Source organism: Populus nigra, chromosome 12, assembly GCF_951802175.1.
Source record: "Populus nigra chromosome 12, ddPopNigr1.1, whole genome shotgun sequence".
In the NCBI taxonomy this organism is placed as follows: Eukaryota; Viridiplantae; Streptophyta; class Magnoliopsida; order Malpighiales; family Salicaceae; genus Populus; species Populus nigra.
In genome coordinates this window covers 1880573-2020510 of record NC_084863.1, presented here as the reverse complement: position 1 = coordinate 2020510, position 139938 = coordinate 1880573, and the positions used below count along the sequence as shown (strand labels likewise).

General features: G+C 33.9%; 17 protein-coding genes, 1 long non-coding RNA gene, 2 other non-coding genes and 2 pseudogenes across 25 annotated transcripts; 11 read left to right on the top strand and 11 right to left on the bottom strand.

Moving 5' to 3' along the window:
- The first annotated feature begins 6172 nt into the window (after positions 1-6172).
- On the top strand, positions 6173-8289 carry LOC133669869 (uncharacterized protein At1g24485-like; annotated as a pseudogene).
- A 1153-nt stretch (positions 8290-9442) lies between these two features.
- LOC133669867 (blue copper protein 1a-like) lies at positions 9443-10064 on the bottom strand. Its single transcript, XM_062090193.1, has 2 exons — positions 9880-10064; positions 9443-9786 (listed from the first exon to the last, which is right to left on the bottom strand). Exons 1-2 carry the CDS (start codon positions 10040-10042, stop codon positions 9443-9445), a joined length of 507 nt encoding a protein of 168 aa, XP_061946177.1. The 5' UTR covers positions 10043-10064.
- Positions 10065-13698: 3634 nt separating this feature from the next.
- LOC133669866 (probable LRR receptor-like serine/threonine-protein kinase At1g05700) lies at positions 13699-18713 on the top strand (annotated as a pseudogene).
- A 1759-nt stretch (positions 18714-20472) lies between these two features.
- LOC133669864 (blue copper protein 1a-like) lies at positions 20473-21107 on the bottom strand. Its single transcript, XM_062090191.1, has 2 exons — positions 20910-21107; positions 20473-20816 (listed from the first exon to the last, which is right to left on the bottom strand). Exons 1-2 carry the CDS (start codon positions 21070-21072, stop codon positions 20473-20475), a joined length of 507 nt encoding a protein of 168 aa, XP_061946175.1. The 5' UTR covers positions 21073-21107.
- A 2317-nt stretch (positions 21108-23424) lies between these two features.
- Positions 23425-28832, top strand: LOC133669456 (bifunctional 3-dehydroquinate dehydratase/shikimate dehydrogenase, chloroplastic-like). The gene is made up of 10 exons (XM_062089599.1): positions 23425-23967; positions 25495-25600; positions 25839-26057; positions 26431-26771; positions 27093-27156; positions 27332-27440; positions 27573-27719; positions 27846-27994; positions 28070-28232; positions 28672-28832. The coding sequence occupies exons 1-10, from the start codon at positions 23753-23755 to the stop codon at positions 28713-28715; spliced, it is 1557 nt and encodes a 518-aa protein (XP_061945583.1). The 5' UTR covers positions 23425-23752; the 3' UTR covers positions 28716-28832.
- Positions 28833-31562: 2730 nt separating this feature from the next.
- Positions 31563-36365, top strand: LOC133669455 (bifunctional 3-dehydroquinate dehydratase/shikimate dehydrogenase, chloroplastic-like). Its single transcript, XM_062089598.1, has 11 exons — positions 31563-31715; positions 32336-32568; positions 32942-33047; positions 33175-33393; positions 33610-33956; positions 34415-34478; positions 34621-34729; positions 34813-34953; positions 35657-35805; positions 35905-36067; positions 36166-36365. Exons 2-11 carry the CDS (start codon positions 32345-32347, stop codon positions 36207-36209), a joined length of 1566 nt encoding a protein of 521 aa, XP_061945582.1. The 5' UTR covers positions 31563-31715; positions 32336-32344; the 3' UTR covers positions 36210-36365.
- A 1114-nt stretch (positions 36366-37479) lies between these two features.
- On the top strand, positions 37480-40349 carry LOC133669453 (MDIS1-interacting receptor like kinase 2-like). The gene is made up of 2 exons (XM_062089595.1): positions 37480-39691; positions 39854-40349. Exons 1-2 carry the CDS (start codon positions 37576-37578, stop codon positions 40243-40245), a joined length of 2508 nt encoding a protein of 835 aa, XP_061945579.1. The 5' UTR covers positions 37480-37575; the 3' UTR covers positions 40246-40349.
- A 7233-nt stretch (positions 40350-47582) lies between these two features.
- LOC133670006 (uncharacterized) lies at positions 47583-52488 on the top strand. The gene is made up of 2 exons (XM_062090387.1): positions 47583-48033; positions 48754-52488. The coding sequence occupies exon 2, from the start codon at positions 48874-48876 to the stop codon at positions 52249-52251; it is 3378 nt and encodes a 1125-aa protein (XP_061946371.1). The 5' UTR covers positions 47583-48033; positions 48754-48873; the 3' UTR covers positions 52252-52488.
- A 1046-nt stretch (positions 52489-53534) lies between these two features.
- TRNAP-AGG (transfer RNA proline (anticodon AGG)) lies at positions 53535-53606 on the bottom strand. The gene has a single exon. It is a non-coding gene; the product is annotated as a tRNA-Pro (tRNA).
- Positions 53607-53670: 64 nt separating this feature from the next.
- Positions 53671-55920, top strand: LOC133669532 (uncharacterized). Its single transcript, XM_062089717.1, has 3 exons — positions 53671-53762; positions 54097-54261; positions 55328-55920. The coding sequence occupies exons 2-3, from the start codon at positions 54151-54153 to the stop codon at positions 55778-55780; spliced, it is 564 nt and encodes a 187-aa protein (XP_061945701.1). The 5' UTR covers positions 53671-53762; positions 54097-54150; the 3' UTR covers positions 55781-55920.
- Positions 55921-56813: 893 nt separating this feature from the next.
- Positions 56814-61781, top strand: LOC133668883 (DCD domain-containing protein NRP-A-like). Of its 3 annotated transcripts, none has more exons than XM_062088882.1 (5): positions 56835-56968; positions 57537-57607; positions 59424-60286; positions 60380-60496; positions 60586-61781. In XM_062088882.1, the coding sequence occupies exons 3-5, from the start codon at positions 59465-59467 to the stop codon at positions 61468-61470; spliced, it is 1824 nt and encodes a 607-aa protein (XP_061944866.1). In that variant the 5' UTR covers positions 56835-56968; positions 57537-57607; positions 59424-59464; the 3' UTR covers positions 61471-61781. The 3 variants fall into 3 exon arrangements, with proteins under 3 accessions (XP_061944865.1, XP_061944866.1, XP_061944864.1); XM_062088880.1 differs by having other exon boundaries at positions 57537-57672; XM_062088881.1 differs by lacking the exon at positions 57537-57607 and having other exon boundaries at positions 56814-56968.
- A 5978-nt stretch (positions 61782-67759) lies between these two features.
- LOC133668884 (protein BONZAI 3) lies at positions 67760-75737 on the top strand. Its single transcript, XM_062088883.1, has 16 exons — positions 67760-68175; positions 69769-69816; positions 70279-70427; positions 70555-70603; positions 71074-71130; positions 71924-72103; positions 72191-72331; positions 72446-72507; positions 72618-72711; positions 72785-72899; positions 73005-73081; positions 73616-73750; positions 74171-74335; positions 74416-74529; positions 74679-74775; positions 75421-75737. Exons 1-16 carry the CDS (start codon positions 68020-68022, stop codon positions 75525-75527), a joined length of 1746 nt encoding a protein of 581 aa, XP_061944867.1. The 5' UTR covers positions 67760-68019; the 3' UTR covers positions 75528-75737.
- A 1107-nt stretch (positions 75738-76844) lies between these two features.
- On the bottom strand, positions 76845-76917 carry TRNAA-UGC (transfer RNA alanine (anticodon UGC)). Its single transcript has one exon. It is a non-coding gene; the product is annotated as a tRNA-Ala (tRNA).
- A 926-nt stretch (positions 76918-77843) lies between these two features.
- LOC133670214 (uncharacterized) lies at positions 77844-80692 on the bottom strand. Its single transcript, XM_062090730.1, has 7 exons — positions 80450-80692; positions 80110-80328; positions 79552-79638; positions 79155-79301; positions 78599-78625; positions 78369-78464; positions 77844-78241 (listed from the first exon to the last, which is right to left on the bottom strand). The coding sequence occupies exons 1-7, from the start codon at positions 80663-80665 to the stop codon at positions 78041-78043; spliced, it is 993 nt and encodes a 330-aa protein (XP_061946714.1). The 5' UTR covers positions 80666-80692; the 3' UTR covers positions 77844-78040.
- A 70-nt stretch (positions 80693-80762) lies between these two features.
- Positions 80763-82259, top strand: LOC133670216 (uncharacterized). The gene is made up of 2 exons (XR_009834024.1): positions 80763-81077; positions 81929-82259. It is a non-coding gene; the product is annotated as an uncharacterized LOC133670216 (long non-coding RNA).
- A 190-nt stretch (positions 82260-82449) lies between these two features.
- LOC133670215 (histone H2AX-like) lies at positions 82450-83410 on the bottom strand. Its single transcript, XM_062090731.1, has 2 exons — positions 83072-83410; positions 82450-82840 (listed from the first exon to the last, which is right to left on the bottom strand). Exons 1-2 carry the CDS (start codon positions 83276-83278, stop codon positions 82619-82621), a joined length of 429 nt encoding a protein of 142 aa, XP_061946715.1. The 5' UTR covers positions 83279-83410; the 3' UTR covers positions 82450-82618.
- A 487-nt stretch (positions 83411-83897) lies between these two features.
- Positions 83898-84585, bottom strand: LOC133670147 (histone H2AX-like). The gene is made up of 2 exons (XM_062090639.1): positions 84308-84585; positions 83898-84226 (listed from the first exon to the last, which is right to left on the bottom strand). Exons 1-2 carry the CDS (start codon positions 84515-84517, stop codon positions 84002-84004), a joined length of 435 nt encoding a protein of 144 aa, XP_061946623.1. The 5' UTR covers positions 84518-84585; the 3' UTR covers positions 83898-84001.
- A 9797-nt stretch (positions 84586-94382) lies between these two features.
- On the top strand, positions 94383-96933 carry LOC133669771 (gibberellin receptor GID1C). 2 transcript variants are annotated; one of them, XM_062090043.1, is made up of 2 exons: positions 94383-94701; positions 95377-96933. In XM_062090043.1, exons 1-2 carry the CDS (start codon positions 94663-94665, stop codon positions 96370-96372), a joined length of 1035 nt encoding a protein of 344 aa, XP_061946027.1. In that variant the 5' UTR covers positions 94383-94662; the 3' UTR covers positions 96373-96933. The 2 variants fall into 2 exon arrangements, with proteins under 2 accessions (XP_061946027.1, XP_061946028.1); XM_062090044.1 differs by lacking the exon at positions 94383-94701 and adding an exon at positions 94722-94939.
- Positions 96934-99574: 2641 nt separating this feature from the next.
- On the bottom strand, positions 99575-102068 carry LOC133668890 (uncharacterized). The gene has a single exon (XM_062088894.1). The coding sequence runs from the start codon at positions 101772-101774 to the stop codon at positions 99894-99896; it is 1881 nt and encodes a 626-aa protein (XP_061944878.1). The 5' UTR covers positions 101775-102068; the 3' UTR covers positions 99575-99893.
- Positions 102069-108136: 6068 nt separating this feature from the next.
- Positions 108137-110171, bottom strand: LOC133669305 (histidine-containing phosphotransfer protein 1-like). The gene is made up of 6 exons (XM_062089393.1): positions 109813-110171; positions 109531-109661; positions 109348-109416; positions 108717-108788; positions 108504-108576; positions 108137-108416 (listed from the first exon to the last, which is right to left on the bottom strand). The coding sequence occupies exons 1-6, from the start codon at positions 109873-109875 to the stop codon at positions 108366-108368; spliced, it is 459 nt and encodes a 152-aa protein (XP_061945377.1). The 5' UTR covers positions 109876-110171; the 3' UTR covers positions 108137-108365.
- An 8135-nt stretch (positions 110172-118306) lies between these two features.
- Positions 118307-124532, bottom strand: LOC133669706 (autophagy-related protein 18h-like). Of its 2 annotated transcripts, XM_062089938.1 has the most exons (9): positions 124091-124532; positions 122892-123341; positions 122116-122559; positions 121598-121843; positions 120709-121512; positions 120456-120628; positions 119594-119718; positions 118982-119515; positions 118307-118679 (listed from the first exon to the last, which is right to left on the bottom strand). In XM_062089938.1, the coding sequence occupies exons 1-9, from the start codon at positions 124277-124279 to the stop codon at positions 118675-118677; spliced, it is 2970 nt and encodes a 989-aa protein (XP_061945922.1). In that variant the 5' UTR covers positions 124280-124532; the 3' UTR covers positions 118307-118674. The 2 variants fall into 2 exon arrangements, with proteins under 2 accessions (XP_061945922.1, XP_061945920.1); XM_062089936.1 differs by lacking the exon at positions 118307-118679 and having other exon boundaries at positions 118944-119515.
- Positions 124533-132172: 7640 nt separating this feature from the next.
- On the bottom strand, positions 132173-139085 carry LOC133669436 (receptor-like cytosolic serine/threonine-protein kinase RBK2). 2 transcript variants are annotated; one of them, XM_062089565.1, is made up of 9 exons: positions 138608-139085; positions 137657-137766; positions 137182-137535; positions 136781-137032; positions 136536-136690; positions 134021-134100; positions 133805-133940; positions 133534-133683; positions 132173-132723 (listed from the first exon to the last, which is right to left on the bottom strand). In XM_062089565.1, exons 1-9 carry the CDS (start codon positions 138694-138696, stop codon positions 132553-132555), a joined length of 1497 nt encoding a protein of 498 aa, XP_061945549.1. In that variant the 5' UTR covers positions 138697-139085; the 3' UTR covers positions 132173-132552. The 2 variants fall into 2 exon arrangements, with proteins under 2 accessions (XP_061945549.1, XP_061945550.1); XM_062089566.1 differs by having other exon boundaries at positions 138638-139085.
- Between the last annotated feature and the right edge of the window lie 853 nt (positions 139086-139938).

The window sequence follows — 139938 nt, the reverse complement described above, 5'->3', positions numbered from 1 at the left end:
GGATTTGAATTAGATGGAATAAAAGTAGTAGACTCTGTTTTCTCCTTCAGTTCAAAGTCTTCAATGGTTTGATCTTCAAAGAAGATAACATCTCTGCTTCTCACAATTTTCTTCTCCTTTGGATCCCATAACCTATAACCAAACTCATCATCTTCAGAGCCCAAGAAAATACACTGCTTTGTCTTGCTATCAAGCTTAGACCTTTCATCCCTTGGAACATGTACAAATGCTCTGCATCCAAACACTCTCAAGTGTGCATAGGAAACATCCTTTCCTTTCCAAACTCTATCTGGAACATCAAACTCAAGAGGAACTGATGGAGAAAGGTTGATCATGGCAACTGCAGTCTTCATTGCCTCGCCCCAAAAGGACTTAGGCAGCTTTGCATGAGAGAGCATACATCTAATTCTTTCAACAATTGTTCTGTTCATTCTCTCAGCCACTCCATTCTGCTGTGGAGTCTTAGGAACTGTCTTCTCTAACTTGATGCCATGTTCCCTGCAGTACTTCTCAAAAGGACCCCTGTATTCACCACCATTATCTGCTCGAACACATTTCAGCTTTCTACCAATTTCTCTTTCAACTCTGGCATGGAAATCCTTAAAGACATCAAACACCTGATCTTTGGATTTCAAACAAGTGGCCCAAATCTTCCTGGAGTGATCATCAATAAAACTAACAAAGTACAATGCACCTCCAAGAGACTTATCAATCATTGAGCAAACATCAGTATGAACTAAATCAAGAACATGTGACCTTCTATGTGAAGGTGATCTTTGAAATGCAACTCTATGTTGTTTACCAACTAAACAATGAGTACATGTGTTCAAGTTCATACCTTTTAAAGGAAGGTAATTCTTCTTGGCAAGGATTCCAAGGCCTTTCTCACTCAAATGTCCAAGCCGCTTATGCCATAAATCAGTAGAGCAATCTTCAATTGCATTTACCTCCCCTTTGATCACCTTGGCTTGTGACATGTAGAGACCCATCTTCTTCCCTTTAGCAACAATTAGGGAATTTTTGGAGAGCTTCCATTTACCATCTCCAAAGTAACTGTGATAGCCTTCTTCATCAAGAGTACCAGTAGAGATCAAATGTAGGCGCATATCAGGCACATGCCTAACATCTTTGAGTAGCAACTTGCACCCAGTATTGGTTTCCAACCAAATGTCTCCAATGCCCACAACACTGGCCATCCCTTGATTTCCCATCCTAACTTGACCAAAGTCACCAGCAGTGTAGGATGTGTAAAAATCACGTCGAGGTGTAACATGGTAAGAAGCTGCTGAATCTGCAACCCAGGTGGTATCTTGACATGCAAGATTAACACAGCCATCATCACACACAATGGCAACATCACCATCAGATACAACTGCAGCTGTACCATTCTCTTCATTCTTGTCTTCATCTCTACCCTTTTTATCTCTTTTATACTTTCTGCAATCTTTTTGCATATGTCCAGGCTTGTCACAGTAATAACACTTAAAACCCTTCCTTGACTGAGATCTTCCTCTTGGCTTCCATTTGCCTTTTCTATTGCTGGATTCTCCATCTTGCTTGCCGTGAGAGAACCTGCTTTGACTTCTCCCTCGACTTTCTGTAACAAGTGCATGAAACTCGGAAGTGCTTGTCCCTTTCCTCCTCTTCTCTTCATTGAGGATACAATCCTTCACTGTTTTCAAAGTGAGCTTTCCATTCGGAGTAGAATTGCTAAGTGACACTACCAAAGTCTCCCAACTATCCGGCAATGAACTCAATAGGATTAATGCTTGCATTTCATCGGCTAACTCAAGGTTCATCAATGACAGCTGATTTAAGAACCCTTGGAATACATTTATATGCACTGAAGCATCTTCACCATCTCTATACTTCAAATTCACAAGGTCTCTAATTACAAAAACCTTGTTTTGTGCACTCTCCTTGGCAAATGTTTCTTCCAACATCTTCCAAACTTTATAGCAATCATGTTCTTGAGAAATATGATTAATGGACTTAGAAGATACCCATTTTCTAACATTAGCGGTAGCCTTTCTATTTAGTCCATTCCATTTTGCATCATCCATGTCATCAGGCTTTATTCCTTTACATTCAATCGGCAAAGCCAAATCATTGCAGTATAAGTGATCCTCCATCATTGTTTTCCACAGAAAATAATTTGAGGAAGTGAGCTTTATCATGCCCGAATCTTCCTTTTCCATTTTAACTGCACAAGAACTCAATCTACACAACCAAATGCTCTGATACCACTTTGTTGGGAAAACTCGGGACAACTAACCGGATCAATTAAGCGGAATACATTCACAATTCACAAGTCCCAATCCTTTTTCCCTCTTTGTGCAGTAAAAAACAGATTCAAACAATGATCAAATATAATGCAAATAATCACACAAATTAACACCAAGATTTTTACGTGGAAAACCCGATGCGGGAAAAACCACGGGACCGGAGTCCACCTAAAAACTTCCACTATCACAAATAATGGGTTCACAACTGTTCTTCCTCAGATTTAACTAAGGGATACAACATATATATCATCAAGAACTACTTATTCTCGGATTGCAACAAGATTAAAGGAGAATTATTTGAGAAAAACTCACAAAACTGACAGCCCCGTTTTCTGTCAAAACGGCCAGCTTCCACACCACTAATCTTCGATCCAACCGTCCAGAATGAAGAGGAATGTGTCTAGAAGCTGCTGTCAAAATCTCAGCCCGATCCAACGGTGAACGAACTGGAAATCAAAGAAAGAACGCAGGCTGCTCTGCTGCCTCTTCTTCTATTTTTCTCTCGGTTTTCTTCTCCTTTCTTGTTAAATTTTTCTGCTGCTCTACAGTAACCGTTTCATTTAATTTAAAACCAAGGAGGCAGCCAGCTGCCTCCTTAATTAATGTGGTGGTCCCCCCATCACATGGTGCGGGACCACACAACAAATTATTGTTGGGTATACAACCAAAGTCCCACATTGGCTAGAAATGGGGAGGATCATGGGTATATAAGGATGGACAAATATCTCCATTGGTATGAGGCCTTTTGGGTATAGCCCAAGAGCAAATCCATGAGGGTTTAGGCCCAAAGTGGACAATATCATACCAATGTGGAGATAAGTGGTGTCCATAGTCCTTACAAGTGGTATCAGAGCCAGGCCCCGGAGTTAGCCATGATGGATGAATCCTCGGAATGCTGAACAGAAGGTGGTGGGCCCCCAATCACGATGTAATCCATGGATCAGCTCTATTGGATAGGCGGTGTGCTCCTTTCATGGACGTGTCCTGATCCCAACACGGTGAAGAGGAGCTGACCTAGAAAGAGCAAACTCTCAAGTCAGGTAGTGCTCTCCGGATGCTTCATGGACGTGTCCTGACCCCAACACGGTGAAGTAGAGAATGAAGAATCCTGGTTGGTTGAGAGTGGATGGATGAATGATCGGTTTGAGGGGAGGCTCGGTGGTCCTTTGTTTGAGGGGAGGATTGTTGGGTATACAACCAAAGTCCCACATTGGCTAGAAATGGGGAGGATCATGGGTATATAAGGATGGACAAATATCTCCATTGGTATGAGGCCTTTTGGGTATAGCCCAAGAGCAAATCCATGAGGGTTTAGGCCCAAAGTGGACAATATCATACCAATGTGGAGATAAGTGGTGTCCATAGTCCTTACACAAAATGGACTGAACTATTTCAAAAAAGGAAAAACAAAGATCACACATTTCTTTGTATAGATCCTAAGATCATTCCATGGCACTATAAGTAAAAGTCATCCAAAGATTTCGGCAAGATCCATTTATGCTCTAACCAAGCCACCACCCGTGACCATAACTACCATACCATTCCATAATAAAAAAACACATGCTTTGAAGTCTCAATCTATTTTTTTACTGAAAAGGCAACTCAAATCATTTCCTTGTAATATACTTCATCAGTGAAAAAAAGTTTTTGTAGGTAGTTTATTCATAATAGCAAGTCTAAGATTAAACTCAACTTTGGGTGGAGCAGGAGAGGACCAAATATCAAACTAAAATGATTTATCTTCCAGTAGAAGAATTTTCTTAAGAAAAGCTTAGCAACTTTTCATCAAAAAAAGACCTTTTGGACGTGATCTTCAAATCTTCATGTCTACAACATTTTGAATTAAAGAAATCCCATATAGCAGTCACAAAAGTTCCCTTTCTTCCCCCCCTCAATCTCGTAGTCTCCTCCTCCATGATAGGACCAATCCAGGTAAAGCTATTCTATTTTCCCATCTTTGAGATTAAGGCGTTTGTATTTGCACACTGATAATAAAGACTAGAAAATCTATATTGGAGGGTTATTTTTATTTTTCTAGTGAAGTTCAAGTTCTAATTAATGACTTAATTTACTCCAATACTGAGAAAGGGTTAATTTCACTATGTATTTCAAGATTTTCTGGACCTTTCAACTCGTTAAAAAAAATTAATACCATATTTAATGTCTACCTTGATATGTTAATACCATATTTAATGTCTACCAAAAATAGGTTTAGTTAACCACTGCCTCCTTCCAATGATGAATCACAAGAAGAAGCAACCTGAGCGTTTGCATTTGGTATTAATTTGAAAACAATTTCCAGGCTTAATTTGATCTTAAAGATTATTGGGTGCAAATGAGTTTATAAAAAAAATTATTGAAATTTTAATATAAGGTTTAAAACACATTTAATTAATTGCTAATTAGAGCTTTATAAAGAGAGAGGATATTATCTTTAACGAACAGTTCCCCAGTTGTGAAGCATATTCCCATTAATGCAGTATTTGCTATGGTTGCTTTGTTCTCAAAACATGTCTTGTACATAGTGATCTCGAGGGTTTCAATGCTTGGGATGAGAAACACCATGTGTGCTGCTTGTTGAAGAAGTTATTGCACTATGGCTTGACCATAAAATAACTTCTTCAACAAGCTTATAATAATTCGTTGACAGGAATCAAGTTCAAATAAAAAACATGAACACTCGTACGGTTGATAGCTATGAGTAACTTTTAATGTTTTAATTAGTTCCAGATATTGGAACTTCTTCTTTATAAATAAATAAATAAATAAATAAAACTTCCGTTAGATTTTTTTTGTTTTAATGTCATGGCTCCTTGACAAGAAGTAAGGATGAGAATTCCTATAATTATAAATGTATATATTGTCAACTCTTCGATTTCCTTGTTGTCCATGGCTAGCACATTCCTGTTATAATAGTATGTTTGGTGCATGAAAGAATTTGTTTTTTAAAGTAATTTTTTATTTATAAATATATTATAATTATATTTTTTAAAATTTATTTTTAATATCAATACATCAAAATAATTTAAAACTAAAACAATTTCAAGAGCGCCATTAGAATGAAATGTAAAACCATACCTTACAGTTGGAGGACCTTAGCATATATGCAAGTGGGCTGTGAAGTCAATGTCAATAATATTGCTAAACCAAACTGATTAAATAAAACCCACGTCTTTAAGCACGTATTCAATCCCAAGTTGGTATACATTATGCCCATTTTATCATGATAATCATATCCATTCAGAAATTAAAAGAAAAATAACCACATTAACACTTTGTTTATAAAGTCAAAATCTAGTTTTCATGTCATAATTATTAAACTTGATTCAAAAATTAACCCGATGAAATGGCCAGGTCTCTTAGATCACACGAATCGACCTAAGTTAACACTAAAATAATAAATAAAAAATATATATATTTGAGGTTTTAATATCTTACATAAAAAGTATTAGAAATAATATATATGAATGTACATTTTGCATAAAATATAGTATAGTTATTCCATATCAAAAAAGTTAAAGAAATAATCTATATAAATGTGGACTTTAAAAAAATATGGGATATAAAATGTAATATATATAGTTATCTCATAAAAAAAATATGAGGCATGAAGTATAATTTAGTTATTTTATATTGAAAAGCTAAAACATAATCCATGTATGTATGTATGTGTGAAAAAATATAAAAAATAATAATTCAGGTCTCATTCAATCGGGTCACTTGAGTTTTAAATTGACCTAACTATTTCTAGAATTAACTAAACTAATTATATTTTTATATATTTTTTTTAATTTAATTTTTTTTTAAAATATCAAGTTAACTTATTAAACCCGATCAATTTTATAACCGTGTTCCATATATATAGTAACAAAGGGCTAAGCCTCTTTCCTTGTGTACTATCCTATCCCTCTCGGTGTTAATCATGACTAGCTGCCATGTATTACTCTTCCTAGCTCTCTTCGTTTTTTCAGCAAATGCAGATGGTGAGATTTTTTGTTTCTTTATTTTTTCCTCTTTCAGTATTTACCCACTTCATCTAATGTCTAACTATTTCAAACTTCAAAAACTCTAGTTAGCATTGATTGTGGAGCATCTGAGTCTTACACAGACGAAAATTCGATAACTTGGAGGGGAGATGATGATATCTTCCAAAACAGCTTCTCTGAAGTGGTGCAATCTAGCAACACAGTATCACATGTAATGAGCACTCTTAGGGTGTTCACCTCTCGGAAAAAGAATTGTTACTTTATCAGAGTCGACAAGGGTCCACTTCTTGTTCGTGCCAGCTTCTACTACGGAAATTATGACAGAAAACTATCCCCTCCATCATTTGATCTGCTTATTGATGGCAACCACTGGACAAAAGTCATTACCTCACTCGATCAACTTGTATATTATGAGGTAGTCTACGTTGTCGAAAGTGACGCGACTAGCATCTGCCATGCCCAAACACAACCTAACCAGTTTCCATTTATATCCGCACTTGAGTTTAGGAGCTTGGATCCTAAAATGTATAACTATGTTGATCCGAAATATGCACTGTTTGTAAGGTCCAGGTTTGCTTATGGTGCAAGTGCAACTGTAAGGTACATAATAATCGATACTTTGGCCATCGTTGTTCTTGTGTTCTTTCCTTTCAGAGTCACATTTTATCACGTAGTTCTTACAACTTGTGGATATTTATCAGGTATCCGGATAATGTTTATGATCGCATTTGGGTTCCAGAAAGCGGTGGTGCTGGGGTAATTTCAGTGGCAAGCGAAGCAATATCCTATGAAGTTGATGTACCAGAAGAGCCTCCAGAAGCAGTCTTGCAGAATGCTATTACAACCTCAAGCTTGTCTTAAAGTTTAACTTATATCCCGGATTTTGCAGATAAAAAAGCTGCAATCTACATGAACTTGTATTTCTCAGAAGTCACCGATCTCGATACCACCCAGAAGAGATCGTTTAGGATTTACATCGATATTGTGGGTGATATATCAATCATTAAGTAAACTGCTTATGAGTGAACCAATTTCTGATATCTTCGTTTTCTAACACAATGCTAGCATTTTGTTTCCAATTGAATTTCAGCGATTTGCACAATAATAGTTTAAGCGGACCTATTCCAGATTTCCTTGGAGCCTTTCCTTACCTCGAAGAACTGTAAGATTCTACCAGATGATCCCTTGTTAGCTGTTAAAAAATTAATGCTCTTGTAAGGATTCCTGGCATGGTTTCTCATAAGAGTGATTTGTAGGCAAAAATGGTGTGGTGCAAATATGAAAGATTTGCATTTTCGAAAAATAACACAATAATCTTTCCTTTCCTTTTTCTTCAATCTAGGAATTTGGCTGATAATTCCTTCAGTGGACCAATACCTCCATCAATATCAAGTAATAAGATGTTGAAATTAGTGTGAGTACCTATGCAAGAACAGTTTAATTTTATCGAAATCTCTCATTAGTTCTCAAGGCGTAGTTTCTTAATTTGTTGATTAATTCAAATGTTCTGATGTATCCTGGAACACTTTCAGGGTATCAGGAAATCCAGGCTTGTGTGTCTCCGGCAAATCCTGTAAGCCAACAAGCACAGATGGCACCAAGAGTTCACCAACTCCCTCAAGCAGCAGCAAAAAGAGTAGGAAGCTTCCATTAATACTTGGAACCACAATTCCAAGTTTCATGATTTTCTGGGCTATAGTGGCATTTATATTGCACCACAGGAGAAAAAAAGCAGCCATAGCTGCAATCACCGCAGGTAAAACTATTTAAATTACAACATGATAAACGACATCTCAATTTCAATTCAAACTTCATGTTTCACTTTTAACATTTTCTTTTTCGGTTCGTCAAGGACAAGCTGCTGGCTCGAATATGCCTTCTCAGGGTCAGGGATCACCCGGCAATGTGATGATGGGTAAAATGGGTGAAGCTGCCGCGAATGAGGGTACTTAATCACTCAGATCCACAGGAACATGGAAGCAACAATGACTGATGAGAAAAACACCTAACTAATTTATTTCCTCAAATATCCTTTCGGCATATTATTTCTCCATGCATGCAGATGTTGTATCCAAGCTCCACGAAGTCAAAGATCATGTGTTAGGAAGCTGAGTGACATTATTTGAAAAATGTACCTGTTTGTACCTTAAAATATACCTTATTTTCTTTGCAAACGGATTTCAACTGGGTAGGAGGTCCAAATCTCCGATGCGATAAATTTGCAAGTTGCCCTCTAGTTTGAGTTATTTAGGGGAAACGTCAATTTAGTTCTTAACCTTCCAATTGAGTTTCAAAACAATAAATTAATCTTTTCAGTGATTGAATTGTCAAAAGAAATTGATGAAATGATCCGTAGAAAAAACCTTTTAGCCGTACGATTCGAGGACCTTAGCAAGTGGGCAGTGAAGTCAATGTCAACATCGCAAAATGAAGCATGGATTCTGCTAGATCCACTCCCTTCAAGATTATTGGATTTCATCCTAGTTGAGGTATAACTTAGGCTTATTTGATAAATGATAATCGGATCCATTAAGCGGTATTAAGACTCGTAATCGACCGCAATTAAAGTAAAAACAAATTAAGCTGAAACTTAGAGAGAATTATATATTCAAGGACTGTAACATGCATGGATATATACATGAAATAGATCCATTTTGGGGCTGTTAAGTCACAATTGTAATCATAAGAATTCATGAGTTTACCAAGTTATATTACATAAAAAAATATTATATTTTGATTTAATTACATATGCTATCTTAATTAAATGTATAATAAATATATATTAAATATAATATAAATTATATGAAGGTGTTTGAATAATCATAACAAAAAATTCATTATTCTATATATGTGAATTAGAAAAAAGTTCTATATATTTCTCCAATAATATTATGGATCGATAAATCCTTAACACTATCAAATGATATTTGTGAAGGGTTATATTATCCAACAGAAACAGGTCCTTAGCCAGCAATAGAGGAAGAATCGAAATGTATGGAAATTAAGAATTTTGTCTTCTATCTGAACAGCTGTTTCTAAAGCCATATTAAGGTTAATGTTGAGTAGTAGTGCTATATTATTGAAATATAATTAGCTTCCAAACCAACATCTAAAGAATGAATACAAATAATAAAGGGAATAAACAATCCTTGGACAACATCTTTATGAAAATTAAAACATGATCATCCCAAAGATGCCTACAATGGCCGCAATCAACCCATAGTATGTAGAAGCAATGTTGCCTGCTGCTCCGGATGGGGAGGTGTCAGTTGGGCCTGGAAAAGGTGCTGTTGCTGGAGATGACAGTCGAGGCAACACAGTTATGAAAAGCTTCTGGTTCCCAGACTCACAGTGTCCGGGCACACTGCAAATGTACCATTTCTTCCCAGGAGTTGAGAGTATAATCTCATCATTTCCTGTAGTCAAGGGCACAATATCATCAGCTGCCTTGCACTCTTCGAATCCAGTTCCATTAACGCTCAACACATTGTGTGCTCCTGGCGTATATTTGAAAACTGCACCAAGAAATCAAATTGTCAAGAAAAAGAAATGTTGAATGCAGTGGTAGTAAAATATGAATGCAGTTTGTTTAAAGAGAGTTGAGCTACCTAGTGTGTCTCCCACGTAAAATGCTTTTCCCTGAGCCCAGGTTTGATAATTAAAGCCTAGGGTCCAACCTGTCTTGTCACCAACCATATGTTCTGTCGCCAAGATTGAAGGAACGAAGACTGCAACAATGGCGATGATCATGAATATCCTACAAGACGCCATTACAACTTTTTTTCTAGTTAAGCAATCCTCTCCCTCCTTTCTTTTTTGATTGGCGTTGGTGGGATGTTTTTGCGATGCGATTTGATTGTTGCAAAGTGTTCAAATATTGCAGCCTTTTTATAGACTGGGAAAAAATAGTGGGGTCTAAGTTTTGTGGCGAGCCCATGGCCCGGCAAGGGCGGCAATTAAGGCAAGGACGGCAATGGCACGATGCAGTTCTTGAATTAGCTAGTAGGTTGGCAACAAGGACTCCCTTTTTTCTAAGTGATGAATCCATCTTTCACGGTAAGTTACTTTGCTAGAGGCCATTCAGATTTTGTTTGCTACGCGAGACTTGTTCAACAAAAGAGACCGACATCATGCACTTCTTCCCTGCCAAATATAATGTGGATACGAAGTTTATGATATTTTTGGCTTTCTCGTAAACAAAAGAGGCCTATATGTGCTTCATTTGACGTTGGGCTTTAATGATCATTGCCATTGTTTAAAGAGTTGTCGGTATCGGCTTCTTACAGGATGTTCAAGATAATTGCAATTGTTGTCTTCTTTGTCCCTTCGGTTTTCAACTACGAGATATATATAAATAGAGAATACTATTAATTTGAATGAAAATAGTGCACATCAAATTATTATTAAAACTTTTATCTAAATTTTATTATATATATGAAAATAATAATTATTATCTTTATATGAATAGATAAATAGATCAACATGAATAACAACGATATCCCTATATAATATATTTATTGCTAACAAAATAACTACATCCAACTTCTTGGACTAATATTATAATGTGAGAGTTGTTTTCAAACAAAAAGAAATTATATGTTTTTGAAAATCTGATTTCCCCTACCCTTACAATAGAATGTTGAAGACAAAGTTATCAGTAAATATCAGTTTCATATTGATAATAATATTGAGTAGATTATATATGTAATGTTAGTAACATATCACCTGAATTTTAAAAGCAGTATCAAAATATGAATGCCAATACTATAATTATATTAATAAATTGATTAATTAAGTTTTGTCATGGATTATAAGTTAAATGTGTTGATTTACTTGAAATGTGTTAATGATTGAAAACTATTTGTCTACTACACATAGTATCTCTTGGCTATTGGATATAAAATATGGTTTTCATATTTGTAATAATATGTAGTGCCTAAAGTAAAGTAGAAGATTGTCTAAAGACAAAATAGATCAATAATTGTTGCAATAGCTATAAAAGTTTATCATTTAACTTTGTAAAATAGGTTGATACTGAAATTTCATAATTTTTATTTTATTCTAGTACTTTCTAAAAACATCTTAATTGTTTTCTTATTTAGCTATGAATGGATTAAAACTAAATATTGGAGGAAAATGTTGTTCTTTTTTATAATAATGAATTTGGTATTTATACAAATAGTTTGTATATACTTAATTTAGAAATGTTTATGTTCAATAATCGATGAAATTGATAGTAGACTAAAATTTAGAAATGACACTAAAGGAGAGAATTCCCTAAGTTATAGTTACAAGATGTAGGGGAATTGATATTACACTAAAATTAAAGTAAATGATATATTATAAAGATGAAATTAATTTTATAGTTTTAATTTAATTTTGTATTCCTTTTAGCCTCTTATTCTATATAAAGATCGTTCCATATTTATAGTAAGTTATTTTAAAAAAACTAAATCATATAAGTCATTTTGTGTTTACAACTCATGTATAATAAATTAAAGAAAAAATTATATCTTATTATATTAGTTTTTCTCTACTAAAAAATTATCCTAGCTTTGTACCTAAATAATTGTCGTATTAAATGATGCCTTATTATAATATGCTATGTCTTCTTGGAAGCACTAAAGGCATGTGATTTGTGGTTGCCATGGTTACATATGAATCATTTAAAGAAATGACTAATTGCTTTGGTGCCTTTTCACATAAATTTGATAGTTTTTCTTTTACCTTTCATATTACTCTATTAGTTCTGCAGCAGGGAGGCGAAGCCAAGAAATTTTTCAAGGAAGCAAGAGTAGAAAAAAAAATTAGGGAGGTCAAAACTTAAATTTTACTAGTTTTAACTTTAAAATTTTAAATTATTCAGGGGAAGCTAAGGAAAATAAAAATAAAATAGGGGCTAGGGCCCTTGCTAGCCTCTCCTAGCTATATCCCTGTTCTACTAGACGGTTTCCACTGCCAGCTTGGTGCTTTTGTTAATAGGTAGCTTGAGGATCTTAATTTTAATTTATTTTTTTCTATCATTTCCTGTAATATCTCATTATTTTTTGGAAATCTTTGGAATTAGTAAAATTTATTTAAGTCCATTGTTATAGAAATGTGGATTGCTGCATTTTATTAAAATAAAACAATTCATGTAAAAACTACATGCATTTTCTTTCATTAACACACGTTTATGAATATTGAATCTCATTTAAAATTAAAAAATCAGAGTTGAAAAAAATATTAACACGTGCTCAGATGTAATTATTTATCTATATAAAGCTTAATTTACCCTCCAGTGTTGCCTTTGGTTATTTTACAGATAAAAAAGCTGCAATCTACATGAACTTGTATTTCTCAGAAGTCACCGATCTTGATACCACTCACAAAAGTTACTTATTTTTTAGAGAACTTTATTTATTTTTCAATTACATTGTTAATTATAAATAAAATCATTGATAAATTGAAAAGTACTCATCGATGTTATTTGGTGGTTTTCTAGAAAATTTAGATTAAATTAAAATTTTAAATTAAATATTACAGACGGAATCACCATCGGATTACAAAGTTATCGGTGATATTTGACGGTTTCTGAAAAAAATTATTAAATTAAAAATTTAAATTAAATATTACAGACGGAATCACCGAAAAAATAATTAAAAATATTAATATTTAATTATCCGTCGATAAAACCATCCATAAAACGCCACAATAAAAAGCCTAAAATCTCTAATTTCACAACAAACCCGTCTCATTTCTTCTTCTTCTTCTTTTTTTCCATATATAAAAAACATCAATATCCATTTCTTTTTCTTCTCTTCTCTCCTCAACTCCTTCTCTTCTCTTCCATGCTCAGGTATGTTTTCTTCTCCTTTCTTCTCAGTTTTTTTTTTAATTAGTATACTTTACAAAAAAAATTCTCCTCTTAACTTCACTTGCAACTACATTAAGGTAAGATTTTTTTTTCTTCTTTTTTCATGTTTTTTTCACTATATTTGTTTTTTATTTTATTTTTAATTGCTTTTGTTCTTAATAATTGTATGAATATTGTTGTAAGATTTTTTTTTCATATGAGATCAATTTTTAGTTGATTTATTTATGTGTTGCAAATTTGTTTGAGTTGATTTTCTTCTTCTTTTTTCCAAGCATTTTGAGTATTATAGAGTGTTTATTTATATTAATTAAATTATTTTATAGTTTTTTAAAATAGATTTTTTAAATAATTACCGGCGGAATTACATACGGTATTTTATCAAGAGAAATACCGACGGACTGAAGCAGGTAATTTTTTTTTACATGCCTTTCTGTCAGTAAATCCATCGGTAATAATATTTTTTTTATTACCGACGGACAAAAAATTACCGATGAAAGATTCACCGACAAAACATTTCCGTCTGTGATTTGATTGGTAAATTAATTACCAACGGAATGTAGTGCAAATACCGATGGAAAAATTCGTCGGTAAATATAAAGATTGTGGTACTGGTGAGTGTTTAACTTTTATACTTTGATAGCTAGAGAAATGAAAATAATGGGGAAATTTTCTTTGAACTTCTTATAGATATTCGAACTTCTTCTTTATAATAATAAAAAAAATAACCTTCCATTAGATTTTTATTTAAAAAAAAAATGTTGAAGTACTGGTCTAAAACCATATCAGCTCTCATAAAGCATTAACCTTGATATTACGCGTATGTTATGGCTACCTGACAAGTAAGGATGAGAATTCCTATAATTATAAATGTATATATTGTCAACTCTTCGATTTCCTTGTTTTTATACATGGCTAGCACATTCCTGTTATAATAATATGTTTGGAGTATGGTAAAAATTGTTTAATAATATTTTTTAAATTTATTTTTGATATTGATACATTAAAATAGTTTTAAAATATTAAAAAATAATAATTTAAAACTAAAACAATTTCAAGAGCACGGTCAGAATGAAATGTAAAACCATACCTTACAGTTGGAGGACCTTAGCATATATGCAAGTGGGCTGTGAAGTCAATGTCAATAATATTGCTAAACCAAACTGATCATTAAATAAAATCCACGTCTTTAAGCACGTATTCAATCCCAAGTTGGTATACATTATGCCCATTTTATAATGATAATCATATCCATTCAGAAATTAAAAGAAAATTAATCACCTTACCACTTTGTATATAAAGTCAGAATCTAGTGTCCGGTTATTAATCCTGCCATAGAAGTTGATCTGATCAAGTGGCCAGGTTTTGGATCACACAGATTGATTCGAGTTTACACTAAAAAATAAAAAAAAAATTATATTTAAGGTTTTAATATTTTATATGAAAAAATATTAAAAATAATACATATGAATGTATTTTTAGCATAAAATATAGTATAATTATCTCATATTAAAAAATTAAAAAAATAATTTAGGTAAATATATACTATACAAAAAAAAATATGGGATACAAAATATAATATAGTTATCCTATAAAAAAAATATGAGATATAAAATCTAGTATAACTATCCTATATCAAAAAGTTTATATATATATATCCCACATCAATATTTTCAGGTTTTATTAAAAAAGAATTCTTTAATCTGGATTATGTTGAATTACGCTGGGTCACTTGGATTTTAAATTCATCAGACAAGTCTCTAAATTTAACCGGATGATTACATATTTAGATTTTTTTTATTTAAAACTCAATCAATATACTGGTTCAAACCACCGAGTAGATCGGTTTCATAATTATGTTCCATATATAGTAACAAAGGGCTAAGCCTCTTACCTTGTGTCCTATCCTATCCCTCTTGGTGTTCATCATGACTAGCTGCCATGTATTACTCTTCCTAGCTCTCTTTGTTTTTTCAGCAAATGCAGATGGTGAGATTTTCATTTTCTTTTTCTTTTTCTTTTCCTCTTTCAGTATTTACTCAATTCATCTAATTTCTAACTATTTCAAACTTCAAAAACTCCAGTTAGCATTGATTGTGGAGCATCCGAGTCTTACACTGACGAAAATTCGATAACTTGGAGGGGAGATGATGACATCTTCCAAAGCAGCTTCTCTGAAGTGGTGCAATCTAGCAACACAGTATCACATGTAACGAGCACTCTCCCGTTTGTTTACAGGAAAATAGTTTTTTTTTGAAAAGTGAATTTCGGGAAAAGTGAATTCCGGAAAAGTATTTTCCGATGTTTGGTAGTGTAATGGAAAATAAGTTGGAAAACATTTTCCAGTGTTTGGTTATGTTATGGAAAATGAGTTGGAAAATAACTTATTAATGTTTTATTTTTTCAAGTTTATTAAAATAATGAGGAACAAATCTTACAAATTAAAAAGTTGAATGAGAATGAAATTGAAAAAAAAATATAATTTCATAAATTATCTCAAATAAAATAAATAATAATCAAAATAATAGAGATTAAATCTAAAAAATTAAAAAAAAATGAAAGGTGAAGAAATTAAAATAATAATAATAATTAACATTTCATAAATTATTTCAAATAAAATAAGTAAAAATCAAAAGAATGAGGATCAAATTTGATAGATAAAAAATTTCAATAAAAAAATGATAAGGAAAAAGCAAATAGCAATTATAAAAATAAGGACCAAAATTAATATAAAAATTAAATTTTAAGAGATGAAATTGAAAAATAAATATTCAAAACAAATTATATATTGCAATCAAAAGTTTGAGGATCAAATTTGATAAAATCAGCAAATAATGACATTTCTAAATTTTTCACAACTTCCGGAAAGTGTTTTCCGCCTAAATTTTTCAGGAAAACACTTTCCTGAAAACCAAGCCAAATTTTTCTTTGACTGGAAAGTGTTTTCTGTTGACCGAAAAGTGTTTCCGTTGACCAGAAAGTGTTTTTCGTTGACCGGAAAGTGTTTTCCGTTGACCAACTTTCCTAATGACAAACAAACACAGGAAAGTTTGGAAAGTGATTTTCTGAAAAATGAATTCTAGGAAACAAACATGGTACTAGGGTGTTCACCTCTCGGAAAAAGAATTGTTACTTTATCAGCGTCGACAAGGGTCCACTTCTTGTTCGTGCCAGCTTCTACTATGGAAATTACGACAGAAAACTATCCCCTCCATCTTTTGATCTGCTTATTGATGGCAACCACTGGACCAAAGTCATTACCTCACTTGATAAACTTCTATATTATGAGGTAGTCTATGTTGTCGAAAGTGACGCGACTAACATCTGCCTTGCCCAAACACAACCTTACCAGTTTCCATTTATATCCGCACTTGAGGTTAGGAGCTTGGATCCTAAAATGTATAGCTATGTTGATCCGAAATATGCACTGTTTGTAAGGTCCAGGTTTGCTTATGATGCAAGTGCAACTGTAAGGTACATAATGATCGATACTTTGGCCATCGTTGTTCTTGTGTTCTTTCCTTTCAGAGTCACATTTTATCACGTTGTTCTTACAAGTTGTGGATATTTATCAGGTATCCGGATGATGTTTATGATCGCATTTGGGTTCCAGAAAGCGGTGGTACTGGGGTAATTTCAGTGGCAAGCGAAGCAATATCCTATGAAGTTAATGTACCAGAAGAGCCTCCGGAAGCAGTCTTGCAGAATGCTATTACAACCTCAAGCTTGTCTCAAAGTTTAACTTATATACCGGATTTTGTAGATAAAAAAACTGCAATCTACATGAACTTGTATTTCTCAGAAGTCACCGATCTCGATACCACCCAGAAGAGAGATCGTTTAGGATTTACATTGATAACAATCCTAAATCAGAGCCGATTATCCCACCTTATGGAGAAGTGACAGAAATGTTAATTAACTATACAGCTTCTTCAAACACCTCGTTTTCGTTGGTTTCCACCCTCGATTCTACACTTCCTCCACTTATCAATGCCATGGAAGTCTTTTCTGTTAGCGATCCTCTAGTAGTTGGAACCAACAGCAAAGATGGTATGCATTAATCTTTTTGACCCATTAACATAGCTGGTTTATTTGGATACAATTAATATTGGATTTATTTCTGAATATGCTGACATATAACTTTTTATGTCTTCAGTGGGAGGTTTAGTGGAGCTCCAAACGCAATTTAGTGTATTACAAGGATGGTATGGTGATCCATGTCTCCCTTCTCCATATACATGGGACTGGATTAGCTGTAGCAATGACGTTATACCTCGCGTAACAGCATTGTAAATCATCTACTTCCCTTCCATCATCAGAAAGAATTTCAAAGTATTCATTTTTTTTGTTCTTTACTTGTTTATAATATTTTTCAGTCTTTCAGGGACCTTAGTAGCTTTGGTCTTTCAGGGCAACTTCCGGATTTTAGTTCCATGGATTCCCTTGTGACAATGTGGGTGATATATCAATCATTAAGTAAACTGCTTATGAGTGAACCAATTTCTGATATCTTCGTTTTCTAACACAATGCTAGCATTTTGTTTCCAATTGTATTTCAGCGATTTGCACAATAATAGTTTAAGCGGACCTATTCCAGATTTCCTTGGAGCCTTTCCTTACCTCGAAGAACTGTAAGATTCTACCAGATGATCCCTTGTTAGCTGTTAAAAAATTAATGTCTTGTAAGGATTCCTGGCATGGTTTCTCATAAGAGTGATTTGTAGGCAAAAATGGTGTGGTGCAAATATGAAACAAGATTTGCATTTTCGAAAAATAACACAATAATCTTTCCTTTCCTTTTTCTTCAATCTAGGAATTTGGCTGATAATTCCTTCAGTGGACCAATACCTCCATCAATATCAAGTAATAAGATGTTGAAATTAGTGTGAGTACCTATGCAAGAACAGTTTAATTTTATCGAAATCTCTCATTAGTTCTCAAGGCGTAGTTTCTTAATTTGTTGATTAATTCAAATGTTCTGATGTATCCTGGAACATTTTCAGGGTATCAGGAAATCCAGGCTTGTGTGTCTCCGGCAAGTCCTGTAAGCCAACAAGCACAGATGGCACCAAGAGTTCACCAACTCCCTCAAGCAGCAGCAAAAAGAGTAGGAAGCTTCCATTAATACTTGGAACCACAATTCCAAGTTTCATGATTTTCTGGGCTATAGTGGCATTTATATTGCACCACAGGAGAAAAAAAGCAGCCATAGCTGCAATCACCGCAGGTAAAACTATTTAAATTACAACATGATAAACGACATCTCAATTTCAATTTCAATTCAAACTTCATGTTTCACTTTTAACATTTTCTTTTTCGGTTCGTCAAGGACAAGCTGCTGGCTCGAATATGCCTTCTCAGGTTCAGGGATCACCCGGCAATGTGATGATGGGTAAAATGGGTGAAGCTGCCGCGAATGAGGGTAATTAATCACTCAGATCCACAGGAACATGGAAGCAACAATGACTGATGAGAAAAACACCTAACTAATTTATTTCCTCAAATATCCTTTCGGCTTATTATTTCTCCATGCATGCAGATGTTGTATCCAAGCTCCCCGAAGTCAAAGATCATGTGTTAGGAAGCTGAGTGACATTATTTGAAAAATGTACCTGTTTGTACCTTAAAATATACCTTATTTTCTTTGCAAACGGATTTCAACTGGGTAGGAGGTCCAAATCTCCGATGCGATAAATTTGCAAGTTGCCCTGTAGTTTGAGTTATTTAGGGGAAACATCAATTTAGTTCTTAACCTTTCAATTGAGTTTCAAAACAATAAATTAATCTTTTCAGTGATTGAATTGTCAAAAGAAATTGATGAAATGATCCGTAGAAAAAACCTTTTAGCCGTACGATTCGAGGACCTTAGCAAGTGGGCAGTGAAGTCAATGTCAACATCGCAAAATGAAGCATGGATTCTGCTAGATCCACTCCCTTCAAGATTATTGGATTTCATCCTAGTTGAGGTATAACTTAGGTTTATTTGATAAATGATAATCGGATCCATTAAGCGGTATTAAGACTCGTAATCGACCGCAATTAAAGTAAAAACAAATTAAGCTGAAACTTAGAGAGAATTATATATTCAAGGACTGTAACATGCATGGATATATACATGAAATAGATCCATTTTGGGGCTGTTAAGTCACAATTGTAATCATAAGAATTCATGAGTTTACCAAGTTATATTACATAAAAAAATATTATATTTTGATTTAATTACATATGCTATCTTAATTAAATGTATAATAAATATATATTAAATATAATATAAATTATATGAAGGTGTTTGAATAATCATAACAAAAAATTCATTATTCTATATATGTGAATTAGAAAAAAGTTCTATATATTTCTCCAATAATATTATGGATCGATAAATCCTTAACATTGTTGGGAAAATAGGGACAACTAACCGGATTAATTCAGCGGAATACAATTCACAATTCACAAGTCCCAATCCTTTTTCCCTCTTTGTGCAGTAAAAACAGATTCAAACAATGATCAATATATAATGCAAATAATCACACAAATCAACACCAAGATTTTTACGTGGAAAACCCGATGCGGGAAAAACCACGGGACCGGAGTCCACCTAAAAACTTCCACTATCAACAAATAATGGGTTCACAATTGTTCTTCCTCAGATTCAACTAAGGGCTACAACATATATATCATCAAGAACAACTTATTCTCGGATTACAACAAGATTAAAGAGAGTAATGTTAGAGAAAAGCTCACAACACTGACAGCCCTGTTTTCTGTCAAAAAGACCAGCTTCTACACCACCAATCTTCAATCCAACCGTTCAGAATGAAGAGAAACGTGTCTATAAGCTTCTGTCAAAATCTCAGACCGATCCAACGGTGAACGAACTGAAAATCAAAAAAAAAAAACAGACTGCTCAGCTGCCTCCTCTTCTTTCTTTCTCACGTTTTTCTCCTTTGTTTTTGCTCTCTTTTAATTATGTTCTCTCTACTGCGTCTACAATAGCCGACCCACATTAATTTAAATTTCAAAAAACAGCATGTCTCTTGACAATTAATGTGGTGGTCCCACCATCACATGGTGCGGGACCACACAACAAACACTATAAAATGATATTTGTGAAGGGTTATATTATCCGACAGAAACAGGTCCTTAGCCAGCAATAGAGCAAGAATCGAAATGTATGGAAATTAAGAATTTTGTCTTCTATCTGAACAGCTGTTTCTAAAGCCATATTAAGGTTAATGTTGAGTAGTAGTGCTATATTATTGAAATATAATTAGCTTCCAAACCAACATCTAAAGAATGAATACAAATAATAAAGGGAATAAACAATCCTTGGACAACATCTTTATGAAAATTAAAACATGATCATCCCAAAGATGCCTACAATGGCCGCAATCAACCCATAGTATGTAGAAGCAATGTTGCCTGCTGCTCCGGATGGGGAGGTGTCAGTTGGGCCTGGAAAAGGTGATGTTGCTGGAGATGACAGTCGAGGCAACACAGTTATGAAAAGTTTCTGGTTCCCAGACTCACAGTGTCCGGGCACACTACAAATGTACCATTTCTTCCCAGGAGTTGAGAGTGTAATCTCATCATTTCCTGTAGTCAAGGGCACAATATCATCAGCTGCCTTGCACTCTTCGAATCCAGTTCCATTAACGCTCAACACATTGTGTGCTCCTGGCGTATACTTGAAAACTGCACCAAGAAATCAAATTGTCAAGAAAAAAAAATGTTGAATGCAGTGGTAGTAAAATATGAATGCAGTTTGTTTAAAGAGAGTTGAGCTACCTAGTGTGTCTCCCACGTAAAATGCTTTTCCCTGAGCCCAGGTTTGATAATTAAAGCCTAGGGTCCAACCTGTCTTGTCACCAACCATATGTTCTGTTGCCAAGATTGAAGGAACGAAGACTGCAACAATGGCGATGATCATGAATATCCTACAAGACGCCATTACAACTTTTTTTCTAGTTAAGCAATCCTCTCCCTCCTTTCTTTTTTGATTGGCGTTGGTGGGATGTTTTTGCGATGCGATTTGATTGTTGCAAAGTGTTCAAATATTGCAGCCTTTTTATAGACTGGGAAAAAATAGTGGGGTCTAAGTTCTGTGGCGAGCCCATGGCCCGGCAAGGGCGGCAGGCAAGGATGGCAATGGCACGATGCAGTTCTTGAATTAGTAGGTTGGCAACAAGGACTCCCTTTTTTCTAAGTGATGAATCCATCTTTCACGGTAAGTTACTTTGCTAGAGGCCATTCAGATTTTGTTTTCTACGCGAGACTTGTTCAACAAAAGAGACCGACATCATGCACTTCTTCCCTGCCAAATATAATGTGGATACGAAGTTTATGATTTTTTTGGCATTCTCGTAAACAAAAGAGGCCTATATGTGCTTCATTTGACGTTGGGCTTTAATGATCATTGCCATTGTTTAAAGAGTTGTCGGTATTGGCTTCTTACAGGATGTTCAAGATAATTGCAATTGTTGTATTCTTTGTCCCTTCGGTTTTCAACTACGAGATATATATAAATAGAGAATACTATTAATTTGCATGAAAATAGTGCACATCAAATTATTATTAAAACTTTTATCTAAATTTTATTATAAGTGTCTGTATATATAATAATTGTTATTTTTATATGAATAGATTGATAGATCAACGATATCTCTATATAATATATTTATTGGTAACAAATTAACCAAACCAAACTTTTTGGACTAGTATTGTAATGTGAGAATTGTTTTCGAACAAAAAAAAAGGGTTATATATATGTTTTTGAAATCTGATTCCTCCTGCCCAAATTCAAGTTGACCCAAATTCATTTGAGTCAATCTAAAATAACATCATTTTAAAAAAATTGAAATAATTCTTTTGAAAAAATATAATATTTTTTTTATAAAAAATCCAGACCGAGTCAATCGAGTTATCGATACTCGATGTCGCAATGACCTTAAAATAGTAGATATTTGGCATCTTACTCTTTAAAAGAAAAGATATAATTTTATGAAAGAAAATCATCACTTAATATTATAGTTACTAAAAAATTCTAATTAGTTAGCCGAGATTCTATGATATAAAATAGATTATGCTAAAAAAAGATATCAAAACCCCTGATTAAAGCATTCTAATTAAGATAACTTGTATTATTAATATATAATATTCATGACTCTAACATTAATAAATATTGGACTAAAGATAATACTTGAAATATTGATATTGGTGAGTATTGCACAAAAACAAAATCTAATATTCATGGTTTTAATAGTGATGAATATTAAGCTTAAAATAATCCTCGCAATTCTAACGTTGGATAGTGTTACACTATTAATTCTTTTTATTTTGATATTAATAAGTATTGTACTAAAAATAATATTTTCAATCACATAAAATAAAATTCTCACGAAAACACATGAAACAAATACCTATTCACGCGTTGCTCTTTCTTTTAAATGCAGTGTTAATCACGATAATAGAAGAAGAAAAGAAAGCCAGTATATATCATCATATACAGTTGTTAAACATGTCTTGTATTAGGTTAACTTGAAAGATTTGAGATCCCAAACATGGGGCATGAGATATTCTAAAGGGGACTTGAGGGCGGGCTCATTGGAGGCATGAGATATTCTCAAATCTTGTGTGTTTCCGCCCACCGTCCTCTGATAGCTATCATTTATTATACATGAATAGTACTAGGCAATAATTATTATTACACATGAATAGTACTTGGGTGATGAGCAAATAAATAAATGCATAGTGTATATTTTTTATATTGATTAATAAATATAACTGTAAATTAAAAACAATATTTGCATGTAATAAGATAAAATAAGAATTATACGTGTTAATAGAAACATGTTAAATTTTAAATTATTTTTTAATATGGTAGAAAAATAGAATAATGTTGCTAATATAAAACATTATTTTCTTTTAGTCTTTATATAACAATTTTTCAAAAATACAAGTGTGAACAAAAAAATACAAAAACAAATTACCAAAATAAAAACAGAAGGTATTATGTAGATAGATAAAGTAATTGAGTGATGAATATTTCAAATGTAAGGAATAAAAAATAATAATTTTATTTTCAAAACAAATATAAAAAAAATATTACAACAAAAATAAAGATAAGAACAAAAAAAAATATTGATAAATAGATCGAGTATTAGATAAAAAAAATAATCTAAGCAAGTTTTTTTTAAAAAAAAAACCAAAAAACTATAGATTGGTATTGCAATTATATCATTTCTAAATATGAAAGAACATTTCTTTTCTTTACCTTTTGTTTTCAAGCTTCAAGTTGCCTTTTTTCAGAACTTTCTTCGAGTGGAGGCTGTTGCAAAAGCTACCGAATCTTATCTGTTCATTTCTTGGGCTTTATATTCTAATCGCATTTGAGAAAGACAGAGCATTGCTTGCTTCCTTGAGTGTGTTCTTTCTGGATTTCTGGCTCTTTTTAATGCTTTCTTCATTTTGATTTTCTTTCGTTCTTCTCTACCAGAACCAGCCAAGCTCCCTCCCCTATTTTCTTTATATAGACGTAGACAACTACTTTTGGATTCTTCATTTTCTTTTACTGGCTTAAAGCAACCCTTTTCTGCCTCAAATATTATCGGTTTCTTATTCTTTTTGGCCTAATGGGGCGTGCTGGGATCTTAACAAATTCCACAATGGTTTGTGCTCCATTGATGGCTCGATCTGTTGAGCAAATGGTGATTGACATGCAGAGTGCAGAGGCACAGGGTGCTGATGCTGTGGAGGTCAGGCTGGACTACATCAACAGCTTCCAGCCTAGCCAAGACCTGGAAACCATCATCAGAAACAAGCCATTGCCCGTCATCATTGTGTACAGGTTCTATTCTATTTGGTGCTTGAATACTATTTCTTTCTCTCTCTTTTTTGTAGTTTTTTAATTATCATTAATCTTCTTTTTTTTAAACTGGTAGCCTTTTCTAGTTAGGGAGTTAATTTATCGATGGTAATTGATTAGTTCTTCTTGTTTCAGGAATTTTGTATATAATCATTCTATTTTTAAATTCATCTTCAACTTATTTTTTCCCGTCCATTTCATGTTATTTCTCCATTTGTTTTATTTTTTATTAAAAAAATAGTAAAATGAAGTAGATAATATGGAATTATTGATTAGCAAAAGAGTGTTTTTTTTAAAACAAAATACTACAAATTTATGTATGGTTTAGAGGTTTTTTTATACTATAGGGAATAATTAATTTGTTTTAATAAACTATGGATATAATATAATTAAATCTTTGGTTATTAAATAATCTGGCTTGACTCAATGGTTTATCCAACTCCTCGACATGGGTTGGGTGTCAAAAAAATCAATCCAAAACCAATTTAATTTAATTTACTTAACTTAATAGATTCACTATCGAAATCAAATTTAATATTTTATTTTTAAAAAAATTATTATTTTAATTAATTCATGTCAATTTAAATTAACATGATTGATTCATAACCGGATTCTTTAATTATGTGCTTGTTTAATTACTATGAACAAAAGTTTTAAACTTTGCATAACTTTGAGAATTTGTGAATTTATAAGTGTGGTGGTTTATATTCTTAAGTGTTTTTTAAAATATATTGTTTTTAAAAAATTATTAAATTAATAGTTTTTAGTATTTTTCTATGATTGTAATATGATGGTATTATAAATAAAAAATAAAAAAATTATTTTTAAAAAGTTTTAAAAAATACATTAAAAAAATCAATGAGTTACCTTTACGAACACTCACGGAGTTCTCACATTTACGAAGCATATGGGTATGCTCCATAGTGGGACCAAAAGCAACGCCCAAAGGTGGGACCGCTATGCTTGAGTTTTGCCTGGTGGGTTTGTCACAACTTAGACTCTTTCACTGTCTTTCGCCTTTGTCTTGTCTTTATGGAAAAAAAAACGTAGTTAAAATGTCAGAACACAAAACAGAGAAAAGAAAATTGAGTTGTGTTGGCCCCAAGCTAAACTTTCGTATCAGTACATTAGATTCATCACTGATAAAAATTGTCGAGGTCCAAGTGAAGGTTTCGTGGACTAGATGTTCCTGTTAACAAAAAAATAAAATAAAAATACATCTGTTGCATATATAGAGGAAGGATCATAATTTTTGCAGTGGATGATGAGGTGTGTGGTTGTAATCATATTTGCAAACTAGAATTTGAAGAAACAAATAAAGATGTAGAATTCTTTAATAACATAATTATGTTTTAGAACTTTCAGCATGTCAAGCACTTCAAACACTAACAAGACAGTGAACTTAGAAGGCTTAGATGTGTGCATGAATGATATGTGTGCTATTAGTTGCGGGCATTAAGCACAAAATCTTCAATCACTTTCATGTTAATTATAGCATAATTGTGCCAGGCCGAGGTGGGAAGGTGGTCAGTATGAAGGGGATGAGCACACAAGGCTGGAAGCACTTCGTTTAGCACATGAACTGGGAGCTGATTATATTGATGTTGAGCTCAAGGTAGTTTATGAAGTTCTTTTGAGGGCTGAAGTAGGTAGAAAATCGGCAGAACGTGTGAAGTTTTATTAGAAAAGTTGAAATGTTTGAATTTAGTGATCATGTTGATTGTTTCATCCTGTAACTCGCACAGGGAGCAATGTGACAGATGTTGATGATCGATTATATCACCGTTCGATATAAACAATTAACATTTTGTAAAGTCCTAACTCAGTTAGACTTGTATGCTATTCTCTCTCAGGTTGCATCTGATCTGGTACGGGAAGTGAAAAACAAGCATCAGACTGGTGGCAAAGTCATTGTATCATCTTATTTGAGTGGTGCAACCCCTTCAAAAGAAGATCTCAGCCATCTTGTTGCGAGCATGCAAGCTACCAAAGCAGATATCATTAAAGTTGTTTCTAATGCAAATGATATTACAGAATTGGATAGGATTTTTCATTTGCTTTCACATAGTGAGGTATGATACATCATGGTAAAACTTTATGCCTTTAAGGTGTATAGAAATGGAAAAATGTTTAGACTGTTTGAAATTAAAGAATCTAGATGCGGCATGCATCACTCAATAGTTTTTGAATAAAAGGAAAACATGCTTCACTCATAAAATGAAGTTCTTTACTACAGAAGTAGATTGGAAATCAGAAATGAAAGTGAAAATCTTCGAAACTTATGATTTTTTAGTTATATTCCAATTTCAACTGCAATTTGAAGATGTTTTCGTTGTCAAACAAGAACTATCAGATACAGTGTTGGTCATGACTTTAGTTTCAAGATAAGATTCTTTGTATCAGACTTTCTGGCATGATACAATCAGGACTTTCTGTAAAGTGCAGGTGCCAGCGGTTGCATACTCATTAGGAGAAAGAGGCCTCATAAGCCAGTTATTGTGTCCCAAATTCGGTGGTGCTTTAGTCTATGGAGCCATGGAAGGAAATTCAATTCCTGGTTTGCCTACTTTAGACAGCCTTAGAGAAGCCTACAAGGTTGAGAACATCAATTCAGATACTAAAGTTTTCGGTCTTGTTTCAAAACCAGTTAGCCACAGCAAAGGTCCTATACTGCACAATCCTGCCTTCAGGCATGCGAACTTTAATGGGATTTATGTGCCAATGTTTGTTGATGATCTCAAGGAGTTCTTTGAAGTCTACGCAAGCCCTGAATTTGCTGGTTATAGGTATGCCATGTGCAGTTTTATAGTCAATTTTGAAGTTAAGAAAGCATCCATATTTTCTAATATAAAATTTCGCTTCATTTGTCATCACTTGCGAAAAAACTTATTTTTCTCTCAGTTTAATGTCCAATTTGCATAAAATTGGAAGGGGTATGACAAGCATCGTGAAATGTCGTCTGCTTGTATGCTACATTCTGTTGTTTCGTATATGAAAGCTCTTAACAGGCCAGAGTATTTTCAGTTCTGGATTTCACATAATAATTGTTCTTTTGCCATTCGTCTTTCCTAATGCAATTTCTTCTTTTGATCATTTTTGAACTGTAGTGTTGGGTTTCCATACAAAGAAGCTGTCGTGCAGTTCTGTGACGAAGTCCATCCACTGGCTAAGGTGATTTTATCTTCCATTTTACATCCTCGGAGAAACTTGATGTTCACTGACTGTCTTAGAAATATATCCTCTTGCTGATAGCAATGATCTATTGTAATTTTTCTTTGCTTCTCATTACAATCCTTGATTATAGACCTGATATATTGCAACGTATCCAACATTCTGTCCCTGTCAGTCTATAGGTGCTGTTAATACCATCATAAGGAAGCCTAGTGATGGGAAGTTGATAGGTTATAACACTGACTGTGAGGGTTCAATAGCTTCAATTGAGGATGCTTTGAAAGGTACTGACATCATCTCCTCAACTCTGTATCTTTAGAATTCTGTACGTGTTTTGAAAGTGACTGTAAATACTTATTTATAGATTATCAAGTAGAGTTAGTGATGTATAGACATTGTTCATGTGGATATTACAGATCAAAGATACATCAATGGCGCATCTTTAAATTCTCCATTGGCCGGGAAACAGTTTGTGGTTGTTGGTGCTGGAGGCGCAGGAAGAGCAATTGCAGTTGGTGCTAAAAGTAGAGGAGCCCGTGTGATTATTTTCGACATTGATCTTGGTAAAAACACTATTTTCTCTCCTTTGCCTTAAAGCAGCATTCTGATTAGTTACTTGTGAACTAGAAAGATAAGAATTATAGAGCATCTAAAACCATCTTATCTCTTTCTCGTGTTTTTCCAAAAAGAGAGGGCAAAGTCTCTTGCTCAGGTTGTTTCTGGTGAAGCTCAACATTTTGATAGTCTAGCACATTTCCAGCCTGAGAAGGGAGCAATCCTTGCCAATGCAACACCAATAGGAATGCATCCAAGTACAGACCGAATCCCGGTGGCCGAGGTTCGCTCTACTGCATAAAAAGAAACAGAATTTCATTTCGGTTCTCATTATTAAAACCTTCTTTGTTTGTTGAAGGCAACCTTGGGGAACTACCAACTGGTATTCGATGCTGTTTATACACCAAGAAAAACCAGACTATTAGAAGATGCTGATGCTGCTGGAGCCATTACAGTGAGCGGAGTTGAGATGTTCCTCAAACAGGCCATTGGACAGTTCAGCCTCTTCACCGGCAGAGAAGGTATCTCATTTATTCCTTCCTCCCATCTCTTTCATTTCTTCCTTGTATCTCCTTCATATTCCTTCCAGAGGCCCACCGTCTCCTCCATTGAGGCCGGATAATAGTTCCTGGAAAAGGAAATTTACACCTTATAAACCATCTACTCTGATGCAAACTTGGATTTAAACAGGATGTTCCTATATTCTAGTCAGACAAGTTTTAATCACGATCTTGGACTACTGAAATTGCATTAACTCTTCTATCAGCCAAATTCCTGCAATCCCAATTTGCTGAAGCTTTGATTGTCCACCAGAGATATAAAGCCCATCGCAAAGTCAGTCTTCCTCAAAGTTGCTTCAAAACAGACCTAATGAAATCTTGTTTAATGCATTAGGTGAACATGGTTTCTGTAGTTTCATCCATGATTGAAATAATCTCATTTTTTTGTCTCTGCTTGCAGCGCCGAAAGACTTCATGCGGGAGATTGTTTTAGCCAAATTCTGATTTATTGCATCTAGCAAAGTATGCTGTAATGTGCGATGAAAATAAACTGTTGTCGAATTTCAAATATTAATTCATAAATCAAAGTTGATGGATTGTTGAGACCAGTTTTATCATCAATATATCCAGTGTTAGTGATGACTACTGCTCTATAATAAAGCTATGATTTATGAATGTAGATTATTGAAGTAATTCTTCTCTTATTGTTGAACTACAAATATGGGATGTTGCGCAAACTAGATTTGAAAAACGTTTTTGTAAAACTTGGAATCAAATGATCTAGAAAATTAAATTTCATGAAACTTGCAACAGCTTATGAGCTCAGTTAGTGTGGGGTGCAAGGTGGTGTAGCTGCAGTGCAGCCAGAGAGGTTGGCTCTAGCCCATCTTGAACCTTGAAGATCTGCAGGGTCTTAAATCATGCCAGCCATCGTTAGTGGTTTCGACTGGAATGGTTGCATAAGCTTCTGCAATATGCCCTAGTAAGCCCATGAAATCAATCAAGAACATAACCCTAAAGAATTGGATTGGTATTAAGCACATGAAAACGATCACTGGCAGGGAAACCAGGGTGCCTGATTATCTTGTGCCCTGTAAAAAACGACAATAGCCCCTTGGACCTCGCACAAATCAGAGTTGGAATTACACCTCTTAAATTGATAAATAATTGAAAACGTTTGTTAAATACACTCCCCTATATCTGTAACCAATTCTATGCTATCATTGAATTCAATGATAGTATTAAATTTGAATTTAATTATAAATAAATAAATAAATTTATATTTTATTTTATTACTAGATTCAATTTATTTTATTTTTTATATTACTTTTATTACCTCTATTTTATTCTAATTCTTCTCCACTACCATCACCACAAATAACTAAAAACAATAAATAAATTTAAGTTTCCATTTGGGAGTGTGGTCCAAACGGAGATTTGCTAAAATTTAATTTTTTAAAATTAATTTTTTTATATATTTAAATCGACTTGATATGCTGATATTAAGAATTAAATTTTAAAAAATAAAAATATATATTTTGATGTATTATCTAGCAAAATAACAACTGTTATTATTCTTTCAAACATCCTCTAAATACATTTATATAGGATATTAAATTCTCAAGACTAGACAATGTAGGGAATTCCGACCGGTGGTGTACTGATAGTTGCTCATAGGAGACTAAGCACACTGACACAATATTTAACGTGGTTCGGCAAAACCACCTACATCTACGGAAAATGTCATTTTATTAGAGGTAGAGAAATAAAACAATACAAATACATGGAGGAGGAGGATCACTTCAATCTACTCTACTTCCAGTTCTCTTTGATGCTCTTACAGCTGCTGCAATAACAGTAAGGCTGCTGCCATTGCAGCTCTCTCACGTTCTCACTCTCTCAACCCTCTCTCAATGCTCTCAAATAATTATGCCTCTTTTACAGGCATTAAATGGTGAGACAAGATCCACAAAATAAGACACTAATTATGCTTCATTATCTACCAAGTGAGAGTGGGGTATTTGCCACAATAATGATAATTTTCTAACAGACAAGTCATAAAATTAAAGACAGGAAATATGAGCTGGGATGATAAAAAGAGAAGAGTGTTTTGGTGATATTGTTGTAGTTGAAGTTTTATGATTTTGCATATTTACTCTTGACAATAGCGAGATGATTGGAAAAAAAAAAAAAAACATGAATAGATAAGTATTTTAAGGATATTAGTTTTAATATTAATTTTTTTTAATGTAAATTAAAAGGATTAACCTTCAATTTATTTTCGTAGATTGAATTTTATTTAAAATTTAATTTTAAAATTTAAAATGATTCTAAAAATAAAATTTGAATTGAATGTGAATATTGTCATCGATCCTCTTTTCCTGGAAAAGAACAAGACTTGTCCTAAACATGTGAAACTGACCCCTGATCATTGTGGGTCCATATCTATTACAGGAGGTCCTGAATACGACCTAGTTATAACAGTTTAAAATAATGTTTGGTGAAAAACGTATGGATTCTATCTTGTTCCTAACTGCTAATATTTATTTTTGTATTTTAAAAATATTTTAAAAAACATTAAATATTTTTTTAAAATTAGTATTTTTATAGTATTTTTAAATTATTTTAATATCTTGATATTAAAAATAATTTTTTAAAAAAAATAATATTTTGATATATTTCAAAGCAAAAAATAGTTTGAGAAGTAATTGTATTTCTAACCTCAAAAAAAATAAGAATATGATTGTGATAGTGTAAAAAGTATTTTAAAAAGTAATTTTTAAATTTTTTTAATTAAATTTACATATTTCTCTTAGAAATGTAAATTATTATCAATTATATAAACAGTGTAATTTTTTAAACTATGTAATTTTTTTCCTTCTTAATACCTATTAATTTATTGTTTTCAGTTTTTGTACGAAGTAGCATACAATATTGTATGCATGTTGTCCGTAGAGGAACAGTACCCACTGGCCACAACATGAGAGCTGTCCGAATATTTAAAAGGGTTAGCCTGCATGTGTTTTCAGAAATCACGACTTTTTATTTTTATTCTAAATTTATAAATTTAATATTAAATTTATTAATTTGATATTATATAACTATTAAAAATAAATTAAATTTTTATTAATAATAAATATATATTTATATAAATATAGTAATACCATATATAATCAACTAAACTAACAGCTTTTTCTGTGTCTTTCTATTTTTACAATTTTTAAAAATCCGTTGCTCCAACAGGCTAACGGTCTTATTTTTTTAACCAGAGAGTAAGAAAAAAAGAACAGACAGGCGAGACAAAAATGCTACTAGTCACACACTACCTACCTCGCCCACCAAACACACTGTCGTTTTCTCTCTCGAAATATAATTAAAACAAAAAAAAAGTCAATCAAGTTCAATACTACTTGGCCACCTTCTTCTCTGCCTGCTTAAACCTTAGACGACAGCAGCAGCTTAGCATCAAGCGGAAGATAGAGATATTCACGTGGCCGCGTCTCGGTAACGTTTCCTTTTTATCTTCTCTTTGTTTTTCTGTTTACTTCCCAGGGAACTGTTGGAAAGGAAAGGAAAGGAAAAGAAACGCTCATTTCTTGAGGTTTTTTTTTCTGGGTAGACATAAATTTTAGTCTTTTCTTCGGCTGATTGGAATGGAAAGAAGAAAGAATAGAAAATTTTGGTTTAATTTTATGGTTCTTGTTGCATAGAAGAAATTGTCGAAATGTTGAATTTAAGTGAATTTGATAGTTGTTGTACAGGGCATTGGTTATCATAGATTTTAGTTTTCTGGGCTATTTTGATTACTCAGTTTCTGATCATATCTACTCTGTTTCCCGGACTTTTATAGCACCAAATGGAGCATTTTTTATTTTTATTAACATTTTTTTTCTGAGATCGAAAAGGAGCTATTGTGTCAATGTATACTTGATTATTTCTTGTTTGCTTTAATGTTTATTTGATTGGTTAATGAGAAACTTAATGGAAAGAGAGACCCGAAGAGTTGGATCAAAGGAAGAATTTTTTGTAGTTTTTTTATAAATTTTATTATTAGTTTTGGATATTGATCATTCATGTTTAACTATTTGTATGCTGAATTTTTTTTATTGATTGGTGGATTTTAGTTGACTTCTATGGATCTCCAAAGCGCTGACGGAGTGCGAAGAAATTCGACACTGATATGTGCACCGATAATGGCAGAATCAGTTGATCAAATGTTGGTTCAAATGAAAAGGGCGAAGGAGCTTGGGGCCGACCTTGCTGAAGTTCGGGTGGATTTCTTGAAGAATTTCAGTCCTAGAAATGATCTCGAAGCCTTGATTAAACAATGCCCTTTACCCACTCTTATCACTTACAGGTTAGTAGATCATAAACCAACAATTTGTGCTATAAAAATGAGATTGTCTTAGTGATTGCTTTAAATAATCCAAGTTTCACACTTGTGTTAATTGCAAATTGTAAGAACTTGTGTAGCCGCTTTTTTAACTTTTACTAAGAACAGGGTAGAAAGTGTGTACTGACTTAGTAATGCTTTAATTTATTCTTTCATTTGTTCAAATCTCAAGTTGAGTAGCCTGGTTATTCGGAAGGTTTGGTGAACTTTTTGTCAAACATTTTGAAAATTCAGCTTTGGCCTATTCTGTGTTCCAACTCCCCTTTGATACTGTACTGTAGTATTCCTTTGCTATTGGATTCATACGAATTTTCCCCATGGATCATATATGTTTTAGACCGAAATGGGAAGGCGGTCAGTATGATGGTGATGAAAACAAGCGACAAAAAGCACTGCAGCTAGCCATGGAATTGGGAGCTGATTTTATAGACATCGAACTTAAGGTTAGCCTTCCTACCTTCTGCATTCTATTATTTTTGTAGAGAAAGACATTTGATGAGTACTTGATTTATATTTACCACAGCGGTTAGACAGGTTTTTTACTGAAACTTTTATGTTTGATGCTTGAAGGTAGCTCACGAGTTTTATAATTTCATTCGAGGGAAGAAACCTGAAAAGGTCAAGATCATTGTTTCTTCACACAACTACGAATGCACTCCCTCCATAGAGGAAATAGGTGACCTTGTGGCCAGGATACAAGCTACTGGAGCTGATATAGTGAAGGTTGCAACAACTGCTTTAGACATTACAGATAATGCACGGATGTTTCACATAATTGTGAATTTACAAGTAAGTAGCTTGCAAGTCATGGAAGTGCATGCCTTTTGAATTGCAAGATTGTCTCATATGAAATATTCTCCTCTCTAAAAAGTCATGTCAAATGTGAGTACGTGCTAATGTTGAATGACAATGATGAGCATCCGCGTGATATGCCCGACTAGTTATAATATCTTTATTTTGTAAACCTTTGTATTGTTTGTAATTGACGCTTCAGCTGAATCATAGGTTCCAATGATAGGACTTGTTATGGGCGAGAGAGGTTTAATGTCAAGGGTGCTTGCTGCAAAATATGGAGCATTTCTCACTTTTGGTTCAATTGAGGCAGGAGTGGTGTCTGCTCCAGGGCAACCAACTGTCAAAGATTTATTGGAACTTTACAATCTTAGACAGATTGAAGCTGATACCAAAGTACATGGTGTTATTGGGAATCCTATTGGTCATAGCAAAAGTCCTCACCTCTATAATGCAGCATTTAAGTCAGTTGGCTTTAATGGAATCTATCTGCCTCTGTTGGTTGATAGTGTTGCAAATTATATATCCACGTATTCATCTCCAGACTTTGCAGGATACAGGTAAAACTTTTGTCTGAAATATTTACACATGTAACACAAATCATGCGTTGTATTTTATTTCCATATCCTCTTGTTCGGCTAAAAGGGCTAAAATAAGTTTTACATCGTGTCCATTTTCCTCTTACAGTGCTAGACTTCCATGTGAAGTTTTGGGGCTATATACTGCCTCGTATTGACGAGAAGATTACACTTGCTTTTTTGAAATTCGAAAGCTTTGGATATGAATTCTAAGTTTAGAGCTTTTAGAAGTTAAAGAAGGAATCTTAACAAGTGATCTTCAAATTGAAGTTTTAGACATTTTCTTTAATTACGAGCTTCAGAAGAATGAATTGTGCGCAAAGTAAATTCCTGCGAGTTTGTCAAATAATACAAGTGTCTGTTATGCTTGATATAAACGGTATCGTATAATATTCAAATCCTTGGATGGTTCCTGCACATTTATTCCTTGTAAAATACAGTTATACAATTCCTCACAAAGAAGATGGACTCAAGTGCTGCGATGAGGTCGATCCAATAGCGAAGGTATCTTGTCACTCTGAGGCATTCATAATTTAAAACTTGTTCACGCCATCACCTTGAAGAAGAACTTCAATTTCAGAAAAAGATGCTTGTTCCATCTCTGCATCATAGTGCATGTTTTATTATAATTTTTATTTTTTGGCAGGAAATTGGAGCTATTAGTTGCATGATTAGGAGACCGGATGACGGGAAACTAAAGGGCTACAATGTTGACTATCTTGGAGCCATAGCAGCTATTGAGGAGGCATTAGGAGGTTTGTATTTATGTTATAAAGTGTGTTCTGTTTACACTTTCTTGGTCGATGTATTTTCCTTTAACCCTGAATTCTCCTTGCAGCATCCAATGGTGCCCCTGCATCTGTTTCACCGTTGGCAGGTAAACTCTTTGTTGTCATGGGAGCTGGTGGAGCTGGAAAGGCCCTTGCTTATGGTGCATATGAGAAAGGAGCAAGAGTTGTTGTTGCCAACCGCACATATGGTGAGAAGCTATAACTCTTGTATCATCTTCTTTGTTCTTGATCAGTATGTATTTTGTGATTTTACATGTAGAAAATACTGATCGAGATGATTGATAGTATCTATCTTGCAATATTAAAGAGAAACTCTTTTATCATACTTGGATGCGCACTTGAATCTGCAAGCATGTTTTCCAGCATCTGTTTGTTTATCTGGGTGGCTAATCTTTTGTTATTAAAGCATGCGCTATAATTTTGAAAAGCCAATAGAAATCACCTGTTGTTTTTAAGAGTTAGATCTGCTCTGAGATAGGGAGGATTCAGATTTAAGATTTAAAAGAACAAAACATTATAGCGTTGGTTATTAATGGAAAGGTTTAAGATTTTTACGCATGGTTATGAAAGTGAACAAGAAGTCCATGGAAACCAGCTAAGGGAAACCCTGTACCTTGAGGATTTTGTTCTTATGAAATTGTTACTTAAGAATACTTGAAGGCAGAGCTAACAGCAAAAAAAGTGATCTTCCATATGGAATAGAGTTGCTTATGCCTTAAATTTACACATTGCTGAAGCCAGCTTCATAGATATGTGTATGAATCATTTCTACTGTTGATGGCATGATTTTTTCTCTCTTTAATCCATATTTGGGAATCATTGTTCAGAAGAACATTGAATTGCCTATTTGCTAATTCAAATATCACTTTTGTTTCTTGATTTCTTTGCCAGGCAAGGCCATGGAGCTTGCCAGTAAAGTAGGAGGACAAGCGATTGCTCTAGCCAAACTAAAAGATTTTCATCCAGAAGAAGGAATGATCCTTGCAAATACCACATCTGTTGGAATGAAACCAAGAATAGAAGATACACCACTTGCTAAGGTTTACACCTAAGCTATCATATTCTATTGTGTTATGCTTAAGAGTAGATTAGTGAGCACACCTGAACCTGGATTATCCTATTTAACTCTGTCGTTGCAGGAAGCTTTAAAACACTATGCGCTGGTCTTCGACGCAATTTACACTCCGAAACTGACCACCCTCTTAAGAGAAGCACAGGAGGCTGGAAGCACCATTGTTTATGGGACAGAGATGTTCATCAACCAAGCATTTGTACAGTTTGAAAGTTTCACTGGTTTGCCTGGTAAGATCAAGCTGGCAAATAACTCAAATCCCATCCATTCTTTAGTGCTTCTCTTCTTCGAATTGTGTTTTTCTTATGCTTCGTTTTTCCTATTGCAGCACCAAAGCAACTCATTAGAGATGTGTTAGCAAGGAATACATAAGAGGGAGTTTTTTTGTTTTGTTGTTGTTGATTTACGTCCAAGTTTTAACGACTGCTGAATCCATGTTTTGCAGCCAAGTCATGTCCAAATGTAGTGAAAGGTGCAAATCAGCTGTTTGATATTATTCTGTTGTGCCAATAAATTTCATTTTCAAAAGTGTTCTTCTTTTCTTCTTTTTTTTATTCCTAGCACATGAAATCTTTTTGTGGCTCAATATTTCAACAAGAAAAAGATTAAACAAATGTCATGATATGATATGATATTGCTGCTTTTTCTTAGAAAACCTGAAATAATCCATGCCTAATAGGTTTAAGATACCATGCGTTACCAGAAAAATATAATAGCGGTTGAATAATGATGATTATGGTGAAATATAATAGTAGTTCTGAGAATCTACGGTGATAATTGTAACAAAATACATAATCTAATATATATGTGGGCAAAACCAAAAATTAACAATTAAAGATATATTTTGCTATAATTCATTATGTTATTTTATATAAAAGTTTCACTTGTTCAACATATGTAATGATATTTTGCTGGAAGAAGTACTGTTACCTTTAGGAAAAATGCATTCTAAGTTGCAAGCTTACAAGTAATATCCTGTTCAACAAATTTCCGACATTTTTTTAACTCTTGATCATTGGCTGTGGTCCGCTCCGTCTTCTGGACTAAAGAAAAACCAAAGAGAACTTGACTTCCATGGCACAATCTGGGGCCAAGGGAGTTCACAATCTGTTGAATTTCCATGTTCATGAAGTCCAAACCAAAGAAGTACTGTTACTTTGACGACTGTCCTTCTCCCATCCCCCACTTCACGGCCAATAGAGAGGGGCAAGCCTTTTAATTTTCATTCCTTCATGGAAATCACCTCGCAAGTTGGACTCTATCCTATGATTTTTAAAACCAAATACGGTACTAAATTAACAAAAAAAACAAAACAAAAGAATACATGGTTAACCGGGTCACGTAAAATAAAATATTATTTTAAGATTTTTTTTTAAAAAAAAAAGTGATTTTAATTATGCTTTGAATTTGTTTGGATTATTCATGAAAGAGTTGATTTTAATTTATTTATTGAAGTTCTTAGTTTTAGTATATTTTATTTTAGCTATTTTATAGTTTATATAATATTAAATGTGTAAGTTCTAAAACTTAGCACAGATAGGGTATCTTAAGGTGCTATTGCTAGTCATGGGCCAAAAAATTCCAATAAATATTCCATTTATTTATTTTTTCTATAAATACCTATTATTGGAGCCTAGGATCTTCATCTGCCATAGGAAACCATATCCCTTAGACATGATGTCCTCGCTACAGAAACCATTCTCAATGTTTCTCCGAGTCCTTTTTTTTTCTCCTTCTAATGTGCATAATTCCTTCTTTCTTTGCCTTCCCTTCTAATTCCTCTGCAACTTCATTTGGTGCTGCCAAATATGAAGCTGCTGAAGGTAATGAAGAAGCGGAGGCTCTCCTGAAATGGAGAGCAAGTCTTGATGACAGCCACAGCCAGTCTGTCCTGTCTTCTTGGGTTGGCAGCAGCCCTTGCAAGTGGCTTGGAATCACTTGTGACAATTCTGGAAGTGTCGCGAATTTCAGCCTTCCACATTTTGGTCTGAGAGGTACGCTTCATAGTTTCAACTTCTCATCCTTCCCCAATCTTCTCACTCTCAATCTCAGGAACAATTCACTCTATGGAACTATTCCATCCCACATTAGTAACCTGACCAAAATCACCAATTTAAACTTGTGTCATAATCATTTCAATGGTTCTTTGCCCCCCGAGATGAATAATCTCACGCATTTGATGGTTTTGCACTTGTTTTCAAACAATTTCACTGGCCATTTACCACGAGACTTGTGCCTTGGTGGGTTACTTGTAAATTTTACAGCCTCCTACAATCATTTTTCTGGTCCAATCCCTAAAAGCTTGCGAAATTGTACTAGTCTATTTAGAGTTAGGCTTGACTGGAACCAATTGACAGGGAATATTTCTGAAGATTTTGGCCTCTACCCGAACTTGAACTATGTGGACCTAAGTCACAATAATTTGTATGGTGAGCTTACATGGAAATGGGGAGGTTTTAACAACTTGACGAGCCTAAAATTGTCAAACAATAATATCACCGGTGAGATACCATCGGAGATTGCAAAGGCTACTGGGCTACAAATGATTGATCTCTCGTCAAATCTCCTAAAGGGGACAATTCCAAAAGAATTGGGGAAGTTGAAGGCGTTGTACAACCTTACTCTTCATAACAACCATCTTTTTGGTGTCGTTCCCTTTGAAATCCAAATGCTATCTCAACTTCGTGCCCTTAATTTAGCTTCTAATAATCTTGGTGGATCAATCCCAAAACAATTGGGAGAGTGCTCAAATTTATTACAGTTGAACTTGAGTCATAATAAGTTCATAGGGAGCATCCCATCTGAGATAGGCTTCCTGCATTTTCTTGGAGATCTAGATCTCAGTGGGAATCTACTGGCAGGAGAGATACCATCAGAAATTGGGCAATTGAAACAGTTAGAAACGATGAACCTCTCTCACAACAAACTTTCCGGTTTGATTCCAACTGCTTTTGTAGATTTGGTGAGCTTGACAACTGTAGACATCTCCTACAATGAACTAGAGGGCCCTATCCCCAAAATCAAAGGCTTCATTGAAGCTCCATTGGAAGCTTTTATGAATAATAGTGGTCTCTGTGGAAATGCCAATGGTCTAAAGCCTTGTACACTTCTTACAAGCAGGAAAAAGAGCAACAAGATTGTCATTTTGATTCTTTTTCCTCTCCTAGGAAGTCTACTTCTACTACTTATCATGGTTGGGTGTTTATACTTTCACCACCAAACAAGTAGAGAAAGAATTTCTTGTTTAGGAGAGCGACAAAGTCCACTCAGTTTTGTAGTTTGGGGCCATGAGGAAGAGATCCTACATGAAACTATCATCCAGGCCACTAATAATTTCAACTTCAATAACTGCATTGGGAAAGGGGGATATGGAATTGTTTATCGAGCCATGTTGCCAACAGGTCAGGTGGTTGCCGTGAAGAAACTCCACCCATCAAGAGATGGCGAGCTTATGAATTTGAGAACTTTTAGAAATGAGATTCGCATGTTAATAGATATTCGACATCGGAATATTGTGAAGTTACATGGATTTTGTTCATTAATAGAGCACTCTTTTTTAGTTTACGAGTTCATAGAAAGGGGAAGTTTGAAGATGAATTTATCAAGCGAAGAACAGGTAATGGACTTGGATTGGAATAGAAGGCTTAATGTTGTTAAAGGAGTGGCCAGTGCATTATCCTATTTGCACCATGATTGCTCGCCTCCAATCATTCATCGAGACATTTCCAGCAGCAATGTTCTTTTAGATTCGGAATACGAGGCTCATGTTTCGGATTTTGGGACAGCTCGGCTCTTGATGCCTGACTCAACCAACTGGACCTCATTTGCTGGCACCTTGGGATACACAGCTCCAGGTACATACTTGATTTCATTCTTAACATATATATATGAATCAATTGCTAAAAGATGAAAACGGAGGGCTGCTTTTGGATGCTCTAAAGGTTATGTATAATAAATTGTCATATTAGCAGTACAATACAGCCAGTACCATGAAAAAATGACCAGAATTTTTGCAGAGCTAGCTTACACAATGAGAGTGAACGAGAAGTGCGATGTCTACAGCTTTGGAGTGGTCACAATGGAAGTAATAATGGGAATGCATCCGGGTGATCTCATCTCATTTCTTTATGCATCTGCATTTTCCTCCTCGTCGTGCTCACAAATCAACCAGCATGCATTGTTGAAGGATGTGATAGATCAACGTATCCCACTTCCTGAAAATCGAGTTGCAGAAGGTGTGGTCTCCATTATCAAAATAGCATTTGCGTGCTTGCTTGCCAATCCCCAATCTAGGCCAACCATGCGACAAGTAGCTTCGGAGCTCATAGCTCGATGGCCTCCGCTGCCAAAGTCATTCTCCGCAATAACATTGGAAGATCTGATGCCTCAAACAACTGTAACAGGCTGAGAATTTTCCAAAAGATTTTGTATAATTAGTATGTGATTGTTGCGACTTATGTTCCTTTCAACTTTCGTCTTTTTGTTTGTAATAAATTATTTCTCTGCTTTGTATTTTGTTTCTTCAACGATTAATATGTTTTAGTACAGTATTATTATCAGTCAAAGTGAAGAAAGGCTCTCTGCTATAATGAGGACACCTGGGTTTCAAGATTCTGTTTCATCCCTTGTAACAAAGGAAATCTTCAATTCAATATTGAGCTAAAATGAATAAACATGTATAATTTGTAAGCACAAGTGTACTCAATTAATTGCTTTATGAGCACTAGCATGAGAGGCTGCTAGAAGGAGATATACCAAGAATTGCTGCACATCCTATGCATCTGCATTTAAACTATGAATCCACACTGATCATGCTACAAAAACTTAAACTATTAACTACACAGAGTTCTCCACATTGAACTCCTGAAGAATCCTCCATGCAGCCTCGATGATATATAATTCCTTTTAAGCCAAATTTGAAATGTTATAGGATTGATTTGTATCTTTTTTGGATCCTAAGGCCTATTATTTCTATGCTCGATGCATGAATGAGTTTCTGTTTTCAATAATATCTTTGTGTTTATGTTGTTAAAGAGAAATATAAAACAATTCTTGAAATCTTAAAACGATTCTTTGTGAAGCCCGCAGATTAATTCAATTCGTTAAATTCTTTGTTTCTCTACTTTTACAATTAAAGATAGATATACTGAATTCTTTGTCTTTTTTCTCCATCCTTCTTCAATGTTGGGATTTTTATAATTTTTTTGAATTTGTCATTCGATTTATTTTGAGCCCGTTTTCGTAATATGTTTCAATTTGATTCGTAATATGGTCTCGTATGAACATCTTTAATTAACATTTGCTATTTTATATGACTTTCTGAGAATCCACACCGGAATCTGTGGCTAAGAAAAGAAAGGTTGTCTCGGACCATTCAACCACGATAAGAAAAAGCTGCAAACCTGTCAAATTCAGGAATGTGAATGCAAAGAAAACCTCAATAAAGCTGCACTGGAAAAAAGGAAAAAGAAAAACCAAAATTAACGTGATTGGCTGTGATACGTTCTGTCCCCTGGACTGAAGAAAAACCAAAGAGAACATGACTTCCATGGCACAATCTGGGGCCAAGGGAGTTCACCAACAGTTGGATCTCCATGTTCATGACGCATCTACTTCATGAGCGTGATTAACAGGTTATTGGGTGGTGAAGCTTTAATGGCATAATGCCGTGGATGTGCTTTGAAGTAAAAAGAAGCAATTAACACGACAAGTTGTGACATTTCTTGACTGATTCAACACTAGCTAGTGATCTCTTCGACTTTGCTAATTACGCACAAAAACAACTTACAACAGATCCACACATGATATCACAGGCCTCGGAAATTTTGTACTGCCAAGAGAGTAGCCAATAATATATCTTATTAATTATTTTTTAGATTTATTTTAAAGAAAAAATAGATATAAATAGAAGAGATAATTAATCCTAAGTGTAGATATACATGCATAGAACAATTTTCGATCCACTGTCTTAACATGTCATAAGACTATTATCCTTCTGACATTAACAGCTACATCCAATAATCACCAATAGATCCTTGTAAAAACCAAACCATCCCAACTATTAAGAACAACTAATTTTGAAACTTGAAAATAAAAAACTTGACGAGGAAGCAGTTGGTTTCCTCAAAATAATAGAAGCCAAAGATGAGAAGATTTTAACGAAATAACACCACGCGTAATCTTTTTTAATATCATTGAATTTATCTCGTTGAGATTTTTTTGATGATACTAAAATTATTATTATTATCAAGTTTTAATGTAATTTCAAGATCTCATTCATTCTTTTTTTTTTCTCTTTTTCTTTCATGCTCTCCTTAAATTGTCATCATTAGTTACAGTTTTCACCTGTAACATTTACTAAACTTGATATTTTATTAAAACTTTTTTTAAGTGCGTTATTTTGCCAACAATATTTTTAAACAATGCAAATTTGTTTTTCAAATAACATGGGTGGAATTTTTTATTTTTTTTTTTTGAAAGAAGCTGATATAATTAATTAGAACATAGGTGGAATTGTTTTTAGTTAAATAGTATTGTTTGATATTTATCACAGCTCAAGTCATGTTTAATAAAAGCAACATAGTTTGTTTGTCAGTGTGGTTGTGAGTGTTTTTTAAATAATTTTTTGTGCTAAAATACATATCAATGATATTTTTTTTATTTTTTAAAAATTATTTTTGACATCAGCACATCAAAACAATTTAAAACGTACAAATCATATTAAATTTTAGCAAAAAAAATTCAAATTTTTAGAAACACGGGTTGAACCGTGTTTCCAAACACTCTCGTAATGAGCCCTGAACTAAGTCTAAATTTAAACCCTCAACGATACCTAACAAGCCCCTAACTTGACTAGTAAATTGGCTAGAAAGAAGAGAGAAATTCAACTTGAAAATTGAAACTTCGACAGGATGAATAATTTGAAGGGTGGGTCCCTTGCTTTGTTACCTTAAAAGTCATTAAGGTTGTTGGATTCAGAGAGCATATTCCCGCCATTTTTGCAACAGACATGGAATGGAATCAGTTAGTCAGTCCATGTAGGTGTCGTTTCTCTGGTACTGGTACCCGCTAATGATCCATTTGAATAAAATTTTGAAGGGGCGAGCAGGCCTCTGAGTCCCCTTTTCTTTATACACTAAACTGCAGTTTAAGCGACAAATATAAAAAAAAACTATGCATTTCAAAAAAAAAATTAATTTTGAAACACAGACAAACATGTATTCAAATGGATAAGATTTGATATGGTAGTTGTTTTTTAAAATAATTATTTTTAGAAATGTATTAAAATAATATATATTTTTTTTATTTTTAAAAATTATTTTATTTGATGTAGTTGTTTTACAATTTTTTTTTCATTTTTTAGCGGCAGCTGAGGAGCCAACGAAATTAGGGATTCGATGGTGAACAAGTCTGGGGTTCTAAGAAATGTTTTGGGCCTTCATCAAATCCCAAATTCTCTTTCGGATGACCCATTTACAAGCTTTGGGGCCATTCTCTGGACTCGTATCCATCTCTCTTATGTTTTGAATTTTGAAACAATGGAGACGAAGAGGATGTTTAATGTAGTCTTTGAATTTTGAAACAATGGAGACGAGGTGTACATGATGGTCAGGGAGATTTTCTATTTTTTTTAATTTGATCCATTGGTGTTGGCTTTATTCAGTGGATAGTTTGTTTTAGATATCTTGGTATTGGGATCTTGTAATATTGAGAGAGATTTAAATACCTCGGTTAATGTTTAATTTTGAAAAATAATAAAATTCAATTGATATAGAATAATTAAGTGTTAAGAGACAAAATTAAAACTAAAACAAGCATGGAGACTAGGATAAACAAGTGGGGTAAACAGGCTAATATTTGTGGGAGATGCTTATCATGTTTGGGTGATGCATGAGGCGTCTTCGGGAGATCAAACACCTATTTTTGTTGTGTTGTTGGAAGCAACGCAATGCGGCCTTCTTATTGGGTCAACGTGTGATTAGGGGTGAACAAAAAAATTGAATAACCGATTAAACTGAGAAAACTAAAAAAAATCGAACCGAAAAAAACTGAATTAACCGATTAAAAATCACAAAAAAGTTCCGGTTCGGTTTGGTTTCGGCTTCTTAAGTCTGAAATGGATTAAACCGAATTGGTTCAACCAGGCCAGCACTTAAAAAAAAAACAAGTATAAATAATATGTTTTTTCTAATCCTAAACCTAAATGCATTCTCAGCCGCTCCCTCTCCCTGCTCTTTGTCGCTCATCTCTCAAATTTGTCTTCTTCTCTTCCATGTTCTTTGTCTCTCATCTCTCAAATCTATCTTCTTCTCCTCTATGCATTCTCAGCCCTGTATCAATTTGGGTTTCTCCCTCTTCTCTAAAGGATGAGTAATGGATTCTTCTGGGTTTCTTGAATTTTGATGATTCTTGTCCAATCTCTCTAAATATTCCACTTATGATCCGAGCTACTTGCATGAACTTTCTCATTTATTTTACAGGGAAAGATGCAACAAACAAGTTTGAAGATATGGGTCATAGCGATGATGCTAGAAAGATGATGGAAAAGTACGTCATTGGTGAGGTAGATTTAACAACAATCCCAACAAAACACCTCTACGTAGCACCAGGTTTGGGAGGAACAAACCATAAAGATGAGAAGCTTGGGTTTCTGATTAAGATCTTGCAGCTACTCGTGCCACTCTTGATCTTGGGCTTGGCTCTTGTCGTCCGAACATATACCAAGAAAAAGTAAAGGCTATGATTTATCAGGATCTACCCTTTTGAGGGGTTGGATGGAGATTCAATCAATTTAATTCTAAAAACACTCTTTTGTTTTGTTCCTCCCTTGCGTTATGTTTGTGTCGAAGATGCTTTAGTTCAGTTTGAAAAATAAAAGTGCTAAAAAATATGGTAAGTAAAAAGCCCAGAAAAAACTCAACCGGAATAATTTCGATTTGAACTGATTTGGAAGGGAAAAAACCAAACCGGATTGAAATTAATTAGTTTGAACTTGTTTTCGATTCAGTTCAAAAACTTTTATAAAAAATTCAATTTGATTGTTCATTTTAATCTAAAACAAGACCGAACTGAAAATGTTCAACCCCACGTGTGATGGTGGCAAAATGATGGTTTGGCATGGGCAACCTTTTTTCTTCTCATACCTTTTTTTCTCTCTCATTTCCTTAAAATTCAAGCTAGCACTGTCAAAATTAAAGGTGTCTTCTCATTTTGTTTTGTATCAAATTTGATCGTCGGTCTTTTGATTACTATTTATTTTGCTTTGAGTCCTTTTTTATTTGATTTTTCCTTCAATTTCTTCCTATAGTGTTTGGTTTTATTTGATTTTTATATCGAATTTGGTCTTTATTCTTTTGAATGTTATATGATGTGTTTGAATAATTTTTTATTTTCATCCCTCGACATTTGATTTTATTTATTTTCACGTCAAATTTGGTCATCATTTTTTTTATTGATATTTATTTTATTTTGGATCATTTTTATTGATTTTTTTCTTAATTTCCTCTCTCAACACTTTGTTTGTCATGAATTATACTTTGTGAGTTTTCAAGTTTACCTTCTATGTGATAATCTTAACCTTATGACATGGGGTCATAGGTTTGGAATGTTAGGTCCGAGCTTACTTTTGTTTTTTTAGATCCTTTATTATAATTGATGTTTTTAAATTTCATCATTTAGTATTAGGTTAGTTATAAATTAAGCTTTATGATTATTTTTTTCACTTTTCTTTCTAAGGGGTTATCTCGATCTCATGTCCTGGGTTGCGAGCTTGATGGTCTGATGGGTTAACTTGTATCGACCTGAGTCTTTTTGCATGGTTTTTTTAAAGTTTTATTCTTCAATATTATATTGGTTTGAGAATTGAAGTTTGTAGCTTTGTTCATTTTTCTATATGCAAGGTTATCTCATAACTAAGTTGTAAATTTAGCTAACTAACTCAAGTAGACTTAAGCTGTTTTAAAAAAAAAAGAATTTTTTTTTAATTTTATCCTTCAATATTTTATTTGCTAACAATTAAAATTTGATTTTTTTATGGGGTTATCTCATTCTCATTAATTTTTTGGTTTGTTATAAAATAAAATCATTAAGATTTTTTAAGAATATTAGATGGATATATTTCCATGTTACTGTTAAGTGTTCATTTATTTCAATCAATCATAGTCATTTTTTTAGCTTGTTAATTTACAATTGTTTCCTTTTTTTTAGTTATATTATTAAATTAATTAAGCTTAATGAACCTAAGTGAGTCAATAACCTAAATCTTAATTATTATTTTCCTGTCTTTTAAAAAATGTTAGCATCACCTGAGCATCTTTTTTTATGTTAGGAAATTTTTTGTCTGGGCCACCATATAGCACAAACTATCAATTTAGTTATCTCTTATATCAAAGGAATTGGGGCAAAACCCCCACTCTATCATTATTAATGTAAACAATGCAGGAGTTGTCTTTTTTTTTTTAATTCTATCTTTCAATTTTTTTTTATTTTGATTGGTTATTTTTTTTCTTTTTCAATTTTATCATTCAATATTTATTGATTTTGAATTATTTTTTATGAAGTTATCGCAATCTCTAACAAATATCATAATATTTGGTTGATTTTTAGTTTTGCGAGCACCTATTTTTTTATCATATCATTAAATAAAAATAGTAAAAAAAAACAAAGTTGTTAAACTCGGTGTAATCCATGATCCGGATCGCGGGTTTGAGTTAAGTCGCAAAGCTTAGATCGCTCCAATATATTGTCATCTCAGTATTAAAAAAGAAAAAGAAAATGTCATCCCGATTGGGTCATATTAAAGCAACTTTTATGCATGTTCATCTTAAACTGCTAGGTAAGGAGTTGAGTCGAGATGTTCAAGGTTGACCTATTTGGCTAGGCCTTTTTTTTTCTTTAAAAAATTCCATCTTTCAATTTTTTTTCTCTTTTGATTGAATCCTTTTTGTCTTTAATTTTATCCTTCAACATTTAATTATTTTGCATTTGTTTTTATAATTTATTTTAGTTTGCTTTTTATAAAGTTATTGCAGTCTCAAACAAATATCATAGTATTTGATTCGTGCTTATTTTTACTAGTGTCAATTTTTATTATCATATAATTGAGTAAAAAATAGTTAAGAAACAAAGTTTTTAAACTCAATGGAGCCCATGATCTAGGTCACGGATTTGACACATGAAATCGTGAAGCTTGGGTTAATGTAATACATCGTCATTTTGGTATTAAAAAAAATATAATCTTGAATTTTATTTAAAGTAAAATTATATTTTTATTGATCATCTAAGTTTTGTTTTAACCTACCAAACCAACTAGACCTTGTTAAGACAACTCTCAAATGATTAATTTTAAAATCAAGTTAGATAAAAAATCAAGTTGAAGATTTTAAAATTAATGTATTAAGTAGAGTTTAATAATAGTATCAAATATCTTCATGTGGCTTTAATATATTTTTTTTACATTTGAATTGTTTTTACTCAACCCCAGTAGTGCAGTCATTAAACAAGTCAACCATCTAAATTAAAATGATTTTTTTTTTAAAAAAAAAACAGGACTAAATCTATTTACAAAATGGATCTTGCCCTAATTTCTTTAAAATCCAGACCAAGCCCATTCAAAATTGGATGAAATCAAAACACAGACCCAACTCATGAATACCCTCTAACTAGGGTTTAGCCTCCTTGCCTTCCACAAAATCTCCATGAAAAAGCTTACTCCCCCTGAAAATCTAGACACTTCCATGCCCACCCAAAACACCCCTAATAAAAAGGGTGCAAAAGTAATAAAAAAAAAATTGCTAAGACTGGGAAATACAAGAGATAATTGGGGGCAACCAAAAATTTCACAAAAGCAGAGGGGCCTCTACCTCTAACTTCTCTCTCCCTCTCTTTCCTTCCTCTCTCCCTTCCCTCCCCTTCTCCCCCCAAAAATTTCACCCTCTTCCCGCTGTCTTTTCCCTCTCTATTTCTCAAAAAATTCAAAATGGCCTCACGTATTAAGTGAGTTATTTTCTTCTGTTTCTCCCCTGTATATTTTCCGCTTTCTTGCTCAACGTCTCTCTCCCTGTCCCTCCCCCCTTTCTCTTGCTCTTCCAAGAATCTATTTTCTGTTACCTTGCTAGGGTTTTGGCTCGGTTTTGAAAGCTGGTTTTCGGTTTTCTGGGCTTTTTTGCATGCATGCTACTGGGTTTTGGTTTGTAAGGTATGTACCCCTTGGATCATTTGTGTTTACAAGCTAAAGTTTGTTGTTTTGGTGTGATTTTGATGGTTTTCAGTGCTAAATATTTGTGGTTTTGTGTTAAGTCTGTTTATCTAATCGTGGTTGTTCATGAAATGAGCGTTTTTCAGGGTTTTGAATGTATATTTAGGGTTTTGTTTTGGTTCAATAAGCTTGTTGGGTGCTGTTGAATTTCTTTGGCTAACGTTTTAACACTTTATTCTATGTTTATTGGATTTTCATTTCTAGTTTGTGGGCAAGAGAGAGTTTATAGATTTAGAAATCTAGCTTGAAGAGAGTTTATGTTTGGTGAATCTGAAATATGATTATGACATGTTCTTTCTTTCTTTCTTTTTTCTGTGCGTTTTTAAGTTTTCTGTTTAGAAGGCCTTGAAATGGACTGTGCTGTAATTTTTTTTGGGAATGGGCGAATGCTTTTGATTAATTTTGTTATATCTTGATGTGGGTTTCAGGTTTTGAATTCTATTGTTTAATCTCCTGGGATCAGTTAGATTGCTGTTTTTATTTGTGGAGGGGTTCTGGTGCTTTCTGTTTAATTTTGATTGCTATTTTGAACAGCATTTTGATGGTTATTCAAATGTTAAGTGATTATTCTTTGTTGTCAGAGTACATGTAATTTGTTGTTACTAGACGTGGATCTGGTGGGAAATTTGGACTAAATATGTCTGGTCTGTATTAATGCAGCTCGAAGATTTTGGATGATGGCTGGAGGTTGGAAAGACAGGGCAAAAACAGTTGCCTAGTTTTTCTGCGTGTGACATTAGCAAGCGCGTCTGAGTTACTGGTCTTGGATTTCAACCAACCATGGAATGCAACAAAGATGAGGCCATCAGAGCAAAGGATATTGCAGATAGGAAAATGCAAAATGGTGATTTTGAAGGGGCAAGGAAGATTGCATTGAAGGCGCGGCAACTCTACCCCGAACTAGATAATATTTCCCAAATGTTGGCAGTCTGTGAGGTTCATTGCTCTGCACAAAACAAATTCAATGGGTCAGATATGGATTGGTATGGAATTCTCCAGATTGAGCGCTTTTCTGATGAGGCAGTCATCAAGAAGCAATACAGAAAGTTTGCGCTTACGCTTCATCCTGACAAGAACAAGTTTGCTGGTGCAGAGGCAGCTTTCAAGCTGATTGGTGAAGCTAATAGGGTGCTTACAGATCCAGCCAAGCGTTCTTTGTATGATATAAAGTGTAGAGGTTCATTGAGACCTACTGCACCAAAGCCAACATCCCATAAGACAAATTGGAATTCCATTAGCAAGAAGCAGCACGAGGCTAACAAGTTTTCTAGTGCTCCACAGCGGCCAACATTCTGGACCTGCTGTTCCTCTTGTAATATGAGGTACCAGTACTTCAAAGAGCTTCAGAATAAAACATTGCGCTGTCAAAATTGCCAGAACTCTTTCATTGCTGTCAATTTGTATATCCATGGTGTGCCATGTGGATCACCCTGGAGTCAGTTCCCCAATCAGAATGGAGTTCCAAATCAAGGGCCTTCTAAAGTTGCTCCACAAAGTAACAGTGGAAACCCTTCTGATGCTAGTTTTCCAGACAGGTTTAGACCAGTTGACATTGGTGGGAGTTCTAAACTGAATGAGGTGAAAGCAGGAAATAACATGAAAAATTGTGGTGGTTCTAAACCATCACAGAAAGTCAACGGGTATGTGAATGTGGGAGTACAAGCAGGGAAAGGTGTTCCTACCAAACCCAAAGATTTGGGAAGTTCAAAAGTTGCAAGCAGGAAGAGAGGAAAACAGTCTCAAGTAGAATCTAGTGAGAGTTTTGAAACAGCAAGCAGTGATGAAGGTGTGGTTGTTCAAGAAAATTACAGTACTATTTCTGGACAGAATTCAGGATCCTGTGGAGGTAATCAACCTAGGAGATCTTCAAGGCAAAAGCAGAATGTTTCTTACAAGGAAAAAATAATTGATGATGATGATTTTGTTGTCTCCTCACCAAAACGACCAAGGGTGAGTAGATCCTCTAGTGCCACTAAAGAGGAGATGATGCACAATAAAGAGCATCTTTCAGCTGCTGCTGCTGCTGCTGCTGCTGCAGTGGATAGAAATAAGAAAGAGGCCAAGCAAAAGGCAAGTTCAACTCTGGAAGAAAGCTTGTCAAATAAGGAAAGGAGAACTGAAGTTTATGAGATGAAGGGGGAGGAACCATCCATGGTGGAGAAAGCAGACGCACAATCAGATAATAAAGATGGAATGCCCAAAGTTGATGACAACTCTAACGTGTTTTCTAATGAACCACTATTATCAGAGACCCTAGAGATCCCTGATCCAGATTTCAGTAATTTTGAGAATGACAAGGAAGAAAGCTGTTTTGCTGTTAATCAAGTGTGGGCTATTTATGATACAACAGATGGCATGCCAAGATTTTATGCTCGGGTCAAGAAAGTTCTCTCACCTGGTTTCAAGCTGCAGATAACTTGGCTGGAAGCTAGCTCAGATGTTGCGCATGAGAAAGACTGGTCTGACAAGGATTTGCCCGTTGCATGTGGTAAGTTTGAAAGTGGGGGCTCTCAAAGAACTGCAGATCGTGCTATGTTCTCTCATCAGGTGTGCTGTATAAATGGCAGTAGCAGAGGCAGTTATTTGATATATCCTAAAAAGGGGGAAATCTGGGCGCTCTTCAAGGGTTGGGAAATGAAATGGAGTTCTGAACCAGAAAAACATAGACCACCTTACATGTTTGAATTTGTGGAGGTCCTATCAGATTTTGATGAAAACTTCGGCATTGGGGTTGCTTATTTGCATAAAGTGAAAGGATTTGTCAGCATTTTTCAGCGAGCTGCTCATGATGGGGTTATCCAATTTTGCATTCCACCAACTGAGCTGTACAAGTTTTCACACCGAATCCCTTCATTTAGAATGTCTGGCAAGGAAGGAGAGGGTGTCCCTGCTGGGTCTTTTGAACTCGATCCTGCTTCTCTGCCTAGCAATCTTGATGACCTTGGTGATCCCATTGATACTAAGATGGAAAAGGAAAATGTGGATAGTCAATCAACTAATTCTTGGTCTCAATCTCCCAAAGGTGAACTGAAATCCACAAACAAGAAGATTTGTACGCCAGAGAAAAATGAGACAGGGCCAGAAAGAGGGAGCTCAATCTTTGGAAAATCTTCTATAGACGGAAATGTAGCTGTTGCAGGTCTATTTTCAAACAACAAGGACAGCAGGAAAGTCATAAACCCTGGCAACCTTGCCCAGTCTGGAAGAATTGATATTTCATCTCCAGCTAAAGAGAGGATTGAAACCCCTAGGAAACAGGATAAGAGTGAACTTGCAGCTGATGCCTTGACACCTAGAAGATCTCCCAGGGATTTAAGCAAGAGAAATAGTCAAGTTAGTGCTAATCAGGATACTGAAGAGAATACTGCAGCTAACAATGATATAAGCAATGGGAAACCAAGTTTGTTGAGTAAACCTGATGATAAGATGTTTGTGAAGGATGGTGGTTCAATTGGTCTCATATTAAGCCCTATATCTCCAGGTCGTAAAGTTGTAGAACTAGAAGTACAGTGCTATAATTTTGAGAGGGAAAAGTCAGAGGATAAATTTCAGCTTGATCAAATATGGGCACTTTACAGCAATGAGGATGGGCTGCCCAGGAATTATGGTCAAATCAAGGTGATTGATTCTACCCCTAATTTCAGATTGCACGTGGCAATGCTTGAAGTGTGCTGGCCTCCAAAAGATGCAACGAGGCCTGTTTGTTGTGGGACATTTAAAGTCAAAAATGGTAAAAACAAGGTGCTCTCTGCTTCCAAATTTTCTCATCTGTTGAAAGCTCAATCCATTGGTAACAGCAGGTATGAAATTCACCCCAGAAAAGGTGAGATATGGGCACTGTATAAGACCTGGAATAGCTCTGATGGAGAATCTGACATTGTTGAAGTGCTGGAAGATAATGAGTGCAGTGTGAAAGTTGTAGTTTTGATTCGTGCTAAACTACATGAATCTGCTAACAGAAATAAACATTTTTACTGGGCTCCTAGAATCCAAAGATCAATTACCAGGGTTCTGGATATACCACGTGACGAGTTTAGTAGATTTTCACATCAGTGTTCTGCTTTCAAGCACACTGGAAAGAAAGATAGGTGCGAAAGAAGCTATTGGGAGATTGATCCTTCATCAATTATTACTAATCCTGTAGTTTTGGTAGATTGAATTGGCAAGTAGTGCATGTTAGAGCATCCTTTTTAATCCTTAGTGTATAGGATTGCTACCCAATTTCTTCCTGTGAGAAACATTAGGAAGTTAGTTGGAACTTGATGAACGATGCTCTCTTCAGTTTTATATCTGGAACCAATCATCGTAACTGTTGTTTTTTGTTGTTTCCAGATTTGTTGTAGGCTTGTAGCCTCTTTGATGAATGCTAATGAAATAGTGTTGCATATTAGGTTATATACGTTTTGTTTCCTTTAAATTCTTGTTGTATTTTGAAGCTTTGAAGAAAATGATTAGAAATGCATGACAAGTGTCTATTCTGTATAATTGCAAATCGAACTTGTTTGATGTTATAATCCTGAAGTCTATTTGATTCTGTTGCTTCCAACTGCAAAATGTTCCTGACTTGTTTTTTCCTTTCCATGTGGGTTGCCGGCATCACACTGATTTGTCAGCTGGCTTTCCTTCAGATGAATTTATTATTTTGGTTCCTAGTTCTTTTGTGGCTCTATAGTTTAGTCACAAACTTCATCCACTGGAGCCTAAATAAACTTTTAATTACCAATTAAAAATCTAATATCATCTATATATTATTTTTTATCATTAAATAAACTTTTAATTCGGTCTAAGTGTAATGCTGGCACCAAGGCCAGTCTTATCTAAACAAATTATGACTATTGACACGTGTGGGAGTTGGAATAATACAATGCTTGAGTTACAAAACATTACGACAATTTAAAATATATATATATATATATATATATATATATATATATATATATATATATATACATGACAAGAATGAATAACATGGACAAAAGCCTTCAAAGGAAAGCTGATTCTGTGAAAAAGAATTTTATTTTTATAAAAAGCATGAGAGAGAAAAAGAATTATAATTTGATATTATAATTCATATTATAAAAAGAATTATAATAATAATATGAATTATTATATAATTTGATCTAATTTAATAATTTATCTATTCATATTATAACATGGATTAAATTTTATTTCAAATCAATTTAGAGATAATTCTGATGTAATCTAGATTGACTCGGCCAGATTAACTTTATAGTTTATTTTTTTAATTTTTGTTTAAAAAATATTATTTTAATTAAAAAAAAACTACAATAATATCATAACATACAAACCAATATCCAAATCCGCAATTTGAGCTGAAATAACCTAATGTGATTAAGTTTGCATCAACAAGGTGATATCACTAATATTATTCCAAAAATTTGACCTGGGAACCTTATGGCTAAACACAAAACAAAAAGAAGGGGGCATTCCGAGAATTGAACTCGGGACCTCTCGCACCCTAAGCGAGAATCATACCACTAGACCAAATGCCCATTCCTGTCAGCTTTTACAAACAGTAATATACATAATAAACAAACTTGATATTTAATGGGCCGTCCATTCTCCTACTTAACCAATCGATACCCAGTGATGTAAGTTTTCTCTCGCTCTCTTTGTGGAGGAATTTTCTGGCCTTCCTGACTATCCAGGTTTCTCTCTCTCTCATTTTTCTTGATGGTTCAGACACGTTTATATTCAACATTTGCTTTCTATGATGCTCCTTTCTCTTGAAACAACCCCTTTCTATTGCTTTTGCTGTTGTTTTGCTCATTGTCTTTTTGCACTCCAACTGTTAGATAAAATGCCTACTAAATAAGAAAATCTACAGTTCCCTTTTATCTCTCTCTCTCATTTCATTTCCTAACACCCCTTTGATATATAAACATGTTCAACTAGTTGTTTCGTTGCTTATGTGCTTGATTCATTCTTTTCTGTTTAGTGTTGTTTTAGTTAATCAATGGTTCATTTTGTTTTGGTTAACAGGTGAATATAGAGCTAGTGAATAGTTGAGTAAGTTTTGTTGGGTTTGAGTGGAACATGTTGAAGCAAGTTTTTGGAAAGGTTTTGAACAAGGGGTTTTTTGCAAATGGAGGAGATAAGTTAAGGCCTGGGTTGTATGTGCCTAGTACTGGATTCCACAATGGACAGGTATGTTATTTGTTGTAAATCTTGTGTTTTTATAGATACCCATTCGGTTAATCTGATGGATTTGTGTAAATATTTGGTTATTTATCAATCACTATGGATTAATGTAATGATGAACTATCTGCATTTGAAGGGACTAGAAAAAGAAGCACTAGTCTTTCAATTTGTTTTATTTGTATTGCCTATTGTTCCTTCTGTAATTTTCAAAATCAGAAGTTATTGTAGTGATCATCCTGGTGTTGGTGGAGTGAGTGGATAACAGACTAAGGTTCTTAGCCAGTTGAAGGGTTGAATTTAAGTTTAAAACCTAATTCTAATCCCCTTCATGGCCATCCATTTGATTTATCATGGTAATTGCGGTGCATTTGGAGTGAGGTCAAGTGACCGACAAGGAATATGCGATGAGTTTATGTAAAGGATAAAGGTTTTTGTGAGAACTGTAATCACTGGAGAAACCAAGGGTGTTGGGTTTTAATTGCATCATTCTCATTCGCTTTGTTGTCGCTGCTTATTGCATGTTAGGATTGGAAAATGATGCAGCAGAGATGCCAAAGGTGTTATTCACTGAGTTCTGGTTTTCTCGTGAGAGAGTAGAGACGGTTGATTTGGTTCTCGAGTATAATTAGTAATACTCATAATATACTTCTACTACTGGTGGTGTGACCACGGGGCATGATCCAGAATAAGAAGTTTTTGCGACAAGTACAGTATTTGTATGTTCATATACCATTTAATTAAATTTGTGGATGAAAAGAAGTCAAAAGCTTTACACTACGAATCATCTATTGCCAAGGATTGAATAGATTGAGTTTTCATGTGGCGATTGAATAGGGGTAAGGTTTCATATGGATCTATTTCTTTTTCTCTCCCCCTTTCTATGTGCTAAAATTTTCAAGCAATGTGTTTGGAAGTTCTTTGCGAATTGAAGAGCAATAATACTTGCTTCCCACATTGGTAGACCGGAAGGGAGGCAATTGCTTAGATGTCTCATGTAGGAAAGAATTCACGATATTTGTACACTGTGTTCTTTCAGTTAGGAAAATTCCTTCCTAAGATTGCTTCCTTGCAGGCTCATTGTGCACCCAGAAGCTTTTTTGGGGTGGAAGATTTCCTTGATGATGATAACAGCAGACCATACACGTACCAGAAAGGGAAAAAGTCAAAGAACCCAAACAAGCATTTATCATTTAAACAGCGGACTGTAGCATACATGGAGCCATTTACACTTGATGTTTTTATTTCAAAGCGTTTCGTTTCAGCATCGCTCACTCATAGAGTGACCAGTAAGCAGGTAGCAGTTGCTGGTACCAACTCTAAAGACATTAAAGCTGTGCTCAAGTCCCGCTCAGACATTCCTGCATGTTTAGCCGTTGGGCAAATCTTAGCTGATAGAGCAAGAGAAGCTGATGTGTATACTGCCTCTTATACTCCGAGGGAAAGGGACAAGTTTGAAGGAAAGATCAGGGCAGTGGTTCAGTCTCTCATTGATAATGGGATTGATGTTAAAATATATCTTGACTGAACAAGTCACATCTGTTTTTGATATTTCTCGTATTGAATTGTTGGAAAATGGTGTTTGTAACTTTGTGAATATAAAGGATATGATCACCATAAGTTTTGGCACTGAGAATTGAAAGAAGTGAATGTGCTGCTCTTGACAAAGTGCTTATCTATGAAACTTAGAAGCAGGCAGTTGATCATACAACAAAAATGGCAATGATCCGCATCCAGCTTATCTGTGTAATTTTGTGATCTGCTGGTCTTATTTTTCTTCATTTTTTTTTTTTTTTGGCTTAGAGCTTCTAACCATCCGATGATTTAACTCTTTTATGTTCTTATTCATGCTTCTACATCATGCCAAAACAAAAATTTGTACTCGTGACCATATTATAAAATCTGTCCATGGCAGGTAGATCCGGAAACCAGTATATAAGGAGTTAATGTTGTTTTTAGTTTTTTTTTTTATAGTTTGGATTGATGCATTGACTATGGTTCGTGGAATCGATTCTTGGATTGGATCTTACTATGAGATTGCATTGCTAAGTTTAAAGCTATTGCTCCTAATTTTTTTAAAAAATAATAATAATAATTATAAATTATCAAATTATTGAGTAATATATTCATAATGCTAAATAGTCTACCTTGACTTGTTTGTACTCCCAAATTAAATTAGTAAACGAAAAAAATTACTTAAATAGTTGAATAACACTCCATCCAAAACGGTGGAGTTTAAGCTTTGGACGCCAAATCTGTTGTCCAGGGAAGGGAGGTGATTGTAAGAAATTAAGTTTTTTTTTTAATTATTTTTTTATGTTTTTAAATTATTTTAATATACTAATATTAAAAATTAAATTTAAAAAAATATATTATTTTAATATAATTTTAAGTAATTTTTTTAAAATAATCATTACTGTAAACCTTAAAAATATAAATTTAAAAAATATTATTATTTTATTTTTAATAAAAATAGAAAATACAAATAAATAATTTCAAATAAAAAAAATATATTTTTTAATTTTTTTTAAAACACAAAAATAATCTATTTCACTCTCATCTGTCATTAATATTAATAGCAACAACTTATTTTATAATTGAAATAAAAAAAGAAAACCACCCTGCAATTCTCTCTTAAATTATGGAACTACATTGATTTTACACATACCCACTTTCTGCTTGTTGATAAAACGCAGAGAAATTGGAAGAAATTAAGGTAAAGTTTCGAACTTTTAGTTATTGAATTATGTTTTTCTTATGACTGAACTCGGTTATTACGTTTAAGAGAGAAAAAAATAATGGGTTTTGTTGATTTTTGAGTTTTGTGTGTTTAATTCAGTTTGTTGTGCATATTTTTTATTGGTTTCAATTGATCCTTCTGTGTTTGGTGCGATTTGAATTGGAAGATCAAGGTAGTTTGTGTTTTCATTGTCTGAATTGTTTGCTTGACTAGAATATGTTTTATCTGGATTAGGTTTTTTGCTGCTTGATTAGGAAAGTTAGGATTTTTTGTCTCTTTTTATCCGGGTTGATTTTTTTATGGTAAGTGAGAATCCATGTGGTAGAAACTTGGCATTAGGTTTGTGAAGATGTATCGGGAATTAGTGGCTATCGGTTTTAGGATAGTTTAAATGCATTGCGGTTTTCATGTTTTCTCTGGAAAAGAAAGGGTTGTGAATATCTATAGTTAAGAATCAGTGGTTTGGAGTGTTTTGTTTGGTGTCAAATTGTTACTTTGATTTGAGAATTAACGTAGTTTAATGGTAGTATTGTTGAATTTACAGTTTTGTTGCAAGCGCAAAATATTTGGTCTTTGAGCGTTTGAAGGTATAGCTAAGCACGCAAGAGGAGGATGGTATATGGCTGAAGAACCTAGGACTTGATGCATTGCTTGGTTACATTCATCAATCGTTTATGCAGGTTTTTAAAACAGTTAATGAACTAAATCATGTGTATCATAATGGGTTCTCCTTAATTGGAAATAGTTAAATCATATACAGGGGTTGCTCTCTTTTTTTCTTCAGAAGGCTTGAATGGTGTGTCCTATATGATTACTGTAAACCTGTATGCATATGCATGGTAAAGAACTGAAGGAGTATAATGGACAGGGAGGATGAGAAACAAAATCATATGATTGTTTAGCTAGGTTTCCATGGGTTTCTAAGTTACATGGGGCATGGTGCTTTACAGTACACAGAATGAGAATGTGATGCAGCATTTACTATTAAACAACTTATGTAGATTCGTTTCGTTATACATGATCCTTCAACAGTTTAGATATGACATTGACAACTAATTGTTTGTTGTGCTTGATGCACTGTACAGATCTGAAATAACCTGTGTAGGAATTGGATCACTAGATATATTGTATGTGCACATTATACTCAACCATCTTGAATTTGATCTTTGATAAAATAGGGTCTTAATTGGGTATTCCTGGTTTAGGAAAACTGGAACCCTTGACCTCCTTATAACTATCTGGAATCTGCGGCCCACTTGTGGATAACTCGTGTTAGAAGCCCAAAATTGCAGATCCTTGACTTCTTTTGCGATTTTTTTTTTAAATTTCAGTTAATTGTATAGAAGTTTATGTTAAGAAAACACTTAAGAAAATAAACTATGTTCTAGCTTCGAAAATTTCTTTTTAATTCCTTTAATTTATGATACATTTTGATCTGAACTTGCTTCTGTCAATGAACTACTGATTTAATTTTAAGCTGTTTTAAAGCATCTTTTCCTCTATTTCCCCAGTTCTACACTGACATTCTCTTCTTTCAGTTTCTATTATATTGTTAGGGAGGGGATTTTTGCAATTGGACAGAGTTTGAATGTATTATGCAAATATAACGTGTTCTATCCTCTAATACGCATAATGCCATCCTCAATTACTCTCTAATGTTTATGACCATTTTTGTTCTTGGACATGTTTTTTTACCTCATGTATTATTGGGAATGATTAAAGCATGAACTATTGGGAATGGCATCTGCGATCCTCATTGTGGTGCTATGAGATGGAAGGAAAGCATTTCATGGTTAAAATTTCATCAAATTGCAACTTTCCTTCCACTTCTTATAATCATAGGTGTAAAGGCACCTTTGGATCTGTGTCCCACAATATTAGTTAGGGGCTTGTTTTAGAAGGGATTGGGCTTGATACCGTAGAGTAGCTGTGAATAGTAATCTGAGGTTACTATATCAAGAAAAAAAATAGAAGAAAATGAAGAAAAGTAAGATAGCTTTTACAGAAAGGAGAAAGAGTGGCTCAAGGCCACAACCCTCAACTAAACCAAAACCCTCATTATTCCATTATCATAAGTCTTTCAATTACATAAAATAGGCTCTCCTTTTATAGGCACCATTAAAGCCCTACTAGTTCTAAACTAAATAGGAAAAGAACCATAAATAATAGAAAACTCCTAATTAATAATCCAGTTCCTTGTAAACTGTAACTCCTAAATTGTGTGAAGATTCCTACATATGATGTATTCCTAAATAGCATCATGCTTCTCATTAATATCCTAGCTCCAAAAATTAACTATTACTCCTTATTAGTATTAAGACAATACGTGACATATTCCTAAAAAGCCTAGATTCACAATATGAAGAATTGAAAATTTAATTGAATTAATTTATTGATCTCGTTCTTCTTGGCTGCCTTACTTTGTCTGCAGGGTCGATATTGGGATTGGCAGGCGAGATTGCTTGGCAGGTGATGGAACAAGAGATTAACAATACAAAAGCTGAGAATCTGGCTGAAGTCTCCATGAAATCGCTGTCGATGGATAATAACAATCTGGAAACTGAGAATCCTACAGAAGCATTGTCTAAGTCACTGTCTGAAACGAACAACAATGAAGATGGAAATCATGCTGAAGCGTCAACTAAAGATCAATCATCCAGAAAAAGAACCCCCAAACCATTGAGGGCTAATTCTATAGCTATAAAAAAGTCTTCAACTAGCAATTCTTTGAAGTCCAAGAAAGCTAAAAGCAGTCCAAAAATTCAAGGAAAAAACAGAAAGAAGAATCTCTTACAAAGCAACGAAGAAAGTAGAAAAAATGAGCATGGTGAGGCTAAAAACCTAAATTCAAGTGAAAAGAACGTTTCTGACAAAGAGCGCATTGAGAAGGGCCAAGAGAATCAAAAGAACCAAGAAAGGTTAGTTGGGTCAAATAAGGGTCAAAAGAACCAAAAGAGGGAAGAAAAGCTTGGTGGCTCAGATAAAAGCTCAAGGAGTGAAAAGAACAAAGGGAAACTTGATGGGAAAGAAAAGAATGAACAGGATGAGAAGAAGAAAGAAAAGCTTGGTGGTATGATCTTTATGTGCAGTGCAAAGACAAAGCCAGATTGCTTCCGCTATCGTGTCATGGGTGTCACAATGAATAAAAAGGAACTCATATTGGGTGTGAAACCTGGACTTAAGCTTTTCCTGTATGATTTTGATCTGAAACTTATGTATGGTATATATGAAGCATCCTCTTCTGGTGGAGTAAAATTGGAGCCCAGGGCATTTGGTGGTTCCTTTCCAGTTCAGGTTTTGTTTTAATTATAAGGCCAACTCTTTAGTCACATTTTTGTTTTCTTGTCAACTTTGCAAGATCTGCTTGCTGATGCTTTATAATTCTAGGTGCGTTTTGATGTTCACAAGGACTGCTATCCAATCAATGAGAGTGTTTTCAAGAAGGCTATAAAGGACAACTATAATGAGAAGAACAAGTTTAAAACAGAACTTACTGTTCAGCAGGTAAAAATTGGTCGGTTAATCTGGTAGTTTGGTATGAATTATTTTTCTTCATGCATTGAAGTTGTTTGTTATATCTACTTTTCTCTCAGGTTCGGAAACTCAGTGCACTATTCCCACCAGTTAGAGCGCCTGTCCACTCTCCACTAACTGTAACTGTTCAGGATAGAGAACTTTATGCGGGAGCAAGAGAGTTGCGGATCCATTCAGATAGGGAAGCATTTGCTAGAGCCAATTATGATGCTAGAAGTTATCCTGTGCTCTCTGATGTAAGGGATCGACATGTTGGGTACAGGGAGGTGGGCTCTACACATAGAGATGAGATTCCACGTGATTTATTTATGAGTGAAAAGGATTATCGAACTTATGGCCTTTCAGGAGAGAGAACTTATGGCCTTTCAGGAGAGGGAATAAACTTGGCTCCCTCTCTTCATATGTCGTCTACTCTAGACCCATACTCGAGAGACCAGGAAAGAGAGCACCTTCTTAGACAGCCTTACCCTATATACAGAGACATGGTACCTTTGCAGAGAGAAGCTGTTGTGGCTGATCCTTTCTACTTGAATCAGGCATATAATCCTGGTGGTATACGTGAATTGCTGCCAGCTACTACTTCGATAACTGCAACTACATCTGGTTCTTCTCTCGCTGCTTTGGACCCATATACAAGGGATCCATATTATACTTACCATTATGGCGCTTCATCTGCAGATGCATATCTGCCTCCTCCAAGGAGAGATGAAGTTTCTTCAGGTTCCTATTATGCTGATGGTCCTAGAGAGACTTGCCTATTTGAGGCTGATCACTTGCGTAGGAGGGCAACTGATCAAGTGGATAGATTATACTCAACAAATGCTGCTGATGCCTCATCAAATTATAACCAGGTACTCCAGTACCATGGAGCCAAGACTGAAACCGCACCTCCATCAGTTTCATCTCGGTACTCCTTTGCTGGTCCATCCGTCTCTTATCGCTAACCTTGTGTGCAGATCCCTGCACCGCCAAGGGGAGATGAAGTTTCTTCAGGTTTCCTGTATGTTGATTCTGACCTGCCTCGTTGAGGCTGATTCCTTGCATATGAGAGAAATTCATCAAGTTGATAAATTATGCTCAACGTAAACTGTTGATGCATTGTAAGATTATAACCTGGCACTCTAGTACCATGGAGCCAAGCCCTAAACTGCACCTCCATCAGTTTCATTTCGGTACTCCTTTGCTGGCCCATCTGTCTCCTATTGCTAACGTAACGTGCAGATCTCATGCTTACTGCATGGTTCTGTTTTTTTTTCCGAGTACGTTAATTAGATTATATTGCTTTTAAGACTGTTACAAGTTTATGCACGTAACAGGCTCAGCATTTCTGCTCCGGTGTCCTTGTTGATACTGGAAATTAAAATTCCCGTTTCTTGACTGGTTAAATTTCGTCATAGGCACTTTAAAACTATCCTAATTCTTGCATCATACCAGTAATTGTTGGCCTGCTACATATCAAACTGGTGGTTGTAATTTGCTAAGATTGAATTGAGCCATGGCCTAGGAGAGCTGCTTGGCTAGTAATATACTATCGCTTTTCTTTATATCAATAATTTCCGGCCAGCCTGATGCTTGAAGGAATAAAAGCTGCAGCATCACATTCTTACTTGATAACAATACAATACAATACAATACCAAAATAATAATTCCCAGCATGTTTCTTCTTAACAATTGTGGATTTTGCAAGATGCAAAACTCCCTCGAAGCTGCAGATAATATTGATGTAAGAACAGCATGGGCTTGGCAAATGTGTAGGCCTATACGATGAATTGGTCCCATGTCCATAGTGTTGAATGCCTTGGGTCTGGAGGAGATTAAGGTTTTGATGGGTGCATATGGAGGCATAGTCATTAGACCCAGTTTGGTCTAGTGGGTTAATTCGGGATTTTGACCGGGTCTGTTTCATTCAAAACTCAGGACTACAATTAACCCGAAAAAAACCCGGTTGAACTACTAAGACTTTGTAGAGAATTTTTTTTCAAATGTGTTTTTTTTTTCAAGGCAAAGATCTCTTTTTTATATATTTTTTTAGTTGGCTAGTAACTCATTTCAAAGTTCACTGTATAAATACTAGAAAAATATTTTATTTTTTCAATGTAGGATTTAAAATCCTTTAGTATATATATACTATATGTTCACAAGAAAAAAATTATGATTTTTTAATATGAGATAAAAAAAACTTTTTTTTGTTTAAATATTTCAACTTAAAATATTTTTTTTAATGTGAGATAAAAAAAACTTTTGAAATAATTTTTTAAACTTTATTATTTATAATATATATAGTCTATATTTATATAAATTATTTTTTAATTTTTTTATATGAAATATTAAAATTTTAATATATACTTTTTAAAAGAATTTATATTAATCCTAGTTAATTCAAGCTCAATCGTGTAATCTACAACTCGTTCTCATGGCCTGGTCAATCCTGGGCCAAGCTTGATATCTATGTATGCAGGGTGCATGAACTCCTGCATGTCAAGAAGGATCGATTAGTTTGATCTGACGTCTGGGTGCTTGGAAGTTGGAACCACCAGACTTTTGAACTTTCAACAAGTAGTTGTGATGGATTGGCGGTTTGGGAAGAGCGCCTTGAAGAATTCCATTTGAAACTCTTCTCCGACTCGAGTAAAGTTCTGAGAAAATCTTTGGTTCAACTCTTTCTTGGTATCATAAAGAAGAAGAAGAAATAGTTTAGAGCTCTCTTGATTGGAAATTACCACCTTTGATTATGTGATTAAATGGCAGCTTTTTCAACAACAAAAATAATAAAAAAAAACCTTGAAAACTAACAAAATTAGATGGTTAAAAACCCCACTGCGAGTGTTTTTGCAGTGTGAAATTTCACAAGGAAGAATCTTGGACACTGCTGTAAGTGGTTTCATTCCCCCGAGTGATTTTTTCGAACAATTCCTTTTGTATCTCTGCAAATTAATCTCATGAAATTAGCAAAAGAAATCAAACTCAAAACTTTTCCCATTTAGCTAGCTGCTTGATCTTGAGTGAGTCCATAATCTTTAGCTGATTAATTTAATTTGAGGGTGAGAAAAATAATTAATTAATTTGATTCGGTAATAATTTGTTTGTTTTTGTGTTTTAAAAATATTTTAAAATAAATTAAATTTTATTTTTGCTTCAAAATAATATTTTTTTTATGTGTTTTCAGATCATGGTGATATAAAACATAATTTATAAAATATTAAAAATATATATTATTTTAATATATTTTTAAATAAAAAATACTTTAAAAAATAGCTAAAATCATTAACAATCGATTGTTCTGCAACAACTTAATTTGATAAGTTGCCATCATTAACTGTGGACTAAGCATTATTTTCCTTGCATCCCAAGGCTCAACATGAATGAACACGCCGCGTCATTTTACTAGTCAATTTCAACGTCTTATTTAGTCATTTAATTTGTACTCTACAAAGTTTGCCTTGTCAGAATTAATGCAGTCTATCTGGAGTGCCTGCCACTCCAAATTTTCTAATGATTTGCCTGCTGTAGACATAAATATGTGTTTTAAAAATATTTATTTTTTTAATATTTTTTAATAATTTTAATGAATTGATGTTAAAAATAAAATAAAATTTTAAAATATATTATTTTAATATATTTTAAGTTTAAAACATTTTAAAAAAATATGATCTGTAGTGTAAATAAAAATACTACACACGTGTATATATCATTAACGTGTAGATGAAGAATATGTTTGGAAACACGGTGTAAACCGAGTTCTCAAAAAATTTATTTTTTTTATTAAAATTTAATATGTTTTGTATGTTTTGAATCATTTTGATATACTGATATCAAAAATAATTTTTTAAAAATAAAAAACTATTATTAACATGTATTATAACACAAAAAATTATTTTAAAAACAACTGTAATTATATACACTCGAAGAAGTCCAAGATTCTACACTTGGGAAAATGATGGCCTAGCAAAGCAAAACTTTCAGAAGAAGCTAGTTGATATATAGGATTCATTTCTATATCAATTGTTTTTTACGAGTTCATGGAAAAAAAAAGATGAGATTTGAGTTTAATACATCATTTTCTTACCTACTCATCGATCGTCATCTACGAGTTCATCGAGGTCATATTATACAAACATGCAGGTAATCAAAAGCATTTATTTAATTTTGAGACTCAAGACAAACGATTAGCTAGCGTGTTTATTGACTCTTATATTTTGATTTTAAAATTGTATGTATGTACGTACTAGATAAGAATTTAGGTGTGGAGAATTCAAGATTGATTTGTTTAAACCAATCTAATAATAATATTAAATAATTTTTTATTTAAGAGAAATTAATTTGATTTTGATTTTTTTAAAATAATACACTAATGCCAAGTTCAATTACAATTTATTGAAATTTGTATGTTATTTAACTTTTAGTAGTTTATTTCTTGTAATTTATGCATTGTCAAAGAGTAATGTAAAATTATTTTGAGATTTTATTTAAATTAAAAAGTTTTTATCTCATATAGAGTATATATACTAATGGGTTTCAAATCTCAAGTTTAAAAAAACATAGTTTATTTTTGTGAACACAGAGTATATATACTAATGGGTTTTAAATCCCACATTAAAAAGATATCATGTTATCCTTTTAAGTTAATAAAAGGAAGTGGAAGTGGATATGCTAATAAACCGAAATGTTTTTTATCCCACATTAAAAACCATAACTTTTTTCTTGGGAATATAGAATATATATACTAATGGGTTTCAAATCTTATATTAAAAAAAACACCGTGTCTCTCCTGGGTCACAAGGTGACCGGCCGGGTCGACCAGGTTTGACCTGGTCATTGCACCGGCCGATCCTTTAATAAACCCGAACTGATCTACCTCCCGGATCAACCAGATTCATCGACCTGCCGGACCTGTTCGTGCCCAATAACTATGGCTAGTGATCATGACAACAAGGAGTCCGAGGCTAGTTAAGGCGGACTCCATGCTTATCGATCTTGGCAAATCCATGTATATATTAGCATATCCACTTCCATGCACGAGCTAGAGGGTCAAAACCGTGAAACTTCACTGCAAAAAAGGCGTTCAAAAGAAGAAAGTCTTCTTCGAATTCTACAAAGAAGTTTATTTTTATCTTATCTACTGGGTCCAAAGAGGTCTGCTCTCCCGCGTTTTGTAAGACTTATCGAGTCGAGTCGTCCAGAGCCACCCACATGGGTAAGATCGATACAGGAAAAGATTAATTTTCTTCAACAGAATTAACATAGATTAATTAATTGCAGGTATGCAGCTTCTGCACTGTTGGCTCAATCTTGTGGCGATATATGGTGCTGAGGGAATCTCTATGCAGACCAGCCAGCTAGCTGTTGTGATATGTGAAGGTGAAGATCTCCTCCATGAACCTCATATATTACAGTTATCCGAACCCTAGCTAGTTACCTTATTGGATGAAAGGAAACTGGTCACAGCTTTCAAGACTTGTTGATGAAATATACACATAGGATTCCTTGTTTATACATGTTTTTTCCTATGATCATGACAGCAAAATCAAAGAAATTACGAGAAAACTGACATAATTAAAATCATAATCCAACCTGTTTACAGATTTACTTCCCGTACTGAAAACATTTCTGATTGATCTAGTATATATCAAACTTGATAAGGACGGACATGCAAGTCCCACATGCATGCATGAGAGAGGTCAAAATTGTGAAACTTCTTTGTAAAAAGCAAAAAGACTTGAAAAATCTGTCTCCATAGAATTCCACGAACAATATTTAGTTTGATTTTATCCACTTTTATTAGCATATTTTTGGTACGTTTTATTTAACGACGAATAAATAGCTATTTCACAGAAAGGGTCCCTATTGTATATATTAAATTATAGATTTCATATGAATTCCTCGAGTTTTCCTATGTATGACATTTTGCTTTTTCCTATGCTTCTATGATGTTTTTGTAGATTTCATATGTATGTCATAACAAAGTGCAATTACCAGGTGATGATAAATAATAATAATAATAATAATAATAAAATACTTTACACGTTTTTTATTCAATATGTACACACCTCCATAAATATTGCTATAAATTAATATATTAAATATTTATTAAAAGATTTAACTTAAAAAAATCTATATATACAGACTTTTATCTCTCTAAATAAAAGATATGTCAGAGCTTAATTATTTTTCTATATTCTATCTCTATAGATAATATATATCTAAAAATACACAAGATTGATACAAAATTTAAATAAGATTTAAAAAATATTTAAAAAATATTTATTTTCCCATTATCTAAACAAATATTATACTAACTTAAATTTTAAAATGATTTTTTATTATATTACCTGACCCACAAAATCCTTCGGGTCTAATTTTATCATCAAAATCTTTCTACGTATAATTTTTCAGCCTCCTCGTAAAGTTTTTCTAGCTAGTATGAAAAGTCCATTCAAGGAGCACAGTTTTGATTTCCGTGTAATATTTTTCAAAACCCATTGGATTATTATTGGAATATTGACTCTCCTTGCCTTTTCTTCTTCCTTAATTTTTTTTTTAATTATATAATATTGAAACTAAATCACTCTCTAATTGAATCAGAACTGATATCTCACAAGAATTTCTTCTTATAACCTCTTCTGAATTCAAACTAAGATGATTAATACCTTTAATATTGATCCATAATTAATGAGAATAACATTAATAACGTAAGAAATTAACCGGATGTATGCATATGCTTAGAAGATTTTAGTTTGAATTATTAGTTATTTGTTTTGATTAAATTAAGTATATTTGATGTTGATATATATATATATATATATATATATATATATATATATATATATATATATATTGTGAGAAAGTATTCTAAATATCAATCATTTGAGACACCTCTCGTTAGCATTTAATTATTTTCGTTTGATTAAAAAAGAAAAGATAGAGAATACATATTAACCCTAAGTTTTATAGCAAAAAAAAATAAAATTATCATGTATAATTTTTTTAATTAATGTAATATCCTAATTATAATAATATTAATACCTCACTTAATCCAATTTACATGTATATATTTTTTTCCCATCGTGCAATTGACATGTATATTCATACTATTATCATTCTTATAATTATCATATTAAAAAATTTTATTGACTTCTACATTGACTCGATTACTTTATTACCTTCCTTGATTATATATCACTTCCCATTAAAAAGTGTCAGAAAATTTCCCCTGTGTATAGAAACAATGCTTAAAATGGCAAGCTTTTGAGGTGTAATTACTTGTAATAAAGACTTGATCTTTTGCTTTACTCTGTTTCTTGGAAAGACTCTCTGGTTTTCGAGTTTGTGTGCAACAAATATTCTGGTATTTGTCTATAAATACATACACTTGTTATAAGGGCCTCACAACAGAGGATTCAAGAGAGAGTTCTTAGCCCTTTCGAAGAGAGAGTTTTAAGGTTTTTTGTGCTGTAAGTATTTAGAGAGAGAGAGAGAGAGAGAGAGAGAGAGAGATGGGACTTTGTTTTTCTGATGTACGAGGAGGGAAACAAGCAATAGGAGGGACATCCCAACAAAATCCCAACAGTAATAACAATGCTGCCCACAATGATGCTGTTGATTTCTTCTTCAAGTCCAATGGCCAACAGGCTCTTTTTACCCAAGTTGAGGTATACGTTACGTTTTGTGTTAATAAAAAAAGGAGAAAAAACAATGTGAGGCTTGGCGTGTATGTATATGTATTATTAATTTATTATATTTCATAGAATTGTGCTGTGAATGTCACTCAGCATTGATGAATTTTTTAATCTTTACTTGACTTTTAGTTTAGTTTTTTTTTCCTTTTATCTTTAAAGAAAGAAAAGCTAAAAAGTTTGAGTCTTTGTCTTTGCTAGTTTAATAATTAGAAGGAATTCATTGTTAATTATTTTCTTAGGGTTTGGCTCTGTTTAGATTCTTGTTTTTAATTATTTTTAACTGGACCTTTTCTTTTTGCCAATTTGATTTTTTTCTAAAACATGTCATCTAGGTTGTAAATTTTGACATGGAATTTCTTTTTAGTAAAGGGTTTATGAAATTTTATGGTCTTGGTTTAAACATTAAAGAAACCCTAAGTCTCTGTATTAAAACAGAGGATGGTTGGAAAGTGAAGGAAGGGAGCTTTAAATTTAAATTAAATTGTGATTAAAAAACCAGAAATCAAATTGGGAGTGGAAAAAACTCTAAGGATATGCTTGGTGCACTGCTATTGCCTCTAATATTCAGTGGCATTAACTTGATACAGGCGCAGAACTCTTTTTGTCTGGTTTATTGATTCTCTGTGTAGTTTGGTTTGGAGAATTCTTGTGGAGAAACAGTGGTTTTGTTTTAAGCTGGATGTAACTTGGAGATTTTTTTTAAATGAAGCCATGTGGGCCTTCCGAGCAATGTTGAGTATGTAACATGGTGTCCTCGAACAATGTTGGTAAAAGAATTGTTAACAGGTTGAAGAAGCTAGATGGAACACGTGCAGAAATTTGTTTGTGATTTGCTTTCTTAATTGATATGATAATGCATGTTTTTTTTTATGTTGAATAGTCTTGTATCAGCTTTGCCCCACATGCTCTGACTTTACTCATCTCCTAGATGTTGCTTCCCCAAACAAAACACATGAAAATGAACACTTTGTAAATATGACAAAGCTTTTGGGAATGAGACAAAAATTAACTTTTAAATCTCTCTGTAAAACATGAATGTTGACAATTCATTGTTAATAGAACATGCTTAAAAACTTTCTTTATCCTTTTTGTTCATGCCATAACCTGCAGATGCTTTTGATTTTAATTGATGTTGACTTTTCTTTGGCGCCTTCCCATGGTCAGCCCCTAGGCCCTTTATTGTGTTAGCTTCTTTCTTACTTTCTTTTTTTTTCCCTCGATTTAGCTTGACACGAGTAATAGGTTGGTCTTGAATCTCCAAACACCCATTCATGCTGTACCTTTTGTTAAATGGACAAGCATTTATATGCATGCTGCAACATTGTTAACATTTAAATAGATTTAGTACAACAATAGACAATAGTCACTGGATTCTATCTTCTTTTTTAAGACATGAATGCTGTGCACCCAATTAGACAAGATGCAGGAATTCTTTGCTTATAGCTGTTGGTGCTCCATGTGCAAGGATATTTATCTTTCAATATCTGTGTATATCTTCTATATTAGTTTATGAACTTATTTTTGTTAGCTTAAGATGTATTCATACTATTCAAATGTGCTCTGCAGTTGTCTTTATCAGCATCAAACTTGCTTGATCGTGACATCACATCCAAGGTAATACGGTGAACTTAATATGCATATATATTTCCTGTCCTTTTGATGTTGTGGTAACCTGCCAAATTGTTATGTTTTCATGGATCCACCTTCTTATCCTTTTCTCAGATCGTCAGAGCCTCTTTATTGTTTGCCTTGTAACTTTTCTATGCATGTCAAAGTTGGAAGATTTTTATCCAGATATCATATATTGATATCCCATGTCTCAACTAGCTGCGTGGCTTTTTTTTTTATGTTCCCGCTTATTTGACCATGGTCCAAGGATTAGTGTCTGCTCTAGTTAGAAATTATTGGGCAGGGTGTTGAAGGCCTCTTGCTATGGTTGATGTCCGGGGTCGATTGAGAGAAAAAATAGAGGACTCCATTTTCAGTTTATTTGTTGAGAAATGTAAAATATGCATTTTTGTTAGATAGTTGGCAGTGCTTGTGTTCTGTGATCTTGACTAAAAAGATTTGTTGTAGAGTGACCCAATGGTAGTTTTGTTCGCAAAGAAAAGGGATGGGAAACTAGAGGAAGTCGGTAGAACAGAAGTCATTTTGAACAACTTAAATCCTACTTGGATTCAAAAGATTACAATTGCTTATCATTTTGAGATGGTTCAGCCACTTGTGTAAGTTCTGCTCAATCTCTCCAAATGCTGGTTTTCAAGTTGTATATCTCCTAACATTTTCAGTATTGTGTTAAATGTTATTTTGTTTGGAGTTTTCAACTCACATTCTGTCTGTGCCCTCTTTTAGCTTTCATGTCTATGATGTGGATACCAGCTATCACAATAAACCAGTGAAGGTATGGCAGTTTCTTCTTCCAATTTTTCTCTATTATTTTGATTCCATTTCTCATAATTAAATGCATTCAAAAGGTACACAGTTCTAGCATATCACCTGATTTAGCTCTGAGAATTCAGTCCGCAATCTGTTTCGCAAACTACTGTAAAATAAAGACTTGCTGAAAGCAGTTTGGAAACAGGCAATTCACGTGATTGATCATACTAGTTCCATAACCAGATAACTTCTGCCAGGTTCATAACAGTGAGAAGCCACCTTCAGTTGAAAAAAAGGAATATGAAAATATCATGTTCGAGATATCAAGCACAAACATTTTGGATCATAACACCAACAAATTTTAGTGAGAGAAAAATGAGATAAAAAGAATTAAAATGGAAGTAGCAGAACAAATTAGCCTCTCACAAAATAGTGAGATAAATTTTTCTGAAGGTGAAGTTTATATTTTAAAAACTGTTCTCTATTGGCTTTCAGTCACTGAAGTTGAAGGATCAGGAATTTTTGGGAGAAGCCAACTGTGTTTTGTCTGAGGTAAGTTCCTTTTAATGTGATATTGCTTGTGGAGTTTAAGCAAAGTAGAATGCATGCATTGTGTCTATTGAATCAGCAACTCTTAACAAATTTTTAGCAATTCATACATGTTTAATGAATTTAACCAAGCAAACACATTAATAATCGCATAACTATGAATGATGCAACAAAACTTGAGTTTCTAATGATATTTTTTGAAAAATTGAGAGGACGTTGAGATATTTACCTCAAACCTTAAGAGGAACCTTAGATCTTAATTTTTAAAGCAATTATTTCAACTCTCAAACTTGCTCTGCGAGAAAAAATTTGAGAATAATAAAATTGTAGTGAAAAGAATGGGTCAGGGAGCCAACATGGAGCTAAGAGAAGGGCAGATAGTTTAAAATAGTGAAAGAAACTAGGGACGATAAAATCAGCTAAATAGGATTTTATTTGATATTGTTATCCTTATAATATTTTCCTGTCACCATTGTAGAATGGCTCTATTAAGGATGTGATTCTGTATAGCCACGTTATAACACGGCAAAACCGTAACAGGCAGCCGGTTTTACATTAAGTAAGAGCTGATATTTAAAAGCATGAGGGATCTATTATGAAACTAATTTGTTGCGTCGACAATTTTGCTTGTGAAGCTTTGCACTACATGTTTTAGATGACCATTGATGCAGCTGGAACTAATCTGAATGTTGTTCTCACCATTGTGTAATCATTTTGGACGGGCTTACTGTCATTTTCGTAGACTATTTTTCATGAACTTGACACCACTGTTTACATTTATTTTTGCATTTGGCAGATAGTGACAAGACAGAATCGTACATTAACTATTCAACTCCAGAACAGAAATGGGCATGGAATCCTCCGAAAGATAGGGACTCTCACTGCCCATGCAGAGGAAACAATTGCTTCAAGAACTACTGTCGAGTTAACACTACGGTGTTGTCACTTGGCTAACAAAGATTTATTTTCCCTGAGTGTAAGTAATGAGAAATGAGCCATTTGAGAAATGAGTGCTAATGTTTGTCATCTATATTAGATCTCAGTTTTGTCTTTTTTGTAATAGGACCCCTTCTTAAGAATATCTAGAATGGTAGAGGGTGGAGGTTCTGTGCCTATATGCAAGACTGAGGTGGTGAACAACAATCTGAATCCAATGTGGAGGCCTCTATGCCTAAGTATGCAGCAGTTTGGGAGCAAGGCAAGCGTCATGTCTTGAACTATTTTAGATGATAGATTAAAGTTTTTATTGAATGCTTGATATCATTGTTTATTCAGGTTGGCAAAAGTTGTTAGCTTAACGCGTTTCACTTTGATACAGGAAACCCCCCTTGTTATTGAGTGCTTTGATTTCAACAGCAGTGGAAATCATGTGCTAATTGGGTAATTGCTTTCCCTTTGGCTTTTATCATATTTCTTTCTTTTTTATCGTGTTAACAGAATTTAGTGGTTAGCACCAATATTAATACATTTTTATTTATTTATGTCCTTAGTAAGCTTCAGAAATCAGTGGCAGACCTGGAAACTCTTCACAGAGAAAAAAATGGTGCTAATTTCGTTATACCGTCCAGCCATGTTCGTGAAAAGGTGTCAATACTTTCTATGCATACAATCTAATGTACAATTTTATTGTCTTTGCTAATTGCTCCTTGCGTAATAGGTGCTGAAGGGTCAGCTGTTTGTGGATCGATTTTTGGAGAAGGAACAGTATAGTTTTCTGGATTATATTTCGAGTGGCTTTGAGCTAAATTTTATGGTTGCTGTTGACTTTACGGGTAAATAACCTTTGATTGTCTTGATATTGATAACTTTTTATTCCCCTCGCCTCTTTCCTCTCTAGTTTGATATCCGTTTCATGCATTGGATAATCGTTTTTTCAGCTTCAAATGGAAATCCTCGAAATCCAGATTCCTTGCACTACATAGATCCTTCAGGCCGGTTGAATTCTTACCAGCAGGTAAGGCTGTGGTATTTTGTTGCTCTTACGACGCGTGGTAGTTATTCTCTAGAGATTTTATAATTGAGATATAGAGATATATTAGAATGATAACACTACATTGTAATGTACACTTAGTTGGCCTACTGACATGTTTTTGAATTGTTCGATCGTTCAAGATGTTCCCACTCATGGAATTCTTCTCGATAAGACCACTTCCCACTCTTCACCAATACATTCACCTGAAAGACTTCTATCTATAGGGGAATCAGGATTATTAAAACCAAACAGAACAACTGCAACTTATTTCCGACTTCACCACCAAAAAAATATTATATGGATTACAGAGTAGTTAAGAACATGGTCAAAAACTCTACTTTCATTATTTTGTTCTTGTATATTCAGTTTTTCAACGCAAAATGGAGCGGAAAACAAACTTTTAAGTGGGTGTAGAATGAGCTGTTATTCTTGTTTTTTGGACTTCCCTTTGCTATTTAGAAGAAAATATAATTCATCAATGAATTGGCTGCTAAGCTGATCGACAATTATCTGCAGGCTATAATGGAAGTAGGGCACGTCATACAATTTTATGATTCTGATAGGCGTTTTCCTGCTTGGGGCTTTGGAGGAAAGACACCTGCTGGAACAGTATCTCATTGTTTCAACTTAAATGGCAGTGCAAGCTTTGAGGTAGGAAGATAATTGCAATGCTTGATTATTCTTACAGTTATTGAGTTGGATTGCATATTTAAGTTCGTTTCTCCAAAGCTAGCACAAGATTTCCTTTTTCTTGTTTAATTTGTCAAAGTTTTAATGATATTCGGTAAATATTTGTTAACTCTTTGCTTTTCCATCCAATAGTTTTTTATTTTTGCATGCTAATGTTCTTTTCCTTATCATTCCTAAGCTTAATTCTTATTAAATTTTACCAGCTCTTTATCATTTAGACAGTCAGTGGTAGATAGAGCTGCTCATTGCCTGGAACCTTTTTATCAATGGTCCCCCCTCCTTTCGGGAAATAATTCCATATAGGCCCATGAATTGGTATATTTACTATAATCAGCAATTTCATGAGCCCTTTAAAGAACAGTTGAGTTCTTTATTTAACAGGTCGAGGGCGTTGACGGCATCATGGCTGCTTATGCAACTGCTCTACACAATGTTTCTCTTTCTGGACCCACTTTATTTGGCCCGGTGATCAACACAGCAGCACAAATTGCTGGTCAGTCTGTTTCAAACAACAATGGCAAGTATCTTGTCTTGCTCATTATAACGGTAAAGTGAACTACAACCTTGTTTCCCTTTTCTCCTGTTTGCCTTTATGTTTGTAATAAACAAGTTGTCACCTTTCCTAGGATGGAGTTATCACAGATATGCAAGAAACTAAAGATTCTTTGGTGAGGGCATCTGATCTTCCTCTATCAATTCTTATAGTTGGAGTAGGAGGTGCAGACTTTACACAAATGGAGGTGTGCTTTTCTTCAGTAATCTTTACACCAAGCTATAAATTTGCTTTATTTGTAGAACAATTTTGAACATTCGGCAGAGACCACTCATCTGCACCGATTAGAAATCTCAACATCGAAACGAAAATGCTCTAAATCTTGTTCCTTTGCAGATCCTTGATGCTGATAACGGAGAACGATTACAGAGTTCTACTGGTCGGGTGGCTACACGTGATATTGTACAATTTGTCCCAATGCGAGAAGTGAACAGTGAGTATAATTGATGCCGCCTTTTTTTATCCCTGAAAACTTATTTGAATGAACCAAAAGCTGGTCAAGCTTTGTCGTCTTTATGGGACAGACTGACAAATTAAAGTACGGTCTAAATTGTTGGAAATTAAAGCTGGGCGGCTGAATGCAATTCTTTTGCGGCCTTCGTTTATAAATACTATTGGATAGTGGTAGACAATATTTAGAAACCATAATTTGCAGTTGGTAGTGAGATGCTGTCTGTCTGGTGGATAAAGATCGTATAATTAACAGCACAAAATCTTTTGACTCGTTGCTGCCTTCATCATACACATCTGTGGCCATATTGTTGAACTGCGCATGGAGGCACACACTCAAACTGACTAGCCACTCTTACACATACCTTATTTATTGAGAGTCTGCTCGTAACATAGCTGACATCTTGTATATCCTGATGTCTGAGGGAATACTTTGCTTCTATCTCCTTATAAGCTGAGTGCTCCTGTTTGACCTAGTTGAGGCTTTCATTCATGCTTGAATGCAAGTGACCGTTAGCAATTTCATCTCTTAGACTATAGGGTTCAAAAGGTGGTGCTACTAATTTACTTCTGTGTATTCTCTTTATTCTTGAAATCTCAACTAATATGTTCGTTGTGCTTTGAGCAGGTGGACAGATTTCTGTCGTTCAAGCTCTTTTGGAAGAGCTGCCTGGACAGTTTTTGACCTATTTCAGGTCTAGAGATATCAAACCACATGCTCGTCATGTTTGCTAGACAGCCTTCTTCTCTAGAATCATCTCAAAAATCCCTCAAATATTGCACATATCGGGCGTAAACCGAAGGTTGTTCGTGTTAAGAAATGTGTATTAGGAAATTAGGAAAAAAATCTCTTTCTTCTTTTCAGATTTTAGCCCTTTTTAATTTTCTCCACATTATTTCTACACCATAATACAAGTTCCTAAATAAATGTTTTTATATTTGTTACTCTATTGTTTCCACTTTATTTTTATTTTTAAAAAAAGAAATGCTTGTGATTTTTGGCATTAAAATGGAGAACTATGTGTATATATATAAATGGCTGGTCATTCACTCGAGATCGCATGTATTTTTATATAGATGGCATATTAGTTTTCTTGTTTTTTTTCTTCCAAAATATATTTTTTTATAAATTAAAATGAGAAATGCAATAAATCATAAAATATGATGAATAGTTAATAAATTAGTAATTTCTTATAAAGTGTAGAACTAGTATTTAAAATTTTAAAAAAACTCTTTATAGAATTAAATAAAATTCTAACTTGATTAGAAAGGAATTCGAAAATAAATAAATAACTATATATATATATATATATATATATATATATATATATATATAAAAGTCTGGAAGAGCAACTTTCAGACTTAAATTGAGCATGATTCGGGCCTCGACCAGATAGATATGATTTTTTAAGAAAAAAATTGAACTTACTATTTATATTTTATTTTAATTTAGTAATTGGATTAAAAAACATATCTATTTTAGAAAAAAAAAAAACTCATTTGACTTATTCAGTTTTTTTAAAATAAAATCATATTATAAGTGTCCTATGTCACAAAATGCTGGTGAGCTGGAGGCAGATGATTTAGTTGTGGTCTGAAGTGGTGTTTGTTTTTGCAATTTAATAGTGTTTTTTATTATTCTAGAATTTTTTTTGTAGTTTTAAATTATTATTTTTATATGTTTTTTGGATTTTTTTTAATATAATAATATAAAAAATAAATTTTAAAATAAAAAAAATTATTTTAATATATTTTTAAATAAAAAACATTTTAAAAAATAACTTTTATATTTTGAAATTAGCTATCCCAAGTTCTTTTATTCGCAATGCCCCTTGCCATGGAGAATGAAAAGAGGTGTACGTACTTCAATCTTTGATAATTTTCCATCTTTATATCCTTTAGGTACCATTTAATTATTGTTTTTATCCTTTATATATATATATATATATATATATATATATATATAATACATTTTCAACTAAAAAATAATAATAAACACGTCATTAAACTGAATTATGGCTGGGTAAGGCGTTTAAACGGAAAAAAATCAGATGGAGATGCAGGGGATCGAACCCTGTACCTCTCGCATGCAAAGCGAGCGCTCTACCATTTGAGCTACATCCCCGTTTCGTATATTTTGAACAGTTAAATATAGTTTATAATTAATTAATGCAAAACAGTTGAAGATAATTTATATACCTCAACAGAGTTGTGAAAGAAGCCCTCGCCAAGCATTTTTTCCTTGGCAACGACCTGAGTATCTTCAAGGGGGATATCCGGAAAAGGGATTTTCATTTGCTTTCCGGACGCTTTGCTTCGCTGCTCATCCTACCGGGATATCATCGGCCCAGTAATCAAGAATTTTCTGGCTTTAGATGTTTCTAAGTCAACTGCTATCGTTATGGCAGACTCATGGTTGGATTCTGACATTAGGAGGCATGAAGAAGGGAAAGGACAACTTCCTCGGAAATTTCCAGAGGAAGTAGGGAATTTTCAAATCTTTAGTCGTTTTTGTGGTTTAACATAGTTGACTTTTCCTTCTTTTTCCCATCGGGTTATAAAAAGGGCCTAATCATGTATGAATAAGAAAAGCAAAATTATATGATAACGACCTCATTTGTTGTGGTGTTTGTGAGACAGAGGCTGGCATGGTAGCTAAAGAATCCAGGCAACAATAGAGAAACAATGGCAAGAAACACCATCAGAAGTAATTGAGTGCTGTACGAGCTCAGCAGCCACTGTGAACACCAGAAAACTAATAATGAAGGTGAAAAATTAAAACAGAAATTTGAAGTTTCAACATCATTCCATGAAATTTAAAACAAAACATTATCAAAAAATTGAAGCAACACAGTATTACAGCAATGCTGGCAACAGAACCTGAAGCATACCTATTTCTGTTACGAGTTCCAGCGAAGAAACAAGGAAACCAGTAACCAGTTGCAACAACTTCTAAGAGCAAGTTTGACTATGAAAACAATTAAATTATCAGTAGAAAAGGTTTGTTTTTTTTTTCTAATTTTCTTTTATTTAAGTTTGGAAACTGGCATGTGGGTAAGACAGGATTCAAAGCCCATTGACATAGAACTATGAATGGTCTAAATGATTTACAATAAGTATTACAGATAGGAGTCTCTAAATATGAAATCCAGCAAGATGCAGTTTACAAGAGAGGACAAAATTTGTTTAGAAAATGGTTGCGGGGTTGAATTTCCAGGAAGCAACAGTGGCTGTAAACCCAGCGGCAACTAGATATCTGCAGCATCTATATTATCTTCTATAATGCCGATGCAAGATCCTACAGATTTTCCCATTGTCATGGCCTCTGCAAGTTTTGCTCTGGCTCCTTCATGACGACGCAACATTAGGATAGTGTTCAGGACAGACCATCTGACTTGGGAATTTGCTTTCTTTTGAGTGAAGCCTAAGCCCTTGATTAACATATCCAACTGTGCAATAAGCAAATGATAAGGTTCCATAGTTAAAGTCAATATTTGCATATTCCTGAGATTTCTGCATGACGAAACCTGTCATTACAGAACTCCAAAAACGATTAATCTGAGGGTTTGCTCAGACCTTATTTATATCAGCAAGTCCACCCTCGGCGTATCCGAATAAAAGGTACTCGGTCGCTACACCCGCAAGTGCTATACAGGAGAATCTGTTCAGAGTCTAGAAGAACATCCGAAGTCCACATGTAAGAATAATTATCACGTCCAAGGAGCTTAATCAATTCTACAGCAATATTCAATTTTGTATTTCACTCACAAGCAGCAAAATCTGAACTTAAGAAGTCAACTACATACCGTAGCTGATACTTTTCCTGTATTAACCTGTATGCCATGGAAAGTGGAAGAATCAGCAGCAATACCAAGAATAAGTAATTTCAAAATAATGTTCCTTCTGAAACCTGATCAGCGAAAAAGCATGCAGTTTTGTAGCAAACAGCAATTCACAATGTGAGAATTCCAGTAGAAAAATTGTAAGTAAAGTTGATCTGTCAAAACTTTCATACTTCCATAAATTCATAGGTCCTAGATTGTTCAAGTAGCACTACTACTTTGTGTCCACACTTTCCAAAGGGTCCATAATTCTGCTACTTGATAGGCTGGAGCTGGAATAGAACAGTTAAGTATGATTCAGAACCCTTGATTCCTTGCGAAATGCTTATCTAATTGCTGGAGAGCTAAGGCAACTTAAGAAATGCCATGAGCTGACAATAAACAAGAAAATAATACAAGCGACCCATCCACCGCACTAATTAAGATGAATACAACACGATGGAAGCAGTATATGAGACTGTTGAAATGCAGGGTAGTGAAATATCACAGAACAAAATTCAAATCGCAAAAGCCAACCTACTTCTTCAAGAAAATCAAAATCCACAAAAGCAGTCCCTGCTTGAACATTGAAAGATCCATCCTTCTGTAAAGCTTCCAGGCTTGTAAGTGTATAACCTCTTGGAAGGATGCCCACCATGTAGGCAATCAGGAAATGGCCAGCTTCATGCTGTAGGCGGAAAAGGGGGGAAATTGGAAAGCAGTTATTTTGTGATATTAGAAACCACTTCCATTAACATGAATTCAGATGTCCATGGATACAGAAGACATGGAGCACTAATAAAAGAATACTTAATATCAGTACTAGTACCCTCTGAGTTGGATCTCTGTGAAAATGTTACACGACTCGAAATAAGCAAGCAGCACAGACTTCAACATCATATATCTGTGTGGACTAATATGAGAGAGAGAGGTCTTACTTGAATAACCCGGTTGTGGTACTTCTGACTGAAGGTGTGCCCAATTGTATCAAGAACCAAGCTGCCAAGACCTCCATTAAAAGACACCTACAAAATCCACTGGATTAGACACTAAAATAACATAGAGGGTGCCAACTTATATTTGTTCAAGACAAGTAAATTTATAGCAGCAATAGACAGTAGACTAGGGGTCTCGGGGATTCTGGTTCAAGTTCTCACTACTTGCTCAGGAAGAACTTTCAAAATTTTATACAAGAAAATAGCGAGGACGTGATCTTTGACAGTACATAAAGGTGCAGGCAGCCAGGCACACCTTCTGCAATAGAGAAACAGAACGAATTTGGAAACAACCTTATCTTTGAAAGCGAGTGGACAAGAAATTAAACCGGCAAATAAATCACAATTACGACCAAATGCATGCAAGTAGGACCAAAACCATGATTATATTTATGCATGCATTGTTAAGGTGAAAATTCAGTATCCAAAGGCTGCCTGCAGTAACATAATAAATAAGGAGATAGGTTTTGAGACAAATTTAGATAAGCATGAGGAACTTACGGAGTCCAAAGTCCACAAAAACAACAACCCCAAGGAGAAAAGGAGGATCTGTTGTGGACTAAACCCAAATGCATTCCATGTAGCAAGCCCTCCAGCAACACCAGCAAGCTGCAGAGTTCTTTCTATAGCACCAAGAGTTGCATCCAAAGGAGATAAAAGTGATCTTGTCTCTATTCCATTTAGCTTCAATTCATCCAATGTGTAAAGCCTTTGTGGTATCTGCACAGTTCATTTACTCATTCAAGGAAGCAAACGGTTCTTTCAACACAGACAGAAAGACAAAAGCACCACCACAACTAGAAGTAAAAACAGAAGGGTGAGAAACTTTTTGGTGCCCAACCTGCCTTCCAGCACCAAAACATCTAAGCCCACCGGGCTTCCCTTGCAAATCCTTGACAAGAGAGAGTGCTGCTCTTTCATCACCCTTACTTAGCTCCTTGTCCACTTGCTCCAAAACTTGCTGTCTTTGTACACCAACTGAAGAACCCACAATTTTTTTAGAGCAGAATCTCAATCTTGGAGAAACTAAACCTGTGTAATACACTACTGTGCCCATTCAAGACAGTTTTTTTATAAAAAAAAAAATGAATGACACAAAATGAAAACCTTTTTATACCTCAAAATGCAATGTTTTTAATTGTCAGCCACACAAACGGGATATAACTCCATCACCTAAAACGACATCGTTTGATACTTTTCGACTACTATACAACTCGACCGACCGGTGCCTTTATTTTCTTAGAAATCAAACAGACAAGCTAGCAAAACCCATTAAAGAAATGAAATTTCCGAGACAGGTCCGGATAGAGAAATCAGATTTTACGACGTCGTATGGCAGAGTTATCCTCTTCAATTTTAATAAAAAGATTGGATTTTAAGCTCTCAAGAGGCAATTTCAAGTCATCTCTCACCTCATGCAAATGCAAGGCAAACCTGGTGGCCTCAGTGAATTTGGAGCTGCCAAAAAAGTACCTGTCTCTCTCTATTTGTAAAACATTTTTTTATTTCAAATGTTCTAGTTAAGATTTTGTCGGGAAATTTAATTATTCAAGGATCCGTTAATCATTTGGTGATAGCTTTGCTGGTTGTTTCATGTAATTCATACTTTGAGATCGAATCATTAATTTTTAGCGATCCATCGTATTAATTGTATGTTTACCCAAGATGGTTTTTTGGCGTGATTATCTTTCACAGGATCAGCTAAGAAAACATGAAAGCTCAATGCATGTTGAATTCAGGGAGTCTACCTGTGGAGAAGATCATTTTTTCTATGTCTGCAATAGGACAAACTTGGTTTCCTTCTTTAGTACCTCTACCATTGTCGAACTTGTCCAGAAACTAAAACATGTTGAGAAAATACAGCCGCAATGCTGTAATATTTTCATCTGTTGCTAGTAATATCTTTGATACTCTGTGTTACCAGATACTCTGGAGCAAGTTTTTATCTTGTGATGTCAGGGGGGATTTCATGGAACTGCTTTGAAATTTTAGAGGGAAAAGCATCTCAAACTTGAAAAACTTTCAAGACGGATATAGACAATACGAATGTAGATAAAAACAATTGAATACGCTCATAGAGAAGCTAGATTGACTTGGCTTTCGTTGAATATTTGGTAAATAAAAACAATTAAGCTTAAACAGCTTGATTGGCTAGCAATCCAAATTCAAGTTCAAGTAATTCTATTTTAATTATGATTTTAGAAATGCTCAGTATTCCCAACAAACTAACTCTGCACACCCTCATTCATATCATACTTGTAGCATGGGTTTCTTTCTTTCCTCCTGCAGTCTCTGAACATGTTTTCTTGCATAATATTAGGAGGATTTGTGGCAGAGCACCTGGTTTTTGGAAGCTCAGAAGGCCTTCATTCTGAAGTTGCGAAGGTTAGGCTGGATTCTTTATTACTATTTTGCAATTATGCAACAGCTTGGTAGAGCAGTGAAATGGTTGGCCCTCTCAGAGAGGGAAGCAAACTTTCACCCTAAACACTGTCTTTATCTTGAATCGTCATCTCGAAGCTAGATCCCGATTTGTATAGGCTATGACACGGGAAGCTGGCTTCTGTAATGATGAGAATGCCATGGATGGAAAGGAAGTTCTAGGCAAGTTGCCTCGATCCCATTAATTTTGCATTTGCATTTCTGTAAAACATTCCTTCCGTCTTACAGTAATGGTTTTCACCGATCATGGATGAGCGGTCGGGTGAAACTAAAAACGAGTGGAGTGAACAAGCAGCATATAGCTTCAAAAGGATTGAAGAAACTATGTTGTAAAACTAAGAATTGCTTGCCCACAAGTCATAGGGCTTTCCAAACAACAATCGCAGCAGAAGAGGAGCATTTAAAACGAGAAAAGAGCAGTTCCATTAGATGTAGATTCCAAAAAGCCTCAGGTTTACCAAAACCATACAGCAGAGTAAAACCCCACGTAGCCAGGACATCAAAAAGAATATAATACAGACTGTGGAAACCCTAATAACACCCAGAAAACTACAGGCAATATCAAAGCCTAAAACTCCTGAGAAGCAGATCCAATGTCACCCTTTCCTTTGCCCATCTTCTTGGGAAGAAGTGTCTGGTGAATATTAGGCAAAACACCTCCATTAGCAATTGTAACTGACCCCAATAGCTTGCTTAATTCCTCGTCGTTCCTTACTGCAAGCTGAATGTGCCTTGGCACTATACGATTCTTCTTATTATCTCTCGCTGCATTCCCAGCTAACTCAAGCACCTAATCAAAATCGAACACCCGTTTCAAATAATTTATTAACAAATTAAAGTCTGATCTATTAATTAATTATGAATTAATAACACAAAACAATTGCAAGAGGAAAAAACCAATATTTTCAAATAAATTAGATAAGAGATTTTGTTTTGACCCAAAATCAATAAACAGAAGAAAATGACCCAACAACCCCATTGAAAAAACAGCTCAAAAGTCCAAAAGGTAAAGAAAACGGACCTCGGCAGCGAGATACTCGAGGACAGCGGCGAGATAGACAGGAGCACCAGCACCAACACGTTCAGCATATTTACCAGCCTTCAAAAACCTAGCAATCCTCCCTACTGGAAATTGCAACCCTGCTTTCTGTGATCTCGACACGGACTTAGATGCCTTTGGTTTTCCTCTTCCTCCCTTAGTAGACGCGCCTCCTTCCTTCGAACTCATCTTGAAATCAAATGATTTTACCAAAATACAACGCTGTAAAACCCTAACCCTAGTTTTGGTCCTAGAGAGTAGAGGAGAAATGAGAGGTGATTTTGATTGTTGGGGTGGTGGTGGTGGTGGTGGTGGTGGTGTTTGCTTATATAAGGAGAGGAGGTATGATCTGATTGGTGGGTTCAGGTATACTGGGATCGATGACGTGGCTTATGTTTTAACTCTCGCGGCGCGAAATTGAATTTTTTGTTTTTGATTTCCGCTTTTTTTTAATGGCATTTGTTGGGCTTTTGGGCTTTGCTTTGGTGGCCTAATATAAATTATGTGGAGATTTATTATTTTGATAAAACTTCTAATGTTTTTTATGCAATATCATAATTTAAAAAAAAATAGAATACTAATTCCAAATAATTAGTTGGGCTTTTGGGCTTTGCTTTGTTGGCCTAATATAAATTATGTGGAGCTTTATTATTTTGATAAAATTTCTAGTGTTTTTTATGTATTATCATAATTTTTTAAAAAAAATAGAATTGAATAATTATACTAATTCCACATAATTAATATAATTATATTGATTAATTAATAAAACAATTATATTAATTCAAAATCAAAGCAGAGAAGGGCAGGATGCCAAGCAACTAAATGTTTAATTTCATTAGACAACTCAAAAAATACACAGAAAAACCCTAAGGAATGTATATGACAACCTATAGCACATCCTAATCAAAAGCCCTAAAACTCCTGAGAAGCTGATCCAATGTCACCGCCCTTCCCTTTGCCAGCCTTCTTAGGAAGCAGATTCTGGTTAATGTTAGGCAAAACACCTCCATTTGCAATTGTAACCGACCCCAACAGCTTCCCCAACTCCTCATCATTCCTCACTGCAAGCTGGATGTGCCTCGGTATGATCCGGTTCTTCTTGTTATCTCTCGCAGCATTCCCAGCAAGCTCAAGAACCTGAAACCCCAGAACACAAATCAGAACCCGTGATTAAAAACAAGTTTAGAGAGCCGGTTAGAGAAGTTAAGGGAAACGAACCTCGGCAGCGAGGTATTCAAGGACAGCGGAGAGGTAGACAGGAGATCCAGCACCAAGACGTTCAGCATACTTTCCGGTTTTTAAAAACCTTGCAATCCTTCCCACTGGGAACTGTAGCCCTGCCTTCTGGGACCTTGACACCGCCTTGGAGGCCTTTGGCTTTCCTCTCCCTCCCCTTGTAGAAGCTGCTGCTGCTCCTTTTGAGCTCATTTTCACGCAAAAATCAGAGAAATGTTTTTTTTCTTCGCTGGGAGGAGAAGTATTCGTGTGGCATGGGGTTGGTGACGGGGCTTTGTTCATATAGGAAGAGAAGGTGTGGTTTGATTGGCGGGTATGGATTTGCGAGGATTGATGACGTGGATGAGGTGTTTTAAATTCGCGGCGGGAAATAGATTGCTTTTCCGCTTTTGTTTTATATGTTTGAAAAGCTTGAAATTTGTGTGTTAGTGGGCCCTGCAATCGAAGTCAGGGTAGCAGGGCAGCTTCCTTTTGATAATTAACGGTTTAGTATGAAATTAAGGTATTTTAAATAATATTTATAAGGGGAGTTATATGAAAACCCTCGACATAATCTTCATTAATAAATTTTAATTATAAGAGCACGTGCTCCAATAACAAACTTAAATATTGGTATTATAAAAATCAAATATTGCTCTTGTGCTCGTATTTAAAATATTACAGTTCATATACTGTTGGGCTTTCACGCTCTATATGTATGGGCTAAAATAAGCCTTTTAGCAGATACTGCTGAGAAACACCATCTGAGGCCTTTGCCCGTGAAAATCCCAAAGTGGTCACTCTTGAAATCCCATTATCCAATCTTGTAAAGGGCTGATGCCATCGGATCAATCCCACCACAAAATCATTTTAAGTAAGAATTCCAATGATTTCTCGAGTTCACCCGATTGAGTTTTATATGATTTGGTTAGGTTAATTGGTTTCAATGTGATTGATCAATATTTAAAATAATTTAAAAAAACTTAATTCCAACCAAATTTGATTGATATGTTAGTAATTAACCTAGTTGGCATAGCTAGTTTGATGAAATTCTATTTTTTTTATTTTTTTTATCAATATGGGTATCTGAATCAGCTTATTTGCACCTCAACTAATTTCACGGATCCTGAAGTTAAAAATCATGTAAGTATCCAGTGGTCTTGAGATTTATAAGACTTGAACTAATGATTTTTAAAGAGCAAACCTATAACTTAATCGATTAAACTACATTCTTTAAAATTAATAATTCTATTTATTTACAGGATGATGTAAGACGTGATGTATTTGAAAGGATTTAGCTGATTAATGTACGCTGTAATTTTTCATAAGTTTCACCGGAAAAAAAAAAAAAAAAAGTAGAGATCTATTACTTTCATATTATAATAATTAAGAAAAAATCAAGTCAATGCGAAACACAATAATTACGGTCTTCTCGCTGTCGAGATAGAGGGAGGAGGGAGAGAAAGCCAAGAATACAGAACAAGACAAAAGAGATTAAAGCAGGATGGAGAGGCTGAGGTGTTGAGCTTTGGTCCATACATAAAAGACATATAAAGAGAACACTGTCTTGTCAAGAGTGTGTTCGTTTTTACGACCCAAAAAAACATTTTTAATTTAATATTTTTGTATAATCTAAGAATAAATTTAAAAACACTAGCTAGGTTGCGGCTGGAGGGAGGAGAGGGAGGAGGAGGAGGAGAGCGGGCGATATTTCTGGAGTCCAAGTGCTGAGCCACAAGAAAACAAAGAGTGTTGCTGGTTGTTGACCCAACCCCTAATGCTTCCAAAACTCATTGTGGACTGTGGGCTTCATAATAATAGTGAAGTCCCCCATGATAGCGAGCTTCATCGATGGTGACTTCAGATTATTAACTTGCTATATCAAGGCAGAGCTTGGAGGCGTGGCAAAGGCGTAGCCACCTTCATTTGGGACGTCAAAATGACATAATATCAATTAGTGGAGTGCGCTTGTATTTCATTTCCTTTTATTTTCTAGATTAAAATTATTAAATTATTCAAATAGTATCGATTTGATTTTTTTTCATGCTGAACACACCTCGGCACATATAAAAATACAATCCATTTTAAATTTGATAAATGCGTTACTATATTAAACTTTGCAATGACAAAAGAGTTATCGAAGAGGAGTGTATTGCTATTTATTTTAAGGATTGTTTTTTTTTTAATTTTAAGAGTGTTTTTAAAAAATTAAATTTTACTTGATATTTATATTATTGTTAATTTTAAGGTCTCTGTAGATTAGTTGAAATACACGTAAACTAGAGTGGATATTCGTAATTAATATAAAAAAAGTGATTTTAAAATGTGTTAGTACTTTGAAAACTTATAATTAAATACAAGAAATACATCTTCGTTGCCAAACTATTCTAATTTCCATCCAATTAATTAACATAAAAATAAATAAAATTGCCATCCAAAATTGCCCACCACGGAAATAATATTATTATTTTTTTTTACATTAGAGCAAAACTTTGTGCAAGTTGTATAAAGTTGCAACTTTCTCAAAGTACTCAACGGTGTACTTTTTCATTGCAAAGGGAGGACACAAGCACCTTTTTATTTTATTTTTCTCTTCTGGAAATATTAATAATAATAAATAAATAAACAATTGATTGCCTTGTCAAGATTAAATGAACGGTGGACACCCAGATTCTCTCCCTTTTGTAGTCCACACCTTACAAATCATCTTTTCTTGATTGATCATGGAATCATGGAATCCCAAGATTAAACTTGCTATTATTAATATAACCCAATTGACTTTATTAATGTTTAATTTAATTTTTTTAATATAATATCGTTCTAGATTTTTTAAAAAAAATAATCTTAAATCAATATCTTTTTTAATTAGTCTAGGAAAATTCAGATTAGATCTTAATAATTATGATGACAATAGATCAGACGTGGTGAGAATAATTTAGAACATATCCATTGCGTGGGTCCCAAATCCCGTGTCAGCACTTGGTGTTAGAAGCCAAGAAGGGGCTATATTCATATGGATTGGTCACTTGGAGCATTGTAGATCTGGCCACTGGCGTGGGACCACGTGTAGATACCATTCCCTTTTATGACCTACACGTGTAAGATGAATGAGATAGAAGTTTGCCCCTGGTTTGTTTGTTTAAGAAATTCAACTCCTTTTCTTCTGTCTCTCTCAATAATCAATGAAGCCAGCTTTCACAAGTGTTAATTACTTTTCATTTATTATTTATGTTCGACTTTTTCTGAAAAGAAAGTAGTTCTTTCTATTTATTTAGAAATTATTAAATTAAATTATTTTTTATGGAAAATAAAATAGACACGGCGATCCTCTGACCAATACTGTGATATTTTTAAGATATTTTAAAAAAGATATTGTAGATGGAAATAAATAATAACGTGGGATAATCACTTGAAAATGCAACTGAATCAAGTAAATTTTTTTAATTTTTTGGAGATTTATTTTTCCTTTGAATCCCCTTTTCACTTGATTAATCAATAAAAAAAAATTATATTTTTGTCAATGAACCGGTTTTGCAATAACTCCAGTGCCTTCTATAGATATTAGATCATCGGTTAGCGTTACGGTGCGTATTTCATTTATTTTTTTTATCTAAAAAGATATTCAGGTTTTGTTAATATATTTTCAATTTAAAAAATAATTTGTATAAGGATTAAAATTCGATTAACTTAATAGATTTAAAAATAAAATATGGTTTGATTAAAGATAATATTTTAAAAAAACAAAAATACTAAGAAGACAACATATTGAACTGACCGAATCAACCATGGTTAAACTTCTAAAACCATAATATGAGTAATGAGATCGTGATAACCCTTTAAAAAACACATCGGGATAAATTATGAAGCTTAATTATGAACCAACTCAATATTGAATGATAAAATTAAAAAAAAATATAACAAAAAAAGGCTAAGTCAATCCGGATTGGCCTGTCAAACATGCAACCTGAGTTATGAGAATGACTTAACCCTATAGAAAGCAAATAAAAACAAATCATAAAACCCAATTTCTGATCAACTCAATTCCTGAATGATGAAATTAAAAATAAAAATGAGCAAAAAAAAGATTCAATTTAACATAGGTTGACTCTCAAAATCCATGACCCAGTCATGAAACTAGAATGATTTTATAAAAAAACAAATTAAAAAAAATTATAAAGATCAATTCTCAATTAAACAAATATTGATTAACATGTTAAATTCGTGACTTTAATCATATTAAGATCAGAATAACCTTATAGATAACAAAAATATGAAATATAGTGCCTAACAAATTCAATATTGAATGCTAAAAATAAAAATAAAAAACAAAAATAAATTATTATTATAATAAAGAGTTGTTTGTGATCATGACTTGAATCAATTCTCTTTCAATTATGTATAGTTATTAAATCTGAATCAATCTCCAAGGTTAATTTGAGAAATTTGTGATCCAAAACTTGATAAGACTAGGTTTTGACTTGATTAAAAAAAATATTAATCTGATTAAACCAGATTGATTTAATAAGTTAATTTATGACTCGGCCAACTGAAAATTCAGTTGGATTAATATTAATAAATTTTAAAAAAATAAAATAATATTTTTTAATTAAAAATAATATTAATATGGTGATCTGGATAAGGTATGTTATCTTAATATATTCATTTGTACCCAATATGAAATTTCTCTGTCATACTTGGCAGTGTACAAGACAAAAACCAAACTGGACGAGATTTGAATCTGTGCTTGTCATGCTTCATGAATGCATTCACAAAAAAACAGCATAATCATACCTGTACGAGTGAGGATTTCTTGTCAAATTACGTGGAGTTTCATGTATCAAACATTATCTCATAGCAATAGAATAATAAGAGAGATCTGGAAACGAGAAAAATTGACAAGAAGAAGAATCATCATGACTCTTGAGAGAAAATGGCAGCCACAACCACAGTGGGAGAAGGAAAGCAGAGGACGATTTTCTTGCTAAAATATCTCCAAACAGGATTTCAAATCGAGAGAGACCGACGAGGCAAGAAGAGATGGTGTTTTTTCCTTTATATACTTACAGACTATGTGTTTGTGTTTGAATAAAATCTTCACTCAAGATCACCACTTTTTTCCCCTTGAATTTATGAACTTGAAAGACTAGTTGATTCTGATCCTCTCGTAAATAGCAAGAAAAAAAAAAAGAAGATATATCCGACCCTTTTAAGCTTTAGCTGGAAGCCTGGAAGTTTCTCCATTTGGCTGGGAGATAAAACTGTTTGTGACTTGAAGTTGCTGTGTAGATATTATCCTCCACTCTAGTATTTTAATGCAGGATTGAAAGTTGCTCCTCGTCGGAGGAAGGATTCAATGCACCTTTTAAGAGTGATTTTTAACCTGTTTTCTATTAAATGTTTTTTTTAATTATTATTTTTTAATCATTTTGATATACTGATGTCAAAAATAAATTTTTAAAAATAAAAAAATATTATCATAATATTTTTCTAAATGAAAAAAAATTTAAAAAACAATTACTAATACACTTTCAAACACTCTCAAATAGGGATGAGTCAAAAAACTGAAAAACTGATCAAACCATAAATAAATAACCAAAAAAACTGAACCATGAAAAAAATCGATTAAAAATTTGAAAAAACCAACTAGTTTTTGTCTTAAAAAATTGAACCGAACCTTGTTGGTTTGAGTCGGCTTCGGTTTTTTTAAAAAAATTCGGTTTAGTTATTTTTTTTAATAAAAACCAAACCGAATCAAAAATGATTACCCCTACCCTCAAAATATTAACCTAATCAACAACTTGTAAAAGGTATAGTATAAATGATAAGATCCATAACAAAAAAAAAAAATTATAGGCTTTGCCTAACATGTGATTGGGCCTTAGCCCAATCACTAGACGGATCAGCCAAGCTATTTGGTCTTCATATTTTTATTGGAGAATGAAATTATTAATTTACCCTTAAAATAAACTAAGTCAAATGACTTTTTCACTTTTCATCTTTTTTTTCATATAATGGAATTACTAAACTATCTTTGTAGTTTTATTTTTTTTTACTTGCATGCAAGAGTGTTTTTGTCATTTAATTATGATTTTGTTTTTGTAACTATCAAATAGAGTCAGAGGTAAGCAGGTCTTTCAATGTATTTAAAATATATTTTAAAAAAAATAACTAAAATAAACAACGATAAGGGAAAAGAGCTTGCACCATTGAAGCGGTGCGTGTGAGCTTCTTTAATGGTTAAACATTACCTTCTATTGATGACAAAACGTGTGTCAACAGTGGATCGACGATGTGGTGCTAATAAATTTTTCTTCTTCTTCTCATTATTTTCTCTCTCTTCTCCTTAGCAAAATACAAAAGTTTTATTTTATTTATTTTTTATACAGTTTGATCATTGTTTTTTATTGCTATTTATCTATTATCTTTTGTATTTTTATTTTTTTAATTTTGTCTCTCATCATCTAGTTTCATTTATTTTTGTATATTATATCTGGTTCTCATTCTTTTATTTATATTTATTTATTACTATTTTCCTTGTTGAATTTTATTTTTAATTTCATCCCTCAATATTTAATTTTAACTTGTTTTGATGTCAAATTTAGTCATTTTTTATTGCTATTTGTTTTGTTTTGGGTCAATTTTGATTGCTTTTTTTTTATCAATTTCATCTCTTAGTATTCCGTGATTAAGTATTTCATTATTTTTAGGATTTTTTTTCTGTAAGATTAGTCATGGGCTCATGATTAGAGTCACGAGTCTAAAATATTAACACAAGTTGACTTTTGTTTTTCTTAGGTTCTTATTAAATTTCATGTTTTTCTCATCTCATCTTTCAATGTTTAATTTATTAGAAATTAGTATTCGTATTTGTTTTGTTTTTTTGCTTTTATTTTTCTATGATATTATCATAATCTTATGCCTATAGTAACATGGTTGACAACTTAACCTGGTTTGAATCATGTTTTTTTTTTATTTTTTTAATCTTGCCCTCGAGATTAAATTGTTTAATAATTAAGATTTATTTTATTCAATTTATTTTTGATAAAGTTAGCTCGATATATTAATCAGGTCTCATATTTGTCATGCTAACTTAAATAATCTTGAATTGTTTTTTTTTTATCTTTAATCTTTGTTGTTTCTTTGTTATTGATGTATATTTTTATTTATATTATTTATATTATATAAATTTAATCAAATTAATTATTGTTTTTAATATTATTTTTTACTGTAAAAAATATCCAGACTAGCCCATGACATAGCATGTACCTACTATCTAATAATCACTGCCGACCACCGCTTCATTTATCATGGTTGTCAAATATCACTCGTAGTTGTTTTTTAAAAAAATACCCGACCCTTTAAGCTGCTTGTGAGAAATAAAACTGCTTGTGGCTTGAAGTTGCTGTGTAGATATTATCCTCCACTCTAGTATTTTAATGCAGGATTGAAAGTTGCTCCTCGTCGGAGGAAGGATTCAATGCACCGTTTGACAGTGAATTTTAATATATTTTTCATTAAATTTTAATTTTTTTAGTATTTTTAAATCATTTTAATACACTGATATCAAAAATAAATTTTAAAAAATAAAAATATAATATATTGATTTTTTTAAAATAAAAAATACTTTAAAAATCAATTATTAATAAACTTTCAAACATCATTAAAATCTTAATCAGATCAATAACCAGTAAAAAATATAATATAAATGATGAGATTCATGAAAAAAAAAAATTTATGGACTTTGCCTAACATGTGATTGGGCCTCGCTAGACGAAGCAACCAAGCTATTTGGTCTTCGCATTTTTGTTGGATAATGAAACTATTAATTTATCTTTAAAATAAATATAAAAATTACTTTTTTTTTTACATAATGAAATTACTTAACCACCTTGTAACTTCATTTTTTTCAACTTGCATCCAAAAGTGTTTTTATCATTTAATTATGATTTTTTTTGGTGATTATCAAATGAAGTCAGAGGTAATTAGGTATTTTAATGTATTTGAAATATATTTTAAAAGAAAAAATGGTTAAAACATGTAACGGCAAGAGGAAGGGGTTTGCACCATTCATGCGGCACGTGCAAGCTTCTTTTACGGTCAAACATTGCCTTTTACCAATGATAGGGCGCATGTCAGTGGTGGATCGACGATGTGGCGTTAATAGATTTTTTTCTTCTCCTTCTTATTTTCTCTCTCTTCTCCTCAGCAAAATAAAAAAAATTCATTTTATTTGTTTTTTTATACAATTTGATCATTGTTTTTTTATTGCTAGTTATCTATTATCTTTTGTATATCATTTTTTTTCTTTAATTTTGTCTCTTATTATTTGGTTTCATTTATTTTTTATATTATATTTAGTTCTTGTTTTTTTAATTGCTATTTATTTATTACAGTTTTTTTTATTGAATTTTATTTTAAATTTCATCCTTCAAAATTTAATTTTAATTTATTTTGATGTCAAATTTATTCTCTCTTTTTTATTATTCTCTTTTTCTGTTTTAGGTCAATTCTGATTACTCGTACAAACATGGTTATTTTTTACTTAAAGATACTTTTAATAACATAACTCCGAACTTTATAAAATGATAGGATAAAATTTACAATAAAATAAATATAAATACCTTTCAATATGTGATCCCTTAAAAGTGTTTTTTTTTTACGATTTGAATAATACATTTCTCTTCTCCAAAATAACAATATTTTTTAATTAAAATTATACTTAATTATCCATAATTATTATAATTATTAAACAAATGATTAAATTAAAAAAATCAAAATCCCTTTCCATTTACAATATTCAAAAGAGGCAGAAAAATTATATTTGGTTACTCAACTAGTTCATTTTTATGATTTAATTCAAAATTTTATTTATTTTATAATTCAGTTCTTTAATATTAAAAAAAAGATAAAGAGTAATTAAAAACAAAAAGGAGAGATAAAACTATTGGATGAATAAGTTTTAAGCATCAATAACTACAATTTCAACATCCATGGATTTATTTTTAAGAAAGAAACTCAATTAAGGTGATTCATACCTTCAATGATATCTTAAAAAGATAAATCAAGACTTGTTTTTATTTTAATTTATTTGACTTTAACGTTTATCCCGATTAAAATATATTTTATGGTTACAAATGAAGTTTTGGAAGTCCATATATATATATATATATTCATGCTTTTAGGTTAAAGAAATTAAAATCTTGGTCTTTGAGATAATAAAACTTGGAGTCCTATTTTTCAATTGCCGAAGCTACCTCCTACATTGAAAATTGTTGCAATTAAACGACATGTTGTTTTCCTAGGCGAACAACATGTCACCCATTCCATCTCACAATAAATAATAATATGTTATCTACCTTTATTTATAAAAAATAAAATAAAATCATTCACCCCTACTGAAACCAAAAAAAACCCATGCCCAACCTTGAGCTATATAAATTTGTGTGTGGAAACTTATCTTTCTAGTCCTAAACATGTTTGATTTTTTTATAAATAGCGTATGTTATTTTTTTTATATAAATTTTTTTATATAATATTTAGGTAATTTATTTGATTATGCTATAGTTTTCAACTAATATTTTATAATTTATGGTAATACTAACAATTACCTTCTGAATAATACTAACATAGAATAATTAATTATTCTATGTTATAATATTGACCTACTGGTTATTTAAACCGGGAATACAATTATACAAGCTTCAGGCTTGGCTTGCCAAGTGTTCGAGACGGACCCTGTTTGTCCTCACGTGCCTTGGCGCCGGCCGCATGCACTTAAGCTTTCGTAGAGTTCCTTTCTCAAATTTAGTAATTTTTTATATATATATATATATAATTATTCGTTTTGTTTTAAGTTATATTTATTGCGTCATAATCACTAAAAACCCATTCCAGAAATCAAAATTAATTTTTACATCACTGGGTCCCACACAATAGTTATCTTTCGGCCGCTTACTTTTGTCGTCTCTCAAATCCCACTAAACACTCAGTGCGCACTCTACCACTCATGTTCACAAGCCTGCTAAAATGCGCCATAATTCTTATCCTCCACCCCTTACACATTTCTACTTCTCCCTGTGAGATTTACCATTTATTGCTACCATCATTTCTCTCTCTCCCTCCTCAAAATTTGTGAATTTTGCAAAGCTTAAAGGATACCCATTTCATATTTTATGGCCTCTTATAAGCTTTGATAATGAATGCAAGTTATGGTGATTAGAGCTATAAAGATGGAATCTTTCGTGTTTGGTTACACTATGTGAAGTGAGTTTTCAATTGGGCTGGTCTTAAAAAGGATCTAAATTGATATACTAGATTTTGTTTTTTGGATATTGTCTTCAAGAAGGAGTATTAGTTTCATGGCTGGAAGTAATGAAGTCAATCTCAATGAAAGCAAGGTACTCTCTCTGTTTTTTATCCCTCCCTTTGTCTTTTATGTTTTGTACTCTTTTGGTGATCAAAGCTGGTGTCTTTTGATGGGTTTTTTGTGGTGTTTGTGTTTTGGTGGTTTGAAGTTGAAAATCAGCTGGATTCGGAGCGAAATCTAGATGTTTTTGGTGGGGTTTTGAGATTTTGATTCGGTTGGTGAAGGAAAATGGGTTTGGGGTTTATGTTTAAGCATCTTAGATTCTTTAGGTAATATATTGTTTGATATTTTTGGGTTTTATGTTCTTGTTTTTGTGGAAAGAAGGAAGCTTGTTGATTAGTATTAGGGTTTTGGGATGTTTTGTTTTGAAGTTTTATTGGATTCTGAGATCATATAACGGTAGTTTGTTGATAGGTTTCTGTTACAAGTGGAATATCTGATTTCTGGTCTGGAAGTACTGTTTTGGTTATCTAAATTCTAAATGCTGAACTTGGCTTATTAATCTTGGATCAATTTAGTTCAGGGAACATGATTTGGTTTATGGATAAATCTGTTTCTTGTTAGTATGTTTTTCAGTCTCTACTTGCTTGTTTGTTGGTTTTTCTAGTACTTTGTGAAAAATTATCACCATTTATGGTTTATGGCTTGCTATTTTACTATTCGGAATGAAAAAAGTGAAGATTTTGATCCTTTGTTTTCTTAATAGATGGTGGTACCCCTGAATACATGGGTCCTCATATCAAATTTCAAGCTGGCTTACAATCTTCTTCGTCGTCCTGATGGGACTTTCAACCGCCACTTGGCAGAGTTCCTTGACCGGAAAGTTCCTGCCAACGCAAATGCAGTTGATGGGGTTTTCTCATTTGATGTTATCATTGACCGTGGGACTAGTCTTCTTAGCCGGATCTATCGACAGGCTGATGCGCAAGTATCACAACCAAATATTGTTGACCTTGAGAAGCCTGTCAACTTGGATGTTGTCCCTGTCATAATCTTCTTTCATGGTGGAAGCTTTGCTCACTCTTCTGCAAACAGTGCTATATATGATACACTCTGTCGCCGCCTGGTGGGCCTTTGCAAGGCTGTGGTAGTGTCTGTGAATTATAGGCGTGCACCTGAAAATCGATACCCATGTGCTTATGATGATGGATGGACTGCTCTGAAGTGGGTTAATTCAAGGGTATGGCTCCAGAGTAAGAAAGATTCTAAAGTTCATATATACTTGGCTGGGGATAGCTCTGGTGGTAACATTGTTCACCATGTTGCTTCAAGAGCAGTAGAATCAGGAATTGAAGTATTGGGCAACATACTGCTGAACCCAATGTTTGGTGGGAAAGAGAGAACAGAATCGGAGAAGCGATTAGATGGCAAATATTTTGTAACTCTCCAGGACCGAGATTGGTACTGGAGAGCATTTCTTCCTGAAGGAGAAGATAGGGACCATCCAGCATGTAATCCATTTGGTCCAAAAGGTAAAAGCCTTGAGGGAATGAAATTCCCCAAGAGTCTTGTTGTGGTGGCTGGTTTAGATCTTGTTCAGGACTGGCAATTGGCATATGCTGAAGGTCTCAAGAAGGCTGGTCAAGATGTGAAACTTTTATATCTGGAGCAAGCAACAATAGGGTTCTACTTGTTACCCAATAACAATCACTTCCATACAGTGATGAATGAGATAAGTGAATTTGTGAGTCCTAACTGTTAATAGGGTTAACTATACCAACTGGAAGCCATACTTGACCGAAGCTTGACGATTCCTCTTTGGCTAATTACGTGTTGTTTGCTGTTTATATGATTGTGTAGTGTTAGTACTTTCTGTTTTATTGATCATACGTTGTTGCATTCTGCTACTCTAAGGTCCGGTTCTTCAAGTTTCTGAAACATCTGGGTTCTGTTATCGGGTGCAGAAGGTGGTTCAGCATCTAGCTTGTTCGGAATATGTTCTGTTATATATCCATTTTCCTGAACTCGAGTGGTGTAGTTTTTGAAGCTTTAGTAGCAGTGGGGGGCTGTCTCACTCAGTTTCACAGACCTACCACATTTAAGGTTACCCTTTCTGACTTCCAGCCCCAAAGGAGAGGAAGACAGAACTACTGAGTTTATATTTGGTGGCTGATCCATTGCGGTCTATGGGTCGAAACCTCACTAATGTTATATGGCTAATTTTAGAACATGGATAGGAAGAAAGTCCATGGTACTGTGATCCTGTATGTTTATAGATATGATTTAGTATATATAAAGGTGTTTGCTTATCTTTTCTTTCTCACTCGATTTTGCCTTTTCCTTTTTGTCATGTATTGTTCTCTTTGATTTCTTCTTCTTCATCACCTTCTACTGGCAACTGTAAATATGACTGTTATTGCGAATTTAGAAATTATCAAGTATTCCTATTTAAGTAAACTTTAGATTCCTTATTTAAGAGTTTGTCATAGCATTGTTGATGAACCTTTATCTGAATCTGATAATGTCAAGCATGCAAGTATACACCTCCAAAATTGAGGCCTGGTAACTGTCAGAGGAGCGTATCTTTTCTTCCATATCGTATCTTGTTGCAGAGTGACTATATTTTGGACCGAAGACCAGGTCATATATTGTTATGCTGTGAGAATCACAAGGTTTTATGTTCAGGATTGAAAGCAGTTTCGGAATTGTGGGCCCCTAAATAACTTCAGCTCTGTTAATGTCTACTAATGTAAAGCTACCTTGATAATGTACGTATACAGATGACTCAAGCTTGCGGAAAGACCTGCAGCTCCTTCTGTTTTATTTCTTGAAGACACTTTGCAAGGCACAGTAACCCAAATGTGATTTTCTGGATGGACAGTATCTGGATAATGAGCATCAGCAATCTCGATTGTCTTGCTGTGGCATGTTGTTGAAACTGACCATGGTCGAGGCTGAAACCACTCTCAGATAACTGTGATGGCTAGTTGTGTAAATATAACGCAAAGATATGGGATCAAGTCTGTAAGTCATCCAAAACTCTGCAGGCTAGTCTGTTGTGTTTGTAGGTACGCTTCTGGAGTTCTAACCAAAAGCAAAGTGGGCAACATGTGAATAATGTGTAGTTTGAGCTGGAAAGTTTTTTTACAAGGGAGTGCTATTGCTACAGTTAATTGTACTTCCTACCTTGAATTATGAAGCTATACAAGATGCTAGAATGAACGAAGAGATAAAAACAAAGGTGCCTGAAGCACTGCACTAAAGGACAGTTTGTAACAATGATATTTACGAGTAGCTGTCTCTGCTCTAGACCCAAATTCAGGCTTTCACCAGGCAACAATAATGCAGCAGGATATGTCTTTGATACTAAATAAGATTTAACACTAACATAGCATATAAGTATAGATTGTTTTTGGATAATTGGGAAGCAAGTGGAAAGAGGCATCAAAGCGTGCTGCCTTTTAGTCCACTAATTCTGTTACCCTGGCCTCAAATCTATCCCTACAAAAGGATGCGGGGGTATTGCAACAAATGATTGGAAGCGAATTCCAAGTACTCCATTTTTGCTGTTGATAAAGATTGATTTGATCTTTTCTTGGCATTTCTTGACGGCGTGTTGTCGATGCATAATTTGAGGGCTTGAATGGCAGGGAAAATACAAAAATTGGCTTGTTTTGAAAGATATAAGCCCATTTAGTGGTGGTTGGAATTTGGACATGTCTAAAGGGACCACATTAAAACCACTTGCCACCAATAGAAGGAATATTAGTACTTGTTTGTGTAATGGTTAAATAACAGCTAGCTCTTGACAAAGACATGAAAGGTTTGTTTGATTTGACTTGGGAGACTCATAGTTAATCACATTGATAGCTTGTTCATATCAATGGACACAGAGGAAAAACAAATTAGTTTATTGTGTGCAAATCTTGCTTGTTTTATATAAATGGTTAATGCTTGTTTAAGGTGTTTAGCTATCATTAAGCCGATTGTTTCAGCCCCTTTTAAGGGATATTTTTCTAGCAGAAAATCGAAGCCACTGCTTATTCAAGTGGGGTTCTCTTTAATCATGAGCTATGAGTAGGAAGTCTAGTAGAACATCTATGATTTGTACTAGAAATCCGTTTAGATTATGGTTTATTCCTCTTGATTAACTATTGATACAGGTCACTCAGCATTATCGGCCTCAGAAGGGAGCAAAAGACCCAAAACACAACAACTGAGAAGGCCCAATTCTTTTCTTTCCTGAAAGGTACTGATTTGTTGTTGCCATAATATCTGAAAAAAAGGTTAGAAGTGTAGCTGGCAAAGCATAAAACACTGATTCAGACCCCCACCAGATCGAACAGATAATCACACCAGCATATCAACATTTTTTTTTAAGAAGAAGGGGAATTTCGCAAATCTGCATCTTCACTACCTGGTTCCCCAACATGCTTTGCTTAGCATAATGTTACAGATGAGCTGTATAACTAGCGTAGCATTGGCACCACAATAACTAATAACAGTCTGGAGTCTAGAGGGAAGTTTTGTTCAGGAACGAAGAACGTGACAATTCTAAGAATTGGAATAGAATTTCATGCCTCTATAATAGCAACATAAATTCCAAAGGACTGATGCTACGAAAAAGGGGCCAAAATATAACAGTAACAGTCTAACAGAGCAAATGACAGCTTAGCTGCATTCTCCTACCCATGGTTTTTGGAAAAGAACTGTGAACAACCAGGGATCTTGTTTCCATTGAATACAGTCACTGGATTTCTCATAATAGAATATTATGCCAGCATGAAATATGAACCAAAAAGAATGAGGTACATTGGAACTCCTGAGAAGCAGTCCAAGAATGATCTAAGGTTTTAATTCAGGCATATATACTTTCCGGTTGGGAAAAAATCCAATTATCCAAGAGCCATACGAAACCGTTATGGCAAGAGGAAATATACTCCAGTTATTCAAGACAACCCAACTAGAGCAATCAAAAGAGTTCACTAAACCACTATAGTTATAGTAGAGCACAATAACGTCCCGAAACATGCCCTGCTTATTGTGCTAGAGCGTGGTTGAACATTTCCCACAAATTATGCAAAGCATATAAACAAGATGCAGATAGTAGCTACTAGGCTGTTGAAAAAACCACCTGTTGTTGCAATGTCAGGTTTTCAGACATCATCTAAAACGAAAGCTAAGAGCACCAAGATGGCATAACTCTGCCCTAAGGTAGAGCTTGATTAAGCATGACTTAATTCTAGAACTAAAGCAACATGCCTAGAAAGGGAAAATTGATCATCAACGTACTCTAGCAACATATGCAAGAGAAACTGCTGCAGCGACAACTGTAGTTGCCGAAGACATTAAACTCAAAAGGCCGTTCTTCTTCTTTGCCCTTGCCACAGAATCCCTCAGGTATTCTACTTGCTGCTTCATGTCCTCCACCATTGTCTCCTTGTTTCTAAAAGCAGTCTTGATAACTTCCAGCTCACTTGCATACGGTTCAATTTCACTGTCAAGCATCTTTTCAGTAACAGTCATCTCTTCTATTCCATTGTTCGATTCACACAACAATGCAACAGTGCTCTTCAACATGGTTAGTGCTCTATCTGAAATAGTGCCAGCGGACTCCATTTTGTTCCTCAAGTCAATTATTTTCCCCTCTGCCTCTGTGAGATGCTTTTGTACCAAATCTTTTTCCTTCTCCAGCAAAGAAACTTGGGTTTCCATTTCCTTCTTCTGCTTGGCCAGATTCTCATGCTCGCTTTTCATCTTTGCACAATCCTTCACAGTTTCTTCAACTCTCTTCTCCATCTCCAAAACTTTAGACCTCAAATTCATGCCAATCCTTTTCTCCCCATCAAAACTCTTTTGAGCATTATCCCTCTCAAGCCTTACTTGCTCAAGAGCACCTTTGTAATGACTAATTTCAGAAGCTACTTGTTTGTACTTAACTTCCTGATCCTTGATGGATTCTTGCATCGAAAAAATATCATCCCTTAAATGACCCACCTCCTTATGCAGCTTCTCAATTTCACCCTCCTTAATAACTTTCACTTCCTCAATCTCATTCTTCTCTCTCAACAATTTCTGAACCAATCCTTTCTTATCCTCAATTTCAGCATTAGCCATGATCTTATATTTCTGGCCAGCATCATTTTCCTCCATTAACCGCATAATAGTTCTTTCCTTTTCCTTCTTCTCTTCCACCAAACCATCAATTTCCCTTGCCATTGCATTCTTTTTCTCCAGCGCCTTCCCCAAAGTCTCCTCCAATTTCATAACTTTTTTGCGCAAAATTCCCTCCTCCTTTCGCAAATTTGATACAATCTCATTAAGTTCCCCTGCTTCTCTCTCCAACTCAATAATCTTCAACTTCTGCTCACTTTTTTCAACACCAATCTCATTCCTTTCCCTCATAATCCCCTCATTCTCTCGCTTCAAATACTCAATTTCTTCCACTCTCTCCATCAAATTATTCTCAGCCGAACCTCTCAACCTTTTAAGCTCCTCGATTTCTTTCTCTCTATCCTTCTTTTCCTTAACCAACAAAGCATATTCTTTCTTCAGTTTCTCAATCTCTTCCTCGCTCTCGCTCTCCCTCTTCTCTAATTCAATCACTCTATCTTTCAAACCATCAGCCTCCTTCATCCAATTATCAACATCACTCTTCAACAGATCCCTCTCGAGACAAACCCGACTCAATCTATCTCTCTCAGCCTCAACACTCATCGTTAGCTCCTTAACCTCACTCTTCAAGACCCCAATCTCATTTTCCTTCTCTTTCTTTTCTCTCACCAAACCATCTACAAAACCACCCATTTCAGCCATCTGTGTCTCAATAAAAACACAAAACAACCCCTTTTCTATCTCCAAACTCACTTTCCCATCACTGATTTTACCCAACTCAGTCTCCAACTTACTCTTTTCGCTACTAGACAGAGCCAACTGAGTCTCCAAAGCCTCCTTAGCTTTCACCAGAGACTCAACTTGTTCTCGGCGTTTTTTCGCTTCTTTGACAAGCAAATCATTGAGAGTCTTCAAAGATTGAAACTTTTCATTAGGGTTTTCCATGGAGGGTGGTGGTTGTTGATTCTGGGTGTTTAAGTTTCGATTTTGATCTTGTGGGTTCTCTTGCTTAGGGTCTTGGGTTTGATGGGTCGCTTTCTTTTTTGCCATTTTTTTGGTGGTGGTGAAAGGATATGAAGATTTTAGGGTTAGGGTTTTGCTAGGTTTTTATGGTGGAGAAATGAGATAGAGTAGAAGTGATCAGGAGATAAGAGGCACATATAAAGAGATAGAAGAGAAGGGGTTTTCTTTAGAGAGAGAAATTGGGGGGGAGTTATAGGGTTGTTGAGAGTTCAAAAATTGGCTCCGAGTTTCAAGGATTTAGGGAATCTCATTTTCAATAGTTTTATTAAACTTTAGCAAATGTTCTATATTTTGAGATGTTCATAAATTTAATTACTTCTTTTTATCAATGTTTTTAAATTTAATTGTTGAGATTTTTATAAATAAAATATCCGAAACATTAGTATAATCCGATCTTAACTGAAATGAATTTAGGATTTGAAAAACTTATTTTTCAATACCTTGAAAGTAGATTACAACTTTTTATTTATATTAAAATATATTAAAACTCATGGAAAATAATTTTGTATGAATGCTCTGTTTAGACATGGCTGATTTATCTTTGAGCAAATCCAAAACTTTTATTAATCCGTGTTGGTTCTACAGCAGAATACCATTTAATTGCAATCCAAAAATAAACTATGAAAAGAAAAAAAATAAAAGAAAGAAGAGTCTTGCAATTGAACTTTGAATAGCTTTAAAATTCCACAATGGTAGGAATTGATTTTTTTTTATACTATAAACCCTTTTAATTGAATTTAATTTAGATGTTTCTATAAAATTTTATATTTATAATTCTCTTAAGTGTTAAAAATTGAATTTCAAATAAAATTCAATCTCTAAAAATACTAAAAAGTAAATTAGAGGACAATCCCTCTAATTTACAGCTCTAAAAATAAAGAATTTAATATCAAAACTATTTTTTTTTAAATATCCATCTAATTTTTAAATACATTTTACCTTTCTAGTAAAATGCTGAGCACATTTGTATCATGAGAAGTGATTTTCAATCAAATTGCTAAAAATGCTAACTCTTCCAAGTGATGGAGGGTTGGAGTGCAGTGCTGCCATTAGCAACTTGTATCCTAACAGTAAGCCTTATATGCAGAGTTCCAACATGTTTCCAGATCCTCATACAAGGTAACCTGCATGTTTTTACTTTCTTCTTAACATTACAAGATGAATTATGCCTATATTAGCTATGAATCATGGAATTTTTTAGGCTAGGAATCGGTCGGTAGTTTCTTATTTTGGCTTGGCAACATCGATAATGGTGTTAATCTGCTTAGATGCAACGATTGAACTTCTGACAAAATGTATGGGTACGTATCTGGTAAGAAAGCAGGAGCAGAAGAGTACTGCTGAAGTAGTAAAAATGCTGTTTCTCCTTAATCAAGGCTTGCATCCTGGGATTCTAGCAACGATTATTCCTCTATGAACTGTGATGCGCCAAAAACAATTATTCCTGTAAGCAAGAATTTCTACTCAAGATAGATATGGAGCATAAAACCTTACTGGATAGGAAATTTTATAAAAGCTTCTTGGATGCAAGTTTGATGTTATTTTCTGAATGCCAAGCAGATTGTTATCAACTGGAAATTTTTCTTCTTGTAGACTGCATTGCATTCATCAGACAATTGCTGTAGTCTTTGTTACTAGAAACTGAGTGCTGATCAGTCAGTTTGTCGAATGCAAGCCATTAACCAACCTGAGCAAACTTGGAAGTTCAATCTTGACTCTAGAGAAAATCTCTTTGTTTTATAAAATCGGAATAATATGAAGTCTAACGTTAAAAATAACACGTATGCTGTTTATATTAGGGTGTTTGAGTATGGTTGTTATTACTTTTCAAATAACTTTTTGTGTCGAAATATATTAAAATGATGTTTTCTTTTTAAAAAAATCATTTTTGAGCATGTCAAAACGATCCAAAATATATAATTTTTTTTCAACTTTTTACAAAAAAAAAAAATTAAATCTTTTGGGAACACGGTTTGCACCGCATTTCCAAATAAACTCGTTCAACTTGGTTAAAAAAATCCAAAAAGTAAAATAATTAGAAAATTAAAAAAACAACCAGAGGTCTTCTTGACCTCACTTAGTACAAGAGGGCTGGTTTGAGCTCGTAGAATGTCCTGAAAAAATTTAAATCCCACCCAATGATCAAATAAAAAGTTACAACTGTTTTTGTAAGAAATCCCGTGTGACATGTCTGGATTTCTTCTTGAGCTTTATCTTATTTATCTAGTCACAGTGAAATTTAGACACAACTTCTATACTACAAGGAAGTTGTTTCTAAACCTAATTCAATATGTAGCTTTTTATATGGATATGAAATTCAAAAATTATCTAGCCCTCCTCTATCCTCTAATGTTTCCTGTTGAACTGAACAAACTCAAGGTAATTTATGGCCAGCATGAGTTGAAATCTTTTGTGCACTCTTTCTGTGATAAACCAGGTGAAGCTAATCATATTCGCTGGCTGGGAAACTTCTGAAATAGTAGATGTTATTCATGATATAAAGCACATGATGGGCGATGTGTTATTCCGGTTAGTCTTGGAGGTTGCTTTTCGGCCAAGCAGAGCCAAATTCCCTTGCTGTTGCAGACTGCAAGTGTGCCATAGCCATTCCTCATGGCAATGATGGCTTCCTAGACTCCAATCCAATACACTATATGGACTTGCTTGTGAGTTGCCTTGTAGTCCTAGAAGGTGATTCTTAACCTTCAATCTTGTCCATTTTAGGGTCCTTTGGTACGAGATACATAATAGAAATTTACAGTTGTAAATGGCAATGCAGCTTGAAGAAATGTCAAGATTAGTTTTCTGAGGTCTATGTATGCATCCCAATTAATGATTTCGATTCTCGTTCTTATGTTGGGCATAAAGAACTAGTAATCAAAATCATCTTTCCATTGCATTGATATTATATACATATTTCATTGTATATCCTATGATGATCTGAATGTTCAAATCCTTGATTTTGTTCCAGATACACAGCTAAAAACTTTGTAAAATTTGGAGGTGCCCGAGATACAGATCATCCTGAGATTAGGCAACCATCGGCAATTGATATTTGGACCAATTTACTCTTTGCTTGAGTATAAGCCTCTTGGACGCTGAGGGTGGTTTTGAAGCACAGCCTCCTTAAAATGCCCATGCAGGCCAACATATCCAATCAATTTACAAACTGTTGCGCCAGTAAGTCTTAAAAGAAACCTTGAAATTGTAAATTTCAGGAATAAATTATAAATAAATTCAAGAAAGAAATCAAAAGCAATGCGCCGTGTTCCTTATAATGCTAGAATATATTCTTTTTGGATTTTGCAGAAGGGCTTTCCACTGGCAAGTAAAATCTGTTCACAGACAAAATTTCTTATGCAGGAAGACATTAGGCAATGCCAATGAGAGGGCAAGATTTTACCATTCCTTCAAATGATTATGCTGACTTAAAAATGTATCTTGTTCCTCTAGCTGTGAAGGCAGTTTAGAATCCGGAGTCCGAACTAGACAATCAAACATGCTCCAGAACATGCAAAAGAGAGCTAGTTCTTTCCTTTCAATGCTCAACAATTTGCAGTGGGAAATTGTCTAACTCAGTCTTTTGATGAGTTAAAGAAGGAAATTTCAACAAAAAAATGAAACAATTTGCAGTCCGCAACTGACAATGCTGAATCTGCATTTGCCCGAACTCTACTTTCAAGGCTTTGGAAATCTTGTCAGGAAAATCATAGCTATAATCACTTTGTAAAGCTCTATTCATATAGTAATCCATCCAAGGATACTTTTGTTCCACTATCTTAAACTTCCCTAAATTTTAATTCCATGGTGTTGGGAGATTTGCGCTGGGAGAGTCACTTGTACCCGAACACGTGAAGGCTTATACACAAGCAAGGACACCACTTTAACCCAAAAGCTTAGACTAATAAGTTTTAGCTCATCTTAAACATAAGCATCCCAAACTTCTTATTCATAACCGATGTGTGGTTCCCCACTCGCATGTGGAACTCAACACGTTGAGCATGCAGTGCTAATAACTTTAAACATTCAATGAACTTGTGACCAATGCTATTTCCAGTTATAGGATACCTTTCTAGGAGAAATCCTCGGTGATCTTAGCGGGAAATGTACATTGAAATCAGGCATTTAACTCAAAGCCTCGTAAGATCATAGCAGAATGAGATATGTCAAAAGCAAGACAGCTCTTTATCAATGAGCAACAAGAAAAACTAGTATAATTCATAGAAAATGTCAATTCTGCAGCTTAAGATTGTGAAGGTATCATGAGATTACAGGCAATCTGCTGCTACAGGAAGCTCTGAAGAACAGGAGTATATGTTGAAGGTAATGGAATAGTAATTCTGGATATATTTTTCGCTTTTTTTGTGTGGATCGTCATTGTGTTACCTACAAGTTTCTATGCCATTCTCAGTCATGAAATTGAAACCTGACGTTCACTAATCCCAGAGTAATTAATAGTACTGTACAAGAAAATTGTGAAATCAGTTCCTCGTGATGGAATATGCTAGATCCGGATCTGATCATTCATTGCATCCATGCTTCAATTATGGCCTTAGAATTGGTTATCTTTGAAAGTTTGGTACACCCCCTGATAAGATAGAACCTGACTACATACTCTAACCTCAGGAAGCTTTTTTCTGCAGGAAAGCCTAAAATTGATCGTGTCTGTGAAAGCACATGGTCCTGTCTCACTATAAAATTGCTTGTCTAACAGTTGTTCCGTTCCAAGTTGGCAAAGTGCCTATTCCTTAAAAAACTCTGGTATTTACCTTCCACTAAATATAAAATGTGGGAGTTATAGCTTCTAGTTCTACCTACATGCACTTGCTTGCTGTTGACAAAATTGGGATCATATAATATGACCAAGATTGAGAATATACTTGAAGAATACAATACAGGCATTCTGCATTCAATACAAAATAATATAGGGAATCACATGTTAGAATCTGCCCATCTGGAAACGCAATCTACCAAATCTGCTTAGGTTTTTTAAATCATATATAACCACCTACTCCCTCTCCCATTTTTTGGAAAAACTAGCCTTCCAATCTATCCATCAATGAGGTTCCTTATTAGTCACTAATGGGAGTTTAGTCCATTGACGCTCTTCCTTGTCGAGTGTGATAAGTGATAAGATTCAGATTCAAGTCCTACTCCTGCTATCTTCAAAACTTCAAGAAAGCCATATATATATACATGCCCTGTGAGAAACATATCAAACTGGAAGAGAAAAAAACTGAAGTGAAATGGTTTGTTAATAATGCTTTAAACAAGAGCCATGCAGATAAATATAGAACTCTGCCATTACAGCATGTATTTTGGCCTTTGCTTCAACATACCTGCAGACCTGGAGACATCCCACCTCATATGGAAAACAGTTGACCTTGATGAAAAAACACATCCATTCATTGAATGTAATGCATGGATTATGGAATGGTTGATTTAAATATACTGCAGGAGATAAACAAATCACCCCATCAAAGTGGAGTTTTCTTTGTTTTTGATATTTGACACCGAAGTACATTACCAACCACTTGTCCTCTTAAGAAATTCAGTATGATATCGCTAATGGCCGGTGGCTACAATTTTTATATGGCCAATGTGTGTGTTTGTCCTTGATGTAACATGGCATCCAAGCTTATTCATCCAGATGGAAGCATGGCCACTGAATCAGTCGTCGTCAACGTTGTAGCAGACCATTATTGCAGGACTAAACCCTTCAGTTTGAAGTGGTTTGAGGTGCACCACCACATTGGTTATTGGAGGTTTTTCAAGAATGGTTGAGTGAGGATTTCATTAGTTTATTGGATGACTGTAATGACAAAACTTCACACCTACCTTAATAAAGGGAAAGTTCTAACCCCACCAAGAAATAATAAAAAAAAACATTGAAATTTCCAACTTTAATCTAACCATTAAAAATCAAGTTCTGTGATGTTTAGTTACAAAGCCAATGATTAGTAGTTGGAAACAACTAGAAATTTGGCACAAAGGATAAGATTCTTAGTGCAATTGATCATCTTCATTATCCATAAGCAAAGGTTCCACAATAATGTATAAATTACAACTCAGTTTTGTAAAGACAGGTCTTACCTACCTTTGAACTACAAGTCGTCCATCGGCTTTCGAAGTCCAATGGAAGAAGGTGATAAATTGAGGAGCATAGAGGCTCTCTTCTACTGTTAAAGAAAATGAAGTTCTTCTCTAGATGCTATCTTGATGTCTTTTTCCACCACTGATCTGCATTTTCTTTTGTTTCCTTTTTTTTAAGGTTGTGAAGGTGGATCCGAACTTGATTCCTAATCCTTATGGTTTGCCAAGGAAGGTTACCACTAGATTAGATGATCATTGCTGATGATATACCATGTTTCAAGCTGGAAGAAGAAAAGTAATGAACAAAGTACTGGTTTATTCACACTCTTCATCATTGCTCAGTCATTGGATATAATACAAGCTTAAGCTAAAACGATAATCAGAAAAGTTTAGAGCTCAAGTACTCAACAGGAAATGCGGAAAGAAAAAGAAGAGCAATGAAGAAGAAAACAAAAGCTTCTCTACATATCCAAAATCCCATTTTGCTGTTTCTGGCTGTGATCTTCTGCAATGTTTTTCACCTCATTACATTGGCCAATGAATTGACCCTCCTGCTGCCAAGATCTTTTGCTCAAGCTGCAACCGTACAAATTGAAATCAGTTGCTTGTGAAACACTGTTTATTCTAAACAAGTCATGATTTCTTTCCCATTTTCCCTCTTACCTTGAACAGAGTTTCAAGCTTAGTTTTCACGAGGGAATACTCATGCCTCACTTGCTGCAGACATTTTTGGCACCTACACGGAACCAAATTTGACCCCAGAAACATGAAACTGTGCATAGCTATATATATATTTTTTAAAGATTGAACCTCACAATTTGTAGGGTATAAAGCTAAAGCAAAGCAATCTGAAACATGAGTTGGAAATAAACTTACCCTTCTATGTTTCGCTCCTCGCAGAAGTTGCGGAAGCCAATGCAGACTTTCTGAACTCTTTGAGCCCCAATGCTGTTATTTCAAGACCTTTTTTTAGTGGGAGGATAACAGATGGAAGAGGCATAAGAGAAGAATAGGTTCATGGGGAAATATGAACAAGATTTTGCCTGGATAAGAATATATGCAACATGCTCCTCTTGATTTGGTACAAAAATGTTATGCATAGATATAGTAATCAGCCATTTTTTCAGGATTGATTAACCAGGAAAAAAAAATTAAGAAGTAAAATTGGACAATGCATAGACAACTGCACTGATGCTAAATGGGACTGAGATTCTTTAGCGAGTCAATGGTGAAGCATGCGCTTCAAGCAAATGACAAGTTCTGTGTTACAAATTTGATTTTTAAGCAATGAAACCATAACCATAACAGTCAAGGTACGTCATGTGCTGCTTGTCATTGTTGGGGAAAAAAAATCATCCATGAAGGGAATAAAGCCTTCCATGTGACCACCTTGGTCTTGACTGTAGATTGAGCTTCTAGTTAAACAAGGTGAATAAAAATGGCTTTTTATACCCAGAATCCACTTGTGCTGAGAATGGAAATATAGAGGGAACTAGCAAATATATACCTGGAGCTGCTACCCTTCAACTGGTGAACATGGGCATCAATTTTCCTGTAATCTACACTTTGCTGCTCTCTATTCAAAACCACAAATATTTACATCAGGACAGTGGAATCTCCCAATATGTTTAACACCATAGAAAGAAGGGAAAGGAATGTTAGAGGAGATCTACAGAGCTAAGATTCTCACAAAGCTTTGGCCAGCTCATCGAGAAGCCTTTCAGAGTCTTCAAAGAAAAGAGTCACAACCTCAACTACAAAATCTGGGTTGCTCTCATCTTGAAGCTGTTGAAGTTGGTTAAACTGGTCATCCAAGAATCCCTTCAGACACACACAAAGAACTCATCATCAACCAGCCAGAGAAAGGCCAAACAAAGTAGAAGTAAAAACAAAACACAACACAACAAAAGCTTCTGCTTCTCTTCAAGGAATATCTATGTTAATGTTAATATATTGCAAGTTATGCACTGACCTCATTAAACAGTTGAGCGCTGTAGTCAACTAACTGCCTTTGCAACTGAACTACACTGTCCATTGTTAGGTTTTCTCAAGTTCTCTGCTAGCCAAGTTAGTTGGCAGATCTTATTATAGTGTATAGAAGTAGAAGAAGTTGATTAATTTCTTTGAAAAAGTTCAAAGGCAAGAAAAGGTTTTGATGACTTTTGTGGTCTTTGTAGCTAAAGATTCTTTCTTGCTCTTAGCGTAGACTCCTACTATGCTATAAACAGAATGTGAAGTCAAGTCACTCATCTTTATATTATTGGACTTCTACTTTCCCTCCCTCACCTCCCTTCTCTGGGTTTGTGTGTTTTTTGTTTTCTTTCCTCTCTCTCTCTCTCTCTCTCTCTCAACAAAGCATTATTAGTTTATTTATTACAAAGCTCAAATCAAGCCTTAAAATACTTGACAGCATCGCAAGATCCACAACCTGATGCCATTGTACCTTTCACCTTTACATACTTTTCTTTCAGTAAATATGGTATTCTCCCTTCTCCTTGTCTAATATGAACAAGAGACAGAGATGTTGGCGACCAATGTTCTGTTCAATAAACATGATCGGCCCAGAGATCATAGTCATTACTGTCCATCAATCGAATACCAGTAAGTTGTTAGTTACTAGTAATCTTGAAGGTAGAGTTTCACAAACCTTAAAATTATAACTAAATTATAGAGAGAGATTTAATTTAATAAACTCTAAATGTCTAATATTGAACGGCAATAGTGTACAAAACTGTTTTAAATAATAAGTTAAACCGACAAACTAACAATACTCGAATTAAATAAATATCACAAATTTAATTAAAAAAACAATCTGAAAATAACAAGGAGAATAAAGAAGATTTCAAAACATTAACACTAGGGCTTAATTTGAGCACGAAAACAACCCATATAGAATGAGGTATGTTAAAGTGTTTGCAAATGCATGTTTCTGTCGATAAACTCATCAATCTAACCTATGAACATACCTCCTAAATATTTCATGTCATATAGTCTATACTAGATCATTGCCTGAGCTGTGTTGAGGGTCAGATAATTTACTTTTTATTTAACATGAAAAAAATCGTCCAAGCATGTATTTTCTAATAAAAAATAATTATAAACTATGCATATTGGACAACATCTTTTTAAAAATATTGATAGTACGATATGTTAGATGGATGATATTATTTTTTAAATATTAAGATGATAATATATTTAATTGACCTGAATTAACCTGTTAAATTTATAATTCAAGGCATGAGACTGTAATAATCCTATAAAGAGCAAATCAAAATAAATTACAAAGACCAATTCCTAAACAACTAAATGTTGAAAGATAAAATTAAAATAAATAAATAAATAAATAAGGATAAAAAACTACCCGAGACAACCTAGGTTAACCCGCCAAACCCGCAACTCAGGTCATGAGATTAAAACAATCCCATAGAAAATAAATTGAAATAAATTATAAAATCTAATTTCCAATCAACCAAATATTGAATAATAAAATTGAAAAAAAATCAATTACAAAAATAAATCAAGTTAATTTAGGCTATTCTGTTAAACTCATGACTTAAATAGCGTGATAGAAATTAAAAGAAAAACACTATTTTAATATTCTAATAAATAAATAGTATTTTGTGGTGTGAGTACACTTACTTTAAATAAATAATTAATTAATTAATAAGACAAGTGCACATTGTCTAATTGTTTTAATACAATAGATGGGATCTTGAGCGATTTACTACTATGCATGGCTCAAAAAACATTTTGATTCCTCTATTTTTATTTTCTCAGCATCTACTTCCTCTTCGTTTTTGTCTCTCCATTATCTGTTTGCACCCAACGGCCGGGGCATGACAATTTCAAAGTTTGGTGTGTCGCACGTGTGGTTGACGCCCCCCATGCTTATCACTTGATAATCGGCTTAAATTATTATTATTTTTTTATATAAAAAGATATCTAAATATTGTTAAGTTTTTTTCTAATAAAAAAATAATTATAAACTCAAAATATGATATATATTCAACGACACCTTAAAAAAATATTGATACAATTTTTCAAATATTAAAACGATAATATATTGAATCAACAAATATTAATCTATTAAATCTAAGACCTGTTACATGAAATCATGATAATCACATATTGAAGGATAAGATTGATAAAAAAAAATTAAAAAAACAAAAAAAAACTATTCGATTCAACCTAGATTAATCTATCAATCTTGCGATCTGTGTTGTGAGATTAGAATAACACCATAGAAAGCAAATAAAAAAAATTATAAAACTCAATTTCCAACCAAATCAATGTTAAAGGATGAAATAAAAAAAAAATATCAATTAAAAAAATAACAAAAAAACTCAAGTAAATACGGGCTAACCTGCTAAACTTTTATGAAACCAGAATAACTTTATAAAAAAACAAACAAGAAAAATTACAAAACTTCATTTCCAACCTATCTAATGTTGAAGGTTGAGATTGAGAAAAAAAAAACTAAATTCATGAGATTGAGATAATTTTATGAAAAGTAAAATAAAAAAAATAAAATATTTAGAATTTTTAATATGAAAAAAATCTAAAAGTTTTAACATCTAAATTAACCATGGTTATGAGATCAAAATAAATCCATAGAAAAAAAATTGAAAAAATTATGAAATCCACTTAAAAAATTATTTAATTAAAAAAAATCTAAAAAAATAAATAAAACAAACTTGCCAAACTCATAACTCGGGTCATGAGATTATAATAACCTCATAAAAAGCAAATATAATAAATTATGAAACCTGATTTTCTTCCAATCCAATGTTAAAAAATAAAATAAAAAATTAATTAGAAAAATTACAAAGCCCTGCTTCTAACCTATCTAATATTAAATATTAAAAAAAACTAAATTTATAAAACCGGTACCACCTTATTTATTTTTTTGTCTTCACCTTCTTGTTTTTTATTTTTGTCATATTCTTGTGATTTTGAGGTATTGTTATTGAATACGAGAGTTTTAATGGTATCTTGAGTCAGTTGGGGAGGTATGACCCTTCAATATTCATTTCGGTTCTTGTAGTTTAAATAATATTTTGAATATGTTAAATATTTAAAAATTTTAAATTGGCCTATCAAATTTATTTAAATTGAAAAGAAACCAATACTACCTTTAGATTGGAGGACGTAAGACGTTCTCCCAAGAAAAAGAATAGCCTTGCGACCTCGAATATATATATATATATATATATATATATATATATATATATATATATATATTGCATGGGATATGACAGATGAAATATTGTTATTAACTAGATGTTGACAAGTCCTGCTAGTCTTGGCTCGATCAAAAGTTAATCTAGCGTTAAATTTTATTGGAATGATAAAATTTTTGAAATGCGAATTGAAAGCTTCATCCTTGTATTTAATAAAATTAATCAATCTGTTAATAAATACTAAAAAATTATTAATGAACTACCAAAATTAAACCAGAATACTAAGTGAGTGATGAACACATAAAAAACACATAATCTCGTGGCGTTTTATGCTGCTTGATATCTTTATTTAATTATGTGTTAATATTTAAAAAAAATAAAAAATGAATCAATACAAAATAATTTATTAGCATAATTCCTTTGCTTTTTATTCATTTGAACTCTCTCAATGTCATAGTCCCTTACCTGACCTAGGTCTCAAATCTAATTGTGCTGGAGTTAGCTCTTCGACAATGCGGTCCCTAATGCTATCTGTTCGCCTTACTCAAAACCTAATTTGGCTTCAATTGTTTTTCAATCGTTGTCGTTTTAACCTTTACCTAACCTGATTAAGCTCAAATGTGAAACAATAAACTATACAAGGATGAAATAAAAGAAAAAATTTAGAGAGTAAAATTAAAAGATTAATATATTAGATCGATCATGGTTAACCTAAGATAATCTATTAACTCATGACTTAGGTTATGAACACGACCACAATGAGCTAATTTGATTTGGCCATGAGTCCTTTTCTTTTCCCTTCCTTTCTTTTGTCCTTGGTCAAGCTTTTATTGGGCTCAAGTGAAATGAAATTTAAACATAAATTGAAGAGTTGTCCAAGAATTAAAGATCAAATTTAAAAATTAAATAATTATCAAAGAATCATGGACAAAATAAAAAAATTATCTGGCACGTGAAACACACTCTTCACCGTGGAGGGAAGCCCGTTGCTTGGGAGAGGCACATGTAGCTTTCTCTTAGCTTTGATAACAGCTTTACTTGGTATCGTTGAAATCATTTTGACAAGAGCTTTCTTCCTAGGCGAAGCGTGGCGGCAACTCTCCTCCAACAAGGTTGTGATCATAATTATTAAACCCGGCCCGGGGGTTGACCTGGCCAAGGAGCCGGGTCAACCTGGATTAACCTGGAAAATTTTTTTTAAAAAAATTTAATATGTTATATGAAAAAATTAAGACAATCCATGTAAATATAGGTTATACATATAGTAAATAATGAAATTTGAAAGAATATTTTAAAAAGTTTTTTATCCCACATCAAAAAGATATTATGTTAAGATTTTAAGTTAAAATATTTAAACCAAAAAAGTTTTTTATCCCACGTTGAAAAAATATAGCTTTTTTCTTGTGAATATAAAATATATATACTAATGAGTTTCAAATCTCACATTAAAAAGATATTATATTATCCTTTTAAGTTGAAGTATTTAAACCAAAAAGTTTTTTATCCCACATTGAAAAAATATAATTTTTTTATTAAGAACATAGAATATACATACCAATGGGTTTTAAATCCCCCATTTGAAAGGAAAAAAGCGGGTTTTGGTCGGGTTTGACCGGATCATTGCATTGACCGGTCTTTTGACAAACCCGGACCGGTCCAGCTCCAGGGTCTGTTAGGTCTCGGATCGACCCGTCGAGCCGGTCCAGGTTTAATAACTATGATTGTCGCGACCCTTTCCTCTTTCTTTTCTTTTCTTCTTTCTCTTGCCCCCTCGGTTTTGCACCTTGCACCTAATTTCTTCTCTTCATTCCTTTAGGGACGCAAAAGGCACACATATTTTCTTAACATCAATTTAGGTTCATTTATCTCCTTTTTTTTTTTTATCAAGCATAGAAACTCTGTTTTTTCATAAATCAAACATGAACCATATAGCAAGGCATGATATTATTGCCCCCTCAAGCGTCTCACATATACATACACTATATATATATATATATATATATATATATATATATATATATATATATAAAATGTTGAGCATGTGATAGGAACAGGTGAAAGCGATGCAAAATCTTGAATCTTGATGCATTTATGTCTTGAGATTTTTATTAAGAGGTAAAATTTGTCTCTTGTAAAATAAATGATGAAGAGTCACCATAAACAATAGTGACTGCAAATTCAATATCTCTCCATTCAATGGTCAACAGATTCCTTCAAAGAAGATATCTACTCTTATCTTACCTGCTCCCCTCCTCTTTTCTTCTCATCCTCCAATATTATCTCTCCACATTCCACTAAGTATACTTTCTTTTGTAAGTATATGTGTGTGTTTAATGAATACAAGCTATTCCTTTCATAAATATTGATTAGAGAATGAATTATGAATGGATAGAGAGTTAAATGAGGATTTTGAGAAAGAAACTTCTTACAAATGCATCAATACAAGTATAAATGATTTGTCTAAAATTCAATTGAAAGAAGACTTTGATTTTAGTACGAGAAGATGCTGGTCGAAAAACTCAAATCATTAAAACTAAAAGAAAAAAATATAAAAAAATTTACAATGAATTAATATAAAAAAACATTCGTATAGAATGCCGCGGCGAAGAACCCTTTAAAAATATAAATAAAAAATTTAAAAAAATATCATTCTAATATATTTTTAAAAAATCATGTTATATATGCTAAGGATCTTATCGAACTGCTAGGTTTATAGTCTTGCTATTGTGATATGGAGATTGTAATTTGATTCAATGTGACTTCAGAAGAAAAAATGGCCAAAGATATATGCTTCTAGAACCATTGTTCTTGACATTAACAACCCTAAATTTTCCCTTCCTTGTTCGAGAGCTTCTATTTTCCTATCACAATGGGTGTGTGTGCATTTTGCACTGAGAATTTTGAGGCATGCACCTATATATTATTTCCTGTTTGGTCCCACAATATTAAAGACTGGATTATGTGTTATAAGTTGATTGGGTGAATAGCTAGAACGTCTACATATAATTCAAATGATCCATAATTTGGTCATGAGATTGTGAAGATTCATGAAGCACTATCTCCAGCAACTTCAACCCAAATATTCAATCATATCTTAGTTGATTAGCTGATACGGTTGCTAGAGGGCTAGCTGTTGTTTTCAAGTGGCTACTCGTGAATTTCTCTTCTTTTTATTTGTTGTCCGAGCCAATACTGTTATATTCACATTACATCTGCAAAGCATCATCTAATCTTCGAGAAAATCTTAAATAATAATCAATTTCTCAGCTTAATCTACAATCAAATTCAAAATTTTCAACTAACCTCTCAAGAAACCGAAAGGTACAACTCACTATTTAAATTGTTTGACAAACTTTGTGTTAATTTTTAACTATAAAGTTTTTTTATTATGATTCTGACACTTGTTGCGAATATATGTATGGAGTAAATAGATAAAGTCTCGAATCTCAGTAATCAAGGAAGTATTTTTATGTGAATTTTTAAGTTTATATTGGACAGAATATCCGGAATCAAACCCACTCACGAAATTTTGTTCTTACACTTGCAATTTTTTTATGATTTTTTTAAAAATATTTTTTGAGAAAATCTTTTGATTACATACAAAACAATATCAATATCATAAGAAGCAAAACCATTTACCAGCTTGACCGACAGCAAAACCTACTAACTATACATAATTACCCTAAGACATTTTGCCTCTTCTTTTCATCAAATTCTATGCCCTATGGTCAGAAATGCTAGAAACCTATCTCCCACTAATGTACAAATCTCCAATTATAAGGATAGACTAGTGGTAGGGCATGGCGTGAACTACATGTCTTTTGTCCTGACCCCTCCATTGAAAATGATTTTTTTCCTAGTATTTGGTGAATTAAAAACTAGGGCCAACTTGGCTTCATATCTAATTGATGACTGTGTGCTGTACATTCATTATTCATTCATGAGACTTGTTCGATGGGTAACTATCACTAGCACACCAAACCATGTGACCAAAGCTTGAATGCTCCGTCACCTATGATCTAAAGTTTAGGTTGACGAGCTGAATTATCTACCCATTTAGGCTTATTATTATCTACACAAGATCTTGGGAGCAACATCTAGAGGATTCATTCCCTTGAATGCACTAGACTAGTCATCTCGGTTTGCTTTTGAGAAGAGAATAGTGTGCGAATCAAAACTCTATCCAAATCACGAATGCTGTTTAGCAATTTGCATGCTTCATTCTGTTGTCCATAAGCAAATATCCCTTTATCATTATCACTACAAACCAAGTCTTATGGGACCCAAAGAGAATTGGCCACCACAAAGCTGGCCCCATTCAAATTGTGTGTTCAATGAGGAGAATGCGAATTGCAAACCCATTAGAGGACAAGACGAGGGCACTGTGTCATCTCGGGGCTGCAGGCCTAAACGAGTTCTGCATCATTATCTCATTGCTATTTTTTCTCTAGGATAGTTTAGAGATTCAGTAAAGAAGCTGTGGTCAACTTGGTAATGGATATAGAAAATCTTAGTAACTATTTGGGGTGTAAATAGAAAGGACCACTTCTTTGGCTGCCTCTTTTCTTGATATGGTGACGTCCAAAGTGGGACCATTTTTATTTTTTTTTAGCTGGATTTCTTGCTAGTAATATAACTGCCAAGGCAGCCCACAAGCGTACAAATATGCAGGATGTCTGGGTATCCAAAGTAGAGACTTGAATGAATGTCGCCATCCAAACCCCACTAGTGTTGCACATCAAAATTTGCAGTGTGGTTTTGGCTGTTTCCTCTCTCTCTCTCTCTCTATCTCTAGAACGCATGTACAAACATGTACTCACTTATCTGCCGACAAATAAGAACTGGAGTATAGGAAGAATACAAAAACTTATCTGGAAAAGTATGGGCAAGGGGCAAGGGGCAAGCGGCAAGCACCAACACCACCGTGAGAAGTGAGAACTTGAGCTATGGTATGCAGTTGTGCGGAGCCACACCCTGCAGATCAGCACCACCGAAAGAGTGATGCAAAGTTTTCGAGGGGTTTAGAGACTGCCATGCAGAGTTCATGTGCCCTCTTTTGAATTCAAAATCTAAGAGTTCTTGCTACATGGCCATAAAATAGCATACCAACGAAAAATCCCAACATTCAAGTACACATACCCGAAACCAAGAACCTGAATTCGCACTGCATGAGAATAAAACGATCCACCAGATATGCCTGAATCTGTAATTGGACATGGATAACAGTTGTTGAAAGCATTATGCATCTTACAGAAAAGGCAAAAAAAAAGCATATTGATAACGAGATCATTTCAATTTATTTTTCTTTATTCTATTTTTCCTTTTTCTTTTTCTTTGAAGAACAAATAATGTTACACAGCACAGAAAGAACCTTTCCACACAAATCGTTGGTATTTGGATATCAATTTACAACATGTACATGAGAATTAGAAGGGCAGAAGCCTGGCATTTACAACGGCAGTAATATATCTGCCAAGATTATCTCACTACTCGTATCAATCTGTCAGTAGCATTCCATTGTTGAAAAGGCAATTATTGCCACATTTATCAATTAGCTTCTAACCACCCCCATTAGGCTGGCTTTTTCAGAACAAATTGAACTGTAAGGAATGGCAGCTTGAACCAAGCAGAACTTGAAAACAGGAAAACCGACATCAACCTGTCAGCAAAATAAAAAGAAAACTTCATCAGGATGGGGTATGAGCTAATTATAGCACAGCCCGTGCTGACAGCAGAAACAACTTTATCATTGAAGTTAAGTGCAAATAGTTTGAGAATCCAATCAAAACTAAATACAATGTAGATTGTGAATAATGTCAAAATATAATTCATGAGAAACAAGAAATTAAGAAGCAAGAAATTGTACACACACAATTCAGCAACCGTTTCCTAATTTTTAGTGTTCATGTTAAATTTTCATGATATAGAAGAAAAACTTTTATATGACTTCCAGATTCATACCTTCTTCGGAGAAAGAAAAAACACCTCCAAGCATGTCGTCGTTGTCACCATCTTCCTCGGATTTATCTACATCACAAGGACTGCTGTTGTTGTCCACAAAAGTAAGAACTTCAGTTGATTCTTGACATTCTTTCAAGTTTGAAGCTTTACAGTAACCCTCTTGGAAAAAATGCTCAAAATCTAGGGAATCGTTTGCTGGTCCCTCATCTATCATGTTCATACTCAAATCAGAACGATTGGAACTTATGTTTGAAGCTTCACTGGTGACACCACTTTCTGATGACTGAACTTCTTTTGCAATCAATCTTTCAGCAGTAAGTGGACCATTTGTTAAAGATGTTACATTGCTATTGATAAAATTACTGTTCTCGGCAGGAGTAGCACCCATTTGAGTTTGTTTGAATGAAATCGAACCACTATCTTTGTTAGTAGAGCTTTCATACAGAATAGGTGATGCCAACAAAGAAATCCCTCCTTCACCAGCATTAGAATTAACAGCTTGCATCATCGGGGGATAAAATTTTGTTGATGATCCTGGTGAACATATAAAAAGAGTAAAACAAGTCATTATTTCTAAAATTCATAAAACATTGACTTTGAAAAGTGTCATACCGCCATCTGAATTTGGAACAGAACCAGGTGAGACAATCTCAGAGTGGGAAATAACAGCATCTTCAGACTCTTTGACTCCACGAGATCCAGAAGATAAGGTCGAGTATCTTACGCCACCTTGAGCCCTGCACAAAACAAAAGGTTGAGTAACATCTGAGATGAACATAGTTGACAAGAAAATTTTGGACATGTTATTTAGATGGATATTCTACACTATTCAGCCATTTCCTACTACAAAATGGATGAAAATCTTAGACGAGTAAAACAAACTCTGAACAAAATGGATGAAAATATTTTGCTAAATCTCCCATACATTAAGAAGCATAAATCATTTGTTGTGTGTCTACCTGTTTTTCAATTCTTTATTTGAAAAAAAAAATTAACATTCTAAAGTGTTCTTCATTTAATGCTTCCATTCTTCTGAAGATTGCAAAAAAATATATATATATATGGCAACGAGCATTGCAGTGGATGTGAAAAATAGACAAAATTAAGAAGCACAAAATGGAATATCTGACAGGGATCCCAGCAGGTTTTATGAGCTAAAGCAATAAGCCCTATAAGAGTGTCAGGAGTAAGAAAATTTTGCTTTCGCTCCATAAAATCAATATTCAGCAAAGAACAAGCCTTGCATCTTTTTTTGACTTTTGCACAATTAGCAAGCTCAACACGATAGAATTTGCAAATAGCTTCCAACTTACCATTACTATAAAAGAAAAAGCTCTAGAATCAAGTGGGGTGTAAAGCACTCTTAAAATAAAACGAACAAAACACCTGAATATGGAAACAATGAACGAGGTAACCTCACTAACAATTATTACCCAGTTACCATATCTACAATGCTGAAAAACTTGTGAATTACCGTTCACTCCATCCAGAGGTCCTGTGAAAATGGTCAAAAACAGGCAGTAGGTCCCTCCGCCTAATCTCAACCTCATGAACAGGAACCTTCTCCAGTTCAATCTCTTGACCAGTTTGATCTTCAATGATGTTCTCTTCATTAGGCCCCAGATGACTCATTGCATAGAAATACATCTGTGACAAAGGGAACAGAAAATAAGCAAAGTTGAAACATGATAAGCAGGAGCGCTGCAAAATGATTTTCTGAAAAACACCTTAGATTTCTGCCAGAGTGGAATTCTCCAAGAGCTCATCTGCACCTCTGCATTGGAGAGATACAAATGAGATGGTTCATGGGACTTCACCAACTGTGAATGCTCAATACCATCATCTTCACCATCAGACATGTACATGACCGTCTCTTTAGTTTCTTGTCCCCTACGAGTGATTCCAGAAATGCATTCCTCTCTTTCTGGCCAATCTGCTCTTCGGCAAACATCCCACCATTGAACAGATTCAACATTAACTCGTAATTCCTCATCTTGCATCTGCACTGAAGATGCTGGCCCATTTCTTGAAGCAATGTCACTTGGATCTCCCCCCACTGATGAAAAAAGTTTATATTGAACTACATGACCACAAGGAGTGTAAACCATTAGGTGATCCAAAGAGTTAACTTTTCTCAAGTGAGCAGGTTGCGAATCTTGGGGTACACAACTATGGAAAACAGCAGCTATGGCGCCAGATGGAATTGATGCCTTTCCTGATCCAGAAGATGCAGCATTGCTAACTGTGTTGAGCCATCCAGAGTTATTATTTTTTATTCTGCTCACCACAGAAAGGGTAACAGGCGATGGCGGTGATGAAGAAAAAGAATGCTGGTTTAACAGGAAAGATGGAGTGGACCACCATGGTAAGGATACAACAGGCAAAAGAGCTGGCCCGTCAACATGGGAATTATGTATTTGAAGAACATTCTCACCGCCAAAAGGGGAAAGCACAAAAATATGGCAAGTTCCCCTGGACGAAACAATGGCAATCCACTGACTGTAATGACTAAAGCAAATGTCTTGTATAACCTGTATGATAAATGCAAAGGAATACATCTCCATAAAAATAGAAGAAAAAAATAATGTTGGGGAGATGGAGGAAACAGAAACATACAGCTGGGGTAATGCCACGATGGAGCTTGTAAAGGTGCACATGAGAAGAGCTCCAATCATAACTCTTAGCACCCGGTCCACTTTGAGAGCAGGATGGCATAATCCGAAAAATATTTATATTGTTCCCATGAATAGAGGCAGTGACCAGAAGTGTACCACTTGGATCAAAACATAGAGCAGAAATTGGACTAGTATGAGCTCTAAATTGTGATATCACAGCTCTGGAAACAAAATCTTTCACAACAACCTGCAATAGAACACTTGATTAAGAGAAAAAATTTGAGTTACACTTGAATACTGACAGATGCTTTCCGTCACATGCTTCCAGTACTTAGTATGTCTAAAATTTACAAAGCCACACCTGTATAATAGAAATAAATGCAAAATAGAACTTAAGCGCATAATTTCATCGGAAGAATGAAACATGTAAGCCAGGACATGAAAACTAGTTTTTAATTTCCAGTCACGTGATAGCATAATATAATTGAAATTCCAGTTCTCCGCTTGTCAAAAACTAACCATTCCAGCAGTATCTGAATCTGCTGAATGTGTTGCACTGCGACCAACTTTCCAGCTTGAATTTGAAGATACAGGAGAACTAGAACCATCAGGCATAAGATCATGACAGTATCTAGACAGCGTCTTGTAGCCCATGTCTCCCAAATTTATTAAACCAGTAGCTAATTGCTTACTAGATTCCATGGCATACCGAGCTACCAGACTCCCACTGCCTGGTGAACTTGATGGACTGACACCCAGAGGAGGAGTAAGACTTTGTGGACTCAAGCGGCCTGTATTTAACACCAGCGGGTTGTCAGAAGCATAAGCCAACCACCTAGGACCCACAGCCATTGGACCGTATCCAATATTAACCCCACCCATTCCTTGACCTCCTAACTGAGGGACAGGATAAGTGAGAACACTGAATTTGTTCTCAAAAGTGAGAGCATCAAAGCAGTATATCTGCCAGCACAATGAGAAAAAAAGAAGACATTAAGAGAGTTTCAATCACTTAACTCCATTAATTAACCACACCACAATAAATTTACATAATCTTCTATTAGAGGATGATAAAAGCTTCCACCAATGAATGTCTTCAATTAACTAGTAATGAAGATTATGAGATGATAAAAGCTCCCTCCAATAAATGTCTTCAAGTAACGAGTAATTGCAACCATCCCATATCATTACTGTCGGTTTTCAAACGAACTGGTGAAACTCCACAAAAACTAGCAGCATATACAAATACACTAGAAGTTACTGTGAAAAGCATCTTAGATAAAACTAGTGCTTACTTGTGTTGCAAGACCCACAGCAACTACACGTGGACTGCATCTGACCATATACACAGTTGAACGGAATCTCAGAACATGAACGTAATTATGAGATCTCAGCGAGTAAAACCGAACAATAGTTGGAGAGATGGCAACATTTCCCGTGTGAGACTCATTAAAGCCATCTCTCCCACTGAGCACTAGACCTGAGCTCTTTGATTCATCACATGCAACAACCAAGAGCAAAGGATGTGATGCTCTATACCCCTCTCCTTTGCAACCCTCAGACTTTGCAGGAAGGGGCTGCATCTGTAAAAATGTAACCGAATCATCATGTCTCGAGACAAGTTCAGTGACATTAGAGGCATCTTCAACATCAATGACTTGAAAGCCATTGGAGTACCCAAGTAAGAGGACGTTCTTAAAAGAACCAGGTCCAAGCTCTAGTTTGTCAAATGAAGCCCAAAGCACCTGTTTCACCAAACCATGGAAACCAAGCCACTAAACATAAGCTTAACAATGGAAATGCAAAACACAGAAAACATAAAAAAAGGAGGTAAAACAAAATTGCAAGACAATAAACAGATTCTCATTTGACATAGCAACTCTTTAAAATTGCTGGAACAATAGATTAGCATCATTACACGTCGAAAAAACATTTAAAATATCACAACCTAGTGATACAGTGTTCTTTCTCTACCTCTCCACACAATTTTTAAACATCTACATTCTATAAGAAACCTGGTCATCAGAGCCCTCCCATTCAACCCCGTGTCACTTAATTCCATGACAATTTACTGAGATCGCCAGCTAAGCTAACAAGCAAGCACCAGCAAATCCACTCGCCAATTAGTAAACAACGCGACCTATCGACTTTTCTAATAAAACCCGGCAATTACAGTAATGCCAAGCAAATTAAATCTATTGACCTCAAAAAATAATAATAAAATCTTAAATTGCCCAAATAATTCATCAGTAAACCCTCAGGCTACTTCAAAAAAAAAATTAATTTTTTTTTTAAATAAATTATAGTGTCTGTTTGGTTAATAGCTGAAAACCTATGCTACAATCATTATTTATTAAACATTTTTTTAGCAACGAACAAACAGTAACATTAAAAAATAATCAAAAAAACATAAATCATCATAAAATACTAATTCACCTCGTTAAATAAAATAAACTAAAAATCCAAGGGAAAAAAAACAAGGAAGGAACTGAACCTGGTCTTTGCGGTCCTGGTGGTCACCGGCGATAGAAGCAGCAACAGAAGCGCTGGCAGACCGGACACCGGAAGAAGCGGTTTTAATGCAAGAAGAAATGAACTTCAAAGAATTAGGAATAAACCGATTGTTTTTATTGTTATTATTGCTGCTGCTATTATTTTCTCCTTTGTTGCTATTATTCTTCATAATAATCAACAGATAAAAAAAATTACTAACTCCGAAAGTCACCGGCTACAGGCGATCGATCATAGAAGGTGAAATTGAGTTTAATTATTTTCCGGTGACGAGAAATTGAGAGAGATAGGCTGTGTTTGGTGGAATTTTTTTTTTATGAGTTTTGACTTTAGAGAGAGAAAGACAGATTTAACGAGAGGGAGAGGGAGAGGGACGGTTTTTTGAGTTCTTTGCTTTGGCTTCGCTTTTGCTATTTTCCTTTTTTTTTTTTTTTTACTTGTTCTTGATGGAGATGGAAATGTTCGCGCGTGTGTGAACGCTCTGTTTGTGAGCGCGTCTGGTTGTTTTTTATATTTTTTTTGGAAGTGATAGTTAATTTGAAGTGCAAATAATGCTTTGGGAAATTTGAATGGTGTCCTCGGAGTTCAACGAAATTACAAAATAGAATATTTTTCCCTCACTTTTTCTGGCTTAAAAAATTGATAATCAATTTGGATAAAAGTAATATGATATTTTAACGTGAGGGGGTGTGAAAAATTATATAGGAATAATTAATATATCTAAAATTTTGAAAATTATTTATATTATCCATATAATCCAATTTTAAATAATAAATATATAGAATAATTAATTCGATAAGTCATTACATTTTCTTTCTTTCTTGTAAAGGATGAGCACATTTAATCCCCATAATTCCTTTCTTGTGGGACTTAAACTTCTTCCTCGACTATGTGTATGGTGCTTGGAAGATGAAGGATTTTGCAATTAATTTTGATTTTTTTTCCTTTGTATTGACTGACATGGACAACTTATAACATGATGGTAATGGTATATCATAATTAATTTCACCTCAAATGATTTTATTAAGCTAATGGGAGCTAGAATTATGATACATGGTGCTGAAAAGGAAAAAAAATGTGCAAAATAGTTCATGAAGAAATCACAACCAATCATTGGTGGGATCCATTTAATTGGCTCATAAAATCAATACCCTATCTTTTTTTTTTTTTTGGTTTTTTATTCCATTCCTTCTATACTTAATTGACCGGGTCGCTCGGGTCAATTTATTTTAAAAAAATCAAAATGATGTTATTTTAGTAAAAAAACAAAAGTTAATGGGTTGTAACAGGGTTTTTAACCGGGTCTTGTAGGGACAATCAGGTGACATCGGGTTTTTCCTTTCCCTATTTTTTCTTCAACTCAACCTGATTTCAGCCCCAAATCAGCCGTATTTCAGTCGACCTGCTAGGCCGGATCAGGTTTTAAAATTATGATAAAATCACTAAAACAATTAAGTAGTAAAGAGTGGATATTAAAAAATTAAAAACAAATATAAATACTATAAATAATTTTGAATTGAATAGGAATTCATCATATTATGTTAAATTTGCATTGAGAATGGAAAAACTAATTTTTTTTATCTTTCAAACTTAAATTTATTATCACACCTTATTTCTAATTACAAAATTTTGACGCGTCTCTCATTAAAATCTAGTATTTTTAGGGAAGTTCAAGCACATGACATGATGGCATCATGCATGAGCTGATCGTTGACATCAATAATTGGTAAGAACTACAGCGGCTAAAAAGGAATAATAAAAAGTATGAGGGGGGGGTTTGAAAATATAAAAAGCGTAAGAAATAAGAGACGTGGGTAAAAGTAGATGGCATAGGAGAAGACATTTGATTACGTTACGACAACAGGACGAGAGAATATCTTCAAACAAAGATTCCGAATAGCCAGAAAGTAAATATATATATATATATATATATATATATATATTGTTGTTATTGTTTAAAAAATAAATATTTATTATTTAATTAAAAAAATTATATAAATAAAACAGAGAGATTGTTTGTAATATGTAATTAGGGTGGTAGATTAGATTATGTTCACAGGTAATTAGGATTTTGTTCACGTTAATTTTGCAAACAAAAATGGATTAATTAAAAAAATCAAGAAAAAGATTAATTAAAAAAAAGGAAAGGGAATAATGCTAGAGAGACATGTGAATGTCCACTTTCTCAAGCTACCCTCTTATCTGTAGGAGTATATTTTATTTATTGTCTGTGATATTACAGGTTAGATGAGGGTGTAATTCAATGATTGGTGGTGGTGTATGGTGTCATTGAACCTGGGAAGGGAAAATTGATATGGAATTTCATTAAAGGATTTAATTGCTTAAAATAGGCATGAAATGAGATTTTTATTTTTTAAAAAAATGAATCTGGGAAAGGGAAATTGATATGGGAATTCATTAAAGGGTTTAACTGCTTAAAATGGGAATGAAATGAGTTTCTTTTTTAAAAAAGGTTGAATTTGGGAAGGGAAAATTGATATGGGGTTTCATTGAAGGATTTGATTGCTAAAAATAAGTTTGAAATGAGATTTTTTTAAAAAAATGAATTTGGGAAGGGGAAATTGATATGGAATTTCATTAAAGGATTTGATTGCTAAAAATAAGTTTGAAATGAGATTTTTTTAAAAAAATGAATTTGGGAAGGGGAAATTGAAATGGCATTTCATTAAAGGATTTAATTGCTTAAAATAGGTACGAAATGAGATTTTTTATTAAAAAAAAAGAGTTGAATTTGGGAAGGGAAAATTAATGTGGGATTTCATTAAAGGATTTAATTGCTAAAAACTGGTATGGAATGAGATTTTTTTTAAAAAAAGAAGAATATGGGAAGGGGAAATTGATATGAAATTTCATTAAAGGATTTAATTGATTAAAATAGGTATGAAATGATTTTATTAAAAAAAAGTAGAATTTGGGAAGGGAAAATTGATATGGGATTTCATTGCTAGAAATAGGTATGAAATGAGATTATTTTTTTTTAAAAAAAAGGTCGAATTTGGGAAGGGAAAACTGATATGGAATTTCACGAAAGGATTTAACTGCTTAAAATAGGTAGGAAAGGAGATTCGGATTGACTATAAATACATGCTAATCTTATCTTTACCTTGTTTTTTTTTTATGATGATTTAGAGTGTGTTTGGTATTGTGATAATTGTTGTGATTATAGTTTGAAAAAAATTGTTTTATAAAAATTGATTTTAGTTAAGGTTGATTTGGTATTTATGTATGTTTAGTTAAAACTGTGGTTGAAATTGAGGTTGAATAAAAAGTAGTTTAATGTATTTGATTAATAATACTTTTGAAATTGAAGTTATAAAATAATTTTTAAAAATATATATATTAATATTGATGGTTTTTAATTTAAATATTGTAGATTTGACTATTGTTATTATATCATGAAATAAATAACACTTGATATAAAATATTTTTCATTGTTCCATTAAACTATCTATGTCTAATTTACGTAGTGTCATTGAATAATGTCAAACACTAGTTTTTCGAATAAAACACAGTTAAAAAATTAAATATAATTTTTATTTTTTATTTTACTAGGTCGGACCCGGTTCAATGCATATTGAGTTTTGGACCGAATTTAGTTCGACCGAAACTGGTCCTACTGGAACACTGCAGCATGCTGCACTGTTCAGTGAACAGTATGCAATTAACATAAACAGTGTAACATGTTACTGTTCATGTTAATTGCACTATTTACTTAACAGTGCAATTAACATGAAAACTACGTAGAAAGTAGATAAGAGTGAACAATGCGAGTGAAAAAACAACACAGAGCTGCTTTCATTTTCTTGCATTTCAAACGCAATATATAGTTAGCTCCATCAAGATTTAACTGTGTTTTTTATGTTTACCAAATAATTGTTTGGTTGTGGTTGCCACGCAACCAAACACACTCTAAAGGGGAAGGGAAAACGGGGTAGAAAATGGAAAAAGAAAAAGGAGAATTATTTTCTTCCTATTCTGGAAAATAAAAAAGGCTTCAATAATCCATACTCCAAAAAAAAAAAAACCTTAATTGGAATTGTGTGTCATTTAAGGTAATTGGCCAATAGTTTTTGTTTCCCCTTTAATTAAGTGATAAATGTTCCTCAAGATAAATCAGAAAAATATTATATCTCTCGAAATGAAAGTATCATATTATACATTCAATTAAAGTTTATATTATTTTTTTAATATATATTTTTATATAAAAATATTTTAAACTTAAAATTTGTACTTGTATTATATTGTGCTAAGACTTTTATTTCGCTAGAAAATTTTCAATATGTTATAATTCAAAATCATGCTGATGAATATCATGCTATAGAAAAAATAATGTGTGGCAAGTAATTATTATGATATATTTATGAGTATTTATAACAACTAAATGGTATTTATTGCTGTGTTTTTTAGATAAATAATGATTAAAGCATACTATACTATACTAACAATATTTTATTAAATAAATTTAATTCAACAAAATTAATGGGACCGTAGAGTTTATTAAAAGAAGTGAATAAGAAAACACATGCATTGGACCACTCGATAATTTTGAGGATAAATTAGAGGTGAGCAAAAAAACCGAAAAACCGATTAAACCGAGAAAACCGGAAAAAAAATAACCGAAAAAACCGAACCGAAAAAAAAACCGATTAAACCGATTAAAATTTTAAAAAAACCGGCCGGTTCGGTTCGGTTTCGGTTTTATAAGCAAAAAACCGAATAAACCGAACCGAACCGAACCGGTTCAGTTTAAAAAAAAATACTATAAAAGCCCTCTTTTTTTAACCCTAGCAGTAGCATTCCTCATCCTTCTGCATCCACGCAGCCGCCCCCCTTCCCCAAAGCCCTCACAAGCCACAACCTCTCAAATCTCAATCTCTCACACTCTCGGCTTGATAAAAATTAAATTCTCCATCACTTTATAAAACTTCATGGCCAGATCTAGACTTTTAGTCGTCTAACAAAACTTCAACAAGGTTTCAATATTCATCTTCAAATCTAACAACCCAGGGACACCAGGTATGATTTCTTCATCTTCAATCTTCATGTTCGTGCTGTTTTGTTGGATAAGAAGCCTGAAGAAGTTCCAACAGTAAGAATATATGCACCCACTGCTACTGGTTATTTTCTCGGGAATTATTAGAAGCAAATTTGCATTTGCATTATATTAATGTTCTGTGAAATCCATGCTCAAATTCTGAGGCTGCCAAGCTTCCCCAGTATTTCATTACAAGGAGCTCTCTGTCTACAGTGTTTTTGTTGCTAAAGTTCAAATCTTCTTTCAGCTTTCCTGATCTTTCAAGCTAAGTACTTTCTTCCACTGCTCATCTCTCATTTTCTTTAATGGGTTTTTCATTTATTGTTTTTGCTCTTTTTTTTATTTGGGTTTCCGCTGTTGGCTTGGATCTATTGTGGGGTTTGGCTAAAAGCAGTGATTTTGTGATCAAGATCTGAACTTTGCTTAAATAACATTTAATCATGTTGTTTTACTGGGTTTGTTTGAGAATGCATTATGTTAGTTGCTGACTTGATTGGTTTATTCTTTACTCTCTTTTTTTGCGGTCCTTGAATCCTTTATGATTCTTTAATGGGTTTTTCATTTCGATTGAGGAGGAAGAAACTATCGAGTCTGTAACCTAGTTTAGTTGACCTGCATATCGTGATTGTGATCTTGTTTTATATTGCATAGGTCTCTTATTAGTCTCTAATTAATACTGCTCTTGTTCATCAATTTTTTTAGCTGTTTGATACCCTAGAATTTATTCTTTACTGATTTGAGAATGCATTATGTCAGTTGCTGACTTGATTGGTTTATTTTTTACTCTCTTTTTTTGCAGTCTTTGAATCCTTTATGCTTGTTTTTCATTTTTGTCTTTTTAATGGTCCTGCCGTCCTGGTTTTGCTAGCTTTGAAGTTTTGTTCTTGTTCAATTTTTTCGTCAGTGTCATCTAATCAATTTTTTCTTCAATTTTGATCTTGAATTTCAGGTTTTGATGTCAAATTGTCAATGGTATCAAGAAATCAAAAGTGCAATTATCTTGTCATCTTCGTGAGCTTTTTGATTGGATGATGTGCACAATGAAGATTTATATTTTTTTGCATTAAATGTTTTATTTTTTATGCAAGGTGTTTTATTGTTTTTTTTTTAAGCTCTTTTGAAGGCAATGTTTTGTAATTTAGATTTTAACTTGGTGTGTGTGGATTATTTAAACTTTGATGCAGGATAAGTCTAAAACACAAATATTAAAAAGACTTGAACAAAATATTAGCACTAATAATTTAATATAATGAATATTGAGTGATAAAAAAATTAAATAAAATTAGATAATATTACATCAATTATAAGCCCATCAAAAAGCCCATCAGAAAACCCATTAGAAAGCCTTAAAAAAAGCCCAAACAATAAATATAGGTTTTTCCGGTTTTTTTTGTTAAAAAACCTGACCGGACCGAACCGAAACCGGTCGGTTTGAACCGTTTCCGGTTCGGTTCCGGTTTGAATTTTTAAGTTTTTTAAAATTTGATTTTGATTAGTTTTTTAGGTAAAAACCGAACCGAACCGGATTTGCTCACCTCTAGGATAAATGCAGCGGAAGACATAAATCAGAGTCCTAGTTTTTGAAAGAAAACATGTTCCCCCGTAACTAACAAGATGCAGATAAGGTGATCTGGCTAGCATATTCTCGGTTTAAAATGTGATACATTTTTTATTTAAAATAAAATTATAGAAATATTTTTTTATTTTTTAAAAATTAATTTTTATATTAATATATCAAGATCTAAAAATATAAAAAATAAATTAACTTCAAAAAAAAATTAAAGTTTTTTCAAAACTACTTTCTATAAAAACAACTGGAGTTAGAATCTATTTAAAAATTACTGTAATTGTTTTTTAAAATATTTTTTACTTGAAAATATATTAAAATAATATTTTTTTATTTTTAAAAAATTATTTTTATATCAACACATCAAAATGATCTGATAATATTAAAAAAAATATTAATTTAAAATAAAAAATTAAAAAAAATTTAAATTTTTTAAAAATATTTTTAAAATAAAAAACAAACACGACTTAAATGTTTTGATGATGAGGTTGTGAAATCACGATGAAAGAAAACTCAACAGCTTTTCTTTCTATCCTATAAATGACCCCACGTGTCTACTCAGGCTCGTTAGGCTGGCCGGGCCTCGCCATGTAATCTGGTTATGCATGTAGAGATTTAGAAAGTCATTAAATTCATTCTATGTTCTAGACGGCGGGTTCCCCTAGTTCAATTGAAAATAAAAAATTATGTTATCTCAAGTTTTCTTTTTTTAAAAAATTAAACATTCCAGGTTTTAAATGAGTTAACCTGCTAAATAATACTAATTTAACTCTTATCTACGTTAATTTGTTAAAAAGGTAAATGATAAAGTTAAAATTGGTTTGATTATAATAGTTATAATTCAAAATATTTTTCTCTTAAAAATATATCAAATTAATATTTTTTTTATTTTTTAAAATTAATATATCAAAATAATTTAAAAATATAAAAAAATAATTAAAATTTTAAAAAAATACAATTTCAATCGTGTTCCTGGACCAACGGTTAATATCAATGAGATTTAGGCTTAATGTTATGTTTGCCCCATATTTTTCTACCATTTACCTACTTGTTATGATTTCTACTTGGTAATTTGAGTATCTAATCTAGTTCATGCTCGAGTAACACCTCCCATTACATAGATGCTGGTCTTGAGATCCTGAATTCCATGTCAGGCAGCTGGTGTTGACACGGATATTGATCTCACAACTTACATTTCAACAGTAAAAACCTGTTATTTATGTTTCAAACTCTTTGTATGACTCGGCATTGTCTTGCTCTTGCAAGAAGTAGAAGATGACAACCTAAGCATGAAGGCGTTTACCTTGATGTCAGGTTTGGCACATTCATGTAAGGTCGACATGAAAACTTGCCATCTCAAGTGTCTCAGCGTGTAGGTGCTGAAATGGAGACTCCTGATCTGAAAAGAAGCTTCACAAAAGACAATGGTACATAGCAATATATAGCTGAAAATGATTTCTATAACTTTGTTTTATATGAAGTAAAATTATCTTCCATACAAGGTAAGGTCTCTAGTCTGAAAGAAAACAACCTTATATGTACATGGAAATGAAAAAAAACATAGTAAGGATGTTTAGAACTTCCGGAAACAATCTCATTTCATGGTGTTTTACATGGAATTTGAAATTCTACCGAAGGATTGACAGGTGCGTTCAAATTCCATGAAAACAAGATGGCAAATGATTTATCTCCGCTGCAGGATATTTTTAAACACCCTTTGAAACTGTAAAACCTATTATTACACCTAGGGTTGTTTTCTATGTTTGAAGTTTCACTCCTAATGTTCTTTCTTCTTAAATATGGTATTCAATGTTCACTGCTTTCAAGAACCCAAAGCAAGCTCTTTGTATCGTTTGAGATCGTTGAGATACCTAGTTGAGTTGTAATCTTGAGCGTCGAAGATTTCTTCTGAGTAAGTTCTTAGGAGAGCACGACCTTTACCTTTTTTGGCACGCTCAGAGACATATTCATCACCTCTTAGTAGGATCACAACCTGCAAAAGAACATCTATCAATTTGCCATTCAATGTTTATTTCCGAAGTCCTCTTCGTAGATCAGAATCTCTACCAAAGAGAGCATTCAAGGGTAAAGTTTAACAAACTTGCAGGAAATGACTATCCACTATGAACCTATCATGAGAGAAATGAATGGACCAGTAAATGGCAATTCTATCACATGATTCTCTCTAAAGTAATTTGCTATTCTTCAATCAATAACTGAGTGAAGATAAATCAAATAGGATGTTGGTTTAGGGTTTAGGGGCTTTTAATGCAATTGTATTCCATGATTAACAAAAGAAAGTACAGAATGAAAGGCATGCCAGGCACACCAGAAACATAAATGGCAAGTTCGCGTAACTATATCAATGAAAGACAGGCCAGTAGTGTTCTGTCTTGAATAAGAGGGAACACTATAATTAGTTTTCCTAGATCAAACTTATAGCCATTTGCATTTAATGGCTTGATCACATACCCTTTTCAGTAAAACACAACACCATAAGCATTCAAACCAGTCTTTTCCTAGAATGTGGGCTAGATTTGGATAGCAAAAGTTCTGTTGCTGTTCCTATGAAATGAAATACAGGAACCTTGTAACCACATCTTAATATACAAAAACCATGTCATTTCCTGATTGGCATTTTCTTTTCTGGGATTTGCCCATTTACAGTGTATCACTAAACGATATGGAGCCACTCCAAAACAGATTCTGCAAATGGAACGGTGACCCTGTGGTTTCTGGTAATGTGACTGTATAGGACTACATGAAATAAAGTAGTACTAGTGACATGCAATTCTACACTTGCCTGACTCATTCGAGGGCGTAGGACTGGAGACTGCTCAATGCACAAAGAGGCGGTCAAAACCACACGATCCATCTCTTCTAGATCATAGTTGTCACCAAGAGAAGGGTCAGCAAGCTCCTTAGTATCGTTGTTATCCAGCAAAGGCTTTGCCTACCAGAGAGAGTAAGATCAAAAAAGGTAGCTGGTGACTTTTCATATATATATATGTGTGTGTGTGTGTGTGTGTGTGTGGCTTTTGTGATGACCAGATTGTGCAGAAGTAAAAAGTTACCCAAACCACAAGGCTTTGTTGTAAACGATCCACAGGTCGACGCCCTGTTATGAGCTCCAAAAGTAATACCCCAAATGCATAGATATCGGTTTTTTCATCGACTATGCCATGCATATAGTATTCGGGTGCAAAGTAGCTGCAAGCGAAAAACACAAGTAAAATCAAGTCATGAGCACTTTTATCAACTCCTGACCAAAATATTTTACTCTTACACACCCGAATGTGCCTTCAAATTTGGATACATTATGGTGAGTCCACTGTGTTGGTAGCCACTTTGCTAGTCCGAAATCACAAATCTGGATCAAAATTAGATTGTGAATCAATAAACAGAAGATTCAAGTAACCAAACAGCTGTATAGATGTCATGATACCAGTTTACAGTAATAAACGACAGATAGTACGACAAGTAGAATTGAAATCCTTGCATACAAATGTCATAAAATTCCAATATCTGGAGCGAATATATTGTCCGTATTAGAACAAATTGAAAGACAATTGTGTCGAATCTGACAGGTGTAAAAAGAAACCAGAGGAGAAAGAGCAATAACAGTTTAATAAAACCTAGTTCAAAATTGATAATTGTAGGATAGCCTGAAAAAAAAAATAGTTCTTGGATATGGAAATCTTTTCTCTATTTCTTTAAATAGCACTTCAAGCAGGCAGTGAGGTATTTAATAAGGAATATATCAAAGGTTCAATCACCAACAACTAAATAAAAAGGAGAAGATTCATACAGCTTAAGCAATAACTAAAACGCATGCAAGCACAGAGCTAGCAGGATAACTCAAATCATTATTTTCTTCAGCTATGAAATTGCCTGTCATCATATGGTCACGGTCACAAGTCTCAAATACTTGTGTCCCAAGCACAAAATACTTAACAAGGAACATTGCTTCGAGGCGTGAACCTCATTCGCCAAAGAAAAGCTAATTAGTGATGCATTCTACTTACGCACTATTTAACAGCATAAGTGCCTTCTCACCCACATTTCCCATTTACAGCAGTTCTATCTAGGATTGCAAAATGAATGGCTTGATAATAGAATGTTTTCTGTGGTAGCTTTCGACGTTCATGTAACATTGAATGCAGCACCTTCGAACTTTCAAATCACTCTTGGTCATATTTTTTTAATGGATCATTACACACTAACTATTAGTGCTCTTGCATCTTAATACCCCTGCCGCAAGGTATGCCTTGTAGTCTTTCCTATTAAGGTCGTGAGTCTATGATTGGCCTTACTATATATGTTCCTCATAAATGCAAGACTTTGGTGATACTGATTATCCATAGAGTTCTCTAATATACTACAGAATTAGAGAAACATTTAGCAGTTCGTTTGTTAATGTAAAATATTTGTCTTGGTTGATGGTCTTGACACCTATACTGAATAATGTGTGATGAGAAATTTCAGAATTGATGGCAAGTGAAGATCATTCCATCAATAAATGAACAGAGTCAACGACGGTGAATCTTGTGGCAAAGACTACTAACTCGAAGTTACAAGGATCTCCTCACTCTAAGAGACATGCCAACAATGATCCTAAGGGAAGAGAATCAACCTCTGCCCAAATAAAACTAAATAGCCTCACCAGACCATTAATCTGGCTCAAGCTTGGGCCATTACACCATCCTAATCAAGCAGAAGGCATAGTGGTGTTGGGAGAAAAATCAACAGATACAATTGAATTCTTCTACGTTAAATTCAATAATGAACCACAAAGCAAGACTGAATCATGCTCATAAAAGATATTCATACTTTCCTAATCAAACACATCTATACTCCCACTTCCATTATTGACGATCTCAAACTTCTCTATGTGACCACACAAAACTGTTCCAATACCTCCACCTAAATCTAAGAGAATGCAGGCATTTTCACAAGTCCTTGCTAGTTTGATGATGTTAAGCTATGACGTGTCAGTTTGATATAGTGATTCATGCAGAACACAAGGACATGGAGCCTAATGCCATCATCAAAATTTTCATGAGCAGTCATGAATTCAATCACAACTGTGTATGGCAACATATGAAAGAGTAGTATGATACTTGAAACTCCAAGGTTGTATGGCTGCCTTTCTACAATATCCCAAAAGTTATGCTTTGGGATTTTGAACACTTAAGCCTGAATTGAATTTGAAACTCAAATATTACCATTCCACTCCTCTTTAAAACTATGGAAAATCAATTATGCTGGAATTCTATTATTGTTGAGCACTCAGGCAATTAGTTTGGCAATTCCATTTCATAAGGAATTAAATTCAAACTTTTACCAATTGTACAGTGTTTCATTTTAGGTGAATTACATTATTTTGGTAACCACTTCATGCAAAAATGCTGAAGACCAGGACAGAGAGATTTACCCGAGCAAGGTTCATCATCAGACAAGCTGAAAACAATCAAACGTAAAAACATGGCATAGTAAGAATGTTTCCTGCATGAGCTATGTAGAAAGAAATACTGCTGATCACAAATTGCGAAGGTACTTTTATCGGTTGTTAGAAATAGATGTAGTTATAGATTTATTAGATGGCTATATATGGTGCAGGAAGGGCATAAGCTTCACTATTTACACTCAAAGCATTTGGTCGTCAAAATGATTAGACATCCTTCTCTGAGTGTTAGAAAATGTTTTCCTGAAAACAAACAATAGAAAGGAACAAAAAAGAAAAAGATCCCAGCAATAACTGAAGTTGTTAACCTCTGATGTTCTCAAGTATAACTCGAGAGATACCTGAGGCTCAAAATTCTTTGTAAGAAGAATATTATCAGCCTTTATATCTCTATGGATGATTCGCCTTCGGCAATTCTCATGAAGATACAGCAGTCCATCTGCTGCCCCAAGAGCAATTTTGTACCTTTTACTCCAATCAAGCTCGACTTGTGAACCTGGAAATGCAATTGATGAACACCTAAGTAACTTGAAGACCATAATGCAATTGTAATTTGCCTAGAAAACAATACAAATTAGCACCAAACCATGAAGAGCAGATCCTAAACTCCCTAATGGAGACAATTCAAAAACAAGGTGCATTCCCCCATCAATGCCACACCCAAGCAGCTTAGCAGTATTAGGATGGTCAACATGAGCTATAATGCCTAGCTCATTTAGAAAGCCAGCAGTCTTCTCATCAAGAGTTCCTTTTGTCAGCTGCTTTATGGCTACCAGCCTTCCATCAGGCAAACAACCTTTGTAAACCTCAGCAAAACCACCTTTTCCAATTAAATTCTCTGCAAGAAACCATAAATGTTCATCACAGAACCCAATTATGTAAAAATATTTTTTGTTGAAAGCATCTACAAGTAAGCCAACATTTTGGATCATAAGTCTGGCCAACATTATGGACCATTAGGTCTCACTAGAGACATAAAGTACAGACCGTGGTTAAAATTGTTTGTTGCCATTTTGAGCTCCGCAAAAGTGAAATGCTGCAAGGTTGACTTGAAGTTGTATAAATTTCTCAGAACTGTGTTCTCTCTTGTACTCCTGCTCTTACGTTTTGGTTCCTTGGGCACTGGAGGAGGTGAAGTCAAGTGTTTTAGCGAAAATCTTTTCCATGACTTGAAGAATCTACTCCAGTTCGAATGTGCCTTCGAACGAGGAACTTCTGATTCTGCAGTGCTGTTTCTAGTAAAATCTGAGTTGGATTCCAAGCCTGTTAAGCAAGCTTCTATAACTCCTCTAGGAGATGATCCATCTTGTCTCTCTCTTTCCATGTCTGAAGCTCTCAAGTCTACAAAATGGAAACCAAAGCATAAAAAATAAGGGAACAAATCTCATGGATGAACATACAGGCACATGCACAGGCTATAAGATGCATAAAAGATCATGAAAAAAGAAGTGAAAGTAAATACCAACGGAAGAAGCAGAGGAAGAAATCACTGGACTGTGTTTCTTAGGTTTCACTGAAACTTTTGCATGCAGATTTCTCTCTGATAGTAAGCAATACTCCTTCGAACCCTCCCTAAGTTAAAGAAATAAAACATTGCTATAAAGAAGAGTTTACTGCCATGTTTAACCTATAATCACCAGAATAGAAGAAAGGCAATGGACTCTAGCATTGAAAGTGTGTGAGTGTGTTTACGGTTGATTGAGTGAGTGAGAGAGAAAGAAGGAATTTCAGCTTAAAACAAGGCGAATCAGGGTAGATAGAGATACCTTTCACAAAAAAAGACCAATTTTTTTCATAACATGAAAGATAAAATGTCCAATACAATCATCTGTTCCACAGGATACAAAAGAAAACAACATGAATGGGATTCGCACAAGTAGTGGCCATATTGAAAGATTATGCTTTTGAATAAAAATGCCTTTAAAAATCTTACCAAGGACTTGTAAAGGGAAGAACAAACACCAGACATAATAACATTCACAAGTACAAGCTATATATGCAAAATGACATCAAAGTCTTCAAATATTCTCTGAAGAAAATCATTAAAACCCATCACCATCTTCAAATATCAACTGACAAAATATAAGGCATAAACCGAAGTCACAAATCAGCAGATGCTAAAAAAACCAATCTGCTCCTCATGAAACACAATCTGAAAGAACCTCCAAGAAAGAACAAAGAGTTGAAACACATTCACACAAAGCTAAGTTGGAGACAAGAAAAATTAGCGATTATCCATGTATGGAAAAAAATCCAAAACTTAAAAAAAAAAAAAAAAAAACCCCAAGTTACATACATGTAAACAAAATCCAAAGAACCCATTGTGTAGAAAAAATCAATAAACAGAAACGACCATCATGACAAGACATAAGATTTATATAAAAAAGAAGAGGAAGATGAAAGAAAAACATACCCAAATGAGAGAGCATGGAGAGGAACAGACCTGTACCAAGGAAGAGTACTACTATGAGCAGCTTTGTTATGTCCTCCAACAGCTGCCATGACCAGCCAACAAACACGCACCACTCTCTCTCTCTCTCACACACACACATACACACAGAGAGGAAAAAATGATAACGAGACCAAAAAGATACCAAAACAAAACAGTGGTTACTACAACATTAAAACCTTCCTGTTGTTTAGTACTTTTGATAGCTGACTAAAATTTATCCAGGCCCTGTAAAGAGGATCTGTAAAGAGCTATATATAGCAAAACCTCATTACTCTCTATTTGTTCGTACTTCAAAAAAAAAGTGAAAAGAAAAAAGTCTCTCTCTTTCTTACAGGGGTCTCTCTGTCCCATAAGAGTCGCTGGTTTGGTCTACTGCATTGCTGACAAATGTTGGAAGCTCTTCAGCGACTTCTGCTCTCAGCCTTAAATCCCACAGGCACAGGCAGGGAGAGGGACATGGAGTGTTCGTTGGTTATTAAAATTGCTAATATTCAAATGTTGGGTCCATTCCATTCGGCCTACTTCTTTCATGTTTGGACCCACATTTTACTTTTTAGTGGAGTAATAATATTGATTTTATTTAATTCGGTGCATTGAATTAATGGATTCTATAAATTTAATGCTGAATTTCAGAGTTTTTAGAAGGTGATTTTTTAAAAAAAATCACAAGATTAGAATTATTCTTTTATTTTTTAATTGAATATTATTTTTTTATTTTCTTCATTGAAATTATAAAATATCATTTTCTATTATATAATTTTAAAAAATCGTTTCAGCTATTGAAGAAATTTGTTCTTTTTTATTATTATCTGATTTTGAACCACAAAGTCATATGTATATATATATATATATATATATATATATAAAGCAAACTAAATAGATGTGCAGAGCATGCTTTGATATTGTCAAGAAAAAGATTTGTCTTGATTGATAAGTAAATTAATCCAAAAAAAAAAACTTTTTATAATTGAATTAAAAAAAAAAGATTTCAAGTACATCAACAAGTGAGATTCAATTCTAATTTCCAAGTTAGAATCTAAGTAAACTATAACTTATTTTGTTAGATATCTAATATTCCACAATTTAATAGCTCAAAGTCTGTTTCAAATAAATCAATTTGGTTGTGAATTTCACAATATTGATTTGTCTTTTATATTTGCTTATATATTTTCCTATATATTCTAAATTATTAATAAGATGAGCAAATCACATTAATAAAATCTCTTTTTTAAAAAATTTTATATTATAGTGAAACCTCACTTGTATTTTAAATTATATAGAATATTATAAAA

Coding starts and splice junctions, on each gene's coding strand:
- LOC133669867 (XM_062090193.1), bottom strand. CDS start 10,042: ATGGCGTCTTGTAGGATATTCATGATCATCGCCATTGTTGCAGTCTTC. Junction 9,787..9,879: donor TTACGTGGGAGACACACTAG/GTAGCTCAACTC, acceptor TTCTTGGTGCAG/TTTTCAAATATACGCCAGGA.
- LOC133669864 (XM_062090191.1), bottom strand. CDS start 21,072: ATGGCGTCTTGTAGGATATTCATGATCATCGCCATTGTTGCAGTCTTC. Junction 20,817..20,909: donor TTACGTGGGAGACACACTAG/GTAGCTCAACTC, acceptor TTCTTGGTGCAG/TTTTCAAGTATACGCCAGGA.
- LOC133669456 (XM_062089599.1), top strand. CDS start 23,753: ATGGGGCGTGCTGGGATCTTAACAAATTCCACAATGGTTTGTGCTCCA. Junction 25,601..25,838: donor ATATTGATGTTGAGCTCAAG/GTAGTTTATGAA, acceptor ATTCTCTCTCAG/GTTGCATCTGATCTGGTACG. Junction 28,233..28,671: donor CCTCTTCACCGGCAGAGAAG/GTATCTCATTTA, acceptor CTCTGCTTGCAG/CGCCGAAAGACTTCATGCGG.
- LOC133669455 (XM_062089598.1), top strand. CDS start 32,345: ATGGATCTCCAAAGCGCTGACGGAGTGCGAAGAAATTCGACACTGATA. Junction 32,569..32,941: donor CCCACTCTTATCACTTACAG/GTTAGTAGATCA, acceptor TATATGTTTTAG/ACCGAAATGGGAAGGCGGTC. Junction 33,394..33,609: donor ACATAATTGTGAATTTACAA/GTAAGTAGCTTG, acceptor GCTGAATCATAG/GTTCCAATGATAGGACTTGT.
- LOC133669453 (XM_062089595.1), top strand. CDS start 37,576: ATGTGCATAATTCCTTCTTTCTTTGCCTTCCCTTCTAATTCCTCTGCA. Junction 39,692..39,853: donor CTTGGGATACACAGCTCCAG/GTACATACTTGA, acceptor GAATTTTTGCAG/AGCTAGCTTACACAATGAGA.
- LOC133670006 (XM_062090387.1), top strand. CDS start 48,874: ATGGAATGCAACAAAGATGAGGCCATCAGAGCAAAGGATATTGCAGAT.
- LOC133669532 (XM_062089717.1), top strand. CDS start 54,151: ATGTTGAAGCAAGTTTTTGGAAAGGTTTTGAACAAGGGGTTTTTTGCA. Junction 54,262..55,327: donor CTGGATTCCACAATGGACAG/GTATGTTATTTG, acceptor GCTTCCTTGCAG/GCTCATTGTGCACCCAGAAG.
- LOC133668883 (XM_062088881.1), top strand. CDS start 59,465: ATGGAACAAGAGATTAACAATACAAAAGCTGAGAATCTGGCTGAAGTC. Junction 60,287..60,379: donor GTGGTTCCTTTCCAGTTCAG/GTTTTGTTTTAA, acceptor TTATAATTCTAG/GTGCGTTTTGATGTTCACAA. Junction 60,497..60,585: donor CAGAACTTACTGTTCAGCAG/GTAAAAATTGGT, acceptor CTTTTCTCTCAG/GTTCGGAAACTCAGTGCACT.
- LOC133668884 (XM_062088883.1), top strand. CDS start 68,020: ATGGGACTTTGTTTTTCTGATGTACGAGGAGGGAAACAAGCAATAGGA. Junction 70,428..70,554: donor GAGATGGTTCAGCCACTTGT/GTAAGTTCTGCT, acceptor GCCCTCTTTTAG/CTTTCATGTCTATGATGTGG. Junction 74,776..75,420: donor CCCAATGCGAGAAGTGAACA/GTGAGTATAATT, acceptor TGCTTTGAGCAG/GTGGACAGATTTCTGTCGTT.
- LOC133670214 (XM_062090730.1), bottom strand. CDS start 80,665: ATGGGCACAGTAGTGTATTACACAGGTTTAGTTTCTCCAAGATTGAGA. Junction 79,302..79,551: donor ACCACAACCGGGTTATTCAA/GTAAGACCTCTC, acceptor TTCCGCCTACAG/CATGAAGCTGGCCATTTCCT. Junction 78,465..78,598: donor CAGGAAAAGTATCAGCTACG/GTATGTAGTTGA, acceptor ATGTTCTTCTAG/ACTCTGAACAGATTCTCCTG.
- LOC133670215 (XM_062090731.1), bottom strand. CDS start 83,278: ATGAGTTCGAAGGAAGGAGGCGCGTCTACTAAGGGAGGAAGAGGAAAA. Junction 82,841..83,071: donor TCGAGTATCTCGCTGCCGAG/GTCCGTTTTCTT, acceptor GATTTTGATTAG/GTGCTTGAGTTAGCTGGGAA.
- LOC133670147 (XM_062090639.1), bottom strand. CDS start 84,517: ATGAGCTCAAAAGGAGCAGCAGCAGCTTCTACAAGGGGAGGGAGAGGA. Junction 84,227..84,307: donor TTGAATACCTCGCTGCCGAG/GTTCGTTTCCCT, acceptor CTGGGGTTTCAG/GTTCTTGAGCTTGCTGGGAA.
- LOC133669771 (XM_062090043.1), top strand. CDS start 94,663: ATGGCTGGAAGTAATGAAGTCAATCTCAATGAAAGCAAG. Junction 94,702..95,376: donor TCAATCTCAATGAAAGCAAG/GTACTCTCTCTG, acceptor TTTTCTTAATAG/ATGGTGGTACCCCTGAATAC.
- LOC133668890 (XM_062088894.1), bottom strand. CDS start 101,774: ATGGCAAAAAAGAAAGCGACCCATCAAACCCAAGACCCTAAGCAAGAG.
- LOC133669305 (XM_062089393.1), bottom strand. CDS start 109,875: ATGGACAGTGTAGTTCAGTTGCAAAGGCAGTTAGTTGACTACAGCGCT. Junction 108,577..108,716: donor GAGGAGCGAAACATAGAAGG/GTAAGTTTATTT, acceptor GGTTCCGTGTAG/GTGCCAAAAATGTCTGCAGC. Junction 108,417..108,503: donor AGCTTGAAACTCTGTTCAAG/GTAAGAGGGAAA, acceptor GTACGGTTGCAG/CTTGAGCAAAAGATCTTGGC.
- LOC133669706 (XM_062089936.1), bottom strand. CDS start 124,279: ATGAAGAATAATAGCAACAAAGGAGAAAATAATAGCAGCAGCAATAAT. Junction 123,342..124,090: donor ACCAGGACCGCAAAGACCAG/GTTCAGTTCCTT, acceptor TTGGTGAAACAG/GTGCTTTGGGCTTCATTTGA. Junction 119,719..120,455: donor ACCTCTGGATGGAGTGAACG/GTAATTCACAAG, acceptor TGTTTTGTGCAG/GGCTCAAGGTGGCGTAAGAT.
- LOC133669436 (XM_062089565.1), bottom strand. CDS start 138,696: ATGGCAGCTGTTGGAGGACATAACAAAGCTGCTCATAGTAGTACTCTT. Junction 137,767..138,607: donor CTCCATGCTCTCTCATTTGG/GTATGTTTTTCT, acceptor TCTTTAACTTAG/GGAGGGTTCGAAGGAGTATT. Junction 137,536..137,656: donor TTCCTCTGCTTCTTCCGTTG/GTATTTACTTTC, acceptor TCCATTTTGTAG/ACTTGAGAGCTTCAGACATG.